General features: G+C 37.4%; 1 protein-coding gene, 1 non-coding gene and 1 pseudogene across 2 annotated transcripts; 1 reads left to right on the top strand and 2 right to left on the bottom strand.

Moving 5' to 3' along the window:
* Positions 1–29439: 29439 nt before the first annotated feature.
* Positions 29440–135663, top strand: STT3B (STT3 oligosaccharyltransferase complex catalytic subunit B). The gene is made up of 16 exons (XM_030328529.1): positions 29440–30149; positions 77124–77232; positions 80800–81087; positions 100102–100167; positions 101876–101975; positions 116946–117044; positions 118834–118980; positions 119810–119858; positions 121231–121385; positions 123737–123948; positions 125426–125613; positions 126028–126199; positions 127073–127246; positions 129128–129241; positions 131506–131718; positions 134036–135663. The coding sequence occupies exons 1-16, from the start codon at positions 29836–29838 to the stop codon at positions 134114–134116; spliced, it is 2481 nt and encodes an 826-aa protein (XP_030184389.1). The 5' UTR covers positions 29440–29835; the 3' UTR covers positions 134117–135663.
* On the bottom strand, positions 73131–76507 carry LOC115523771 (annotated as a pseudogene).
* LOC115524326 lies at positions 124561–124665 on the bottom strand. The gene has a single exon (XR_003972037.1). It is a non-coding gene; the product is annotated as a U6 spliceosomal RNA (small nuclear RNA).
* Positions 135664–144179: the final 8516 nt, after the last annotated feature.

Here is a 144179-nt window from a genome sequence, read left to right as displayed (position 1 = left end):
GAGATGATTCCGAAGAACATAAAACACCCTATTCTCTCGACGCTTAGAAAGGCATGATCTATCACTTGGTGTTTCTCCTCTCCCATGTCCTCCTATCCTAAATGGTTCTCCCAAATGCTCCTCAGGAATTTGGGTGGAAGTAGTTTATCTGGGAGGTGATCACAGGAACCACAGGGAGTGTAGAAGTGAGACAGGAAGGGAGGAAGCCGGTAAAAGGTGTGTTAATGAACAAATTACTTCTGTGGGCAATGGGGGCTCAATCCTGCCAGAGACCCGCCAAACACCTACACTGAATACGTCTTAAAGTCGTCCCTCCACCCGAAGGGGTACGGAAATGTGGGTATTTGTCCCTACATGGGCAAGGGTTGTCATTGGGGCATTAAATCCCAGCCCCCACACATGGGTCCAGCACAATCTTATTGGCAGAGAGACGTAGAAGGGAATAATCTGTTCTGCAAGTATGGGAATTGTCCACTGAAAATGCAGGTGACCTCCACTGGCAGCCATGGGGAGGTGAGTGGGGCATGGATAGAGCTTCCTACATCTCTTTTTTCCATTTGGGTAAAAGTTAGTCCTGGCCCAAAGCCACCATTAGAATACCTAGGATTCAGGGGCACCTGAGTGGCTCAGTTGGTTAAGCGTCTGACCCTTGATTTCGGCTCAGGTCATGATCTCACGGTTTGTGGGATTGAGCCCCACGTCGGACTCTGCATTGACAACTCAGAGCCTGTTTGGGATTCTCTGCCCCTCTCCTGCTCTCATGAGCACACACCCTCTCTCAAAATAAATAAATAACATTCAAAACAAAAAAAAAGAGTACCTAGGATTCAAAACATTTTTACCACTATTTTAAAGAACCATATACTTCATTTGTACTAAAAATTATTTAGTGTCTAATTCAGTCTTGAATAACCTATCCTGATTTTGAATAACCTAGGAATTAACACCCACATCTGGATCCTTTTTTATCATAAGTGTGGCACATTGGTATTTTTTTCTTGTTGTCATTTTTTTTTCTTATAGGGCAACGGGTACCTAAGAAAAGAAATTATCCATATTATATAAGAAGACAATTATCTCAAAAGAATCAAAGCTTAACCTGTGCTAACCAAAACAGTAGATACTTCAGTGCCATCAAGCAAATGCATATTACATTTTTGAAGTTATGTCCATGCCAAACAGGTTCAGTCAAACTCAATTTAAAAAGACTAAATTCAATAAAATCTATTTTTAGAGATGTCTTCATGACAGAAAATAGCCAGTTTGAAGGTTTTCCCCAATTTTCTGGGGGTGGGTGACCTGAAGATACAGTACATTTTAAATGGGCAGAGGCGAGTCCAAACTAGGGCAAAACTAGCAAATACACAGCATCATCGCACCCTTCTGGAAATGAGAGAGGGCAACAGTGTATGACGTAAGGAAATGCAAGCAAACAAACATGGTGGCCTTTTGTAGGCACTTAAAACGAAGACTATTAGAATCCAGTCCTGTGAAAGAGGCAGAAGGGAAAATGGGCAAGTCAGGACAATGCTGTTTTATCACTTAGGGTTCCTCCAACAAGAAATACAAGGTACACTGAAAAGGAGTAATTTGAAGAGAGTTTAAAGAATGAATTATTTACAAAAGTGTGGGCAAGACCAGAGAAGCCACAATGGCTAGTGCGATATTTAGGGCTAATAACAATAGAGGGGAGGTCAGAGCCTGAAGGGGCAGGGGGAGAGAAATGGTCTGAAATTAGAGCGAGAGAACTGCGAGGTGTGAGCCACCTGGCAGGAGCTGTGTCCGTGTGTCAGCACTGGTGCCCCCACAGAGAGGAAGCCAGGGGATAAATAGCCCAACCTCGCCTGCCAGTACTAGCTATGGGACAGCCCCAACCGGGAGTCAGCGGCCAGGGACCATGTGGCCGTCGCCCATCCAGGTCACCCACCAGAAGCAGAGGACACGGTGGGGAGTGGATCTGGAGGGCAAAGGGAAATATCCAGTGCCACCATTATAGGAGAAGAACTTGCTTAATTCATACGCAAGCTAGATGAGAGAGACCACCACCCCTAAGTATCCCTGCTCTTTCTGAATTGTCCTGATACCGACTTAAGAGAAGGCAAGTAGGAATTCACCATTTCATCAGGCTGTAAGGTGTCCCCTAATGTCACGTGAGAGAAAGGATACTCAGTCACTACAATGACAGAGAGTCTAAAATGTCAGGATCCCATTTACAATCCTAAAGAGGATGTGTGGCTCCCTGAGTTCCATTAATTTATGACAGGCTCAAAGAGAAGAGTCCCCATAATCATAAATTAGCAGAATCCCCCTCCGCCCCCCCCCCCGCATACCTGGACATTCATAGAACTTGACCTTGTGCTTTAGAAGCTTTAGGAGCCTCCACGGTGCTCCCAAGCATAATTGCATTAGACTGATGGCAACCGCATATAATGCCCTGGGGGAAATGAATGATATTCTGTAATATGGCTCTGCCTCAAGTTATATAAATGTAAAAAAAAAAAAAATACATGTAGGTGAAAGACACCCAGAATTCTCCCCTTCCCAGAACTTTGTACTCATGGCTACCTCAGCATCCAGTTGTGGGAAGATGGGCAGTGGCTGACTCGGGTTCTCCTCATCTCCACTGAGTTGTAGCAACTTTTCTCGCAGTGGCTTGGGAAAATCCTGTATGTATGTACTTTGGGAGGCAGCAGGTAATGCTAAGCCTCAGAGAGCCCGTTTTTGAAACTTGGACCGTGACAGCAATTTCCCTTGCTTGAGAGGCACTCTCTGTTAGATAAGAAATTGAGCACTCCTTTCCCCTCTGCCATATGGTGCTGCCATATAATTTAAATTCAAAAAGCTGAATTTCATAGCCTGCGAATTGCAGTTGGTAGACACTTCTAATCACTTTACTGATATAAGTAGGTACAGAGAAGCATGATAATTTAAGTGAAAACCATGCTTTTAGAATCTGATAGGAAAACCTCCAAACCTAATGTTTTGTGTCTTCTGCTCCAACGAAAAGATCCAGAAAAAAAAAAAAAAGATGCCAAGGGAACAGAATAGGCAAAGTGGTACTATTAGTAAAGTCACTTAAAAAAAAAAAAAGGCTGTATCATTGACCAACTATTTAAACCCCCTAAAACGTGACCTATTATGGCAGGATTCTCAGATCAACAGAAAAAATCCATTAAGCTCCAATTCCCACCGGCTTTGTTAATGTGAATAAAAGTCATAATTGAGAAGGAGGAGGTGGGTATACACGCAGCAAGCCATTTGACAGAGGAGTTTTTACTAAATAGCAAAAGAATTCCGGGAAGCATTTGCTAAAGATAAATAAATAAGCTAGAATAGGTAAGGCTGAGAATTCTAGCTTATAAGTCTTAGTAGAGGTTTATAAGTTCACAGATTTTAAAAATTGTAATCAAATCCAAGGTGCCTGGGAGGCTCAGTCGATTAAGTGTTCGACTCTTGATTTTGGCTCAGGTCATGATCTCACAGTTTGTGAGATCGAGCCCCATGGCAGGCACTGCGCTGTCAGCACAGAGCCTGATTGAGATTCTCGCTCTCCCTCTCTCCCTGCCCCTCCCCCACTCTCTCTCCCTCTCAAGTTAAATAAAATTTTTTTAAATTGTAATCAAATCCAAGAAAGCAAGTTCTATGAAACACAAGCAGCCCCCTCTCCTTTAGCCTGAAAGGAAATGGAGCATAGAGGTGCCTAATTTGGCTCATGGGAGATCTAAGAGAACACTCGGTTGCCATTCTGAGCAGCTTTGAGGGAATGGAGAACTTGAGAGGACAAAGAAATAAAGGTGACCCTATAGTTCTTTGGGAGAATCCTCCTTTCTGTACCAATCAAGATTGTTTTCAGTTTCAAAAGAAAAACAAAAAGGAAGGAAAGAAGGAAAAGGAAGGGAGGGAGGAAGGAAAGTTATTAGCTTAAGTAGCAGGGGTAGTTTGGCTTCAGGTACAGCTTGATCCAGAGGTTGAAAAATATCATTAGGGCAACACTGACTTGCTTTCCTCTTTCAACTCTGCTCCTTCAGGACAGGCTCTATTCTCAGTCAGACTCTCCTTTTGTGGAGATAGGACAGAGAGAGCTCACTGTCCTCCCATAGCTGTTTCCCCCTTACTCTTCTGTAATAAAACCTCTTATTTGTGGCAGAGCACACAGCCTCCTGAGATAAAGGCATTTCCATGCCTCTATTGCAGTTAAACATAGCAGTGTGACTAAGTTCTGGCCAATGGAATATAAGTAGAAGTGTCATGAGCAATTTTTAGAAGGTGTCCTTGAAGGATCCCTCTTCACCCTTTCCTCCTCCTCACAGCCTGGAAACTCAAACAGCCATCTGGGACCATTAGGTAGAGCCACGTTATCAGGAATCAGAACGAGAGAGAAAGAAACAACTCTCTGATGACCTTGGAGCTACCACACATGGCCCTGAATTGCTTACCTCCGGGCCTCATTTTATGTGAGAGAAAATACATTTCTATCTTATTTAAATTATTTTAAATTTGGGTTTTCTGTCTCACAGCAAAACCTAATATTAATTAATACACATAGAATGCTTGCCACAGTTCCAGGTGCGGTATCTTCTGCCTCAAAGAAAAGAAGCAGAAGCTTCCTATGGCGTGAAGCCCTATAACACACTACGCCTGCCTCTTTCTCAACAGCCCTAGAGAGAGTTTCGTTTGAACATTTCTGCAGCTCTGATTGGGTCGTGGGCCAATCCCTGAGCCAATCACTGCGGCCCGGGGCTCTGACAGGTGTAACAGATGCGTCCACTGCTGGAGCTGAGTGGAGTTCTCTCCATCTGAACTGCACAGACGGAGAGTCAGGGAGGTTTCCCCGAGGAGAAACGACAAATGTTCACTCTGCTTCCCAAGCTATATTTTTTCCCCCTAATTTTCTGATTTCTATCAAAGGTATGATCATTCTTCTAGTCTCACAACATTTTATACATAATCCATCAATTCTTGGTATAAGCTTTTCTCCAGCATCACCCAGGAAACAAAAACAAAGAGACACATTACTATTTGATGGTGTAATCATTGTGGGGGAAGAGTAAATGAGAAGTATGTACTCATGATTTTCTGAGAAAGTAGGGTTTTTTTTCTATTTTTTTAGTAAGCTCTATGCCCAGTGTGGGGCTTGAATTCATAATGCTGATGGCGAGAGTTGCAAGCTATACTGACTGAGCTAGCCAGGCACCCCACTGAGAAAAATATTTTAATAGCTATTATAAATACAATGGTATACAAAATTAATAAAATAACTGGTCAGTATTCTTCTTAAGTGTCAAGGTTATGAAGGACAAAAAGACTAAGTTATTGTCACAGACTAGAGGCAATTAAAGAGGTGTGACCCTTGTGGGGAATAGTCTATGGGGGCTAGTGATGATCCCAACCCCCTGGTGGTCATGCCCTTGTACAATCCCCTCCCCTTGACTTATTTCTAACTGGTAGAATATGGCAAAGGTGATGGGATGTCTTTTCTGTGATTATGTTACTTTATGACTCCATATTGCTCACTCAAGAGACCTCTCTTCCTAGCTGCTTTTGAAGAAGTAAGTGACCCTTCTGGAAGGCCCACCTCCAAGAGCTGAGGGCAGCATCCACCAACATCTAGCAAGAAGCCAAGGTCTTCAGTCCTACAGTCTCAAGGGAATGAATTCTGCCAACACTTGAGCGAGCTTGAAAGCAGATTCACCCCAGTCTAGCCGCCAAATGGGACTGCAGCCCAGCTGACACCTAATTCCAGTCTTGTGAGACCCTAAGCAGAGGATCTAATGAAGCTGTGCCTAAACTCCTAACCTACAGAAACTATAAGATCATTGATATGCTGTTTTAAGCCACTAAGTTTGTAGTAATTTGTTGTGTAGCAATAGATAACTGTCTTAGCTCCAGCTACTATAACAAAGTACCATAAACTGGGAAGCTTATCAACCACAGAAATTTAGTTTTCATGGTTTTGGGAGCTGGAAGTCCCAGGTCATGAGGCCAGCACGGTCAGGTTCTGGTGAGAGCCCTCTTGTGGGTTGTAGACAACTAACTCCTCCCTGCATCCTCACAGGGGAAAGAGCAAGCTAGCTCTCTGGCCTCTTTTTATAATCCCATTCATGAGGGTTCCACCCTCATGATCTAATTACTTCCCCCGAAACCTCACCTCCAAATATCACACTGGGGATTAGATTTCAGCAGAAGAATTTGGGGGGAGGGGGAAGGGGCAGGGCACAAACATTCAGTCCATAACAATAACAGATACAGCAACTAAATGCAATGTGAGATCCTGGAACCAGAAAAAAAACAAAAACAAAAACAAAACCATTAACTGAAAAACGAGTGAAATCCAAATAAAGTCTGTAGTTCAGTTAACAGCCAAGTACCAACGTCACTTCCTTAGTTTCACACATTGTATTATGATTATATAAGATGCTATCATCAAGGGAAGCTGAGTAATGAGTATATGGGAACTCTCTGCTATACAGTTAGAATCTCCAAATAGAACCTTAAAAAATAAGACAAATAAATGTAGAAGTACAGAAATCAGCTATAAAACTTGTGAAAAATAGGAGAGGGAGCCAAGATGGCAGAACAGCGTGGAAGTTTTTTGTGTGTCTCGCGTCCATGAAATACAGCCAGACCAACGCTAAACCATCCTGCACACCTAGAAAACTGATCTGAGGTATATAACACAACAATCTGCACAACCTGAACCACAGAACTCAGCAGGTACGTGGCGCAGAGAAGTGAATTGGGGGAGAAAGAAGCCGCGGAGGGCAGGGAGCTGTTTTTGCTTATGGAGAGAGGACAGAGACGGGGGGGGGGGGGGGGGGGGCGGTGTACGGGAAAGCACCCCCCACAAAAGCAGCTGGAGAGAAAGTGGAAAAGTGGAAATAGCCGCAGGGACTGAACTAAAAAGGGAGAAAGGAGAAAGGAGAGGGTTTAAATTCCATTAAGACTCTATAAACAGGGGGAGTGCAGAATCGAAAACTCCACAGCTCGATACCTGGCGGTGCTGTGGTGAGAAGGGCGAATCCCTAGGAGCAGAGTGGAGTCCGGGGTTCTTCAGGCCACACAGGGAGACACGGTTCCCCTGCTGGGAGGCCACCAGGGAGAGGCTGTGTGGGTCCCCAAAGGCAAGGCCCCAGTGGACCCAGGAGAACGGCCACATTAGCTGGTGCTGGAACAAGGTCGCTGGGGATGAAGCCTGGTGCCGGATGTGTGTTGTGATTTTCCATAATCCCTGAAACGCTGCTGCTACGCTATCTCGCGAACTTGTCCTGGGGCTGGCTGGCACCCAGCCGCAGTCTCTGGGCGGCGGCAGTAGGGTCCTGCAAACGTTTCTGGGTGCTGGCAGCACCCGGCCGTTGCTCAGTGAGACCCTCCTGCAAAAGGGCAGAACGGGTCAAAGCCGCAGTCCCGCAGAAGTAAGGGGTCGGGAAAAACAGCCGCATCCGAGAAAAAAAACTCAGGAGGGAGGTGCTGCCTGGGGCTTGGTCACGGACAGTGTAAAAGCGGGGAGTGGATGAAAGCTGAAGACAGAGGACAGGCGCGCGATTGCCGATCCCAGAGAACAGACTGGGTGGCTGGGTGATGCCATTTTCACCATTCCCGCGCATGCGCATACGCACCTACAAGCACCACAACAATCCACCCTGGTAAGCTAAGCAGCGCCACCTAGTGGGGGACAGAGCCGTTACACTAAGCCCCGCCCAACTGGGCCAACCTCGCTCTTCAAGAACACAAGTCTCACCGCCAGCTTAGTTTATGGACTATAAAGTGCTTCATACTTTGACTTCTAGGGGAACACGAAGTAATTTCAGTCGTATTTCAGTTTGTTCGCCCGTCCATCTATTCAATTTTCTTTTTTTCCCCTCTTTTTCACTTATCTTCTTTTTCTTGAATACAGAAAGAGAAAAAATTCATTTTTATTTTCAATTTTTATTAAAAATATTTGTCTTTAAATTTTTTCTACTATATTTTTTCTTTTGTGTAACTTATTTCAAATTCTATTTTACTTCCATCATTTCATTTTAGTCTACTTCAGTGTATTCATTTTTTCAAATTTTCGAACGATTTCCTTTTTTTTCTTTCCCCTTTTTTCTCTAATCTATCAAGCCCCTTTCAACACCCAGACCAAAACACACCGAGGATCTAGCATCATTTATTCAATTTCTTTTGCGTGTGTGTCTGTTTTTAATTTTTTAATTTTAATATTTTTTAATTTTAATTTCTTTGTTTTAATATTATTTGACATCATTAATTCCTTTTCTCCCTTAAAAATGACAAAATGAAGGAATTCACCCCAAAAGAAAGAGCAGGAAGAAACGACAGCCAGGGACTTAACCAACACAGATACAAGCAAGATGTCTGAACCAGAATTTAGAATCACAATAATAAGAATACTAGCTGAAGTCGAAAATAGCTTAGAATCCCTTTCTGCAGAGATAAAAGAAGTAAAAGATAGTCAGGATGAAATAAATGCTATAACTGAGCTGCAATCTAGAATGGATGCCATGGCAGGAAGGATAGATGAGGCAGAACAGACAATCAGCGATATAGAGGACAAACTTATAGATAATAATGAAGCAGGGGGAAAAAAGGGAGACTAAGGCAAAAGAGCACGATTTAAGAATTAGAGAAACCAGTGACTCATTAAAAAGGAACAACCTCAGAATCATAGGGGTCCCAAAAGAGGAAGAGAGAGAAATAGGGGTAGAAGGGATATGTGAGCAAATCATAGCAGAAATTTTTCCTAACCTGGGGAAAGACACAGACATCAAAATCCAGGAAGCACAGAAGACTCCCATTAGATTCAACAAAAAAACGACCATCAGCAAAGCATATCACAGTCAAATTCACAAAATACTCAGGCAAGGAGAGAATCATGAAAGCAGCAAGGGAAAAAAAGTCCCTACCTACAAGGGAAGACACATTACATTTGCAGCAGAACTATCCATAGAAACTTGGAAGGCCAGAAAGGAGCAGCAGGATATATTCAGTGTGCTGAATCAGAAAAATATGCAACCAAGAATTCTTTATCCAGTAAGGCTGTCATTCAAAATAGAAGGAAAGATTAAAAGTCTCCCAGAGAAACAAAAATTAAAGGAATTTGTGACCACTAAACCAGCCCTGCAAGAAGTTTTAAGGGGGACTCTCTGAGGGGAGAAAGGATGAAAAATACATACATATATACATACATACATACATACATACATACCAAAAGCAACAAAGATTAGAAAGGACCAGAGAACACCACCAGAAACTCCAACTCTACAAGCAACATAATGGCAACAAATTCATATCTTTCAGTACTCATTCTAAATGTGAATGGACTCAATGCTCCAATCAAAAGACATAGGGTAACAGAATGGATAAGAAAACAAGATCCATCCATCTGATGTTTACAAGAGACCCACTTTAGACCTAAAGACACTTCAGATTGAAAGTAAGGGGATGGAGAACCATCTATCATGCTAATGGTCAACAGAAGAAAGCCAAGTAGCCATACTTATATCAGAATATCTAGACTGTAAAATAAAGACTGTATCAAGAGATGCAAAAGGGCATTATATCATACTCAAGGGGTCTATCCACCAAGAAGACCTAACAATTGCAAACATTTATGTGCCAAATGTGGAAGGACCCAATTATATAAATCAATTAATCGTAACCATAAAGAAATTCATTGATAGTAATACCATAATAGTAGGGAACTTCAGCACCCCACTGACAGCAATGGACAGATAATCTAATAAAAAAATCAACAAGGAAACAATGGCTTTGAATGACAAACTGGACTAGATGGACTCAACAGATATATTCAGAACATTTCATCCTAAAGCAGTGGAATATACATTCTTCTCCAGTGCACATGGAACGTTCTCCAGAATAGACCACATACTGGCACACAAATCAGCCCTCAACAATTACAAAAAGATCGAGATCATACCGTGCATATTTTCAGACCACAATGCTATGAAACTTGAAATCAACCACAAGAAAAAATGTGGAAAGGTAACAAATACTTGGAGACTAAAGACCATCCTACTAAAGAATGAATGGGCCAACCAAGAAGTTAAAGAGGAAATTAAAAAGTTCATGGAAGCCAATGAAAATGATAACACCACAACCCAAAACCTGTGGGACGCAGGAAAGGCGGTTACAAGAGGAAAGTGTATAGCCATACAGGCCTTCCTAAAAAAGGAAGAAAGGTCTAAGATACACAACCTAACCTTACACCTTAAAGAGCTGGAAAAAGAACAGCAAATAAAACCTGAAGCCAGCAGAAGACAGGAAATAATAAAGATTAGAGCAGAAATTAATGCTATCGAAAACAAACAAACAAAAAAACCAGAACAGATCAATGAAACCAGAAGCTTGTTCTTTGAAAGAATTAACAAAATTGATAAACCACTAGCCAGTTTGATCAAAAAGAAAAAGGAAAGGACCCAAATAAATAAAATCGAGAATGAAAGAGAAGAGTTCACAACCAACACAGCAGAAACAAAAACAATAAGAAGAGAATATTATGAGCAATTATATGCCAATAAAATGGGCAATCTGGAAGAAATGGACAAATTCCTAAACACATATACACTACCAAAACCGAAACAGGAAGAAATAGAAAATTTGAACAGACCCATAATCAGTAAAGAAATCGAATTAGTAATCAAAAATCTCCCAAAAAGTCCAGGGCCAGATGGCTTTCCAGGGGAATTCTACCAAAAATTTAAGGAAGAGTTAACACCTATTCTCTTGAAGCTGTTCCAAAAAATAGAAATGGAAGAAAAACCTCCAAACTCTTTCTATGAAGCCAGCATTACCTTGTTTCCAAAACCAGACAGAGACCCCACTAAAAAGAAGAATTATATACTAATTTCCCTGTTGAACATGGATGCAAAAATCCTCAACAAGATATTAGCCAACCGGCTCCAACAATACATCAAAAAAATTATTCACCACAACCAAGTGGGATTTATACCTGGGATGAAGGGCTGGTTCAATATCTGCAAAACAATCAATGTGACACATCACATCAATAAAAGAAAGGACAAGAACCATATGATCCTCTCAAAAATGCTGAGAAAGCATTTGACAAAATACAGCACCCTTTCTTGATAAAAACCCCCAAGAAAGTAGGGATAGAAGAAGCATACCTCGAGATCATAAAAGCCATATATGAATAACCCAACGCTAATATCATTCCTCAATTGGGAAAAACTGAGAGCTTTCCCCCTGAGGTCAGGAACAAGACAGGGATGTCCACTCTCGCCACTGTTATTCAACATAGTATTGGGAGACTTAGCCTCTGCAATCAGACAACACAAAGAAATAAGAGGCATCCAAATCAGCCAGGAGGAGGTCAAACTTTCACTCTTCGCAGATGACATGATACTCTATATGGAAAACCCAAAAGATTCCACCAAAACACTGCTAAAACTGATTCATGAATTCAACAAAGTTGCAGGATATAAAATCAATGCACAGAACTCAGTTGCATTCTTATATATCAACAATGAAGCAACAGAAAGAGAAATCAAGGAATCGATCCCATTTACAATTGCACCAAAAACCATAAAATACCTAGGAATAAATCTAACCAAAGAGGTGAAAAATCTATACACTGAAAATTATAGAAAGCTTATGAAAGAAATTGAAGAAGACACAAAAAAATGGAAAAAGATTCCATGCTCTTGGATAGGAAGAACAAATATTGTTAAAATGTCAATACTACCCAAAGCATTCTACATATTCAATGCAATCCCTATCAAAACAATACCAGCATTCTTCACAGAGCTAGAACAAATAATCCTAAAATTTGTATGGAACCAGAAAAGACCCCAAATAGCCAAAGCAATCTTGAAAAAGAAAACCAAAGCAGGACGCATCACAATCCCAGACTCCAAGCTACACTACAAAGCTGTCATCAGCAAGACAGTATGGTACTGGCACAAAAACAGACACTCAAATCAGTGAAACAGAATAGAGAACCAAGAAACGGACCCACAAACATATGGCCAACTAATCTTCGACAAAGCAAGAAAGAATAGCCAATGGAATAAAGACAGTCTCTTCAGCAAGTAGTGCTGGGAAAACTGGACGGCGACATGCAGAAGAATGAACCTGGACCACTTTCGTACACCATACACAAAAATAAACTCAAAATGGATGAAGACCTCAATGTAAGACAGGAAACCATCAAAATCCTCGAGGAGAAGGCAGGCAAAAACCTCTTTGATCTTGGCCGCAGCAACTTCTTACTCAACACGTCTCTGGAGGCAAGGGAAACCAAAGCAAAAATGAACTATTGAGACCTCATCAAAATAAAAAGTGTCTGCACAGCAAAGGAAACAATCAGCAAAACTAAAAGACAGCCAACAGAATGGGAGAAGATATTTGTAAACAACAGATCAGATAAAGGGTTAGTATCCAAAATCTATAAAGAACTCATCAAACTCAACACTCAAAACACAAATAATCCAGTAAAGAAATGGGAAAAAGACATGAATAGACACTTCCTCAAAGAAGACATCCAGATGGCCAACTGACACATGAAAAAATGCTCAATATCACTCATCATCAGGGAAATATAAATCAAAACCACCATGGGATACCACCTCACACCTGTCAGAATGCCTAACATTAACAACTCAGGCAACAACAGATGTTGGCGAGGATGCAGAGAAAGAGGATCTCTTTTGCTGGTGGGAATGCAAACTGGTGCAGCCACTCTGGAAAACAGTATGGAGGTTCCTCAAAAAATTAAAAATAGAACTATCCTACGACCCAGCAGTTGCACTACTAGGTATTTATCCAAGGGATACAGGTATGCTGTTTCGAAGGGGCACATACACCCCAGTGTTTATAGCAGCACTATCAACAATAGCCAAAGTATGGAAAGAGCCCAAATGTCCATCAATGGATGAATGGACAAAGAAGGTGTGGTATATATATATACAATGGAGTGTTACCTGGCAATCAAAAAGAATGAAATCTTGCCATTTGCAACTACGTGGATGGAACTAGGGGGTATTATGCTAAGCAAAATTAGTCAGAGAAAGACAAATATCATATAACTTCACTCATATGAGGACTTTAAGACACAGAACAGATGAACATAAGGAAGGGAAGCAAAAATAATATAACAATAGGGAGGGGCACAAAACATAACAGACTCTTCGATATGGAGAACAAACAGAGGGTTACTGGAGGGTTTGTTGGGGGGAGTGGGCTAAATAGGTAATGGTCATTAAGGAATCTACTCCTGAAATCATTATTGCACTATATGCTAACTAATTGGATGTAAATTTTTAAAAATAATAAAATAAAATAAAGACAAAAGTTGTGAAAAATAAGCCTGGATTCTCATGGTTGGCAATAGAGTAAAAATAAATTTGATCCTATGGCTACCTTCCGATGCCCAGATTTTGCTCCTGCCCAAGCTTGTCTGCTAATGTCAACACCTGGGCAGCATTTCTTCCCTTGGCACACAAATGTCTTATTTTTTGATCATTTGATATCTCACAGCTGTAGTTTGTTGTAGTTTTATTCTTAGTATGATGATTTGGAAACAATATTTATATAAAAGCTCTTTCCCTCAACTCTTCCTACTCCCTAGAATTCTCTCTTCCATCTGTCCAATAGCTTCTTCCATAATTATATCACTTTCTTTCTTCCCCTTCCCTTCTCTTTTCCTTCCCTTCACAATCTCTTCCTCATGTGGCTTGGAATTTCGAAAGAAAGTAATGGGAACCACCCATATAAGAGAAACAAAGGGGTCTGGTATATTACTGTGCTTTTATAATCAGGACAGCAACACACAGAAGCCGCTCCCACACCTTCAAAGTTTTAATTGTACCGTGCTTAGACTCCATATAGAATTCATCACTTTTGTTTACTTAAATCTTTACAACAGCATCTCAGCCCAGGGTAAAATGCACCTGAGCTATACCTTCTTGACCTCAAGTGGGTTTTATAACTCCAGAGGAAGTTTGTAACCACTTTTTAAAATGTAGATCAGGTACACAACTTGGCAAAGGAAATGAATGTGGGAAGCCAGAAACAGTTATTAAAAAACCGAGTTCATTTTTACAGGCTATTGTTTGGAAAATAAACAGCTCAACCTGGATCCCAAACAAAACTAGAATAATAAATGTGCTGTTGACTTGGTGAAAATGTCCTGCATCTGGTTGAGAAGGGCATAAATATTAATTGAATAAATTCCTTACTTTTATCCTGGTCTGTAGAGTTAATTAAAAACCTCTTAAACTTATGGGGCGTTTTCAGGGCTATTTCTTCCTACTTACTCTGAACATTATGAATTTCTGTATAGATCTTAATGTCAACAATATTTGGTCAGTGTCTACTATATAATTTGTACTTACATGCTCTGCCTTCAAGATGCTTAACTATTCCTCTGAAATTATGAACCTTCTTTTGAAGTAGAGATGGAAGAAGGCATCCCCTATGCTAAAGCAGAGGCACAAAACCATAATTATGCATAGAGTATAAAATAAATCTCTTTTATTTAAAGGGCACAAAGATGAATAGGGAAAAATAAAGGAGAACTAAATTAAGGTCCTTATTATACTCAGAGAAGTTACTATTAACTGTTCATTATTTTGTTAAATAATGTACATAGAAAGAGATTGGAATTTCTGGTTTCGAAAGTACTTAACTTTTTTTAAAGTAAATCTTAAAGTGCACGCAGAGTCTTAAGATTTTCTTATCTATGTGACATCGTAAGCTTGGGGACACGTGGACTTATCTGAGTTCTCTAGATTTAGAGAAACAAAAATGGAATTCAAGCAGAAATACATTTAATTTAAAGTTAATGCCTCAGATTTGTTAGCATGCCTGGAATAGATTTTATTCTCCCAAATGTTTGGTTGTGTTCTCAGTGTTGAAATGAAAGCAAGTCCTGCGTGTCCCGTAGAGGCTGGCGGCGGGGAGAAGGCTGCTGTAGCAAGTTGGGCAAACAGCTGGGAGTTGGTTTTCAGTCCCACACCTTTAGGGGAAAGAGTGAAGAGTTAATGGTGCTCATGAATCCTGTGCAGAGCCACTGAGAAATCACATTCCCCAGAGAGATTGTCTGGAAAAGAAGGAATGAGTTCAGGAAGTATCAGGCTTCTCTGGATTGGTTTTAGGGCTCAGTAGCCAAAGAGAGAGTGAATGAATTGCGCGCATGCGCATGTGTGTGTGTGTGTAATGAGAGTAGGTTAAATAAAATCTGTATTTTTAATCTTGGTTTTATTTCTTGATTCATGAATGTACAAGATATATTGCGTCCAAATATATTGCATTATGTGCAGGATACATGAGGAGGGACTATCAAGATAGAATTTCTTATGTGGATTGTCAAACTTGCTGCTTTACAGTTTGTACCTTGCACACAAATGTGCACACACGCGCTTGCTTTTGCCAATAAAGACCACACTGCTTACCCTGTTTCAACTGAACTTGACCTTTGAGTTGTTTTTTCAATAGTGCTTTGAGGTTTGCATTGTTATTCCCTCTCATGTGGTTGCCTTTGTGACCCAGGGCCCATGTTTCCAAATTTTCTGGCTGAAGTTAACATCTTGCAGCTAAGAAACAGTTTTTCTCAGTGAATAGCAATTTATTGAGCACTCATGGTATTAAGTGCTGTCCTCATGCTTTATTTCAATGAACCCATTTAATCGTTATAACCCTGTTATGTAGACCCTATTGTTAACAACATTATTATTCCCTTTAACAGATGGATAAAACTGGGGCACAGACAGGTTGAATAGGTCACCCAATGTCACACAGCAAGGAAAGAGAGCAAGAATACAATCTCAAGAAGTCTGGTTCTAAGGCCCATGCTCTTAATCACCGTCCCATGCTACCCTTGTGTTGTTTTCTACCTTTTCTATGGGGAAAACCTTTAATAATTGGTACTTTAAAACTAGAAAGAAGTACGAGGTAACTAGACAAAAAGTCTATAGCTAGACCCAAAAGAAATCAGGGTCTAGTGGACAGAATGCCCATTTTATGGTCAGAAAGATCTGAGATTGGCTCTGTAGGAGTGGCAATTGCTGCTCACTGAATAGCTACATGTTGCTCCCTTACAGTTTCTATGCCCCTGGTAATAGTTAAGGCCATGTGACTGGTTCTGGCCATTGGTTGTGAGTGAGAGTTATTCAGGCCACTCTTGGACTGAAAATTTTAATTCTTCCGTCCAGTGTGGGACTCTCCAGGTCTGTCTCTGTTCACCTGCCATGATCATGGAGAAAGCCAGCTGCTCAGAGGCTGTAGCTACATGAGAGTAAAGCCTCAGTCAGCCTGGGCCTGTGAATAATCTCATGGGACAGAGCCCCTCATAAACCCACTGAGATGTGAGTCGGGAGTGACAAGTTAACCTTTATTGTATTAAGCCACTGAGAGTTCAGATTAATTTGTTTCTGATATTATCTAACTAATACAGTTTACAAGTTTTACCAGGAAAGCTGGCTGACTTCACTTCTTTATTTTTCAAATATAAACACTAAGCTTTTGGGGCAGAGTTGACATAAGGAATAAATGAGGGCTTTTGGTGTGCTTGGCAAGTAAGACTTGCTCAATAAACGGCTGCTCTGGTCATTAGTCGGTATTATACTACCTAAAAGTAACAGAAAAGTTCAAGTGACATAGTGTATAAAGAAGGTGAAGAACATTTTCATAGCAGAGCTTATTACTGGATTCCTAAAAATTGCTTTTAACCATAAAACAACCGGAGAATATTTCCAGTACAACACGTAACAGGGTTGTAATGTGCACCCATTTTTGTAAACACCTCTTGGTTTGGTACCCACCATCCACACTCCTGTCTTTTATTAACTATAACCCAGTTTCCCATGGGAAACCTTTTCTTCCCATTTTAAACCAACATACTTCAGGTGGGGCTCCAGAATCAAGTTCTAGAATCAAGAATGGAGCATGTGACTTGAGGCTAAGGCAATTATCACAGTTCCCTAGCCGCAATGATTGGTTCAAAGAGGGGAACACTGTCTGCTCAGAGCCACTAAGATGCAGTGAGAATGCTGGGAATCCTGGGCGGGGCGGGGGGGGTGGGGTGGAAAAAAGATTATATCATTCTTTTCTCATCTGAATGTGAGATGCAGAAATACGTGGAGAGGTGGCAGCTATTTTGTACTACAAGGGAAGAAAAAGCCTTTCCGGGCATGGAACCAACATGAAGGTGAATGGCAGGTGGATGGTTGTGATGGAAAAATGGAGCTCTAGCGACACTGTTCAAAGTCCCTGATCAAGCTGTACCTGAAACCAAACAAACTCTGGGATTTTCACTTCAGTGAGTTCATAAATTATCTTTATTCTTAATCCAGTTTGAAAATAGATTTTTTTCAGGAGTACCTGAGTGGCTCAGTTGGTTGAGCTTCCAACTTTGGCTCAGGTCATGATCCGTGGTTCATGAGTTCAAGCTCTGCATTGGGCTCTCTCCTGTCAGTGCAGATCCCACTTCAGATCCTCTGTCACCCTCTCTCCACCCCTCCCCGGCTTGCACTCTCCCAAAAATAAATAAATATATATATATTTTTTAAATTAAGAAACAAATAGATTTTTTCAGAAGTGACATTTGGGTAGGCCAAATGGAAAGTGCCCAATTCTGATTAAATGGGGTTAAAATTTGGATAACATGACTTTATATGGTGTTCCTTCCCATTCTACAGAGTTTCTTCTCTGTCATTCTTTCTGAATTCTGTATTGGCCTCTTTATTTTATTGCCTCTACATTCCATACTCTTGGATTCAGAACTCTTCTTTATCTAATGGTTATGTCTGTGATTAGGTAAATAAAGTTTAGGTTTACATACCCTAAACATTAAAACTCATATAATTAAAATTTTTCCAAAATGACAAGTTTACAGCCAGAATATATTTATTTTTTTCTCATTTAAAGAAACTCTTTCATGTAAGTAAAGCAGACATTCTTTGGAGGAGACATATATTTTGTTCAAGAAATATAGAACTTATAATTAATACTATGTTTCCTTATCTTAAAGAAGAGAACATGTACAGCACATTGAGATTTATTTTCACTTTTGGCTCACAAATTTGCTGCATAGAATTACATAAAGTACATTTTGTGGGCTATATTCTAATACCAGAAACCACAAGTGATATTTTTCAAAGACGAGATTATTATTTTCAATTCAACTTTCTCCCGTAATATAATTATACACCCATGCTCTTTGCTATCGAGGCTTTGCAGTGATCTCAGGAGAGCTGTTCATACATACAGGCCCACCTCGCTGATGTTGGACTTGGCTGTAGGACTTATTTTCGTTAAAGAAATATCAGCAGACATTATGCAGTGGATTTCAATGTGTTTGCATAATTTGGCTTTGTTCTTGAGCTTTCGGCATCCGCCCTGAGAACAGATCTGAAGAGCAACTGGGTCCAAGGAAACTGAAGAGACACATGGAGGAGACCTCCTCCTTCCTCACACCTGATGCTAAGCTCAACTGACATCAGCTAAGCCCAACAGAATCACAGATGCATCACAGGCCCATGAGTGAAAATAAGTACTTGGCATAAGCCACTACATTTTGGAATTGTTTGTTATGCAGTATTATTGTATCACTAGCAGACTAATACAACCTGAAAATATTATTAAAATGTAATGTTCAAAATAACACTTCCCTTTCAAACGTTAAGGTGATAAGTATTCTGTATCTGATCATCCGTGTTATTTTACAAATCTAAAACATACCTAGGGGCACCTGGGTGGCGCAGTCGGTTAAGCGTCCGACTTCAGCCAGGTCACGATCTCGCAGTCCGTGAGTTCGAGCCCCGCGTCAGGCTCTGGGCTGATGGCTCGGAGCCTGGAGCCTGTTTCCGATTCTGTGTCTCCCTCTCTCTCTGCCCCTCCCCCGTTCATGCTCTGTCTCTCTCTGTCCCAAAAATAAATAAAAACGTTGAAAAAATAAAATAAAATAAAATAAAATAAAACATACCTAAAATATATTGTAATCAAAATGTATTACCTTTGTAATATAGCACTTACTGTATTGAATTGGAAGGCATTCATGATATTCTAGCAGCCACTACACCTGGCTTGTAATCCTGGCTTGGCCACTCATGAGTCGTGTGTCTTTAACGAGTCACTTAGCTTTTCTGGATCTCTCAGTTATCTATAAAATGAGGATTATGTAGATTCTCTATAGCCAAAAAATATCACGGTTGTGGTTTTTAAATTCAAATAAAGTATTTACCTAAAAATATCTATAATATATAATACATATACTAGAAAATATTTCATAACCCACATAAATATATAAAATATATAATATGTAATGTTTATTTTATATGCTAGTAGCTTTTAGAATGTACGTAAAATGAGAATTCAGATCATAGGAATTCTGTATATTTTTAATGTTCCCGAGTTGCCTACATAAATGAGATACAACAGTCCTCTCTTATCTGTGGTTTTGCTTTCTGTTCATTTCAGTTGCTCACAGTCATCTGGGGTCCAAAGCAGATGATACTGCTTCTGATGTAAGGTCAGAAGGTCAGTAGTAACCCAACGCTATGTTACGTATGTACGTCGTTCACGTCACTTCTTCTCATCACGTAGGCCATCTGTCATCTCAGATCATCCTCCTAAGAAGGAAGGTGAGTATCATACAACAGGATATTTTGACAGAGAGAAAAGGACCACGTTCACATAGATTTTATTACAATATATTCTTGTAATTGTTCGACTTTATAACTACTTATACTCTGCCTGATTTAGAAATTGAACTTTATCATAGGTTTGGATGTTATGTGGAGGAAAACACAGAGCATATATAGGGTTCAGTACTACCCTCCGTCTTAGGCATCCACTGGGAGTCTTGGAACGTATCCCCTGCTGGTAATGAGAAACTACTGGGTGTGTGTTAGTTTCTTATAAGCAAGAATCTTCTAAGTTTAAAATTCTATAATTTCAAGAATGTTTGTGAATATGCTAGAGAAAGTCATCTAAAGAAAAATATATTGATCACCTAGGTCATGCTCGGTATACATCTCAGTCAGCTCGGGCTACTATAACAGAATACCAAAAACTAGGTTGCTAAAACAACAGCAGTTCATTTGCACCACAGTTCCGGAGACTGGAGGTCTAAAATCATGGTGCCAGAGGTTTGGTTTCTGGTGAGATGTCTTGCCTTGGATTACAGAAGACTGCTTTCTCACTATGTCCTCACATGGCCTCTGCTCTGCACGTGAGAGAGAGATCTCTAACATCTCTTCTTGTTATAAGGACACCAGACCTACCCTTTTGACCTCAGTTAATCTTAATGACCTCCTTAAAGGCCCTCTCTCTAAATATAGTCACACTGGGGGTAGGACTTCAACATGTGAATGTGTGGGTGACACTTTCAGCCCATAACAACACATCCAGTGGAAGAAGAATTTAGTAAAAAGAGCACAGATTCTGGCTTCAAATACTCAAAGTGTAGGATCAGACCCTGCTACCCCCTAGGGTATCTCCAAGTTGGTTTCCTTAGAAGAATGTCTTATAGGCAATAAAACATAAGGAAATCAGATTTTTACTGACTATGCTCTATCTTTCTATATGCAAGCCACTCTTTGGATTTGAAGGTGAAAAACTGGTATTACTTTGCCAAATGTTTCTTAAAAATTTATTTTTTTATATTTATTTATTTATTTTGAGAGAGAGACAGAGATTATGAGCAGAGGAGGGACAGAGACACGCAGAATCCGAAGCAGGCTCCAGGCTCTGAGCTGTCAGCACAGAGCCCAACTACGTCGCTTGAATTCACAAACCGTGACATCACGACCTGAGCCGAAGGCAGATGCTCAACTGACTGAGCCACCCAGGTACCCCTTAACAAATGTTTCAAACCACACTTCATGAAGAAATGTGGCCATTTCTGTACATAGCCTGCGAGGTCTACGTTATGTTTTAGATAGGAGAGAACTTCGGCCCTGCCCAGTTCCTTCATTCTTACCTGGGTCAAAAGGGACTTTGCAAAATTCCATGTACCTGCTCAGGTTATACCACATAAAGGACAACTCAGGTGTAAAGGGCTGAATCTTCCCAGCGTTTCACCAAACACACGCTGTCACTGTGTTTGGAATAAAATTGCTAAACTGCTTCTTCAATCTCTTGATGATGTTCTTTGATCAACTCTTTCACTTTTGCTGTGCAGGTTCGCTTGACTACTGCCTTTGCATTCAGGTGTTTGTTTGTTTGTTTTTCCTGGCAGAAATATAAAAGTATTCAAATTATAATTTTGTACTCACCACAATTCGAAGGGTACAGTTAGCTTAAGTGAAATGATATACATAGACACTATGCAGTCACATACTCCTTGAGATTTGCTTTAATAGTAAACATTTTACAAACAAGTAAACTTTCACATTGCAAAAATAGCATCAGTGAAAACTTCATTTTATGGAAAAGAACTTTTGAGACATTTTCTGTGTTAATTATATATAACCTCAGGTGAATTTCTTAGCCTTTTTGTTGTGTTTTGTTTTTTATTAAAAAAATTTTTTTTACATTTATTTATTTTTGAGAGACAGAGCACAAGTGGGGGGAGGGGCAGAGAGAGAGGGAGACACAGCACAGAGCCCAATGCAGGGCTCGAGCTCACAAACCATGAGATAATGACCTGAGTCGAAGTTGGATGCTTAACCGACTGAGCCACCCAGGCACCCCTGTTTTGTTTTGTTTTGCTTTTTGTTTTGTTTTGTTTTGTTTTGTTTTGTTTTGTTTTAGAGAGAGGGAGAGCAAGTGGGGGAGAGGAGCAGAGGGAGAGAGCCAGAGAATCTTAAGCAGCCTCCCACTTGGCATGGACCCTGGGATCACTAAGCCACCTAGGCATCCCTAGCCTTGTAAAACCTCAATTTCCTCAAAAGTAAAATGATGTGGATAATATCTATACTGAAAAGCAGTGGTTCTCAGACTTCGATGTGAATCAAGTTACCTGGGAGGCTTATTGAAAATGCAGACTCATAGGCCATGTCCCAGGCATACTGGGTATCGGGGTACAAGAATCTGTATTTATAGCAAACACCCCAGGTGGTTCTGATATATGTATTGTGGGGTCTTGTTTTGAGAAATATTATTGTCAGAAACAAATGAGAAACTACCAAGCACCTGTTCCCTTTTCTGTACATGAAGAGTAATTACTATTTAGAACTCCTACTCATCCAAAAAATCAAATCTGGAATTAAGAGATAGTGACTTATTTTCAAGATACGCTTGATCAAAAAAAAAAAAAAAAAAACCAAAACCCAAAACAGAAAAATTAAAGTAACAAGTCTGCATCTAGGTGCAAATAAACTAAAACAAAATGAACTCGTCTGTATTGGAACAGACCATGCAAGGTACAAGATGCAGGCCAGTTACTCTGCTCTCTTTTAACAGCATCAGCATAACCATCAGAGTCACAGCCAACTATTGGAGATGACCATGTACCTAGGTGACCATGCACTGTAGAGTGTGACCCTACTAACTTGGCTGCAACTGACAAGCCCAGAGAAATGTGACTGGTCTAGATGGTTCCAACAGCTTATGGAGTGAGTCAGCCAGTACAACAACCCAATAGGAGCCCCGTGCATGGGAGGCTAATTTCTACACCTAGCAGATTGTCTGTCTCAGGGAGCTCCAATTTGAGATATATTTGAATGTGAGAGGGTTGCTGGAGCAGTGCTCCACCCATGCCCAGGACCTTCAGATTCCTAACATGTGCCAGTGCTTCTGCCCCAGGCTTTCCCTTCAAATAACCGGAGAGCCAGCAGTGCCTAGAAGCTCACGCATTTCCTTGCCCTTATTAACCAGTGACCAACAGGTGTGGGAGTGGCAATGCCTCAGGTCTTTGTCTCTTGTTTTGAGGTCAGAGGCATAACTTATAATTCCCAAGCTCCCCCACTGGGATTATGCTGGGGGACCCTCCTTGGATTTTGCTGAGACTGCATCCTTAATGGGCTTCTTCCCTTTCCTTGACCTTCTCACTCCCTTACCAATTTCTCCTGAGGGCACTACCTTAATAAAGTATACAGTAGTTCATCTCAGGGTCTGCTTCTGGGAAAATCGATCTAAGACAGATGTACCCAGACTTCATGAGAAGCAGAGTTGTTTGACAGAGGGTTTTAAGTAGAAGCCCCAAAGCTGTAGGAGTCCTAAGGAAGCGTGAGTAAAGACTTTTTGAGAAGAAAGAATACCGAGTGAGTTAGAGGCAAAGACAAGAAAGGTAGTCACAACGGGAACCAACACAGAACAGTGGAGTCAGCATATAGGACAGGGCACAGTGTAGGGAGCTGCTGAGTGCAAAGGAAGAAGACAGGTCATTCTTTTGGCCTAGCAGAGTTTGTTGAGCCACCAGAATTGTTGTGTCCCAAAATAACTTCTTGTTTTCTGTGAGGCCTGGCGGTGCAGCTGCAGAGACATCTTCCTGTGTCTCTTACTCCTCTGTGCATCCTTTCGATAAATTCCATTAGCCGGTAACCCCGGTATATCTCGGTTCATTGAAAAATGAAAGAGCCTAAGAAACCCACACTATCAGAAATAAAATTAACATCCCAATCATAAATGCATTTATAAACGCTTTAGATGTTTAGAATATTTTTAATTAATATGTCCCTTTAGCTCCTTTTAATTGTGTTTTTATTATCAAAATTACAATGTAGTTTTCAATTTTATAACTTCTAGCTAATGCGCCCTCCATTCTCCATTGTGTCACTAATTTAATAACCAACAAAATGTCTTCTAATTCCTTAGTAAATGAGTTTGTTTTGTGTAATTATTAAGTGGAATACACTTCTTCAGCATAATATTTATTGTACCTAAGTTTAAAATAAACATTTGAGAAATCAACCCCCCATAGAAAGAAGAGAGAAGATTTTTTAAAAATGTATACACAAATTCTGAAGCTTATTATATGTTAAATTCTCTTGTTAAGCAAGAGAGAGCCCCTAGTTCAAGTTTCCCGTTTTTCTGACACCTGGAGGGTGAAATAATAGTATCTTCATATTTTATAAACTTCTTCTTTGAACTTTACTATGACTCATTTCATAAGAGTGTAATCTAATAAATTCTCTTATAAATAATAATGCGGTTATTTTTTTTGTATTTTTAAAAATTTTTTTTAATGTTTATTTATTTTTGACAGAGACAGAGACAGAATGTGAGTGGGTTAGGGGCAGAGAGAGAGGGAGACACAGAAGCAGAAGCAGGCTCCAGGCTCTGAGCTGTCAGCACAGAGCCCGATGCGGGGCTCGAACTCACAGACGAGAGATCATGACCTGAGCCGAAGTCGGACGCTCAACCAACTGAGCCACCCAGGCGCCCCAATAATGTGGTTATTGTGACTACTTGGATTGACATTAAAAATATCCCCAAATGTAGAGGGATAGGTGAAAAACCACCTTTCTATCAGGGGAGGTGTTTACTAACAGTGGCTTTATCTTTAGAAAATTTCTACCTGAATTTCTTAATACAGCATAAAAAATCCCTTCATTACTTCAAAAGTACGTTTATGAAGTGCATGATCTAGAATAGATAATCCAGGGGATATGCTAAATTAAACAGCAGAAGATCTTGGTTGTTTTTTTTTTTTTTAAGAACAGATTTGCATGAATTCAATATAGATGACCTCATTTTATGAGCAACAGGCAAATAAAACTATACATGTTAATGGTTTCCATAACTTGGAGCATACTACTCCAATAATTACACTTAAAGATATACGATCAGTGGTGCCAATTCTGCCTCATTGAGGATGTGAAAAGATTGCCTTAAATATAAAATCAACTACCCTCGGCCTTACTTGCAAGGGAAATGCAGATTAAAACTAACAATTCACGCCTTGCTTGTTGGCAAAAAGCCAACAGTTTCTTCAACACACTCTGCTGGTGAGTCTCTGGGAAATGGGCCTCTCCCATACATTGTGGGAATGCGATTGATACAAGCCTATATGGAGGACAATTTACTTATTGAAATTCCAGATATGCTGACACCAAATTTCACTTAGAGAAATTTCTCCAACCAACACCTTTACACTTGGGGACAGTTACTTCTTCATAAGTCTTTCCCTTGTATCCATGTTTGTAGTTGCACAAGATTAGAAACAGCCCAAACATCCACCAATCAGTTATTGAAATGAGTACGGTACATCCATCCTTTGGAGTATCATCAAGTCGTAAAAAGGAATGAAAAATTTCAGGCGACAGTCAAGAGAATGAAAACCAACTCACGAAGAGAACTGAATGCTGTTAGGTTCAACTGGTGAAACAGAGCTACTCTAGGTATTTCAGGAATAAAGAGTTTAATACAGGAATGATTACTTGTATGAATGTTGGAAGACCAGGAGGTACTAAGACCAGTGAAGTTGCTGCCTAAACCTCAGGGTCTCTAGTTCTCAATCATTTCCAAGAAAAAGCTCCCTTACTCTATCTTACTGTTTTAGTCTATGACAATGACATAAGCGGTTGTCACAGCAGCCATAAAGATGTTGTGAATCTTGCATTTGCTCATTCTTCTCCTTCTGTCTGAAGCCACCTTTCCTTCGTCTCTATCTTCCAAATCTTGACTGAATTCCTCTCAAACTCTAACATGGAACCATACAGGGAAGAGGGTCTGGGAAACGTAGTTCCCAACTTCTAAGCAATGCAGAGGAGACCATAGAAGGGGGTGAAGATGAGTTGACAACTGACAATCCAGCACAGAGTGGAAAGACAGAAAACCCCGAAGAGATTTTTGAGCAATGGAATCAACACCAGCAACTACCTTTCTCTGGACTTCACAGTAGGGAAGTCCTTCAATCACCAAATATTTATGAATGCCAATTACATGCCAGACTCTGGCATCTCCCTACTCTGCCCAGTGCCCAGTGCAAGAGTATGTCTTATATTGTTTGTGTTCCTCTAAGAATGGAACCTTCTCTCAGAACTGTGCCATTCCTGAGACACATTATCTGCACTGAAATCTTTTCTTGACCATCTTGGGAAAAGCCAGGAACTGAGGATCATTTTGTGTTTCCTTTGTCTGACTTGGTTCTCTGTGTGCTTTCAAAGCCAGACTTCTCAAAAGGGTGGTTCGCACTCCCTGCCTCCACATCCTTTGCTTCCAATCCCTCCTCACCTGCTGCCATCTGGTTTCTGCTCGGTAGGACTTCACTAAAATTGACCTGGCTAAAGTAACTGGCAAACTCCTGATTGTCAGTACAAGGCACACTTTTCGGTGGCGTCGAATTATCACTTCTCTGCACTCTGTGTCACTGCTGGCCTCACTTTATGTTCCTTTCCGGATTCCACCCTTTTGATACCTCCCCTATTTGCCCTTTCCTCTCTGGGCCCTACTGGCCCAGTTTCAGCATCCAGAACACCTAGCAGGATCAAGAAGCTCAAGCTAGGAGAGGCAAAACAATACATTCAAGTCGCATGCACAAACTGAAAAGCACTTTTCTATGCTGATGGCCTGGAAATTGAGAATTCATCATGTTGCAATTTATTTTTATGGATTCTTTAGTGGTTCCTCTGTAATGCATTCCTCACAAAAGTAGCCTTTGTAATGTCAGATGTTGGCACAGGTAGACTGAGATCTCGTACTGGCCCCTCTGCAATGTGCTTTCCACATTGCACTCTTGGTATCTTTTCAAAACACACAGCTAATGACCTCTCTCACTTTCATACACAGCAAATTCTGCTTAAAACCCTTTATGGCTTCCCATTAGTCTCAGGTTAAAACAAAACAAAAACATTTCTTGGGGTGCCTGGGTGGATGTCAGTTAAGCGTCCGACTCTTGGTTTTGGCTCAGGGCATGATCTCACAATTTCATGAGTTTGAGCCCCGTGTCAGGCTCTGTGCTGACTGTATGGAGCCTGTTTGGAATTCTCTCCCTCCCTCTTTCTCTGCCCCTCCCCAACTCGTGAGGTCTCTGTCTCTCTCACAACAAACAAATAAATAAACGTAAAAAAAAAAACAAACTGCTAAACATGACCTACACTCTCTGGCCATTTATTCAACTCCTATGTCACGTGGTTCCAGTGTTGCAGCCAAAGTCTGGCCCTTTTCTGGGTTTCTTGTACCTGTCTTCCTGGCCCCAAAGCAAGGCCTTTGCATATGCTTCTTTGTCTGGATAATTCTTTATCTTCTTCCCCAGGTGAATTCATCCTCATCCCTTGTGCTGCTTCCCTGGGTAACATTCTCCTCTTGTGTCGATCGAATCCCCCATACGTCTTTGATAGCGTTTGTTGTGTTGCATTTTGGCACTTAACGATGTGATGGTTTACTCAATGCCCATCTCCCTGGGGTCTTCGGGTGAGTTCTGTGAGGGTAGGAACCATGTTTCTCATGTTCCATACTGCATCCCAGTGCCTGCATTGTGCTTGGCATAAAGGCAGAGCTCCACAAATACTTGAATGCATTCATGAGTGACTGAGTGAACAAAGACCAAGAATGATAGGGTTTTTTTTTCCCCCCATTGCTTCTACCCTCACCACTAAGCTACATTTGCTTATGATCCTTAATGGTATTTCAAAGTATTTTCAGATAAGCTATCTCATGTGATATTAACAATTGACTTTATGAGTAGAAGGGGTAACCCACCGCAGGTGACTTGGCCAATGCTACATGGCCAGTAAGTAACCATGTGGCACTTAGAACGGAGTCCTGTCACTTTCCAGACCAGGACTTTGGTAATTAAATGATCCAAAAGGAAGCAAGACAATATAGAATTTAATAGAGAGCATTTATACAAAAGACAGCAAAATAGAACTATCTAAAGAAATTAAATTTTATTTCAGGCTGATTTAACTTTGTTTCTGGAAAAGGGCACCAATACTCAAAATGCTGGCATTTTAACATACACAGTTTGGGCTCTGAGAAAGAGCATGCCATCCCTTCTCCTACAACAGGGCTCAGTTAATATTCTATCATAATTCTCATTAAAATTTAGAAGTTTAATAACTGTCAGCTATTAAATTGTTGGTGGGAAAGTCTATTTCTGGAAACCTTTTCATCCTTTCCTTAATGAGACTATTTATTTTTGTAAGGAAACCAGAGAAAAGCGAATCAGCACGTTAAATGAGTAGCTGGATCCATTAGTTGCAAAGATCAACCTCAAACTAAGCACACTCTTTCATTTGTCTCCTATTTCGAAAAGATCCACTGTTTAAACACAATTTCTAAATATGTTTAAATTTGTTAAATGTGTTAAACTTTTAAATGGCTTAATAATGGAGTTCCTTTATGATATTACGAGAACACACGCTTTTGAGTTCACGTTATTTACCTAAATAAAATGGACAATTAATTTACACGAAGAGCGAATCAAGTATTTACGGAAGCAGAGCCCCATGCCCTTCACGGGGCGTGTATCAGAGTAATTCTAGTCCCGCCACTACTCCACCGATGTTTAAACGCATTTTGCCTTAAACTAGGTCTCCCTGGTGGCACTTCCTTTCGGCGGGGAGGAGCATGGAGAAGGGGAAGGTCTAAAAATACAACCTAGACGTGCAAAACTTCGTGGACAGGGATCTCCAGTCCGTTACTTACTAAAGAGAATTCAGTGGCAGCGGACAGAAAAGTTTCACTCGTTTGGTGGTACGTATGCAGCCCGTTAACAACACAGTCCTGCATTTGCTCTTATTTCCAGGGAACAAAGACGATTTTTCCAATTAGGAAAATACAAGTGAGAGAAGCGAGAGCAAGTCGCACTTCGCCTGCCCCCTAGGTCTCTTTCTGGCGCCGAAGAGTTTTCAGCGCCGGCAAAGTTGTCCTCGCTCCCAACCTTGGGAGCAGAACACCCGGCACAGCCTGAGGGGGCGCATCGAGGCTGTGCAGCCGCAGCCGCCCAAGCTCACAGGCCGCGCAAGCTGCGCGGGGCGCCCCGGGCGGCCGAGCCCCGCCAGCCAGATTCACGCGCGCAGGACTTGGGGAACGCGCCTGCGCGCTCCGTCACGTGGTGGGCGCTCGGCGCAAAGCGGGTTAAAAGTCACGACCGCCGCGAGCCCGTGAGTGCCCGGTCGGTCAGCGCGGCGCGTTCCGCCTCCCTTAAGCCGCTTCTGACGGAGGCCGCTCCGCTGTTCTCGATCACCTCCCGACCCCTGGCCCGGCTCAGCTCCATGCAACGAGCGGAGCCGCCTAGCACCCTTCCTTGCCGACAACACCGACGCGCGAAACCGCGTCTTTCAACTGACAATGAAGCCGTAGCGCTGCTGCACGGCCGCTCCGGGCGAACCGGCGCGAGGCGGGAGGGGGAGGGAGGGGGGGTGGGGGAGAGCGGTTGGGCTAAGCCCCGCCCCGGCTCGCGCTCCTATTGGTGGGCACCGCAGTTCTGGGCCCACCCCCTAACGGACCTGTCGCATTGTGACAGGTGGAAGGGCTAGTTCCTGTTGGGTCGGGGGCGGAGTCAGAGGTAGCCTGAGCTCCGCCCGGACTCCAGGGGGCTCCTCCTCCTGCTCTTCATCGCGGGGCGGGCGGCGGGTGTGAGGGGGAATGTCATTGCTGCTCCGAGCTGTGGTGCCGCCTCCGTCTGCTGCTTCTTCTCTGGCGCCCTCGTCCCGTCGGCTTTCGCCGCTGCCGCAGCTGCAAGGGGGATACGGATGGCTAGTGGGGCGCAAGGGCCATCCGAGTTGAGAGCGCGGCGGTCGCAGCCGCTGCTGAGGCGGAGACTCCCTGCCGCCGCCTCCACCCCCTGTCCCCCGGCCTCGCGGCGCTGAGGGCGGGAGCGCGCGGCGCTCTTCCCTCCTCCTCCTTTTTCTTCCTCCTCCTCCTCCTCGTCCTCCTCCTCCTCCTCCAGGTCCCCGCCCAGCACCCCTCGCACCAGGCGGCGGCGGCGGCGGCGGCGAGGAGCGAGACCCGCCGCCGGGGCACAACATGGCGGAGCCCTCGGCCCCGGAGAGCAAGCACAAGTCGTCCCTCAACTCGTCCCCGTGGAGCGGCCTCATGGCCCTGGGGAACAGCCGGCACGGCCACCACGGGCCCGGGGCCCAGTGCGCGCACAAGGCGGCGGGCGGCGTGGCGCCGCCGAAGCCGGCCCCCGCGGGGCTGTCCGGGGGGCTGTCGCAGCCGGCCGGCTGGCAGTCGCTGCTCTCCTTCACCATCCTCTTCCTGGCCTGGCTTGCCGGCTTCAGCTCGCGCCTCTTCGCGGTCATTCGCTTCGAAAGCATCATTCACGAGTTCGACCCGTGGTGAGTGCCCCGCCGCCCCTCCCCCGCCCGCGGCCCGCGGGGACCCGGGACCGGCGCCTCTGCCCGCCGCGGCTCGTCCCGGACTTGGCCCCGCGCCGCCGCCGAGCCCCGCTCGCGCCCGGGCCGAGGCGAGCGCGGGTCCCGGAGCCGCGGGCGCGCCCCCTGCCCGTGGGCGAAGTTTCCCCCGCGCAGCCCGAGGCGGGGCGTCGGGGTCCCCGAGTGGGACCTTGGCCCCGGGCCGGATAAGTGTGACGCCTCGTGGGAGGGCGAACGAAGCCCCCTCGCAGCCGTCTGGGGGTGTTCAGCCCGGAGCGGCCACGCCGCGAGCCGGCAGGTCTCCCTCCGGCCGACTCGTGGCGGACTCCCCGCCTCCCTGCCCGTGGCGTGTCGCGTTCTCTCATTTTCGCCGGCGCGGTTTTGCTAGTTGGGATGGGATCGCCCCGGGGTTGCCTCGTTGCCGTTGGGGGGGAGTGCAGATGGGCAGGAGCCCTGTCTACTCAGCCTCGCCGTTTGACGCTTTTACTGTTCCTCCTTTTTGCTCTCCTTTTACAAGGAGGGGAAAAGAGAGTGAGTGGGGTGTTGGAGGAAAGGAAATAATACCTCGGAAAGTGATCTTGGAAGCTAGGGACTCTTATTTATTTAACATTAGATATTTTTAGGAGTGGCCGTTTTCAGGGCCCCTGAGTGCACTCCGCACCTGGCTGTGCCACAGTTATCTTGGGTTGCAAGAACCTGATTACTCTCCGAGCCCAATCGTCACCCCCGGTATGTTATGCACGCTATCCGAAAGCATGGCATTGGTTCCTTTCTTGGTCCCTTCCGGAGGGTTTGCGAATAAGACCAGAGACTCCCACCGTGATGGGGAGCCTTAGGTTACAATCAAAAGTTGCCCGTGGTATCCGGACTGACCTGAATGTTTTAGGAAGTTACCCTGTTAAGAGCACTAGCTAATTTAGGCACTACACTTGCCTGTGAATTAAGTAGGTAGGAAGATTGCTTTAATTTTTTTTTCCAGCTTTCCCAGCCTGAGTTGGTTTTTGTTTTTGTTTTTGTTTTTTACCCGAGCCTATGCCTTTTAAACTAACTTAAAACATGTTGACCGACTTGTCAACCTTGAGTTAATCTTACCTCTTTATAATTAGACCTAACTAAACTTTTAGGATCTTTGTTTTGTCATTTGAAATACAGTGAGAGAATCTTGTTGAGAGTTACTAAATATATGGGTCATAAGTATTTTGGGAAGTGAATTACCCGTATATTAAAATACCGGATTGAAGTTCTTTTGTGGATAGGAAGATTGGTAGTGCATCATCTATTGAACAGGACGGGAGCCCACTCATGGAGAACTCAGTTTAGGTAAACAGTTAATTACTGTGACAGTCTTCGTGAAACGTTTTAATCCTATTTTGGAGGTTTTGATTTTTTTTCTGACACTTTCTAAAAAATAACTTTTATTTCAAATCAGAAGAAAATGTTGTGAAACCTTAGAAACTAGGTACAGTATTCTTAGGCTTAGCTTTGAAACACTTAAGCAAATTAGATAAAAATGAAATTGGAACCGGAAGGCGAAAACTGCTAATATTTTACTGAACAGTGTGAAAAGAGAAAGTTATGCCTTTTTAGATTATACAGCAGAAGTGCATGGCGACAAAACATTACGGGCAACAGAAATTGTGAATAGTATTTCCACAGAGTATCCTTTTTACAAAGGCTGAGTACTGTTTAGTAGTAACTTTGAAGCTGAAATTAAGGATGGCAGAAAAATTCACGACTGAGTGATGAGATGATTTTGTTGTTTTTCTTTATTTTGAAGGAAGATTAGAAATCTTCATCAAGTCAGCCAAAGAGTACTACTGAAATTGAGTATGTAATCATGAAAAGTCTTAAATCAGGTTGCTTCACAGATAATACTCTTTTTTTTTTTTAAAGTATGGCAAAAAATTAAAAGTTGGTCTTTTCTCTTGTTTCAAGAATATGCTTGGGGAAACATAACCCTTTTTTATCCACATGAAAATTTGTTTTATTTCTATTTTTCTGTGCATAGAGACATTTCTGAAACACTAAATGTATGAAATTTGAACTTTAATTCATATTCACTAAAGGTATATACACCTCTTCATTCCTAAAGATCTTCTTAATTTAGGTGTTCTGTTTACTGATAGTCTTAATACTTATATTTTATTGTATTCCTATGCTTCTGTTCATAATATTAGATAATTGTCATTAGTGGTAAACAGTTTTTACGATAAAGGAATTGCCCCTATCCCTTCCTTCTTGTGAACAGAGATTTGCCAATATAAATTTAATGTCAGAGTATAATTTGGGTTGACTTAATGGGAAAATTAGGTTTCAGGCCAAAAAAATTTCGTTTGCTTTTGTTTTTCTTTTCTTTTGAAGATCTCAAGTAGTTAGGCATTTCATTCTTATAATCCATTCTTACTGAAAATTTTTGAAAAGGGGTTGGGTGTAGATTGTCATTATTACATTGGATTTTTAAAGCAGTTTTCCTTCGAAGCGGCTAATAGTGCCAACACTTTGATCTTTAATCTAACACTCTGGTGTTATACTAGCCTGGGAGTCTCTCAGGTTACTATTTTAACATACAGCAATGACATGAACCTTTATATTTAAATGTTTCTTTCAGGTTCTCTATCAACAAACCAATTTTTTTCTGGTCTTCTCTATTCCTTTTTTTTCATGTCTCTGTTACTGGCTTCATTTCTGAAGTGTTTTCAGTGAAAAGTTTACTTTTTCTGTTTGATCGTGAGTTATTTCTAATTTACAGTAGTTCTTAAATTGCGTAAGACTCCAGTTAGCTGCCAGAGGTGACTCATTGTCACAAAGTTATACTTGTTTTTTAAATTTGTCACTCAGTTAATTTTATAAATCTTATAGTTATGAGGGGTGGTATATAATGTTGAATATTATATATTTACTGAATTTTAAAGTACACTGCACTTTTCTAGAACTTAGCAACATTTTTGGTACGATCTCTTCACCGCTTCGCTTTAGTAATTTCCTCCCCTTATCAGTTGAGTTGATCAGACATGAGGAAGCAGTTTGAGAATATGTTGTCTGTACTTGCCAAACATTTGGTTGAGCAACTAGTTTAACAGCGGCTAATCTTATCTTCTTTTTTATCTGGAGCAAAACGTAGTTTCTACTTACTTTTGTGACAGCTACTAATACTTGGACGTGATATTAACCAAGTACCTTTTCCATAACCGTTATCTTGTTAAATTGTGGTAGCTTTTCCCACAGAGTTGATGTAAAACCTCCCTGTGTAAGGAGACTTGCCCTTTTCCCTGCCTGTCCAAGTTGCAGTAGGTTCTCCTCGGAGCTCTAGAGAGAGAATTCTCTGAGCCTCTCTGAGCTTTGGCTCCAGTTAGCTGTAAAAGGGCAGCAGACGTCTTGCTGGGCAGAAGGCTGCAGTTTAGAATTGAAACCCGGAATTCAGTTTTTCAGAGAAACTATGGTATAAGTAGATTAATTAGCGCCAACATGTTTTCAAAGGATTGATAAACCTTTAGAACATAAGCTGTTTGTAAGTTGGGGACTAGTTCCTATACTTTGAGGTCTCCATGTTTTTCTTCACTTTGCAGATGAAGAAAGAGGGTATTGACCTCAGTTCTGAAGAAGACAAAATGGGTGACAAAACCAGTTTTAGAACACAAACATCCCCAAATCTTAAAAAGTTACTTTGTGGAATCATTAGCAACCGCAGTCCAGCTGCACTTCAGAACAGGTAGACGGTCACTGGAGTCCATTGTAAAACCATTACAGTTTTTCTGGTCTTGAGCTGAAGATCGTTCTAAGTTACAGGAACACGGAGGGAGGAGTTCAGGGAGTGTCATGAACTGCTGCATGGGAGAGTGGGATTGGACCTGCTCCCGTTTGGGGTAAATTGTGGTGGTTCTTACAGTTAGTAGTAATCATGGGTTTCTTGAGGCATGTAATAGGTCCTGAAGTGGTTACGATCTGGCAGCAAAGTCTTTAGAACTTTCTGTTACGGGTTTTCATATCTCGAGGGCTAACTTGAGTAAGACCACTCTTACCGCCATGAGTAGTTTGCATACAGGCAACACTGTTGGGGTGCCTGGGTGGCTCAGGTGGTTAGGCCTCTTGACGCTTGATTTCAGTTCAGGTCATGATCTCACAGTTCCTGAGGTCAGGCCGGTGTCAGGCTCTGTGCTGACAGTGCGGAGCCTGCTTGGGATTCTCCCTCTCTCGCTGCCCCTCCCTCACGTATGCTATGTGCGCGCACACACACTCTTCTCTCAAAATAAATAAACTTAAAAGACATTGGTTGTAGACTAAATATTAGAAACTAATTATAGGTTCTGACCCAGCTGTTAACAACATGAGGAAATTTACTAGTCTGTTCTTAATCTACTTCTGATTTTTATGCTCCCTGTAAGTTATGAGTATTTTGGGATATGAGAAAATGTTAAAAGTTCTTTTCATTGTAATATGTTCATATTTATCAGTACATACATGCTCTCAGAAATAATGAAAAAATGATTAATATTCTGGAGTGATGAATCATATGTTTTACTTGTTTACTTTGAAAACTTAATGCTGTTAGAGACAATATTGCAGTTAACCCAAATTATAAAGCATCCTACTATTCAACAGATTTGTATATTGCTAAATTGTTACTTTACAAAAATTTCTAAGCATACAGAAAAGCTAAAAGAATTTTATAGTGAACACTCATACTCAATACCTAGATTCTACAGTTAGTGTTTTACTTTATTTGCTTTATCATATCTTTTTTTTTTTTAAGTTTATTTATTTTTGAGAAAGAGTGTGTGAGCTGAGGAGGGGCAGAGAGAGGGGGACAGGATCTAAAGCAGGTTCCGAGCTGATAGTGAGCCTGATGTGGGATTCTAACTCGGATGCTCAACCAGCTCAACCAGACAACACTGGTGGGGCACGTGGGTGGCTCAGATGGTTAGGCATCTTGACTCTTGATTTCAGTTCAGGTCATGATCTCACAATTCCTGAGATCAAGCCCATGTCAGGCGCTGTGCTGACATATTTTTCTGATGCTGCTTTTAAATCCTGCTTGTAGACGCTGATAGTACATCCTTCATTATAATATGAAGAGTGTTATTTTTGTTCCCCATCTGCATGATGAAGAGAATCTTATTTCTGAACATTTGTTTTCTATAATACTTGAACATAATGAGTATAAATACTGTTTCTGTATTGTGCTCAGTTGGACTGCAGGTTAGAATCAGATTTAATCTTTTCAGGTTTGGTTATTAATGAGAGTACATCGTAAGTCAATGCATGTCTGTTAAATGATTTGACTTTGCCAAATCTTATATCGCAGAAGAAACTAAAGTTGTTAGAAGGGTATTGATGTTGGTTTTATTAGACTTAATTTATGTAGAACACCTAAATTCTTTTTGCGTTATTAGAAGCCTCTTATTGGTCAGCCTGTTGCTTACTCTGAATCTATTTATGCTTTTTTTTTTTTTTTGTCATGTTTTGTCTGGATATAATGCTTAATTTATGTATAATTGCAAAAGTGACTTCTGTCAGTCCCTACAATAAGTAGGAAAAAATGGAAACGTATTTTCAAATAACATAGGATCTACAAATATAATGTATGGGCCAAATTAATGCTGTTGAAAGGGGGAAAAGATGTAAATGGTTAACATCCTACCCCGTCTTCACTCCTTTATTTGCTTTACCTCATTCTGGTGGATATTTTTGTTTTTAAGTCACTCTTTTCTGGGAAGGTTTCTGTTTCTTTGCTTGACCTACTTCTGACACAAATAATTTCCAGGGATTTAGAAATTGATAGAAGGGGTCAATACCATAGGATTTTTTTTTTTTTTTAATGTGTTAGGTGTAGGTAAGGGTTGGAAGAGGTAGGAGCGACTGCCAGAGCCTCTCATATTTTAGGTAAATGTAGGTAAACTGGCATTGGTAGACCTGCCAGGAAACCTAACCACTACTTGGAATTATATTTTGTAAAAATACCTTCAGGGTTTCAAATGTAAGGCATCTAAACATACCTTGGAATATATCCTGTACATAATAAGTTGGTGAATGCCTTTATGTTGGTCAAGTTTATGCTACTTTCACAAATACGCATTTCTAAAGAATTGTGACTGCTACAGTAAACAAATTGACCATATCATCTGTAACCAATTTTTTTTCTTCTGGTGGAACTTAGTGTTGCAGGATAACTTTAATATATGTTCTAAGTGGTAGGTGCTTAGTTTTTATAGTGTCTTACAACTTGATTTTATATCTTAGAACTGAAGAGATAAGGTAACATCTTTTATTTCTGTAGATAAAAGATATTTCAGTTCAGCATTCCCCTAAGAATTGAATAATACAGGTCTGCTTGTCTCCAAAAACTATGTCCTTTTTACTGCATCCTCTGCCTTCAAAGCAGTCTTAAATGAAAGTGTCCTCCGTTTAATTTATGTCTTTTAATCAGCTGCCCTGATTTAAGTCTTAACATATTGGCCTATCAAAGCGCCTGGGCACAATCCATGCCTAGCTAACTACTCACTAGTTGGGTGATAGCAAATTACTTTGTTTTTATACTTGTTTTTAAGTTTCTTTTATTTATTTAATTTATTTTGAGAGAGAGAGAAAGAGAGCGTGCACATACAAGCAGGGGAGGGACAGAGAGAGAGGGAGAGAGAATCCCAAGCAGTCTCCGCATTGTCAGCACAGAGCCCGACTTGGGGCTCAACTCCATGAACTGTGAGATCATGACCTGAGCTGAGGTCAAAAGTCGAATGCTTAACTGACTGAGCCCCCCAGGCGCCCCTAATTACTTTGTTTTGATGTAGGAAGAGAGAAGAGTTGATGATGACTTGAGGTTTTTAATCCTGAATGACTAGGGAGTTTACAGAGATGCAGCTTTTAAGGGAATAGCTAAATGAAAAGAACAGATGATTGAATCCAAGTGAATGTTGTTTTCATTTAGTTTTATTTTGTCTGTAAAAAGGTCATTGTAGTAAGGTTGGAGATATTAACCCATTCCAGTTAAGGGAGCTATGGGGTGGAAGATCAGAGTAATCCCAGAATTCTTTAGCTACAGGATTTCCAGAGTATATGTTGGCTTGGCTTGTTTTCAGGGCAAAGAAGCTGAACACCAGAGGGTGAAGGTGGTATAGTTGTAGCTTAGCTAGATTCCTTTCTGTTTTCTTTGCACCTGTGTTTGTAGTAGAGGGCATTTTTTGAGAAGTTACTTGAAAATTGTTACTTTAGAAGATGAGGGGAAGTAAATTTCTACCACTTTACTTATCTATTTATTTATTTATTTAAAAAAATTTTTTTTTAACGTTTATTTATTTTTGAGACAGAGAGACACAGAGCATGAACAGGGGAGGGGCAGAGAGAGAGGGAGACACAGAATCGGAAGCAGGCTCCAGGCTCTGAGCCATCAGCCCAGAGCCTGACGCGGGGCTCGAACTCACGAACCGCGAGATCGTGACCTGAGCTGAAGTCGGACACCCAACCGACTGAGCCACCCAGGCGCCCCATCTATTTATTTTTTAAAGTTTATTTTTAGGGAGAGTGAGAGGGCAAGAGTGTGAGTGGGGGAGGGGCAGAGAGAAAAGGCGGGGGGGGGGTGGGGCGGGGAGGGGGGAGAGAGAGAGAATGAGAGAATATATCCCAAGAAGGCTCTGTGCAGAGCTGGATGCGGGGCTTGAACCCACAAAGGAGATCATGACCTGATCCAAAATCAAGAGTTGGACGTTCAACTGAAAAAGCCATCCAGGAGCCCCCTCAATTATTATTATTTTTAAGTTTATTTTTTTTGAGAGGGAGAGGGAACTGGGGAGAGACAGAGGGAGAGAGGGAGAGAGAGAGCAGAGGAGTGGGAGTGAGCACAGGGCCACACATGAGATCATGAACCTGAGCTGAAATTGAGTCAGACTGACGCTTACACTGACTGAGTTACCCAGGCGCCCCTACCACTCACTTTAAGTTGACAATATTAGAAATGTTGGCAAGTTCAACTGTGAAACAGCTTTTATGTGAAGTTTGGTGTTCTGAAAAATTGTGTGCTTCAGTTACCTGTAATTTCCATAAGTTAATAGTGTTCATGCTTTAAGTTTCAAAATTTTTTGACTTTTTTCTTCATTCCTGTATAAAGGGAAAGACTACTCATAAAGAATAAAGAAAATTTGTGTGTCTATTAGTAAAGTATACATGCTGAGGTGATAGCTAAATTGATAATGTTTCTTTTGAGGCTTTCTTTTAATTTCTTTTTTCATGCTTTACAGGTTTATCAGCTATTCTCCAGTAAAGGTTTTTCTTCACAGTACAGTGTTCTTTTCTTTAGTGGTATCTAGCAGTCTCTCCAACCTCCAACCAAATGAATTTGGTTTTTAAGCTTAAATTATTGGGTCTCTCTCTCTCTCCATACATAGATGGATAGATAATATTCCAGCATATACTGTTTTCTGTGCTAATTTAAAATTAAAATATAGTAATTCATAATTAATTTATAAAGTTCTAGTGTCTGCACAGCTTAAATTATTGTTTGTTGCTGGTCAAAAGGTTGGGGTGGAGTTGGTGAAAAGAATGATTGGGAAACTCACAACCAATATGTTTATTTTCATGCCTGTTTATGTTAGTTTCATCTGTACGGAATAATGATTTGATATTTGTTCACATTTCAAAATGATTATAAAATTTTAACATTTGTCACCTTATAAAAAAATTTTTTTTTCTTGTGACAGGAACTTTTAAGATCTACTCTCTTCGCAGTTCAAGCCTATTCTTCAAACACCAGTAACTCCTATAATGTAGAATAAACTCTAAGTAGGTTTCATTATCAAGGTACATTGTTAAACAGTCTTGTATCATCCACAGGAAAAATAATGGAATACGGAATTACTGGGAAGGCAGCACTCTTGAAGTTTTTGAGATATTCTTTGCAAATACATGTCTTAAATGTTTACATAAGCATGAGAAAAATATTCTGCAAGGGCTTTTATTGGTGAGAAAGTGGTTTTAGTCTTTAAAAATTTTTTCTTTAATGGTGAAATATAACACATTCTGAAAAGTGTATAAACCTAATGTACAGTGTAATGACTAATTGTAAGGTAAACAGCCATATGATCATCACCCAGATCAAGAAATAGAACAGTGCCACCACCTCAGAAGCCTTGGTGTGTGTTTGCCTCCCCTTCTCCTCACTTGTATAGTAATTACATCCATGGTTTTCATCATAGGTGGTATAATTCTGTGTGCATTCCTAAATAACATAATTTAGTTTTGTCTAATTTAAAACTTGAGATAAATGCACTTGTAACTGTGTGTCTCTCTCTTTTTTTTTTTTTTTTGTTCACTGCATTTAAGATCCATCTTCATTGATCAAAGGATTGTTGAGAATATGTGGTAATAAGGTTTAGCAACAATTTGATTAACCAGTCTTCTTACTGACTTGAGGAGGTTTCTTCCTCTTTTGCAGCAGGAAGTACCTGTAGGAAAGGGAAAGCATCCTTCTCTTCCCTTGAGATAAAAAATTATCTCAAGATGGAACTCTTGAGCTGGAATCAACCTTGTCTCCAGATAACCTTGACAATTTTTCACAAAGTACTAACTGGCCAGAGAAATTTGATCTTTCAGCAGACACTGAGACTACAAGGTAGAGAGAGTGAGGGAGGAGACATCACTGTCTTTCAAGAGAGAAATGATAATCAGATAAATGCAAAATTACTAGTTTTTAAACTATGGCTTTTGCCAACTATTTTTCACTTTAAAGCATATATATTAAAATTTATGTAAGGATTGGAGTAGCAGTTAATTCTTGAAAGAAGAGAATGTTAAAAAGGGATCTGAGCTGAAGGAGTTTAGGAGAACCCTAAGAATGGACTATTTAATATAGTGGTATCTTTGTAGCGGATTGTTGATGCTGGATTGTGTGTGATTTTGTTTGTGTAAATGTCCTGGGATCTTGAATAGCTTACATTTCTCTCTATTCTTCCAGTCTTCCGTGGCCACCACTATTTTTCTTTCCCATATCTTTATTTCCTTTATTGATTTAGTAGCTGCCTTGGTCTTCAGGAAGAATAGGAGAGGTTTCATAGTAGTAGGATCCTTTCAGAAACTGTCTTCAGGGGATAAAAGGTTTTATTCCAAGAGAAGTAAAGGTCAGGCATTGAGTAATGTATACAATTGTCAATCCTGTGTTGCATACCTGAAACTAATACAGCATTGTGTGTCAATTATATTTCAATAAAAAGAATATAATAAAGGAAGATCATGATTCTTTATGTAGGAACTTGAAATCTACTGGGGTGTGGAAATTTGGCATTGTGTGTTAGTAAATGATTAAGGATATTGGAAATGGGATTCTAGCTTGTAAGCTTTTCTTTTAATTAGAGAGCTGTTCTTAAGTTAAACCATAAACATCAATGCTCTCTAATGCATGTCTCTTTATTGGTCCGAATGATTTTGATTAAATCCAGTGGTATTTTTCCACTCCCCATTCGTATATAACCCATGCTACTTGAATGGATAATAGTTGATTTCTTTTGTAAACAAATAAAGGATTGTTATCATAGTTAATGCATTGTTAGTTGAAGAATTTAAATCTAGGACTTCCTTTCTTGAAACTCCCAGTTTGGTCAGCTAGTATTTCTCCAGAATTCAAACTTAAAATTTAAATCAAGTATTATGAGGAAGGTATGTACATACTTATTACTTCTTCTCCCTTAAATCCCTTGTAATATATGCCAGAGAGAAGTACAAATGACTTTGAATTAGGCTGTATTTGGATAATGGTCCAACCTTATGATTTAAGCTTCTCTAACACCCCTAGTACTCCTCTTGTTTGAAATCCCCAGGGAAGTAGGGCTAATTTTTTGAAATGTATTAACTGTTAGGAAACATGCCAGGCATACTTCTTTCAGAAATAACAATCTAATACTGTTTATCTGCCTTGTGTGAGAGGTATAGGTACAGGTTTTATTGATCCCAGTATAGAGCAAACTTACTTTGGCTAAATTTTGTTCAGGACTATTCATTTAACTAAATAGGCTAGGGCCATTTTGAAAATTTTAACACCTGTAATGTAAAAACACTCAAGGAGATTTAAGCTATTTGTTCTTTGCCTAAATTGGTAAAATACAGTTATGGTGATATGCTTATTTCCCTCTTTAATGAATAATGTTAATAACTTACTGTTCCTATAGAGAGACAAGATTGTTCCAATCATCCTAGAATATCCTACACTATATTAGGAACATAGTGGGTGTTCAGTTTATATTAATATGGATCCTTTATCCTTAATGGTAACCACATTTTATGTTTTGGTGGTGATAGTACAGGAAGTCGCTTGTATAATACCTTGGTAAACCTTGGATTTGATTGTGAGATCAGTAGAATCTTGTGTGGTGATATTGTGATTCAGAAGAGAGAGATTTGGTCTTCGTCCTTGCTTCTGGCACAGAGCTCCTAAAAACCCTTGTAATTTTCTAAGTATCTTTTGTTATGTTAATACAGTGACTTTGGAAAGCCCTTAGGTAATCTAAGTATGGGGGCTGGTTGCCACTAGAACTTGCCCTGTGATTAGAGGGTTGAACTATCAGTCCCACCTCCTGACCTCTGGGAAAAGGAGAAGGACTGGAGGTTGAATCACCAGCTGCCAATAATTTAATCAATCATGCCCACGAAATGGAGTCTTCATACAAACCCCAAAGGACGGAGTTTGGAGCGTTTCCAGGTTTGTGACTATGTGGAGATTTGGGGAGGGTGGTGTACTTGGAGAGGGCATAGAAGCCCCGCTCTCCTTCCCACACATCTTGCCCTGTGAATCTCTAGTTGTTCCTGAGTTCTGTCCCTTTATAAGAAGTAGTGATCTAGTAAGTTAAATGTTTTGTCAGTTCTGCGAGCAACTCTACCAAATTAATTGAACCTAAGGAGGGGGTCACTGGAACTTCTGATCTGTAGCCAGTTGGTTAGAAGCACTGGGGACAACTTAGACTTTTGATTGGTGTGTAAAATTGGGGATTGAGGGTCCAGAGGGGTCAATCTTATAGAACTGAGCCCTTGTGGGATCTGACACTGTTTTAGTGTTAGAATTAAGGTGGATTGTAGGATACCCAGCTGGTGTTGTAGAATTGCTTGCTGGTGTGGAAATTCACTACCCCGCCCCCCCCTTTTGGTATTGTTAGTGAACCTCTTAGTAGTGAACATCATAATCTCACCCTTAATAAAGGTGTCATTTTAATGTTATAGAAGAAGGAAAACTCTTTCCTGGTGATAAAAAAGAAAAGAAAAAAGGTTGATAATCCTTATCGAAAAAGTATGTGAGCATCAGTGATTGCCATCAGCAATTGGGAAATGACTGACTTGGCTGGATACCTTAGGAAGAACTTTAAGGGAAGGAAATTTTAGTGTGAGTATTTCTTCCAAGTACAGGTAACTCTTAGTTCTATCTCGAGTTTTAACTCACTAGTTAAGGAATATTGAATAAGAAAAGACAGACCAGTTAATGCTGTTAACATTTGAGATGATACATGAAAAAAGACATGGCAGCAATAAGTAAAGTTTACACGGTGGCGTTTTATGTGAATTTGAGAAGTGTATCTTAATGTGGAGGAATAGTAAGAATAGAAATGATCATTGGGTATATATGCCTTGAATTCAGGCAAATGATGAGTTTGGGTGGGTTTGGATTAATGATCCATTTTGTTTCTCGGCTCTTGACTTAACTTTGTGGATGCTCCCCATCCAAAAGTAGAGCATTCCTATGAAAACTTGTGTTAAGTCGAAAATGCATACAGCAAAGAACCATTAATTTATATGGAATTTTTTTTAGTGTTCCCAGATCCAAAAAATAACCCTATGCTTTTCTGATGCGCAAGAGGCTTAGGCTAAAGGGACGCACAAAATAAATAGAGATAAGGAACAGATGCTCACAAGATGCAGTTCTAAGCCATGGTGGCTTGATGATGAGTATGGTGGCTTGATGATGAGTGTTGTACCTTGGGGACGGAGCTTGATGGTGTCACTTCCGCTGCTCAGGTTCATGCTGCCTCCATAGTGGCATGCTGCAAAACAAACACTGAACGCTGTTTTCCCTTTTCCCTTTCTCTTTTATTCTTTTGGTTGTATTAACGTAGGCCTGTCTTAAAGAAGGTGGCGAAGTGGCCTAGGGTGAGCTTTTCGAAAAACAGGGGATACCTGTATTGGCAATTAATATGGAAATTCCACGACACTTTAAGAGCCATCACAGCTCCCACTGATTTCATGTGAACTTTGCCACAAGAGGTTAAAGGATACTAAATAAAATTACTCATTAGGGATGGAATAAATTGCTTGTCTCCATTAAAGTGTCTCTGCAATAATAGAAATAGCTTTGTCTGCATCTAATTACTAGGAGGATCATTGAATATTGTAGATCTTGAGAGGCCAAAATATAAAGTCTTTACTTTTTTTTTTTTAAACTCTGGATTGAACTAACAAAATGACTGGTCAGCTCTTTATACTATATAATAGCAACATTCCTGTGAGTCCTTAAACTGATGTTGTGATGATCTTACCAGATGTTTTTGTGTACTTTTTTTTTTACACCTTTATCCATCAGTGTGCCTTTAATCTGTTATATTGACAATTAAAACATTGCATATGTTCTTAATTTTTTAAAATTTAATAAACTTCATAGAATTTTAATTTTAATCCTAAAATCATTTTTACTGTATGCCGTATCTAAAGAAAACTTTAATAGGCCAAGCTTTCTGGCATTAGAAGGAACAGGATAATGAAAAAACATGTGGTAGGTGAAATAAATCTAAAAACCGTAAAGGGGGAGCCTGGGTGGCTCCGTCAGTTGAGCCTCTGACACCTAGGTCATGGTCTCATGGTTCATGGGATTGAAACCCGTCCCGGGCCCAGCTCACAGCACAGCCTGCTTTGGGTTCTTTCTCTCCCCCCACCTCTCTCTCTCTCTCTCTCTCTCAAAATAAATACACTAAAGAAAAATGAGCTTGAGAAACAACTAAAATACTTTAAAATAATTTTTTGATGGTTGTTAAAATGAGTCAGTCACTTCATTAGAAGGGAGATCTTTTTTTTTTTTAGTATACTTTATTTTTGTTGTTAAAATAATTTACCGGGCTTATAGTAATATAAACAGCAGTTAAAGCAAAACGTTTTCCTTTTGAAGTAAAAATATTTCTAGACTTTTGAAAAGTTTGTCATTAGTACTTGTTACAATTGTTGGATATGAATTGCAGCATAATATAAAGTTATTATAACTTTATAACTTATTATAAACTATATAACTTACTATAACTTATAAGTTATTATAAAAAGTAACATTTTTATAAGTCAAACTATATTTAAAATGCAAATAATATATAATGTATATACCATGTATGTAATTATGAATAAAATGATAAGTACCTGTGTGAAACCCCTACCCAGCTAGAGAACTAGAACATCACCAATTTCACATCTATCCATATTTCTTCTCTAAGCTGTCCTCCTGGTTTTCCTTTTAGCAATTAGAAGCCATTATCTCAGTTTTAACATTTCCTTTGCCATATTAAAAAAAAAAAAAAATATATATATATATATGTTTGCATCTCTAGATAATATATTGCTTAAGTTTTGCTTTGTTTGGAGCTTTAAAAATGGTATTATTCTTTATATGATCTTTGACTTGTATTTATACATTTGCTAGTTGATGAATATTTGGGTTTACAACTTTTTGCTTTTATGAATAATGCTACTATGAACAGTAAAAACTATACTTTCTGGTTTATATGTGTGGATGGTTGCTAGGGTATATACCTGAGTATTCTGTGGTAATTTTTATTTCAGTTATACATAAAAATATAATACACCACTCCAAAACTTGTTGACAAAAAAGCATTTCATTATTTCACAATTCTGTGAGTGGAATGGGAGTTTTCTGCTTTGTGATGTCAACTGTGGTTCTTGGATGATTACAGTCATCTGGAGGCTCAACAGGCTGCAGTCAGCTGGGGCTAGAAGGACTGGGATGCTGTATAGCTTAGAAGCATCTGGAGTCTTGATTGGGAGCTCAGCTGTGGCTTTTAGCTTCTTCGTGTGGCTGCTTAGGCTGCCTCACAGCATGGCAGCTGGATTCTAAGAGCATTTCAAGAATGAGAAAGCTGCTTGTCCAATTAAGGGTTAGGCATCTACTGATCATTGTCACTTCCACTATATTTTATTGTTGAGAATAGACACAGGCCTATTAGTGAGTCATACTGGTAGGGACAGAATGATTTAGTTCCATCTTTGGAGACTTGTTATCACAGTGTATTATTTTTGTTTCTTATTCTGTAAATTCCCTGTTTGTGTCTTTGGTCAGTGTATTTTTTTTTTAAACTTAAAGTTTTTAAACTTTTTTTTTTAATTTTGTATTGGTGAGGGGAGGGATTCTAAGTCTGTTAAATTTGTTGCAAATTTTAATGCATTTTGTGGCTTATTACTCCTTAAATCCTATAAGATAGATATTACCCCCATTTCATGGAGAAAAGGAAGTACTGCTTAGCATATTAAGAGAATACCAGTGAAGTCAGAAGCCTCGGGTGATATTTTGGTATAAAAACAGCATGTGCAAATGCGTACAATTGTATTCTCTTTCATAATTGTACACATTTCATGTATGGGAACATGATGCTTCCATCAGTCTACTTATTATACTCCTCCCCTTCCAAAAGACTGAGGCTTGGAAAAATTTACAAGCATTTTTTATTCACTTACGGTCTATTATAATATTCTAGGTAAAGTGCTACGTGACCTGGCCATTCGTCGACAAGTTCTTTCTAGTCTTACCTGCCTTGCCCATACCCATACTTCAGTTTTTTCCCCTCTAAATTATTCAGTTGGATCAGTCGGTCACTATCTGCCAACACATTTCGAAACTTGGTTTTGAAAGCCAGACTAGGGGCGCCTGGGTGGCGCAGTCGGTTGAGCGTCCGACTTCAGCCAGGTCACGATCTCGCGGTCCGTGAGTTCGAGCCCCGCGTCAGGCTCTGGGCTGATGGCTCGGAGCCTGGAGCCTGTTTCCGATTCTGTGTCTCCCTCTCTCTGCCCCTCCCCCGTTCATGCTCTGTCTCTCTCTCTCTGTCCCAAAAATAAATAAATGTTGAAAAAAAAAAAAATTTGAAAGCCAGACTAGTTCTGCTATTAGTTCTCCCACTTTGAGCATATGCTGGAGTTCTCAGAAGACAGTGGTAAGGAATTGGCATATATTTGAGATTTTCTTGACTGATCTCACCTCCAAACTTTATCATGGAAATTAAGTTTCTTAAGTGTTATGGTGAAAATACTTTTTTCAAAATAATGGAACTCAGAGATTCACAACCAATATTCATATATTTGCCTTCTGTACTTTAAAAAGCACATTTTAGGCATTGAATGCAGCTGGATTGCTTTAAAACTGAAAATACTACAGAGCAATTCTGAATTTCACAACACAAGACTTTAAATAAAATGAGACAACTTTCTGTCATGTCTGAACAAATATAAAATACACAGAAATAAACTTGTAGGCACTTCCCAGCTCTCAGATTAGGAAGAATGTTCTGTGTAAAAGTATAGTTTCCCATCATTACAATTCTGTATGTTGCGTACAGATGCTTCAGTATAGCTCTCCAGTATAAAAGCAATGCTTCAGGGAGCATGACTTATTTTCATGTTCCTTCATATTTCTTGGATCTAAGATTCAATGGCAGAAATGAAAGTCATAATAATACTTCTGCTTATTGGAGGGATTCTTTGACATGTAGTGGAATACAGAGCATCTCTAGACTTTGACTCAGGAACATTTTCCATCAGCGATACCAGCTGTTGTATGACCAAAGCTCTTAGTCATTTTTGTTCTTTCCTGCCCCAGATTCTGTCACTTTGTCATGCATTAGAAGAATTAGTTACCTTCCTCAAGAAGTAAAATATAATATATTTACCGTAATATTGATCTAATGTTACCATGTGAAGTAAAGGTGTCAAGTGCAGTAATTTGGCAAAAAGTGCAATCCAGATTTCACCAGGTTGACCGTAGTGTAAACACTATTTGTAGAAACAAAACAAAACAAAAAACGGAGGGGGGGGGAGGTGTATTTAAGTCTGTTTAAAATTCAGTAAATGGATTTGCAACATTTGTAATTCTCAGAATAAACACATTTTAAAATAGAGTATACCCCAAACATGCTGGTCTCTGAGGATTTAATACATGTTGTTATTTCATAGAAATTGCTAAAATTACTTTAGATATGTAAAGGATACTAAAGTTTTCATATAGTTCAGTATTTCCTGTCTCTCTACTTCAGCCCCTTTCAAATGGGAGGAGAGAACTGATTCACGTTTTGTTTATTCTTTCTTAGCTCCTTCTTGAGTTATGTTTGCTGATACTGTCTGTTTGAAAAGTTTCTGATTAAAAATGGGTAAATCACTTTTGGTTTCTCTGTGATATGGAATGAACTTCATACCTAGAAGAGAACAGAAATTGTTAGTGTGTTTGCCAAAACGTGTTCTGCAGAATACATATCCCAAGAATTGTAGTTCAAAACAAAATAACCTCTGATAACTTAAATTTGGAAAAACTGCATATCCCATCCACTTATTTATAATACACATTAGCATGTTAAAGACTGAGATGTTCTTGAATACATTATTAGTTTAATTTAACCTGGTGTTTACCATACTTAATTTAGGAATTACTGTAGGATTTTTTTTTTAAAAAATGGTCCATGCAATGCATACTTAATGCTTGTTAGTTCAAAATCCTATTTCTACAGACTGTGAATATATATTCTGACTTAAATATATGTGATATAATAGATATTTATAGAATTATTGTTTATTTGGAAATCTTGTTTATATAGTATGATATATAATAATTCTAGAATATCAATAAGTCAGGTATCTAATAAGTAAATGTAAATATGATATGTTTATATCATATATATTTGATCTTTTTTCTATAATATATGAATGTATGTCTGACTTAAATATGTATTACACATATGTATGTGTGCTGTGTGGAGAGGAAGAGAATACATACAGGTGTGTGCATCTCTTTGGCTTTTGCCCAGGTTTTTTATTTTTATTTTTATTTTATTATTATATTTTTAATTTTTTAAATTTTATTTTTCAGAGAGAGAGAAGCAGAGTGCGAACAGGGGAGGGGCAGAGAGAGAGGAGACGAATCTGAAACAGGCTCCAATCTCTGAGCTGTCAGCACAGAGCCCAGTGTGGGGCTTGAACTCATGAGCTGTGAGATCATGACCTGAGCCAATCAGACACTTAACCGACTTGAGCCACCCAGGCGCCCCTAGCCCAGGATTTTTAGATTTCAGTCTATATTGGATTTAATAACTGAGCAAAAAAAATATCATTGGTTAGTTTTAATTTATCAAATACACAGTTTTATATGTGATCCTAGAATTATTTCAGATTTTTTTTTGAATGACATTAAAATATGTTTTTCAGACTTTTTTTTTTTTTTTTTTGAGGGGGAGAGAGAGAATCCCAAGCAGGCTCTGCATTGTCAGCGCAGGACCCGATGCAGGGCTTGAATTTAGGAACCCTGAGATCATGACCTGAGCCGAAATCAGGATCTAACTGACTGAGCCACCTAGCCTCCCCCTACCCCCACCAGCCTGTTATGTTGATGTAAGTTTTTAGTCCCAGCTTTTCATTGTCCTTTCCTTTTTCCAATTAGTTTATTAAGTGCCCTTTATAAAGCATAACAGTCTCCTTTTTCAAATGAGTACTTAGGACGATTGATAGCTGTCAGTAAAGGCAGAAGTTAAGAGATAACTTAAAAGATAGGATTGTAACATGGATCTTGCTTTCAGTTAATGTATTTGGAAGAAGTTTTGCTCTGTTCTTATGAGTTCTGATACCTTTTTGATTTGTAATGCAGCTCTATAGATACAGCATGATCTCTGCTTAGGGAAAATTTTGAATCATTATGACCCATCTGTCAGTTTTAAGAGCACAGAGGTTACTGAGAATAGTCTTAAGACCCAGTTGCAACTGCTTTTATATGAGTGGTGGTGATTGGTGCTGGGATAGTGGTCAGTCTGTGTGTTTATGGGTCTTTACAAACTTCAGAATTGACCTACTAAAAGTAAAAAGAGTAAAAAAAAAAAAGACTATTTTGTATCATTGGTAATTCTTTGAAATTTTCATTTTTTGCTGTTAAACACTGATGAATCTGTTCTCCTACTAGGCTTGAATATATCCTCACATATAAATTTCCGTAGGTTAATTCATAAAATTGGCTATATGTTTAGTACATTCTCTGGATGGTGCTTATGTGTAGATGTGGTAGGATTGGGTTTAGACTGTTTAAAAAAATTTTTTTTTTATTTTTTAGAGAGAGCGACAGAGTGTGAGTGGGGGAGGGGCAGAGAAAGAGGGAGACAGAGAATCTGAAGCAGGCTCCAGGCCCTGAGCTGTCAGCACAGAGCCTGATGCAGGGCTCGAGCTCATGAACCATGAGATCATGACCTGAGTCAGAGTCAGACGCTTAAGTGACTGAGCCACCCGAGTGCCCCTAGACTGTTGGTTACTTAGTAGTCCTCACAAACTGGTGTTTTTTTCTCCCATGTGTACCTTTTTAACATGTCTGCCTGGCATGTTTTTGTTTTTGTTTTTGATCCTACCACTAGATGGCAGGAATAATAAATGGTAGGTTGAAATGTCAGCTTTAGCTGGTGGCCTCAGCTGCTTTGTACTTATCTTAGTTCTCTATTCCCATTAGTGCTAAATTTGGAGTATATATGAAGTCTCTCAACTAGTGGGATTTAGGTAGATCTGGTACTTTGTAGCCTGAGAGTGCCTAGTGACAGGATAAAGGAGAAGGAACAGAAAACCTTTAATCCTGGATATAATCATTGGTGTTCTAATACTTTGCTTTTCACTTGTTTTTATTTTTTCTTTGTGGAGGTCTATTCCTTTCCTTTATTTCTTGATTCTCTTACACTTCTATTGGCATCCATGATTGGTCATTTCTGTTGGTAGAACTGGGTGCTTTCTCATTTACTAGGTAAATACGTGTTAACTATTTTGTAAAATCTTATGCTACACTTTGCAAACAAACTCAGAGCTATAATTGACTTTATATAAATCTTTTCACAGAATATATTATTTCAACACAGTCTGTTGATAGCCTTTGAAGAGTGGACAGAGTATAGGGTGGTGGGAATGCAGCTTCATGATTATGTTACGTTATGTAAGACCGTATTACTAGTGGACTTGAACCTCAGACTTCTTGCTGGTTTATGAAGTCAGCAGCCTTGTTGGAGAAGTCCATGCACAAGGAACTGCGGGTAGCATCTGAAGAGACTCCACCCAACAGCCAGCAAGAAACCAAGGCCCTCAGTCCTACAGCCTCAAGGAAATGCATTTTGCCAGCAACCTAAGTGAGCTTGGAAGTTCATTCTTTCCCTAAATGAGTCTCCAGATGAAAATGCAACCCTTTTAATGCCTTGATTTCACCTTGAGACCCTAAGCAGGGGATCTGGTTAAGCTTGGACCCCCGACTATGAAACCATGAGATAATGTGTGTTGTTCTAAGCCAGTGATTTTGTTGTAATTTGTTATGCAGCAATAGAAAATTTAAAAAAAGAAAAATTAAATCAAATATCCTTGATAAACCTTTCACATCTCTGAATATTGCCTATTTGCCAGGTGCTGTGGATACAATGGTTGTGAGTCCAAAAAGACATGAATCTAGTCTGGGGGAGAGAGAGACTGGAAACAATTAAGAATGACAAATACTGTGAAGGTACATGATGCCATGAGTGCATCTAATAAATACAAATATCTGTTTAAGACTTAATTGATCTTTTTAAAACTTACTCATCCTAGGTTGTTTTCTCATTTTTTAGCATAATCTTCACATCATAAAACTTGATCTAGCTTTATTTCCTATTAGTATTATGAAAATAACTTCTGTGTTTGTTTTGTTTTTAGCCCTTGCTTATATGCTCTTTCTTCTTTCTATAATGCTTCTATTCTTTCCTCCCTTTTTTGCTCAATAATCCATCCAGGTTTAAATTAGATGTCACTTGTAGAAGCCTTCCAGGAGAGAGCTTTGTAAGAACAGGTCTATTCTGTTTCTCCAGTATCTAGCACAGTGCAGGTGAGCCCATTTAAAAAAAGAAAAATGAGCTTAATATGGAGTATGCATTATGGGTGGAGTATTATGGTACAACTACTTTGGAGAACTGTTTAGTATTTTTAAATATATGAATACTCTGTAACCTAGGAGTGGAATTGCTAAATACTTATCCAAAGAAATTAAAACACACGTCCTTAAAAAAAGACAGAGGAGGGGCGCCTGGGTGGCTCAGTTGGTTGAGTATCCAGCTCTTGGTTTTGGGTCAGGTCATGATCCCAGGGTCATGGAATCAAGCCCTACATTGGGCTACACTCTCAGCATGGACTCTCCTTGGGAGTCCCTGCACCCCTCTCCTCCGCTTGTACGCACTCCAAAAAAAAAAAAAGAGAGAGAGAGAGGGAATTAATTGTATTCACAAAGTGGAATACTACTCAGCAATAAAAAGGAAACAAACTGCTGCCACATGAATAAATCTCAAAAACATGCTGAATGAAAAAAACCAGACACTTACAGAAAGTGGAATTTATGATCTCTTAATGTGAAATCCAAGAACAAAATGAATCTCTGGTGAAAGAATTCAAACTTTTGAGGAGAGGGAAGAGACTGGAAAAGTGCACGTGGGAACTTTGTGGGTGATGGTTTCAGGTGATAGTTACTGTTGATGGTATGTATAAAATTGCCAAAAGTCATTGAATCAAACGTGTAAGATCGGTATATTTTTATGGTTAATATATTCTTCAGAGAAATGTTAGGTGTCCTTTAGTAGCCCATATGTGCCCTTCTCTGCTTGATTGCTTGATTATACTTGGTCCTTGCCTGTCCCTTCTGCAAGATTGGTAAAGATTGTCAGCTTTATGAGGTCACAGACCAAGTTTGCCTTTGGTTCTTAGAATTGTGAACTTGTGTGCATAATGCCCAGGCTTACTGGCTCTTAGGGAAAAGTTATTTGTGAACTAGAATTTCTTCGTAATTTGTATCTATACATTATGGTTGCATTTCAGGAAAAATATTTGCATTATTACAGAATCTTATATTCAGTGTTTTTCTTTATGTAGCTTCTAGCTTTTTCTGCTGTAGGATGCACAAAAGACATCTGTTTAAGTGTTGGTAGAGTAATCTTGCTCCAATTATGGCTTTGCCAACCACAGTTTGAGATAGCTCAGTGCTATATTTATATACCAAAATTAAAAAAATCTAATCTTTTTTATAAATGTGAAGTTTATTTTATTGCTCTAAAACAAATGAAAATTAAATATGCCTATTTTCTCCTGAATCTTTTTGTCATCTTTCCTTTTAATTTTTTGAGATTGGACAAAAAAAGGATAACCTATTATTTTACATTTTTGATACAAAAAGCCCTTAAGCACCACAGTAATTTGAAAGAGAACTGCGTGGTTAGATCGCACTTTGTCTAACTAGTGCTGTGCCTTATGGTGATTTTTTTTTCCTGATGAAATATTAAATTTTAAATGATTTAATGGCTAAAAAATAAGTATGGTCTTGATTTCCCATAACTGCCTTGGTAGATCACAGGTATAGTTTTTTTCTGAACTATTGAAGAAGGAAACTCAGCAGATTTTTCAGTGCTGGAAAGAAATGCCTTTCTAAAAGACTTATATGTTGGGGGTCCTCTAAAAATAAATTAAAAATTCTGCAGAATTTTTATGCACGTTCTTCTGGTGAGAGATTCCATATTTTCATCAGATTCTCAGAGTCCCGCACCCAGAAAGATTGAAATACCTGCCTCCCCTCTGTTTTCTATGAGGTTTTTTTTCAAGGCCAGTCTGTGGTTTTGCTAGCTTTTCAGAAATGACCAACTGTAAAGTCAGCAGCTAATTACTTCATATTGAGTGCTTACCTGTAATGAACACTCTGAAACTGTGTTTGATATGTCTGTTGGTTCTCTTCATTTCTTCATTGCTGTTTTTGACATTTTTGGTTGCAGAACTAAATCATAATAACTGCCCTCTTTGCTTCTGTGTTCCAAACCATCCCAGACGTGGTTATAAGAATGATGAAGAAGAAATACTTGCTTCAGTAAATCTGATTTTTTTTTGTTTTGTTTTTAGTGGAACAAGCATCAGAAATGCTTGTTCTCACTTATAATACCAGTTTTGTTGGGGAAATGTAAACTTGGCAAGATGTTTAGGAATGTCAAAATCTGAAACTCTGTGGCTGCAAATATCTTTGTCACCTGTTAACTTACTGTGTCCTGCCTCTCCTATTTCTAATCTTGTTGCTCTTATTCTTGAGGTGGTACCTAGCCTTAAAAACCTGTAAAGAGTTAAAAATAGCTTGATTGCAAAATTAAACTTTAGGGGCACCTGGGTGGCTCAGCTGGTTGAGCGTCTGACTTTGCTCAGGTCATGATCTCACGGTTTGTGAGTTTGAGCCCCGCGTTGGGCTCTGTGCTGACAGCTCAAAGCCTGGAGCCTGCTTCGGATTCTGTGTCTCCCTCTCTCTCTGTCCTTATCCCCCTCGTGCTCTCTTTCTCTCAAAAATAAATAAATGTTAAAAAAAATTTTTTTAAATTAAACTTCATGTTAGAGTCACTGTGTTTTGATATCTGTATTCTATTTTAGTTTTTAACAAATAGAATTTAGTATCATAGCTAAAGACCATAGGTTTTGTTTTTTCTTTTAAATAAGCTCTGCTCTGTGTTCAATGTGAGTTGAACTCACAACTATGAGATCAAGAACTGTGTGCTCTACCAACCATACAAGCCAGCCAGCCACCCTTATTTTAGTTTAAAAATACTGTCATATTATTATACTTTCAGTCAAAATATAATCTGATTGAGGAAATGACATTTTTATCCTTTCTGTTGAGACCTATGTCACTCATCTCTCTCTGATTTGGCTTTTTTTTTTTTAAGATTTTATTTTTAAGTAATTTCTACACCCAGCATGGGGCTCAAATTTATAACCCCAAGATCAAGAGTTGTGTGTGCCACCAACCGAGCCAGCCAGGTGCTTCTATTTGGCTTTCATTGTTGGGAAATGAAGTTAGATTTAGTTTTTAAATGTATAGGTCCTTATGATGTACATTTTGGTGTGTTTTTGTCTACTCTTGAATTTTTATGTCTATAGTTTTTTTAATAGGCTTTGATTGCATAGGCTTTTAGTACTAATGGTATATTCAGTATTCGAGTCATTTTAACAAATATTTATTGTGTGAGAACTGTGCCGGTCAAAGTGTCAAGGGTTAGGAATGTATACAGGGGTCTCTGTTGTAATGGAACCTATTTTCTGGCAGGTGAATGTATAAACAAAGATCTAGATAATTTCAGTCGTGATAAAGGCTATGAAAAAAATAATATGGTAGCTAGTTCTGGGATGTATCTATAGATCTACCACTATACATCTGGAAGCAAAGAGGCCTTTATGAGGTGATATTTATGCTAAGATCAAAATGACGAGGAGTTACGTAGCTCTGTGAAGATCTAAATTAAGAGCATTCCTCCAAGCAGGAACAATTTGGCATGTTGAAGGGGCAAAAATAAGGCCCCCATGGCTAGGATATAATGAAAAACATGATGCGGAGAGTTGTTAGAATAGGACTGAGATTGGTAATTATGGAAGTTAAAAAAGAGTAAGTGGAACAAATTCTTTTGGCTGGCTGCAGCAGATGTTTTTCATTTCTGTATACAGTACTGGATAGTTTTGTGAGTGATCTAGAGGATTGATACAGAGACCAGAACAGAAAAACGGACCCAAATGCATTGCCTAAGCTATACAGAACTGTTAACACGTGAAAATTTAATTAAGTCAGTCACACCATTTTTATTACCTTCTACCTGAATAGTGTATTTTTATGGAAAGAATAGTTTACCTTAGAGTGAGAGTTAAAACATTTTATACAGCTCAGCCTCATACTGGCACTAAATCACTTTACTTGGGACATTTGTGGAAAAATTTTTTAAATTGGATCATATATAAAATGCTCAGACACTTTAACAAACATTTATTGAACTTACTATATGCCAGGCACTGTGCTTGGTGCTGAGGTAGGAAGATCAATTCATTTATCTTTGGCTAGACACCAAATCAAGTGAGAAAGACTGTGGACTTTGCTATTTATTAGTTGAGTGACCTCGAACAAATTAACCTCTGCATTTGTCTTCTCATCTGTGAATTAGGTATGACAATAATACCCATATCAATAAGTTGTCATGAAGGTTAAATAAACTAATACACATAAAGGTATATAGGACAGTATATAATTCATAATCACTCATTAAAATGTTCGCTGTTTGTGTTTTGATATTATTATTTATGATGGAACCTACTAAGTAAATTAATGCTGTTTAGTATGTTGTGTTGAAAAAGGTAAAATAAAAAGTGCAATATAAACGTATAAAGGGAGGAAGTGCCAACCCTTATCTGAAAAGGATAGTTAAGGCTTAGGAGGAGATGTCTTTTGAGTTAGGTCTTGAAAGATAGGTGTGGGAGGATACTAAAGGAGGATTTGCTCTTCAGGTGACAAGAACATCTTGTGCAAAGGTATGGAAGTATGAAAAATCACAAACAGTATGGTTTAGCATAGAACCAGAAGTTGAGGTATGTAAGGTGAGAAAGAAGTAGGAAGAGCCATTTCAGGGTAAGGATAGGGAGGGGAGTCTTAAAAACATTAGGACTTCATCCTGTAGACTTGGGGAAACAGTTGAAGGATTGGTATAATCATTTTAGAGAGAAACTTTTCTGTGGTGTGGAGAATGGATTTCCCATCGGGAGGAAATACAGGAAGCTAGGAAGTCAGGAGGCAGGTGAAATGATGATCCAGATAAAATATGAAGAGGGCTTTAATTAGGGGAATTTAAGAGCTAAGGATAGGGAATGAGGATTTTATGATTCCCAGATACCAGTGATAATGGTAACATTTTAACTAAGATAGAGAGCTACTTTAAGAGTAGAGGGTAGAGTAAATAATGAGTTCAGTTGTAGGTATGTTGAGTATCATATCTGTGGAGACAGATTTCTAAGTAGATACTCAAGTAGGCTGTTCAATGTATGGATTTAGAATTTAGAAAAAGGAATTGTGTACTTGGGAATCCTACATCGTAGTCAAAGTTCAGGAAATAGACAAGAAAAAGAGAAGAGGTAATATTGAAAAGAGAACAGTGTAGACCAAGCTTTGACATCAATATTTGGAGCGTTGTAACTAAGAAAATGTCTTTGTATGGTACTTGATTTTTTTTCATCCAAGGGATTTAGAGGCATGTGATACTTGCAAGAGAATTTTCAGATTCTCAGCTTCTTTACTTAAAACTGAGGTTTAAGCATCACACTGATTTCCCCACCCCCATATCTTATTGTACAGTCATCCATTTCCCATTTACAAAAGAAGGATATATCACTCACTTGTCCTGTATGTTGCCCTGAGGTGTGAAAATCTAGGGTTCCAAAATGAAGGTACAGTTCACAATGTTGGTGTGGGAATACTGTGCTTTCTCTAAGAGAACAAGTAAGATCCGTGTTACTGAGACAACTCCGTGATTCTTTCTGACAGTTTTAGTTCTTAGAAGTTTATTGGCTGGATCATAATCTATAGAAATCAAACATAGCTAATTTATCTTTAATGACTAATATATATCCTGAGTTATTTGGGAGGGCAAGTTGAAAAAATTATAAAGACTATCTTACTAATTCTAAAGCGTGACGTAGAGTAGAAAAGTTACTATTAAATCAGAGAAAAATGAACAGAGGTCAGTTTCAGGGATAGAAATTACAATAAAAACCTTGTGATGCTTTGGTGAATTATGTCTCATTTGGAATTTTCGTATTCAGATGGTCACCCTTAGGACAGAGCCAACCCTTTACATAGTTAGCACAGATTTTATTATTTTAATAGAGCTGATAGTGGTTAAACAGCATTCTTTAGGAAGCAGTGTAGCATTCTAAAGTTAGAAAAATTGGTCTTTTCCATAAAAACGGTAACCTTCTCTAAAAGAGTGCTTTTTTTTTCTTGTTTTCATATTGCAGTTTTTGCTATAGTGGTTGAAGAAATAGGAAAAGTGTTTCTCTTATGGAAGACCTAGGCTAATGCTAGGAAGAAAAGAGACACATTGAAATAGTTAAGTCTTAAAAATACATAATGGAGAAGGTGAGTTTCCGTTGCTTCACTTAGGGTAGAAAATTATTCAAATACTGTATTACACTAAGAGTGAAAGCCAAAAGGAGCTACAAATTAGCCACTTTTACAGATTTTTGGCACTTTTTTTTCCTTCAGAAAGAGGGAGAATGGCTTCTTAAGATGGCCAAAATAAGTCTTATATAGACTTCATTTCTGAAATGAGTAAATGAATAATTTTCTCACTTGTTAGTAACAAGAGTAAAGTGTGATTTTTTTTTTAATTCAATAAAGGATGAGAAACAACTGTACTTGAAATTCCTGTGAAATTAGAAAATACTTGATAACAGGGGAAAGAGGAAGAAATTCAAAACAAATTGTTAAACTTTCAATCTCATTAGTAGTTCAAGTCAAAATACCGATAGATGACTATGGTTATAATGAAGTTGTATATGTCATGAGAGATGTTGCAGTAATGGGCAATAGAAACAATAGAATTAACTTATTAGCATGTTTGTCTCTGTCTTGCATTCTTTCTTTCTAATGAGAGCTTATGAGGTATCTTATAAGTTTTTAATTTATTATACAGTGTGTATATTATAAAAGTAAAGTAGCTGTTTTAGATCAAATAGAAATTCCAAAGTTTCTGTTTTATACCTTGTAAACATTTTAAAAACCATGAAGGGAGGGGCGCCTGGGTGGCTCTGTCGGTTGAGCGTCTGACTTCGGCTCAGGTCATGATCTCGCAGTTGGTGAGTTCAAGCCCCATGTCGGGCTCTGTGCTGACGGCTCAGAGCCTGGAGCCTGCTTCAGATTCTGTGTCTCCCTCCCTCTGCCCTTTCCCCGCTCATGCTCTCTCTCTGTCTCTCGAAAATGAATAAACGTTAAAAAAAAATTTTTTTTTTTAAAAACCATGAAGGAAAAAGCTGTGAGAAGAAATATTTTCCCATCTTTTCTCACTTTTTTTGATACATTGAATATGCAGATTTTAGCAGACATTATTTTCATGTTATCATTAGATATTGTCTCAGAGTAGTTGTTTAACATTTGTGTGGCAAGCTGGTGTATAAGGGAGGAAAGATTGGGGAAAATAAAGCCTGTGTTGATAGTGGAAGGAAGAGGAAGGAGGGATTGCAAGTCTTTTGGAAAATTATGTGTTACCCATGCTTACATACGCCTTTATAAGATGGGAAATAAACCTTGAGGGAGTAAAGATTAGAAATTATAGGGGCGCCTGGGTGGCGCAGTCGGTTAAGCGTCCGACTTCAGCCAGGTCACGATCTCGCGGTCCGTGAGTTCGAGCCCCGCGTCGGGCTCTGGGCTGACGGCTCGGAGCCTGGAGCCTGTTTCCGATTCTGTGTCTCCCTCTCTCTCTGCCCCTCCCCCGTTCATGCTCTGTCTCTCTCTGTCCCAAAAATAAAAAAATAAACGTTGAAAAAAAAAATTAAAAAAAAAAAAAAAAAAAAAAAAGAAATTATAATTTACTGAGAAGAGTGTGGTTATCTGGAGACACACAGTGGTTGAACTGGTTTAATATATGAAGCATAAGAAAGGTGCCAAGAAGGGGAGAACCTTGAGGCAAAGATGGGGACCTCTTGCATTGTATCTCCTTTGTGAAAGTAATATTTGTTGAAAGCCTTGGTAAAAGCATTGTGTGTGATGCTAATAAGGTGGTGGTGATGGTTATTTATTGGTCAAGCAGTACTTAATAAAGTTTCCTGGCTACGATTTTTTTTTTTTGGTCTAGGCTTTTTTTTTTTTTTTTTTTCCTTTTTTAATATTGCTCATTGTTTAAAAAAAAAGTCAAAGTGGGGGGGGCTGCTGGGTGGCTTAGTTGGTTGAGCATCTGACTTCAGCTCAGGTCACGATGTCATGGTTTGTGGGTTCAAGCCCCACGTCGGGCTTTGCACTGACAGCATGGAGCCTGCATTAGATTCTCTGTCTCCCTCTGTCCCTTCCCTGCTTGTACACGTGCTCTCTTTCAAAAGTAAACACTAAAAAAAATAGTCAAAGAATGAGGCACAATCTATTGACAACTTGTTATGTAGTCTCCTAGGATTTCTTTGAAGCATATACAGTCTTTGAAATGTTTGCGTACATATACATGCACACATAACCTTTAAGTTTTGTGTGGCATAAAGAAGATCATATCTATCATACATCAGTAATTAATTTTGCTTCATTTACAAAACAGCGCAACATATGTGATAGTCATCAGTGCAATTCACCAATAGCCAGTTTCCCCCTCTCTTCTGAGCACAGGTGTGGGGCCATGAACTGGAAGTGAGAAGAACTGGTCAATGAAATGAGTGTAAGTGACAATGCATTTCTTCTCAGCTGAGAACTTGTTGTGTTCCATCTTCCAAAGTTCTCTCTCTGGCAGAATGATTGTAACATTCAAGGTAGTGGGTATTCTGGCTGTGATTGTTTAAAAGGTAATATGTACCAAAGAGTTTTAGTCTAAAATGATATAATCAGTGATAATATTGGACTTCTCTGTCCTTCTGTTTCCAGAGTAACTCAGGAAAGGCCATAAACTTCAGGGTTCAAAGTTACATCTTAACACATCTTAAGAGAACTGTGCTGGAGCACCTGGGTGGCTTAGTCTGTTAAGTGTCTGACTTCAGCTCAGGTCATGATCTCGTAGCTCATGAGTTTGAGCCCCACGTCTCGCTCTGTGCTGACAGCTTAGAGCCTGGAGCCTGCTTCAAATTCTGTCTCCCTCTCTTCCCCTCCCCTGCTTGTGCTCTGTCTCTCAAAAATGAATAAATGTTAAAAAATTTTTTTCTTTAAAAGAAAAAAAGAGAACTGTGCTGATGGGTTTTTTTGCTTCAATAATTTTAAACATACACCAGTGGTTTTCAAACACGTGTGTTAGCTTTTGAACCCTTTCTTCAAATGGAGGTTTACACAACAATCTAATATATAAACAGGTAAATGTATATTAAATAGGATAGTGATCTTTTCTCTTCATAAGCGTGTATCCTACTCCCTTCAACGTTTACACCTGACTCATATCAGAAATGTAGTTCCAGAGGGGGCTCTTTGGAATCCCTGAAGCACAGGGAACTGTTTGAAATTCGCTTAATAAGATTGACTATGCCCACCAGAGTCAAAGCTGCCTAGTTCAAACCCCAGTTTGACCACTAATGGCTGTATGACTTTGGATAAGTTATTTGACATCTTTGTACCTTAGTCTCTCATCATCTTTAAATTGGACATACTATTGTATTCTACCTCAGAGATTTTATTTTTGTGTGTGGGGATTAAATGAAAGTGATTCTTATATAGTACCTAGCAGTTGTTAACAGTTTTTAAAAATAATGATAGATAAATAGGGCCACTCCCCTTCTTGAACACCTTTCTCTTTCTTTTTAAACATGCTAAAAGCTCCCACCTTGAGGTCTTTGCCCTTGCTACTTTCTCTATGTAGGGACAGCTCTTTCCCCTTTTAGAATGATTGGTTACTCCCATTCTTAAAGGTCTCAGAAATATTGTAAGACTCCATTCACACCTTTCTTAAAGCAGTCTTTCCCCTTCCCCGCTCCTTCCCTTCTTCCCATTTCACTCTTTTATTTCATTCCTTTAATTTCTTCTAAAGCTCTTGTTTCAGTCTATAATTACTTGGTTTGTGTTTATTGCACTTAAACTTCAGGAGAGCAGTGACTTTGCCTGTCCTTTTCAGTGCTCTGTTCCTAGCGCCTGACAGAAACCTGGTGCATACTTGTTGCTCAAGAATTAAAAAAATAATAATAATAAGATTTGTATCTTTCAAAAATGAAAACCGTACTAGTCACCCTTAGAGGCGCATACTATTCTAATATTTTGACAGGCGAGAGTTTGGGGGAAGTTTTTTGAAAGACATGCTGTCTGTCCATAGAGGACAACTCTGAGCGCTCACTTAAGAGTCCATGTATCCTTATTTTTGATAGAAACGTTAAGTTTAATCTGGTTTCTCATCTCAAGGCACGTTAAAACACTAGGGTGCCTCAGGTCTTAAGGGGGCTGTGTTGAGATGTGGTTGATCACTTGGCATAGAGCTCCACGACTTCCCTTTCTTTTTGCTCTACCTCCCTCCTCTCCTGCCCTCATTGCTACTTGTGTTTGTTCTTCAGCACCTTCATTGATCAAAGCTGCTTGCCTCTCCTTTGTTTCTTTCCTCCTTTCTGTTTCTGATTCTTTTGTTTCTTAGATTTTATTTGCAAAGGCTAAGCTAAACTAGGCTTGCATTGTCTTAAGAAAATTATATTTGTGGACCGAATGATTTTGGAATGTGGAACATGTTTGTCACTCTTTGCCTCTGTATTTATACTGGTTACTTCTGGTTTGTAAAATTTTTTTTAATGTTTATTTTTGAGAGAGATAGAGGGTGAGTGGGGGAGGGGCAGAGAGAGAGGGAGACACAGAATCTGAAGCAGGCGCCAGGCCCTGAGCCGTCAGCATAGAGCCTGACGCAGGGCTCAAACCCACGAACTATGAGGTCGTGACGTCAAAGTTGGACGCTTTGCCGACTGAGACACCCAGGCACCACTGGTTGCTTCTAGTTTGAATCTATTCTATAAATCCTGATTTCTAAATTGCTAGCATTTTTACTGTGTTTATCTAACACTGTATTAATCTTGTATCTGTGTAAGAAAAGGATATAGCGGGCACTTATTTGAGACCATCAGCTTAATGTCAGGGTTCTGAAGAATTAACATCACCTGCCCTCACCTCCCTTCCTCTCTTCTTCAGAAATGTCAAATAGCAAACTTCAATGAAAGATTTAATTATTTGTATGCATTTGGTAAATAGTTTTAGAGATGTAACCTAGTTTAGGGAAAAGAATGACAGAACTGGCCCTTGGGAAACTTGCGTTTTACTTTCAGTGTCACCTTTACTTTAGCTCCTGTCTTTGGGCGAAAAGTTTGTCTGTCATTTACTTCCTGCTATGAATTAAGTGAAACTTTTATTTCTTACCTTTTCCAGTTCAAATTCTACATGGGCCATATATTATGTTTCAAAAGCTAGTCCCAGAAGTATTAAGGTGCCTTTAGGTTAGTTATAGCATTAAGGATAACTATATACTATTCTTCTACTTAATTCATTCTTAGGCATTTTCCAATTATGTTACTTTTTTTTTTACCTGACACACTGCCATATTTTTGTAGAGAACTGGAAAGTTAATTAGACATATAAAACCCTTTCCCACCTCAGAGGTTTCTTTTTGAAGGTAGAAAAGCCATAGGTTAATTTTAAGGCTGAGGCATAATTTTTTATTTAACCTTTAAGATTGAGGGTATATTGTGATATTTTGCTTCAGCACATAATCACGAGATTTTGTTGTTGTTATATTTTGAGTGTACATTAGGTATTTTATATTAGATGAAGTAAATCCAAAACCAAATGTACAAGTGGTTACATCTCCGACCAAATTCATAGAAGGAATTCATAGAGGCAGCTGCTAGTGTCCTTTTCTCCTTGTTCATAAAGGTAGTCCTAGTTTGCAAATGGGGTGGAATTTAGTGTTTGTTTTCATAAAGAAACAATACCATATATGCTGGATAAGCCTTAAACCAGCTTGTAAACTTCTACTTAAGCTGTAATGTTTTGAATACAGAATTGTACTATCTCTACTAGAACCCAAGAGATAGAACCTTTTTTCCATAAATAGGATTCCATCATTTAATCTCATGCTGCTACTTTAAGGGGTAGTCTCTTCTCCCTAAATCAAGGACATAAGCTTTGCTTAATTTTTGAAAGGTATGTTGTGATGAAGAAATAATAAACTATAGGATTTGCAAGGATTTAAAAAAAAAAAACCAAAACAGCTGTGTGGCTTTCAGAATCAAGTTCTTTATTCCTATTTTCTTACTTTCCATTGTTTCCTGTAGATACAGGGAAAAGCAGTTACAGAATGCAGTGTCTTAGAAAGCCAAAAGACACTTTAGGTCTTACCTAATAAACATTGCAGAAGAAAACAAAATTAACGTATCTTAGCTTCTATGTAAAGGTGGGTCTTGTAAGCCGTCTTTTGTTTTTTTGTTATTGTTGTTTAATGTTTTTATTTAGAGAGAGAAAGAGTGTGTGTGCAGGGGAGGGGCAGAGAGAGAATCTCAAGTAGGCTCCATGCTGTCAGGACAGGGCCCAACATAGGGCTTGATCTCACTATGAGAGCAAGACCTGAACCAGAATTGAGAGTCAGACACTTAACTGACTGAGCCACCCAGGCACCCCTCTTAAGACCTCTTTTAATTTGTAATATGGCTATTGCTGTTTCTTTATCAAATTTAAAAATCACATGTACTCTTTCATCCCCATTTTTTTCTCACATTTTTAAACTATCAGTTTGCTTGTTACTGGCAAGTAGTGGAATTACTGAAATTAGAAATTAAACATGTCCATGTGAGAATTATTTTGTCTGTCTTAATAAAGTCATTTTTCCACACACTGGAATTGCAGAGTGGCTCTAGAGATTGGGTTCAGAGTATTTGGGGGAAGCATTCATTATTTTTAAAAAACTTTCATGAAAATGTTACATAAACCAAAAGTAGACCCATAATGATCTTCATGTAGCTATCATCTGTATTTAATAATTGCCATCTTTTGTCACACTTGTTTCAAAATAAATTATTGAAGTTAAAATACTGAAAGTTGTTTGACAATATTAATAAAAGATGGGATATATTTAAAATCTGATTAGTGTTCTCAGACTATTTTAAGATAGAGGTTATTTTACCACTTGTGTTTCTTTTATTTCCATTTTATTTTGGTGACTCCTGACCTTTAATACATTCATTTCTCAGTCAGTTTACCTAGTTTTACTTGGGGGAAGCTATAATTTGTATATGAGAGTAAGTTTGTGTGTGATATTTTCCATAATAAAGTTTACATGTATATGTATTGTGTGGCTATTCAAAGACAGCGTATATGTAAACTATACACGTACATACATATACACATACACATTCATGGGAAATTTGAAACATACACAGAAGTTAGAGCTGGGGAACCTGGGTGGCTTAGTTGAGCGTTCAACTCTTGATTTCAGCTCAGGTCCTGATCCCCGGGTTCTTGGATCAAGCTCTGCCTCAGGCCCCTTTCTGAGTGTGGAGCCTGCTTAGGATTCTCCCTCCTTCCCCAACTCCCCCCCCCCCCCCCCCCGCCGCCGTCTCTCTGTCTCTCTCTAATAAAAAAAAAGGTAGAGCTAATACTATAATGAATCTTGAGTACATATAGCCCAGCTTCAACAGTTACCACTTTATGGTCCTCTTGTTTTGTCTCTATCACCCCACTCCAGTTACTTAAACATTTTTTAAATATGTAAATTGGACATGCTGAGATTGAAGACTGCTTTTGTGCACACAGTTGCTTGGGTTTAATGAAGAAGGGAATAGAAGACAAAAATTTAAGTCTGTGTTCCAATGACTGGTGTGCCAAAAAGGAGAATTAACTAAAACATTAGTTGAGTCTCGTGAGTGAAGTGCCATGGACTGGGATACCTCCAAGTATACAAAAATCACTAAGGAAAAATATCTTAGGTAAACTAGAGTAGAGGTTCCAACATGACGTTTTCAAAGCACAAGTGAAAATGGACTGGAAAAGGGAGGATAGAATATTACAGAAGCTTCTTCAGGAGTGAATTTCAGGTTTGAGAGGATTGCATGAAGAAGAGAGAGTAAAATGTATGCTTGTGGTGGGTTTCTAGGTAGACGGAACAAAGACCTCAGAAGGACCATGCTAAAATTACTCAAGAAGGTGAAACTAAAAGCTGATAAATTCATTTTTCAGTTATTTACTATAATAGAATCCAGAGTAGTTGTGTTGTTGGTCCAGATGCTTTTTATATTTGTTTGGATTGGGTTGTTGGTTTGTTCTCCTAATTTATTAACTTTTTCCCCCTAGGTTCTTTTTGTAAGAAATTGAGATTAATTAACATAGAACAGTAGATTAGTTTTAGGTGCACAACATAATGATTTGATATATGTATATACTGCAAAATGATTACTACAGTAAATTTAGTTTTAACATCCATCACCACACCTATAGATTTTTTTTTCTTGTGATGAGTTTTAAGATCTAATAGCAACTTTCAGATTCTCAGTACAGTATTGTTAACTATAGTTATCATGCTGTGCATTACATCCTAGGACTTAACATATAACTGGAAGCTTGTACCTTTTGACCACCTTCACCCATTTCACCCACCTCTTGTCCCCCAGTTCTGGCAACCATCAGTTTGTTCTGCAATTATGAGGGGTTTATTTTAGATTTCTTTTTTTTTTTTCTTTTTTTTTTTTTTTTTTTACATTTTTTTTAATGTTTATTTATTTTTGAGAGAGACAGAATGCGAGTGGGTTGGGACAGAGAGAAGAGGGAGACACAGAATCTGAAACAGGCTCCAGGCTGTCAGCACACAGCCCGACGCGGGGCTCGAACTCACGAGCTGCGAGATCATGACCTGAGCTGAAGTCAGACACTCAACCGACTGAGCCACCCAGGCGCCCCTATTTTAGATTTCTTATGTACGTAAGTGAAATCATACAGTATTTGTCTTTATCTTATTTTACCTAGCAGATCCCCTCAGGGTCTATCCTTGTTGTCACAAATGGCAGCATTTCCTTCTTTTTAGTGACTGAATAATAATAATTCTGTGTGTGTGTGTGTGTACACACCGCATTTTCTTTATCCATTAATTGATGGAATCTTAGTTTGTCTCCATGTCTTGGCTGTGCTGCAGTGAACATGGGGGTGCAGATATCTTTTTGAGATGGTGATTTTGTTTCTTTCAGATAAATACCCAAAAGTGGAATTGCCAGATCCTATGTGGCAGTTCTACTTTTGGTGTTTTGAGTAACCTCCATACAGTTTTCCATAATGGCTGCACCATTCCTACTAACAGTGTTCACCAGGGTGCCCTTTTCTCCACATCCTCGCCAATACTTGTTTTATTTCTTGTCTTTTTAAAAATAGCCATTCTAACAGGTGAGGTGATATCTCATTGTGGTTTTGATGTGCGGTGATGAGCACCTTTTCATGTACCTGTTGTCATTCGTATGTCTTTGGGAAAATGTCTATTTAGTTTGGATTGAGTTTTTAATATTCCCAACTGAGGGATTCTGGGAATTCACATAAAAGAAAATAATCAGACTATACTTGTATTAACAACTGAATCTGCAACATAGGGTCATGATATTTTATAAAGTTAGATTTGCATGCTTTTGGTTTAATTTTTTAAATATAATTTGTATGTGTGTAAGTACAGACACACACAGTGAGGAGTACAATTATGTGGTTGTTCAGTTTTGAATCAGAATTTCCTGTTAGGCTCCAAACAAACTTCTGCATCATTTAATTAAACAATATTTTTAACAACAAGGAAAACTTTTTTTTTTTAATTTTTGTTTATTTTTGCAAGAGACAGAGACAGAGCACAAGTGGGGGAGGGGCAGAGAGAGACGGAGACACAGAATTCGAAGCAGGCTTCAGGCTCTGAGCTGTCAGCATAGAGCCCAATGCAGGGCTCGAACTCATGCACCGTGAGATCATGACCTGAGCTGAAGTCAGATGCTTAACCAACTGAGCCACCCAGGTGCCCCACAACAAGGAAAACTTTTAAAAGATGATTACTGTTTATAAAAATTTTGACTAATATACATAGGTATCAATCTTGTGAGCCAAAACAAAATACTGAAATAAATTAGATTAAATAGTTAACCTCACTGGTTAACATCACTGCAACTATATGTAGCCTCAAGAACTTTGTTTTCATTTCTATTGAAAAATACACTTTTGTCTTTTATTTTTCATGAAGATTTAATTTGAATCAAGTTTCCATGCCCTTATAGTTTGAAATGTAGTAGATTATTCCATTTTGGAATTTCATATTGTGTATCTTAACTATTTCAATTAAGTTTGTTTACTTTGTAATTAATATGATTCTATTTTTCTGCTGACTGAAAAGATTGTCAATTTAGAATAAGCATTTGCAAGGTTTCTGGTTATAAAGTTGATGTAAAAATATCAGATTTCCTGTCAGTGTCAAATAAGTTTTAAAAAATAATTGAAGATACTATTAAAGACGGGAGTAAATCTAAGCAAAGGTGTTGCAAGACCTCTAAGGTGAAATTATACATTTTCTGGAGAGACATTAAAGAAGATTTAAATGAAGGAGATAAACTACATTTATGGATTTGATGAGTCAGTATTGTAAAGATGTTAATTCTTCCCAAATTGATATATGGAGTTACGGACTTCCAATCAAAACGCCACATGTGTTTGGGTGTTTTTGTTTGTTTGGGGTTTTTTTTTTTTTTGATGGAATTGACAAGGTTATTTTAAAATTTATGTAGAAATATAAAAGGACAAAATAAAAAACACAGTGTAAAAAAGTTGTACCAGATATCAAGATATAATTTGAAGCTCCAGTAATAAAGGTTGCATGTTATTTTTTAAAAACAGTTTTTAATGTTTATTTTTGAGGGGGGGGTGCAGAGAGAGAGGAAGACAGAATCCAAGGCATGCTCTCGGCTCTGAGCTGTCTGCACAGGGCCTGACGTGGGGCTCAAACTCACCAACCGTGAGATCATGACCTGAGCCAAAGATGAATGCTTAACTGACTGAGCCACCCAGGCGCCCCAAGGTTGCATATTACTGATGCAAGACATAAAAGCCACTTGAACAAAATAGAATCCAAAAACAGATCTGCACATTAACAAATGCTTAAAATATAATGGAAGTGGAACTGTAGAACAATGGAGAAAAGATCATTGTTTTAATAAATGATGGGAGAATGATCATATGTAAGGAGGAAGTAAAAATTGAATCCCTATTTCTTACCATGTGTAATAATCCATTCCAAGTGTATTAAGAACTTTAATGAGTAAGTTGAAATTGTAAATGGTCATGAAGAAGAAAATAAAACAATATCCTTATGACTTTGGGGTAGGGAAGGACTTGTTTAACCAGGAGAAAAGCACTAACCCTGTAGCAGAAGGTTGGCAAATTAGGTTTATGTCAAGAATTTTTATTCTTTTAAATACCATTGTGAGTGAAAAGAGAAGCCACGTAATAAAAGAAGTTTATAGCTTATAAAGAACTTACTTAGGGGCACCGGGGTGGCTTAGTCAGTTGAGCGGCCGACTTCGGCTGATGTCATGATCTTACGGCTCATGAGTTCGAGCCCCATGTTGGGCTCTGTGCTGACAGCTCAGAGCCTGGAGCCTGCTTCAGATTCTGTGTCTCCCTGTCTCTGTCTGCTCCTCCCCTGCTTAGGCTCTGTCTCTCTCAAAAATAAACATTAAAAAAAGTTTAAGGAACTTATTTAAATCACCTAGAAAAAAAATGTCTAAAGCACTTCAACACACATTTTACCCAAGAGGAAATTTTTAATGGCTAATAAATATATGAAAAGTATTCAACCTCCGCAGTCATCATGGAAATGTCAACACATAGTTATCATTGTTGGCAGAAATCATGTTTGATAATCCTGTGTTGGTAATATTACCAAGCAACAAGAACTCTTGGATAGAATGTCCACTTTTTATTTACTTATTATTTCTATAGTCATAGTTAATTTTGCTGTCACACAGGGTTGTTTAGTTGAGTGCTGTGTCATCTGGGGGAGGAGTGAGAATGTGGTACTGTGTTACGGGTCTTAAAAAAAAAAAGTAGTGACTGCTCTAACACTGAAAGTGCCCTGTAAAATGAGAGTGTATTGCCTTGGGGCTCCTGGGTGGTTCAGTTGGTTAAGCATCCAGCTCTTGGTTTCGGCTCAGGTCGTGATCTCACGGTTTGTAAGGGTTTGTAAGGGTTTGTAAGTTCCAGCCGTACATCACACTCCGTGCCGTCAGCAAGGAGCCTGCTTGGGATTCTCTCTCTCTCCTTTTCTCTCTGCCCCTCCCCGTGTGCGCCCGCTCTCTCTCTCTCTCTCTCTCTCTCAAAATAAATAAACTGTAAAAAAATGTACTGCCTTTTGTAGTCCTGTTGTTTCATTTCCAGGGGGTAAGAGATGAAAGCCATAGGACATTCAGAAGAACCTTCATGCCGGTGGGTTGGAAACTGAGCCAGAAAATGGGTAAAAAATAAATGACAATTCAGGCAGGAGGAAAGTAAACTGAAAAATCAAAGAGAATGGGTATGTGAGAATCCATAAGGGATTTCTGGGAGTCTTACATACCAGGAGTAACTTGATCCTGGGGATAAAATGGGACTAAACATTCTACTTCTGTTTATGTTTAGTTTTTAGGTACCTTGACTAGATTTTCAGTAGAATTTTAATGAGCTCTCTTGTTTAACTTTTTGATTATGCCTTCAGGTTTCCATCTCAGGAAATACAATTAAATCAGTCTTAGTCTTTAATTTGGGGATACCATTTAAAATTGGCATTAGGTAGCTATCTGGGAAGCTGTCGTGATCTCACACCCACTGGAAAACATATTTATGAAATCAGTTATTCATTCAACAAATACACGAGGGCTGCTGTCTACTACATGCTGTTCTAGATGTCGGAGACACAGTAGCATCCTAATGGGAGTATTTATCTAGTGAGGTAAATATTAATCAGGTGGGCTATTGTGAAATTACATCTGTGGTAAGTATTAGGAAGAAAAGTACATGGAACATTTTCAGAACAGTATCCTAGAAATGTGCTAAGGTTTGAGGATAAGTTATTTACGCCAAGAGAGGGGAGATATTAGTCATCCAAGGAAAGGGAATTAGTAGTAGTCTGAAGATCCTGGGAAGGAGCAAAATGAGTCTGGAGAACTGAAGGATAGATTCAGTAGTGAAACCCCCTCCTCCCAAATCTGTGGTTTCGCTTTCCGTGGTTTCCGTTAACTGTAGTCAACTGCAGTCTTGAAGCAGATGATTCTCCCATCAGAAGGTCAACAGTGCCTACATCATTCATCTCACTTCATCTCATCACGTAGGCAGTTTATCATCTCACATCAGCATGGGAGGATGAATATGGTACAATAAGATATTTTGAGAGAGAGACCATGTTCACATAACTTTTATTACAGTATATTATACTTCTATTTTATCATTAGTTATTGTTAATCTCTGTGCCTAATTTATAAATTAAACATTATCATCATAGGTATGTATATGAAAAAATGTATTTAGGGTTCATTGCTATCTGCAGTTTCAGACATCCACTGGGGGTCTTAGAACGTGTTCCCCACAGATAAGGGGGGCTACTGTGTGTGGCTTTGATTATGTTAAGTGGAGCTTCTTTCCCTTTAATTTCTTAAAAATTTTTTGGAAGAGGAAGCCTTTGAATAGTTTAGCAGCGGGTTGCAATATGATCGCATTTGCATTTTGAAAAGATGTTCTTAAGACATATAGATTGGGGAATTAGGAGATGAGCAAAAATGGATCTAGGGAGATGAATTGGGAGACTACTGCTGTAGCCTAAGGCGATAGCTTGGATCAGAGTGCTAGTACTGCAGTAGGAAAAGAGTAGACAAATTGTCCAATTTGTTGATGTATGATTCTTCATAGCAGTCTTTTATGATCCTTTGTGTTTTTGTGATATCAGTTACAGTAGACAAATTTTAGAGATCTTTAATAAGAAGTAGTATGACAACTTGATTGTGATTTGTGTATAGGACGTGAAAGAGAAGGAATCATCAATGATTACATCTAAATTTTTGGCTTTAATTTAGATGGCAGAACGCCCTAAAAGCAGACATAGTGTATATATTCGTTTGGAGGTAGGTGGGAAGAGTCTGATCCTGAGTTTAATTGGATGTTGAGTTTGAAATGCCTTTGTGACATTCAAGGTAAAACTAAACCCAAATTTAAAAAAACCCACGTAGGCAGGGAGATAATATTGGTAAGTTGTTGCGCATGCTGGTAATACTTGTTGAAGAGACCCAGTTGTGACCAGCATCTTTTGGGGGAGAGTTAGAATGAATTAATGAGAGGATCTTGGGGTAGGCAAGGCTGCCTGTACAGAAAGCAGGAAGAGGACTAGAGATAGGACGTAAAAAGTAGGAGACTTGTAGTTATCCTTAACATTTTGAAATTTATCGAGATTGTGTATGAGGCTTTTTTTTCCCCCCAGTTAAGATAAACATGAAAACTTCTGGATTTATCTTTAGATTTCTTAATTTTTTTCATAATACTTCTTTCCAGTTCTGTTGACATATAATTGACAAAGTTGTGTATATTTAAAGTATATTGCTTGATGATTTGATAGACATAAATTGGGAAATGATTAGCACACGATTTAATTAACACATGCATTGCCTCAGGTAGTTACTTTTGTTTTGATGAGGGCTCTTAAGATCTACTCAACAAATTTCAAGTATGCAATATAGTATTATTAACTATAGTCACCATGATGTACATTAAATCCCTATAATTTATTCATATTATGACTGACAGTTTATACCCTTTGACCATCCTCTCCCCATTTCCACATCCCCTGGCAACCACGATCCTATTCTGAGTTAAGCTTTTTTTTAAGAGTCCACTTATAAGTGGTACACAGTATTTTTCCTTCTGTAGCTTGTTTCCTCATAGCAGAATACCCTCCAGTTTCATCCATGTTGTTACAAATCAAATAGAAAGATTTCCTTTTGTGTTGTGGCTGAGTAATATTCCATTGTGTATATTTACGTTTTCTTTTTCCATTCATCCATTGAAAGACACGTAAGTTATTTCCGTATCTTTGCTGTTATGAAAGTGCTACAATGAACATGGGAGTGCAGATACCTCTTCCAGATACTGATTTCATTCCTTAGGGTATATACCCAGAAATAGGATTGCTGGATTGCATTGTGGTTCCATTTTAAAGCCTCCATACCATTTTCCATAATAGCTATAACAGTTTATATTCCCACCATCTCTGTTTGAGATTTTGTTTTTTTCAACACCCTTGACAACATTTGTTACCTCTTATTGATGATAGATAGCCATCCTGATAGGTGTGAGGTATATCTCATTGTATTTTTGATTTGCATTTCCCTGATGGCTAGTGATGTTGAGCATGTTTTCATGTATCTGTTGACCATATGTTATCTTAGGGATAATTCAGCTCCATTTAAAAATCCGATTTGGCAGGGCTCCTGGGTGGCTCCGTCGATAAAGCATCTGACTTCGGCACGGGTCATGATCTCACGGTTTGTTGGTTCGAGTCCCACATCGGGCTCTGTGCTGACAGCTCAGAGCCTGGAGCCTGCTTCGGATTCTGTGTCTCCCTCTGTCCCCACCCCTCCCCCACTCATGCTCTGTCTGTCTCTCTCTCTCTGTCTCTCAAAAATAAATAAATATTAAAAAATTAAAAGAAAAATCAGATTTGGCAGCGCCTGATTGGTTAAGCGTCGACTTCGACTCAGGTCATGATCTCACAGGTTCGTGAGTTAAAGCCCCATCTGGGGCTCTGTACTGACAACACAGAGACTGCTTCAGATCCTCTGTCTCCCTCGCTCTCTGCCCTTCCCCCACGCGTACACTCTCTCTTTCACAAAATTAAAACATTTTAAAAACCGGATTTGTTTGTTTGGAGGAGGTTTTTGTTGTTCTTACTGAGTGCTATGGTTCCTTATTTATTTTAGATACTGACTGCTTATTCAATATGTTTTGCACATATTTTCTCTCATTCCATAGGTTGCCTTTTCATATCGTCGTTTCCTTTTCTAACTTTTTGGTTTGATATAGTCTCTTTACTTTTGCTTTTGGTTTTGGTGTCCCCTCCAGGAAAAAAAAATAATAATAATAATAATTGCCAAGGGCAATGCCAAGGAACATTTTCTGTGTCTTTTTTCCTAGAATTTTGTGGTTTCAGGTCTCACGTTTCAGTCTATAATACTTGATTTATTTTATTATTGTCATGTTTTCACCATCAAAATAGATGATCTTGGGCTTTCCTTCTTGGTTTGGTATAAAGGCAAAAGAGAGACATTGGCTGTTTGACAACGTTAAAGCGAATTTCAGGAATGTCACTGACATCATGACCTTTGTGATCAAATCCAGCAGTCAGAACCTCATCATTTTCCTTAACAAAATCCAAACAACCATCATTGGGTACGAAGGCTGTGATTTTTTATTTTTATTTTTTGCCATTCTTGATCAGCTGGACCCTGACACACTTCCTGATGGGAGAATTTGGCTGTTTGGCTTCAACCCCAGCTTTTTCCAGCACAGTTCCTTTTGCATGAGAAACACCACCTAAAGGGTTGGCGTTCAGGGCTGTGACCATTAAAGGGGCTTTCTTGTACTGTTTATCATGCCACTTCTGATCTTGTCAGTGGCCATGGAGCATCCTGGAAGTATGAAGATCTTGAACTCGCCCATCCTGCCTGTGCCACAGGCCTAAGCAAAAGAGCTCTAGAATACATTAAAATACATTAAAAATACGTTTAACGTTTATTTATCTTTGAGAGAGAGAGACAGAATTCTGGCTGGGGGGAGGGGAGAGCAGAGGGAGAGGGAGACACAGAATCCGAAGCAGGCTCCAGGCTCCAAGCTGTCAGCACAGAACTCGATGTGCGGCTCAAACCCATGAACCATGAGATCATGACCTGAGCCAAAGTTGGATGCTTAACTGATTGAGCCACCTAGGAGCCCCGCTCTAGAATACATTTTAGGTTAATTTGTGTGTATGGTGTAAGAGAAAGGTCCAATTTTATGCTTTTGCATGTAATATCCACCTTTCCCAACACCATTAAATAAAAAGACTATCCTTTCCCCATTGTTTGTTCTTGGCACCCTTGTCAAAGATTATGTATAGTGTGGGTTTATTTCTTGGCTCTGTATTCTGTTCCAGTGGTCTATTTCTTTGTTTGTGCCAGTACCATACTGTTTTGAATACTATAGCTTTAAATAGAGTTTGAAGTCAGGAAGTATGATCCCTTCACCTTTGTGATACCACATTCTTTGTCAAGATTGCTTTCTATATTCAAAGCCTTTTGTGGTTCCATACACATTTTTAGATTTTTTTTTTCTGTGAAAAATGCCATTGAATTTTTATAGGGATTGCATAGAATCTGTGGAATGCATTGGGTAACGTGGACACTTTAATGTTAATGGTTCAATTCAAGAATATGAGATATCTTTCCATTTGCTTGCCTCTTGCATTGTCACCATTTTCAGTGTGCTGGTCAGGTCTTACACCTTTGTTAAATGTATTCCTAAGTACTTTATTGACTTTAACGCTATTGTAAATGGTGGGTTTGTTTTCTTAATTTCTCTTTCAGATATTTCACAGTGTGTAGAAATGCAACGGAGTTTTGAATGATGATTTTGTAACCTGCACCTTTACTGAATCCTTTTTATTCTACAGTTATTTAGTGGAGTCTTTAGGTTTTTCTGTAGATAAGATTGTGTCTTCTGCAGACAATTTTACTTCTTTCCCAACTTGGATTCCTTTTCTTTTTCTTGCCTAATTGCTCTGGATAGGACTTTAGTTTTGTGTTGAATAGAAGTGGTGAGAGTGGGCACCTTTGTCTTGTTCTTAATCTTAGAGGAAAATCTTTCAACCTTTTACCATCGAGTTTGATGTTAGCTGTGGGCTTGTCATATATGACCTTTATTATGTTCAGATTACCTTCCTTCTATACCCAATCTGTTGAAAGTTTTTGTCGTGAAAGGATGTTGAATTTTGTCCAATGCCTTTTCTACATCTGTTGACATGATCATGATTTTTATTCTTCATTTTTATTAATCTGGTGTATCACATTTATTGATTTCCATATGTTGAACCATCCTTGACTCCCAGGGATAACCTGTTGGTTGTGCTCTATGATCATGGTGTGTTAAAGAAATGTGCTGTTGGTTTGCTAGTATTTTCTTGATTTTTGCATATATGTTCATCAGGGATGTTGACCTATAGCTTTTTTTGTTTTTTTGTTTTTTTGTTTTTCGCCTTGTAGTACCTTCATCTGGCTTCAATTATCAGGGTAAGTCTTGTCTCATAAATTGAGTTTAGACATGTTCTCACTTCTTCAGTTTTTTGGAAGAGTTTAAGGATTGGCATTAATTATTCTTTAAGTGTTTGGAGGAATTTGCCATTGAGGCCATCTTTTCTTTCTTGGGAGGTTTTTGATTACTGATTCAATTTCCTTATTATTGTTCTGTTTTGATTTTCTATTTCTTCCTGGTTCAGTGTTGATGTAGGTTATATGTTTTTATTATTAGTTCATTTCTTCTAGGTTGTCCAGTTTGTTGGTGTGTGTTTGTTCATAGTTGTCTCTTAAAATCCTTTGTATCTTTGTGGTTTAATATTTCCCCTTTCATTTCTGATTTTATTTATCTGAGTCTTCTCTCTTTTCTTAGTCTAGCTAAAAGGTTGTCAATTTTGTTTATCTTTTCAAAAACACCAGTTCTTAGTTTAGTTGATCTTTTGTTTTTCTAGTCTCTATTTCATTGATGTCTGCTCTAATCTTTGTTATTTCCTTTCTTCTGCTAACTTTGGGTACAGTTTATTCTTCTAGTTCCTTGAGGTGTAAAGTCAGGTTGTTGGAGATCTTTTTTTTTTTTAATTTATTTAATGTAGATGTTTGTTGCTGTAAACTTCCCTCTTAAATCTGCTTTTGCTGCATTCTGTATGTTTTACTATGTTTCCATTTGTGTTTGTCTCGAGATATTTTTTACTGTCCTTTTTATTTCTCCTTTGACCTATTGGGTTTTCACAACTATTTTTAACTTCCACATGTTTATGAATTTTCCAGTTTTCTTCTTGATTTCTAGAGTCATACCATTGTGGTTGGAAAAGATACTTAATATAGTTTTAGTCTTCTTAAATTTGTTAAGACTTGTTTTGTGACCTAACATTTATATCCTGGAGAATATTCTATGTGTGCCTGAGAATAATATGTGTTCTGCCACCGTTATATGGAATGTTCTGTATTAATCTGTTAGATCCATTTGGTATGAAGTGTAGTTCAAATCTGGTATCAACTTACTGATATTCTCTCTGTATGTTCTGTCCAGTATTGAAAGTAGGGCATTGAAAGTCCTCTAATATTATTGCATTGTTCTCTATTTCTGCATTTGGATCTGTTACTATTTGCTTACTGTATTTAGGTGCTCTGATGTTGAGTGTGTATATATTTATAATTGTTATATCCTATCAGGCTGCCAAGGCCTGTCTTAGGTAGTCTCTGTAGGTAGTCTTATTTCTGCTTCCTATGGTATTCTTCCATTTGTTTTTGATGCTTTCATATTGCTTACTTTTCTCAAATATTTGATATTTGGGTGTGTTCATTTTTGTATTTGATGAAATTTGTCTAAAAATGGTCCAGTGCATTTCTTCTCATTTATCTTTTGTCTTTCATTGATTAAATTTCTCATTCCTTAAGGTCATTCTTGTTTTACAGTGCTCTTACACTTTATTTTCTTATGGTTTTAGTGCTATTATAATTTATTGCTTATTCCTGTAATTTTTAGGGTTGTAGGACTGAAGGCGATCATGTCAAGTTATTCTGATGCTGTCTTCTGTCAGTAGTTATTAATCTTTTGAGAGTCATTGACTTGGACCGTGTGGTGAATTCCATGTACCCTCACCTTGTTTTGTTTAAATCCATAGCCATGTACTGCCTGCATCCTAAGCAATGACCAAATGTTATTTTGAGCATTACTCGTTTTGTAGGCATGGGTTGGGGGTTGGGGGGGGGGGAATGGGCCTTTGTTTTTAGTTATATTGGTAGTATTATAAGCCTATTCCTTGAAGAATAATGTTACTCAGCTTCTATGAAAGAAATATTTATGTAGCTATAGAGTTAAATATAAAGATATTTGTTTTTATAATATTAAAAAGATAGAGCTACTTGTTTCTAGTAAGCAAACTTTTATAACATTTCCTTTTTTCCTGTTTTTTCTAGGTTTAACTATAGATCAACACATCATCTTGCATCTCATGGGTTCTATGAATTTTTAAACTGGTTTGATGAAAGAGCATGGTATCCACTAGGAAGAATAGTAGGTGGTACTGTAAGTATCTCTGCAGTTATTTATGTTAATCACAAAGTTTTATAGTTATTTGAGTAAATCATTAGTTACTAAGGTGATGGAGATCCTTGAAAGCTTTGTATAGTTAACTAATACAGTTTTCTGTAGCTGATTATCCAGTATTTTTTTATTTACTAAATCTCTTCCTGACACTCCCTCCCCACCCCTTCCCTGCACATGTTTGTGTTATCTCATACTAGCCACTATTTCTAACAAGGGGAGACTGGGAGGGGAGATTTCTTGTCATAGTACATCTTAAGTTCAGGTTATTTGCGGTTTTATTTTATTCTGTAACAACTTTGTTGAAATCATATTTTTTGGAAGGAAATCGAAATTTAGAAGAATCAGATAGTTTCAATTTTTAGGTCCTAAAGCTGCCCTAAATTACTTCAGGTAATTGAGTATTGATCATAGCTCATGGGAAGCTGTTATATTCAGAATGTGACATAAGGGAAAATATGTATGGGATCTGGAATGTAGGAAGAATGTTAAAAAGAAAATGATAGGTAGACATCTATGGGGAACATATATTTAGCCTTATTTTTTGTTAGAAGTTTATCACTTTTGTTAGATTTCTTAACCCAAAGAAACTTTGACGTTGTTGATTATCTGCATTATATATTTGTCTTTTGTTATGTTAATTTCAGTTTATTTCCTTCCCCACATTTTCTTGAGATTATTTTGATGTTTTTCTGACTTCTTGATACTTAATAACCTTTCTTTGTTTTCATTTCATTTCATTTCATTTCATTTATTATTTTAGAGAGAGAGTGCACACAAATGGGGGAAAGGTGCAGAGGGAAAGAGAAAGAATCTTATGCAGGCTCCACTCCGAGTGCAGAGCTGTACACAGGTCTTGATCCCACAACTCTGGGATCATGACCCAAGCTGAAACCAACAGTCATGCTCAACTGACCACCCAGGCACTCCTGATGTATTTATTTTAAAACTATAAATTTCCCAATAATCACTGTTTTAGCTATATTTATAATGTATAAGGTTTGATACATAGTATTTTTATTTTCATTCAAGTTGAAATTTAATTTCCATTATAATTCCCTCTGGTACACGGATTATTTAGAATTTGAGTTTTAAACATAAGAGGATTTCCTAGTTATCTTTTTTTACTTTATGCTTCTATTATGGTTAGAGAACAAACAGAAATTTCAGTCCTTTGAAATTTTTGAGACTTGATTTGTGGCCTGGCATATAGCCACATTTTATAAATGTTCCCTCTGTGTCAGAAGAATACGTTCTCCATGATAGTGAGATGTTTTTCTAATCTGGGGCATCTTCTTATCCTTGATGTAAACAGAGATACAGAAACAAGGAGAGGAGTCATGATGGTCTCCAGGGCAGATAAGGAAAATATATCCTGTTATATACCTTAGTGCAGTATTTGATGAGTACAGTTTGTTTCCTGGCACGTGTATAACTTTTTATTTTGAATTCGTCGTCACTGGAGGGCTTGTTTTCTTCTCCAAGTGTCCTGGTATTTGGGACCATTTTTGTAATACTTTTTTCTCATTTGCTTTCACCCAGCCAATAGGGGTTTTACTGGTTTTAGGACAGTTTTTAGAGGTTATTTCTCAGCTTGAGGCTTCTTACATCTGAAGTTGTTGTAAATGTGGAACTCACATTTACACATGTATTGATTGAGTTTCTCATTTTGTTTCTATTCAAAGCTTTGGAAGTAAGGCAAAAAAGTTCCTTACTGCTTCCCTTGATGGGTGGGTGTAATTTGTCTAGTCTAGTTCCATAAACAGACCCTGGGTTTGTGCTGGGAATTAGGTATTTTCTCTGATCCCTGTCTGGAGCCGCCCTGCTAGCCTCCAGTCTCAAAGATGTGTGTCCAGCCTGGAGTGTTTTTCTTTTCTCATTGGGGCTCCCTTGGCATCAGAACCTACTTTAAATTCCTTCTATGTTTTTGGCATCTAGAAGCTTCCCTTTCTTGTGAGCTTAAATATGTTTTTGTTGTTGTTGGGTGGGTGTTTTTGTTTGGTTGGTTTTTAAGGTCCTTTGCTCCTATACTTGTATGTATTTTGGCTCTATTTTGTGTGTCAACTTAGTCTGCCATATTATTTGGATGTATTGACTACCTTAAGAGGTATTTTCAGATTCATTTTCATTTTGTTTTTTAATATGGCTGTCAAAATCGTGCGTTGGGACCTGGTATTCTATGTGAAAAAGCACAAAATTTTAGTTTTTAAGAATTGTGATGATTGCCACACTTTACCCCCTTCTTTAATCACATTCTCCTTCCATGCACTGAATAGGTATTGTGCATCTATTTTATGCTAATTGTTGTTCTGGGTGCTGGGGAAACTTTTCCTGCTCTTCCAGAGTTTATATTCTTTTAAGGGTGTTGAGTTTAATTGATAATAAATAAAGTAACGAAAAGTATGTTAAATGATGCTAAGTGCTAAGGAGAAGAAGCAAGGGAAGGAGTTAAAGACCATAGAGGGTTTGCACTTTTAATCAGTATAGCTAGGAAAAGAAAGGTAACTTTTTTTTGTAGTTTCTGTGATTAAAGAAAGGAAAGAATCTTTCAGGTGTTAGATAAGGATGGAAATGTAAATACACATTTAATCACCTATGAATAGCTCAAAAATAATATCCTACTTATTTTTCTCTGAATTCTCCTAATGTTATCATGTTCCTCTTTTAGGGTAAGGTTTAATTGGCCTCTTGTAGTTTCTTGTTATTCTCTTCCAGCCTTAAATACTAAGTGGTGTAAAAATGTTCAACCTTTCAGGATCCCAAAATAATTATCTTTGAATTCACCAATTGACTAGTTGTATTTTTTGTTTTGTTTTGTTTCCCTATTTAGAGTTGTTTACATTCCAAATCTTGGCTTTGAAAGGCAGGAAGACACTTAAATAATATGGCACATAACTTTTCTTCTCTTTTTTTCTCACTCCCCTTACATACACAAAAGTGTGGGCAACGTTGGAGCCTGTTAAAACCCTAAACTTAAGAGTAAGTTAAGGGGCACCTGGGTGGCTCAGTCAATTGAGCGTCCGACCTTGGCCCAGGTCATGATCTCACAGTTTGTGGCTTCGAGCCCCGCATCAGGCTCTGTGCTGACCCCTTGCTCAGAGCCTGGAGCCTGCTTCAGATTCTGTGTCTCCTTTTCTCTCTACCCCTCCCCCGTTCACACTTTGTCTCACTCTGTTTCTCAAAAATAAATGTAAAAAAAAAAAGAATAAGTTAGACGAAGACCCTGTCTTATAGTGAAAAAATAGTAGAATCTATAAGAAAGTTGCCGACAGTTTTCTATTTCTAAACATTTTCAGTTTTAATCATTCAGTCTGTCTGATTGTTTATTTAAATATGTATTGCTCCATTTATAAGCTTTTCCTTTGTATCCAACACAAAAGAACATTTAGTTTTGTAGTGTAGAAGTTCAGGGAAGAAGGCAAACTGTTTTGAGATCTTATTCTCAAACTTACTATAAACAATATGTAATAATAAAGAAAAGAACTTATGTTAGTCTTTTTAATTCCCTTATTTTATATGCAGTTAAATTTTCCATTTTTGTCTTCCTAGGTTTACCCAGGGTTGATGATAACAGCTGGCCTTATCCATTGGATTTTAAATACATTGAACATAACAGTTCATATAAGAGACGTATGTGTGTTCCTTGCACCGACTTTTAGCGGCCTTACATCTATATCTACTTTCCTGCTTACCAGAGAACTTTGGAACCAAGGAGCAGGACTTTTAGCTGCTTGTTTTATTGCTATTGTGCCAGGTTACATTTCTCGCTCAGTAGCTGGCTCCTTTGATAATGAAGGCATTGCTATTTTTGCACTTCAGTTCACATACTACTTATGGGTAAGTAACACTTAATGTTTTGCTACCATTTAATACTCATGAACTCTGTGTGGAAATGCTGTAGGTTGTATACATTTGTCCCTTATCAATTATAGTTCCATATAGGGATCTATTTCTATTCATAATCAACTTAATAATGCCATAACATTTTAAAATGTCAGGTACTGCTCATGTGTGCATTCTCCCTTCCTCTTCCCCTCCCACCCCTGTGTGCATATAAGATTTTTTACAAGAATCTTGTTATGCCTGTTTTAACAGATGATGATAATATCATTTATATGTCATAGCTCCAAAAAAGAGGATAACAGAAAGCATCTATTGATTTTGTTTCTTTTTGGGTGGAGAGAGGGGTCAAAAATACTTAAGATAAGTTGAAATATGAGTTAGTGACTTGGGATTTTGAATTCTATTGCAAAACTAGCATTACTTTGCTTTTACCAAGTTATTTCTTACCAATTTATATACCCTATATTTCCCTTTCTTGTCTTATTGCATTAGCTAGTACTTCCAATACAATGTTCAAAAGGAGTGGTGAGAGGGGACATTGTTAACTTCTCCCTGATCTTAGTGGGAAAGCTTTGAACTTCTCAACATTAAGTGTGATGTTAGCTATAGATTTTTGGTAGATATTATCAAGTTGAGGAGGTTCCACTCTATTATTAATTTGCTGAGAGATTTTATCATGAATGGATAGATTTTTTCAAATGTTTTTTCTGTATCTATTGATAAAAGTTACATGCTCTTTTTTCCTTGAGTTTTTTGATGTGATAAACATTAATTTTTTTAAGTTCATTTATTTTAAGAGAGCAAAAGAGAGAACGAGTGGAGTGGAGAGGGGCTGAGAGATGGGGACAGAGGATCTGAAGCATGAGCTAATAGCAGAGAGCCCGATGTGGGGCTTAAACTCATGAACCTGTGAGATTATGACCTGAGCTGAAATCAGACACATAAAGATTGAGCCACCCAGGCACCCTTTAATTAATTTTCAAATGTTGAACCAGCTTTTCATACCAGGGATAAATCTCACTTGATTATAGTATATAATTCTTACAGTACGTTGCTGGATTTGATTTGCTAATACTTTGTTGAGGATTTTTACATCTATGTTCATAATACATATGGCTCTGTAGTGTTCTTTTAATGTCTTTGCCTGGTTTTGATATTAGGATCATACTAGTCTCATGGAATGAGGAGGTATTCCCCTTACTTCTATTTTCTGAAAGATTGTAGAGAATTGGTATAATTTCTTCCTTAAATGTTTGGTAGAATTCATCAGTGTACCCACCTTGGCCTTTTGCTTTCTGTTTTAGAAGGTTATTAATTATGGGTTCAATTTCTTTAAAGGATACAGATTTCTTTAGACTGTCTCCTTCTTGTGTGAGTTTTGGCAGGTTTTTGTCTTTCAGGGAATTGGTCCGTTTAATTTAGGTTCTCAAATTTGTGGGCATAAGGTTGTTCATAGTATTCCTTTATTATTTTTTTTTTAATAAATGCCCATGGGAACTGTAGTGACATCACTTCATTCATTTCTAAAAGTAGTAATTTATGTGTTCTTTTTTTTTTCTTAGTCTGGCTAGAGACTTACTGTTTTGGGGGTGTTTTTTTATGTTTTATTTGTTTTTTGAGAGAGAGAGAGCGTACACGCACAAGTGGGGCAGGAGCAGGGGCAGAGAGATAGGGGAACAGACAATCTGAAGCAGGCTTCTTCTGGCTAGAAGTCCTGTAACTCTTATCTTTGTTCTACTTTGGGTAAGGTGTCTTTACTCTTTCTTCGTTCAGCATTTTTTCTTTACTTTTAATTTTCTGTAGTTTGATAAGATGTGCCTGGTACAGGGTAGTTGGATTTTTTTTGGCATTTATTCATTAGTGCTTGATCTGTGGTTTGGTGTCTGACATCGATTTGGAGAAATTTTCTGTCATTGTTTCAAATATTTATTCCTTTCTCTCTTTTTTCTGGTATTTCCACACATGTATATCACACATTTTGTGGTTGTTCCACAGCCCTTGGATTTTCTGTTCTGTTTTGATCCAGTCTTTGTTCTCTTTTCTTTTCAGTTTTGGAGGTTGCTGTTGATACCCTCTAGTTCAGAGATTGTTTCCTCAGCTATGTTCAGTCCATTAATAAGCCCATCAAGGGCATTCTTCATTTTTGTTACAGTATTTTTTATCTCTAACATTGCTTTTTGGTTCTTCCCTAAGATTTGTCTCTCTGCTTACATCACCCATCTATTCCTGCATGCTGTCTACTTTATGCATTAGAGCCCCTAGCATACTAATCAATTAATGTAATTAATGTAATTGTTTTACATTTCTGATCTCATAATTCCAGTATGTTTGTCGTATGTGGTTCTGATGCTTGCTCTGTCTCTTCAACTTGTGTTTTTTGCCTTTTGGTATACTTTGCAATATTTTTCTCATAGCCAGACATGATCTGCTAGGTAAAAGGAATTATGGTAAATAAGCCTTTAGTAAAGTGGATGTAAGGTGTGTGGAGAGAGAAAACATTCTGTAGTTTTAGGATTAGCTGTCTTTTAGTAAGCTGGACTGTAAACTTTACCAGTGTCCCCCCCCCCACCCCCCACCTGCCTTCCGTAAGTAGATAGGGCTGGTTGGCTACTCCAGTTTGTCCTCTGTCATTTCCTTACTTACAGATCCAAGAGTTGTTGATTTTTTAGTCTGTTCAGCTTTTTACTTTTTGTTAGAATGGAATGATTCTGTACTTCTGAAACTAGAAACCAGAAGTATGTTGCCAAGTTCTATAAACTTAATGTTCTTTTTAACATGTAAAAGGATGTTACTTAGTACTGGCTTCAGCTTAAAGCTTGCATGTATTTAATTGTTTGTTTGTCTGTTAATTTACCTGTAGCCTATGCTCATACTCTTTCATGTTGAAAACTGCCAAAATTATTACATGTGAATATATTTTTTATACGTTGAGTATATTTTTAGGTAGCTAGGTGAGTGGAAGCATTATTTTTCTCTTGAATAAATTTCATCTTTTAAAATTACTGAGCTCTTGCATATTTTCACTTTGGCAAGGAATTCCAGAGAAGAACAGATCAGTCAGATGGTTACTTGATACTGAGTTTCAGAAGAAAACACCTGTGAAGATGAAGATGCTGACAAGCAGTAGGATGCTGCTAATGCTGCTGTATTCACCCAAAAATGTTTAAAAACAAACTTTTTTAGTTTATTTTGTGCAGCTGAGAAAAAAAATGTTTTGGAACATCTGTTTAAGGCCTTCCAAATGACATGGCAATTTTTTAAATTATAAAAGTATGTACGAACGTTGATAGATCTTGACAGTATACTGCCGAGTGGAAAAATCAGTTGAGGTAGGATATGTACAGTATAATATCCTTATTTAAATTTTAAACAGTACAAATTAAACCATATGTTGTTTGTATCTATTTATAATGAAAGTATAAAAATATAGCATATATCCATCATATGCACCAACTTCATGCAGTAGGGGTGATTTTGAGGAAGGACTTTCTATGTGAGTAAAAAAACGTTAATAAAATCAACAAGCAAATAGGTATTCTCATTTAGAAGTCTGGATGGGGTGGGGGCGCCTGGGTGACTCAGTTGGTTGCACTTTGGATTCTTGAACTAGGCCTTGATTATGATACCGTGGTTCCTGGGTTCTGGCCCTGTGTCGGGCTCTGCACTAATAGCACAGAGCCTGCTTGGGATTCTTTCTCCCTCTCTTTCTGCCCCCACCTTCCAAAGTGAATAAACAAACATTTTTTTTAAATGTATGCGCTTTTATGTTTGGCTCCCATTCACTTAGCATAATCATTCATGTTACTGACATGTATCAATACTTCATTTCTTTTAATGGATAAATAATTCATTATATGGATGGATATGCTGCAATTTTTTTTTAACTATCATCAGTTGATGGGACATTGAGTTTTTCTCACATATTGATTGTAATGAATAATGCTGCTAACTTTTGTGTACCAAGTTTTTTGGGGGATGTATGTTTTCGTTTCTCTTTAGTATATATCTAAGAGTAAAATTGTTGGTTCACATGGTAACTCTGGTTAGCTTTTTGAGAAACCTCGAGACTGTTTCCCACAGTGGTTGCACCATTTTACATTCCTACCAACAATGTAGGAAAGTTTTAATGTCTCTAAATCTTTGCCAATACTTAATGTTTTCTGTGTGTGTGTGTGTGTGTGTGCGCGCGCGCGCGTGCGTTTTAAGAGATCACCTATTGGCATGAAGTGGTATCTCATATGGTTTCTTTTTATTATAGTAAAATACACATAACATGAAATTTAACCATTTAGAGGTGCCTAGATGGCTCAGTCGGTTAAGTGTCTGACTCTTGATTTCAGCTCAGGTCATGATCTCATGCTTCGTGGGATTGAGCCCCACATCAGGTTCTGTACTAACAGCACAGAGCCTGCTTGGGATTCTTTCTCTCCCTCTCTCTCTGCCCCTGCCCTGCTCATGCTCCCCCTCTCAAAATAAACATTAAAAAAATTTAACCATTTATAAGTGTAGAATTCAGTAATGTTAAATACATTCACCATCACTGCTATCCATCTGCATAGCTTTTCACCTTGCAAAACCTGAAACTACATCCATTAAACAATAATTCTCCATTCTTCGCTCCCCCCATCCCCTGACAACCACCATTCTACTCAGTCTCTGTGATTTTTGATTACCCTGAGTATCTCATACAAGTGGAATGATACAATTTTGTCTTTTTGTCACTGGCTTATTTCACTTAGCATAATATAATGTCCTCAAGGTTCATACATGTTGTAGCACAAAACAGAATTTCCTTCTTTTTTAAGGCTGGATAACATTCCATTATGTTTATATACCACATGTTGTTTATCCATTCATCTGTTGATGGATACTTAGGTTGCTTTTGTATTTTACCTATTGTGAATAATGTTGCTATGAACATAGGTGTATGGGTATTTGTGAGATCCTGCTCTCAATTCTTTGGGGTATTTGCCCAAAAATGAAATTGCCAGGTCATGTGACAGTTCTGTTTTCAATTTGTTGAAGAATTAACCATTCTGTTTTCCGTAGCCACTGTAGTACCAGTTTACATTCCCATCAACAGTACACAGGATTCCAATTTTGCCACATCCTTGCCAAAACCTGTGGTATCTCATTGTAGTTTTTATTTGCATTTCCCTGGTATCTAATGATGTTGAGCATCTTTGCTTGTGGTTAAAAGGCCATTGGTAGTGGCACATGGGTGGCTTAGTCATTTAAGTATCTGACTTCAGCTCAGGTCATGATCTCATGGTTCCTGAGTTTGAGCCCCACATTGGGCTCTGAGCTCTGTCCTGGCGATGCAGAGCCTGCTTGGGTTTCTTGCTCTTTCTTCACTCTCTGCCCCTCCCCCATTTGTTCTTTTTCCCTCTCTCTCAAAATAATAAGTAAACTTTACATAAAAAGGCCATAGGTTTTTCAAAAATTGTGCCATTTGTATATGTGGAGAAATGTTTATTCATATCCTTTGCCTGTTTTTTGAATCAGGTTTTTTGTTGTTGTTGATCAGTTTTAGAAGTTCTCTATATATTCTTGATATCAATCCTTTCTAAAATGCATGACTGTTGAATATTTTCTCCCATTCTGTGGATTGCCTTTTTTACTCTGTTGACATTGTCTTTTGATGCACAAGTTTTAATTTTCCTTGAAGTTCAATTTGTTTATCTTTTCTTTTTTTTTTTTTTCTCTTCAACGTTTATTCATTTTTGGGACAGAGAGAGACAGAGCATGAACGGGGGAGGGGCAGAGAGAGAGGGAGACACAGAATCGGAAACAGGCTCCAGGCTCCGAGCCATCAGCCCAGAGCCCGACGCGGGGCTCGAACTCACGGACCGCGAGATCGTGACCTGGCTGAAGTCGGACGCTTAACCGACTGCGCCACCCAGGCGCCCCATTGTTTATCTTTTCTTTTGTTGCTGTGCCTTTGGCGTCCTATCTGAGAAATGACTGCCAAATTTAATGTCATGAAGCTTTTGCCGTGTGTTTTCTTCTAAGAGTTTTTGGTCTTAGATTTATCTCTGAGTGAATTTTGTATATGGTGTTAGGTAAGGGTTCAACATCATTATTTTTGCACAGATGTCCACCTTTCTCAGCACCATTTGTTGAAGATTATCCTTTCCCCCATTTAATGATCTTGGGACTCTTGTTGAGTATCATTTGACCATATATGCAGAGATTTATTTCTGGGTTCTTTATTCTGCTCTGCTTGTCTGTCTCTGTAGGTCTTTATAAAGCCAGCACCAGACTATTTTGATTACTGTAGCTTTTTAGTAAGTTTTAAAATCAGGAAGCATATTTTGTCTGGCTTTGTTCTTTTTCAAGATACTTTGGTTATTAGAGTTGTTTTGAGATGCTATATGAATTTTAGAATGGGGTTTTTACTTTTGCAAAAAAACATCATTGGGATTTTGAATCAGAATACATTAACCTTCATAGATTACTTTGAATATTATCATCTTATTGTCTTCCAGTTCATGAAAGAGCATGGTACATTTCCATTTATTTATGCCTTTAATTTTTTATAATGATGTTTTAGAGTTGTATAAGTCTTTTACCTCATTAGTTAATTCATATGTATTATTTTATTCATTTTGATACTATTGAAATTGGATTTTTTTTTCAGTAATTTCCTTTTCAGATTGTTCATTGTCAATATATAGAAATACAACTGATGTTTATGTATTGGTTTTGTATCCCACTATTTAGCTGAATTCATTTATTAGATCTAACAGTGTGTGTGTGTGTGTGTGTGTGTGTGTGTGTGTGTGTGTGTGTATAATCTGGAATTTTCTACATAGAAGATCATATAATTTGCAAACAATCATTTTACTTATTTCTAATTTGGATACCTTTTCTTTTTCTTGCCTAATAGCTCTGGTTAGAACTTCAAGTACAGTTGACCCTTGAACAACACCAATCCACTTATATGGGGTTTTTTTGGATAAATACAGTTCAGTATATAAATGTGTTTTTCTTTTCTTATGATTTTTTAAATATTTTCCATGGGGCACCTGGGTGGCTCAATTGGTTAAGTGACTGACTCTTGATTTTGGGTTAGGTCATGATCTCATGGTTGTAGGATCAAGGCCCACATCAGGCTCTGCTCTGAGCATGGAACCTGCTTGGGATTCTCTCTCTTCCTCTCTCTATTCCTGCTTATACTCTCTCTCTCTCTCCTAAAATAAATAAACATTAAAGTAAAATATTTTCTTTTGCTTACTTTATTGTAAGAATACATTATAAAATACATGCAACATACAAAATATGTGTCGATTAACTGATTATGTTAGGGGTAAGGTTTCCAGTCAACAGTAGGCTATTAGTAAAGTTTGGAGAAGTTAAAAGGTATATGTGGATTTGCGACTGTGTGAGTGTCAGTGCCCCTAATCCCTGCGTTGTTCAGTGGTCAACTGTAGTATGTTGCAAAGAAGTTGTGAAAGTGGTGGGGGGAGGGGTTGTGAAAGTGGGCTTTGTCTTGTTCCTGATCTTACAGGAAAAGCTTCAGTCTTTCACTATTTAGTATGTTTGCTGTGGGTTTTTCATATATGACCTTTATTATATATGGTGTATTAACATACACTGTTATTAAATATGTAATATATGTTATATATTAGTACATGATACTTTGTATATTCATATTTTAAAATATTTTTTATACATATTTCTCAGTTGGACTGAGATATTCCTCTAGAGGACTCCTTAGGAGAGTCTCATAAGAACAGTATTCATTCCTCAAGTCCTTGCATGTTTAAACCTGTTTTTCGATAGCTTGAGAGTTGAGCTGGATATAAAATTCTAGGTCATACATTCTTTGCTTGAATTTATTAAAATCGTACCACCTGCATTTTATTTTGCTTCCTACTGTCAAGAACCTAATTTCATTGTTTCATAAGAAAAGTGGTCTTTTTTTTCCCTGAAGTAATTTTTTCAATATCATTAAAATAATAAATTTTCTAAATGTGTCCCAGAATTGACCTTTCTGGTAATGGTGCTCTCTTTCAACATGTAGATTGATAACTATTTCTGAGAAGTTGTCTTTGAAATCTTAAATATCAGTTTATTTCACTGTTTTTCTTGGATTTTCTGTCTTCTATATTTCCTTATGACCCTTTTTCTTTCCCTTGGCTGAATACTGCTGGTATTCAATCTCTCTGGGAATTCATACTTGCTAAATTTGGTTTTTAGTATTCTGTTGAGGGTTTTTGCATCAGTGTTCATGGGTGATAATTGGTCAGTAGGTTTTCTTGTAGTGTTTCTGTCTGGCTTTGGTATTGATGGAATGAATTGGGAACACTTCATCCTCTTCAATGTTTTAGAAAATTTTGAGAAGTATCAATAATATTACTTCTTCTAAAGTTTTGTAAAATTTACCAATGAAGCCATCAGGTCCTGGGCTTTTCTTTGTTGAGAATTTTATTTTTTTATTAAAAAAAATTTATTTTTAATGTTTGTTTATTTTTGACAGAGAGAGAGAGAGAGACAGAGCATGAGTGGGGGAGGGGCAGAGAGAGAGGGAGACACAGAATCCGAAGCAGGCTCCAGGCTCTGAGCTGTCAGCACAGAGCCCGACATGGGGCTTAAACTCACAGACTGCAAGATCATGACCTGAGCTGAAGTCGGACGCTCAACTGACTGAGCCACCCAAGCGCCCCTTTGTTGAGAGATTTTTGATTACTGGTCCAATCTCTTTATTAGTTATAAGTCTATTCCGATTTTCTGTTTCTATGTGATTTAGTATTAGTAGATTTTATATGTATAGGAATTTGTCCTGTTTCATCTCAGTTATCCAGTTTGTTAGAGTACAGTTATTCATAGCACTCTCTTATGATCCTTTTAATTTCTACAGAATTAGTAGTAATGTTTACATTTTCATTTCTGATGTGGTGAATTGACTTTCTTTTTTTTTTTCTTAGTGTACCTAGCTAAAGATTTGTCAATTCTGTTGATGTTTTCAAAGGACTCCTTTTTGGTTTCATTGATTTTATTATTTTTTTATTCTTTATTTTGCTTACTTCTAATTTTTATTATGTTCTTTCCTTTAGTAGTTTTGGGTTTAGTTTGTTCTTTGTCTAGTTCCTTAAGTTTTACAGTTAGGTTGTTAATTTGAAATCTGTTTTTTTTGGGGCGCCTGGGTGGCGCAGTCGGTTAAGCGTCCGACTTCAGCCAGGTCACGATCTCGCGGTCCGTGAGTTCGAGCCCCGCGTCAGGCTCTGGGCTGATGGCTCAGAGCCTGGAGCCTGTTTCCGATTCTGTGTCTCCCTCTCTCTCTGCCCCTCCCCCGTTCATGCTCTGTCTCTCTCTGTCCCAAAAATAAATAAACGTTGAAAAAAAAATTTTTTTTTAAAAGAAATCTGTTTTTTTTGTTTGTTTTGTTTTTTAATGATGTGTTTATAGGTATTTTTTCTCTTAGCACTACTTTGCAACCTCTCATGAGTTTTGGTGTGTTGTGTTTTCAGTTTCATTCCTCTGTAAGTATTTTTAAATTTCCCTGTTATTTCTTCTTTCATCCATTGGTTGTTAAGGGCATTTTGTTTAATTTCCACAAAATTGTGAATTTTCTCATTTCACTTCTGTTATTGGTTTCTAATTTTACCCAGTTGTGGTCAGAGAATATGCATTCTGTTGTATCTATCTCTGTAGAATTAATCTGTTGCCTAAGATATGGTCTATCCTAGAATATGTCCCACGTGTACTTGAGTGGAATGTGTGTTCTTTTTCTTATTGGGTCTGTTTGGTGTATTATGTGAAGTCCTCGGTTTCTTCTTTCTGGTTCTACCAGTTATCTAGTGGTGTATTGAAATCCCTAACTATTATAGAACTGTTTCTCACTTAATTTCTGTCAGTTTTTGCTGCATATATTTTGATGGTCTGTCATGAAGTGTCTAAATGTTGTAATTGTTATACTTACAGCATTGCAAGTTTTCTTAATATATACTGTCCTTTTAGTTTTGAAACCTTTTTTGATTTAAAGTTTGTTGTGTCTGACATTAGTATAGTCACCCATTCTCTGTATAGTAACAGTTCATTACTGTTTGCATGGAATATCTTTTTCCATCCTTTAAGTTTCAGTATATTTGTGTCTTTAGATCTGAAGTGAGTGTCTGGGAGGCAGAATATAGTTGTACCATGTGTTGTTATCTATTCCACCAGTCTTTGTCTTGATTGGAGAGTGTAATTTAATCTAAAATAATTATTGATAAGAAGGACCTTATTTCTGTCATTTTGCTATTTATTTTCATATGCCTAGTAGTTTTTCTGTCTCTCATTTCCTTTATTATTGTCTTTTGTCTTTAGTTTTTTTGTAGTGAAATGTTTAAATGCGTTTCTCATTTCCTTTTGTGTATATGTTCTTGCTGTTTTCTTTGTGGTTATCGTGTGGGTTACATTTAGCAATCTAATACTATACTCTTATTTCAGTTTATACTAGCTCATCTTTAATAATATATAAAAATCTTCTTACAACTCTGTTCCTTTTGATTGGCAATGTCACAAAATTAGATTTTTATACATTGTGTGTGCAAAAACATAAACTAATAATTCTTTGTATTAGTTTCTTAAAGTATGTAGAAGACTAAATTTGGAGTTATAAATCAAAGTTAAAATAATACTAGCTCTTGGGGTGCCTAAGTGGCTCAGTCAGTTAAGTGTCCAACTCTTGATTTTGGCTTGGGTCATGATCTCATGGTTCATGAGTTTGAGCCCTGTGTCAGTCTCTGAGCCCTGCTTCAGACATTCTCTCTCCCTCTCTGTCTGCCCCTTCCCTGTTTGCTCTTTCTCCAAATAAATAAACATTAAAAAAAAAAATACTTGTATACACTAATAATTTTTGTTTGGCCATTTGGGGTCCTTTGTATTTCCATATGAATTTTATTTCCGAGTCTCCATTACAACATTCTTTTTTTAAGCGGCTTAATTTTTTTTTTAATTAATTCAGCAGATGCTTTTATAGAACACAGTGTGGAACTGGTGCTTTTATATATGTTGATTATTTAGAGTTAAATGAAGTTGGTGACCTGGTAGGGGAAATTGTGAGTTATCATATTGCTTTTTTTTTTTTTTTAATTTTACTTTTTTATTTTTTTAAATTTACATCCAAATTAGTTAGCATATAGTGCAACAGTGATTTCAGGAGTAGATTCCTTAGTGCCCCTTACCCATTTAGCCCATCCCCCCTCCCAAAACCCCTCCAGTAACCCTCAGTTTGTTTTCCACATTTATGAGTCTCTTCTGTTTTGTCCCCCTCTGTTTTTATATTATTTTTGTTTCCCTTCCCTTTTGTTCATCTTTTTTGTCTCTTCAAGTCCTCATGTGAGTGAAGTCATATGATTTTTGTCTTTCTCTGACTAATTTCACTTAGCATAATACTTTCCAGTTCCATCCACATAGATGCAAAAGGCAAGATTTCATTCTTTTTGATTGCCGAGTAATACTCCATTGCATATATATACCACATCTTCTTTGTGCATTCATCCATCGATGGACATTTGGGCTGTTTCCATACTTTGGTTATTGTTGATAGTGCTGCTATAAAGGGTGCAGGTGCCCCTCTGAAACAGCATACCTGTATTCCTTGGGTAAATACCTAGTAGTGCAATTGCTAGGTTGTAAGATAGTTCTATTTTTAATTTTTTGAGGAACCTCCATACTGTTTTCCAGAGTGGCTGCACCAGCTTTTATTCCCACCAACAGTGCAAAAGAGATCCTCTTTCTCTGCATCCTCGCCAACATCTGTTGTTGCCTGAGTTGTTCATGTTAGCCATTCTGACAGGTGTGAGGTGGTATCTCATTGTGATTTTGAACTGTATTTCCCTGATGATGAGTGATGTTGAGCATTTTGAGTTATCATATTGCTTTTAAGAATGATAGAGTGACAAAATGATGAAAAGCATCCTAAGGACTAAAAGATTATGTAGTGAGTTTTTGTGTTCTATTTTTTAAACTAACATACTTAAAATAAATTGGGTTTAAAGTGGAAACAGCTTCAGTATTTGAAATGAGTTGGTTTGGAGTTCTGGCATAGAAAGCTATTTTCTGACTTGTGGCAAAATATTTGACACTTTAATCTCATTCACTTTCCTTATAAATGAAATAAAAATGTTTTGGCTACAGAGTTGCAATAGATAATTACGTTTATTTAATATCTGATCATTACCAATTGAAAATAAAAGTACTAACAGCTCTGACTACTCTGAAAAGTTGTTTGTAGCCAAATGACATGAAGATAAAAACATTTTATATGTAATCGCTAAAATGTAAATGTAAGTTGTCTACGGATTCCTCATCTGGTGTGTTTACTTTTAAACCAACTGCTGAACAAGTTACATCTTTAAAATTTTTAAGATAAAGTACTCTGTTTTCAAAGCACCGATGACAGACATTTAAGAAAAAAATTTTTTCAATGTTTATTTTTGAGAGAGAGAGAGAGCATGAGTGCAAGTGGGGGAAGGACAGAGAGAGAGGGAGACACAATCTGAAGCAGACTCCAGGCTCCAAGCTGTCAGCACAGAGACCGATGTGGGGCTCAAACTCACAAACCTCGAGATCATGACCTGAGCAGAAGTCTGACACTTAACCGACTGAGCCACCCAGGCACCCCCACAGACAATTTTTAATATGCTTTTAGATTCGTGTTCTATAGATTCTAACCTTTTTTTTTTCTCTCTCTCTTGAGAAAGAGAGAGCACACACACATGCGCGCACACACACACACGTGAGCAGAGGAGAGGCAGAGAGAGAGAGAGAGAGGAGAGCAAATCCCAAACAGGCTCTGCACTGTCAGCACAAAGCCCTAGCCAATGCAGGGCTCCAACTCAGGAACCAAACTGTAAAATCATGACCTTAGCCCATATCAAGAGTCAGGCCCTTAACCAACTGAGCCCCTCAGGCACCCTTAACCTTGTTTGTTTATTTTTTTAAACCAAGATCAAGTTGTGAAGAATACCGTCTTTGAAGCCAAACCACCATGGTCTGGATATTTCTTTTCTGAATATTAGCTATTGTCACTGAGAGTTGGGTTTTTTTGTTTGTTTTTTCTTTTTCTTTTTCTGTGTTCATTGAAAGTTGTTTAAACTACCCGCATGTCTGTTACATCAGCTATAAAATAGAAGTAATAATCGTTCTTACATTATATAGTTTAAGTAAGTTAATGCATGTAAATGTATAGAACATTTTAGGAACACAGAAATTGATGAGTACATGCTTATTTTTACTTCTGTTGTTACTATTCACCAACAACAAGGCTGATACAGATAAAATAGTACAAGGAACAGTGCATACATATATATCATTGCCTCCTATAGAATTTTTTTTAAAGGTTTTTCCCCTGTGCCTTTGTAATCATTCCTCTCCTGAACCCAAATTCCTTGAAACCACAGGTCTGATTTCTGTCTACATATCTTTGGGAGTTTGGTTTCCATAAGGTGTGTTGTAGAAACAGTACAGTAAAGGGTGGCCCTTTATGTCTTGCTTAGCTTCACTTAGCATAAGTCATCCATTATTACATGATTTTGTAGTTTGCTGTTTTTTATTGCTGAGTAGTATGTATGGCTGTACTATATGAGTGTACCGTAGCTTATTTTGTTTTCCAATTTTGGGTGATAATAAAGTGGCTATAAATAGTTGTATACAGTGTTGCACATGGGCATATATATATTTGTATTCCTCTTGAATAGGTGCCTAGGTGTGGGGTTGCTGGTTTATAAGTACAAGTTTAATTGTATAAACAGCTCCCAAAAAGTTTTCCGGAGTGGCTTTATTATTTTTCATTCCCTCCATCACAATATGAGGCATTGCTTTTACTTTTTTACCAGCACATGGTATGTTCAGATTTTTAAATGTTAGCCATTCTAGTAGGTATGTTGTGGTGTCTCGTGGTTTTAATTTGCTTTACTCCAATGACTAATAATTGAGCGTCTTTTCATGTGCTTATTTCCCATTCTGATTCTTCTTTGGTGAAATGTCTCTTCAAACCTTTTGCCTATGTTTTGGTTGGGTTGTTTTCTTATTGAGTTGTAAGAGCTCTTTATATATTTTGGAAATACATTCTTTATCAGATATGTGTTTTGCAAACATTTGCTGTCAGTCAGTAGCTTGTCTTTTTTATATTTTTAACAATGTCTTTCTGAGAGCATAAATTAAATTTTTTTACCTTGCCTGATTGTACTGGTTAGAACCAGTATAGTAGAAGCAGCGTGTTCAGTAGAAGCAGTGAGACTGCACATCCTTTCTTTCCTGATTTTAAGAGGAAAGCATTCAGGCTTTCACCATTAAGTATAATGTTAGTTGTTTTTTACAGATGTCCTTGATCATAGCTTGAGGAAGTTTTTATATATTTTCAGTTTGAGAACTTTTACCATAAATGGGTATTAGATTTTGTCAGTAGCTTTTTTGTATCTATTGAGGACTCATATGATTTTTGTCCTTAATTACATTAATTCAGGGTTTCTCTCCTTCAACACTATTGACATTTGGGGCCAGGCAGTTATTTCTTGTCTTGTGTGTTGTAGAATGTTTAGCAGCATCCCTTCCCTCTACATGCTAGATGCCAGGAGTATTCAGTCCCTATTCCCCAGTTGGGAGCCACTGCATTAATTTTTTTTTTTTCCAATGTTAAAACAACTTTGAATTCATGGAAGAAATTGGACTTGTTTATGGCATATAATCTTTTTTTATATTGTTGGTTTTGTGTTGATTTTATTTTGTTAAGAATTTTTTCTCTGTTTCCATGAGGGATATTAATATGTTTTCTTTTCGTGTGATATCTTTGTCTAGCTTTGATATCAAGGTTATTCTGAGCTTCTAAAATAAGTTAGGGGAGTGTTTCCCTGTCTATTCTCTGAAAGAATTTTTATAGGATTGGTATTGTACCTTCCTTAACTGTTGATACTTTTCACCAGTGAAGCCATCTGAACCTGGGAAGATTGTTTAATTACTAATTCAATTTTTATTGACACAGTTCTGTTCTGATTTTGTTTCTTTAAAAGATCTCTTTTTTTTTTGAAAATTTTCATATCACATAAATGATCTGATTTCCTGGCACAAATACTACATCATATTCTTTTGTAATTCTTGAATGTCTGTACAGTCTGTAGTGGTATTACCTCTCTTATCCTTAGTAATGGTCATTTGTATCTTCTCTCTTTTCTTATCAGTCTAGTTAAATTTTATCCAACTTTTGGTTTCATTTATTTTTCTCTGTATTTGTTTTCTATTTCATTGAATTCTTGACTTTTATTATTCTACTTTGTATTTGGTTTGCTCCTTTCTAGCTAGTTGAGGTTAATGCTTAAGTTATTCTAGCTATTTCTATTTTTCTAATATGAAATTTAAATTATACTTTAATCATTGCTTTAGCTATACTCTGTATATTTCAATATGTTGTGTTCTTATTGTCATGTAGTTAAAATTGTTTTCTAATTCTCAATTTCTCCTTTGACCTTTAGACTCTTTAGAGGCATGTTGTTTAATTTCCTAATATTGGGGAATTTTCCAGGCATTTTTTTCTCTTGATTTATATTTCCATTGTTGAAGAATTCTAATTCAGGAGTTTTAATATTAACATGTGAAAGACTGACTTAAAAAACCACCCATTCATACCTACCATCTGTTGGCCTTCCTCCTCCTCACTGATGGGTAGTACCTAAAGGTAGGAAACTAGGAGTTCTCAACTTCTTTTTCTGCACTACTCTAATTCTAGTTCACCAAAAATGTTGATTTGGCCCTTGAACATAGCCTCTCCTTTATGTCTATATTCCTACCACTGTAAATTTGGATCTCAATACTCAGTCATGTATTAGCCTCCTGACTTGTATTTCTGTTACCAATGACATTCAGGATCTATAAGGACCTTTTGCCACTCAGTGTCTGTACTCATCACATGGTCTCTGTCCTACTGGGCTTTGGCTGTAGTTCTTGCTTTTGCGTCTTACCTCTCCAGTTGGGGCATGACTGACTTACAGTTTTACAATGTGTCCAACATAGCTTAGCAGACTTTTCTGTATATTATTAATACAGTGGAATGTGTTTGATTCATAGTATATATCCTTTTCTCATTCTCTTTCGACCTATACAATTGGTTTTAGAGTTTGAGGAAATTTCAGGGTATGGACTATATTTAGTAGTTGTAAATATATTTTGGTTTTTTGGTAGTAGATTATACAGGACTGGGCCCCATCAATCCCAGTAGATTAAATAAGGGGAATTTTATATAGAGAATTATTAACTGCTATAGAAGAGTAACTAATATAGAAGGAAACTGTATATGATTTGCTAGGGCTGAGGGAAAGTACCCAAGGAAGGACAAACTTGGAAAGGATTCAGATTTCATTCGAACAGGGTCTGGTTCATCCTACCAGCCCCAGAGAAGTTTCATGGTTAGGCCAAGCTAGAGCTGGCTTGGAGCTGCCTGACAAGCAATTGACCACCCTCTGTAGTGTAGGAATTCAGGAATGGGGAGCTAGTGACTTGTAGTTTGGTGTGCAGTGGCAGGAAGCTTCTAGATAGAATGTGTATGGGGCTTTTGGTTACCATATCAAGAGGACTGCAGGAAAGTTATTTCTAGACTAATGTTGCAAAGTCACAGAAGGACTGTGTTCTGGGCCCATGGCTGGGGTCAGCACCACCAGATGTTCTCACAGCCACCCCACCAACTCCAGCCTGCACCTGAAATCATTGGAGAGCCTCTTGTGCAACGTTCCCTCAGCACCCTCTGCTGAGAAAACTTAACATCATACTCACTTTACAGGAGAAATAGTTAGAAGATACTCTGTTGTTAGAACATATATTGAAGGGTGCATTTGGAGCTAAGAGGCAATAAAATAACTGACACACAAATGTAAAAGACTGAATGGTCGTTTGCAAGTTTAACCTCAACATTCGTCATCTCTACCTCCAGTTTACTGGATGACCTGTCCTTTTAATTTTCAGTGTCTATGTAGAATCTTTTTTTTTTTTTTTCTTGTTTATTGATCTACCTACGATAGTTTTCTGTCCTCCATTCCTTGGGATTTCTTTTTGTTTCTGGCTCATCTCATCCTCTAACAACACTATTTCTTCTAGTCTCCCCACTTAGAAGTAGGCTTTCTGAATATTCTTTTCTTTCCCATTTCCCTGGTAGCTGCTTTCCTTTTTAAAAATCATTTTTGGTCTCTCTAATAGTCTTTTGGTCTCTATGTGATTTTCTCATTAGCACTTGGTTCCAACTCACTTCTCCAATCTCTCTGGAGATCGGATATTATAGGAATCATTTCTAATCTGCCCTGGGAATTTTTTTATTTTTAAAATTGTCAAAATTTTAATATGCTGCCTTCCTTGTTCACATTTTAGCATAGGTCAGGCTGGTTTTGGCAGTGGTGGGGGGGTGTTTTGTCACACACATACACTATGATGTTGAATTCAAAGCAGTCCTTCACTATGTAACAGAAGTTAGTCTGATAATATCTTTAAGTGCTGTAAACCAGGAATGTTTCCTTCTTCTTTCCCTCCTTTCATTGTGTGTGTGTGTGTGTGTGTGTGTGTGTGTGTGTGTGTGTGCGCACGCTTTACAATTCCCCCAAAGATTGCATGTCACCTATAGTTTGTTTTAATATATTAGTAGAGGCTCATTTTAAAAGTAAATTCCTTGAAATTAGGTATGTAGAATATAGTATTAACTATTTGAACTTCCTATCAGAACATGGAGATAACTCTTTTAATCAGAATTGCTTGTAATGGGACCTTAGGCTTATCATGTCTTTAGAATATTCGATTTGTTTTTTAAAGATGACTCTTTACCCTTGGCATAAATAACTATTTAGAACTTGTGTTTTTGAAACTTAAAATTCAGTTTTCTGGGGCACCTGGGCGCGCAATCAGTTAAATGTCCAACTCTTGATCTCAGCTCAAGTCATATCTCACAGTTCATGAGTTCAAGCCATGTATTGGGCTCTGCACTGATGGCACAGAGCCTGCTTGGGATTCTGTCTTTCCTTTTTTCTGTCCCACCCCCACTTGTGTATGTGTTGCATGTGCTCTCTCTCTCTCTCTCTCAAACTCAAAAAAAATTTTTTTAATTTAGTTTTCTGAACCAAACTGTTATTTTCAGACGAACATACAAATTTATCTGGGAATTATTTCTTTGGTTAGTTTTTTGTTGTTTTTTGTTTTTGTTTTGTTTTGTTTTAGACAGTAGAGATGTTATTTTTTTGAAACTTTCATCGATTGCAGGTTGTCTTTCTGGTTCAGAGTGATTGAGAATTTTACTGACATATCCTAGAAATTTCTTTAGGAATATCAATATCTTGAAGATATAGATAATTATTTATTGATTATTGTTTTTTTTAATGTTTATTTATTTTGAGAGAGAGTGTGTATGTGAGAGGGGGAAGGACAGAGAGAGGGAGAAGATCCAAGAAGGCTCCACATTCATGGTGGAGCCCTACATGGGGCTTGATCTCACAACAGTGAGATCATGACCTGAAATGAAATCAAGAGTCGGATGCTTAACCAGCTGAGCCACCCAGACACCCCAATTTTTATTAATTGTTGATATTGGTTATGGTATCTGAAAATTTCTAGATGATAGGTTTTCAAAAATGGATGCTTATAATTAGAATTCTATACAAGATGTATATATTCAAATGAAAAATTACAGATTAAGAAGACCAACTATGTAAAAATGTAGTTCTGCTGAACAAATTATTTAGTTAAAATCTTAATTTGTTGATGTTAATCATTTTAAAATAGAAAATAAAGCAAATAGAAAAATATAATTTTTTTTTTAAGATGATTGTTTTTACTGAAAACTGCGTAACAACAACAGAAAAATCAAGGCTATTTATAAAATGTCTGACTGTTGCCTGGTGTTCTAAATGCATATCTTAAGTGGATCTGAATATCTGAATAAAACCTCTGTACTTTTTTAATAACTTTGGCTTTTTGTAGTACAAGCTTACTAAATATTTAACTTTTTTTTTTTCCATCAGGAACATTGATAAACATTTGCTTGTTTTTTAGGTAAAATCTGTAAAAACTGGGTCAGTTTTTTGGACGATGTGCTGCTGCTTATCATATTTCTATATGGTAAGAATTCATTATTGAAATTATAGAAGGTCTGGCAAGTCTTTCACAGTTAGACCAATTCCTCGTCTTCATCATTTTCTTCTCATCCAGACTAGTTCTCCACTTCCTTTTTTCCTAAAATCTTTGGATTTTAATTTTGTTTAATATAGTCCCCTTCATTACTGCTATCCTCTTCCCTACCCCCATCTCTGGAGTATGTATGGACTTTGCTTTAGTGGGGAGGGCTAATAAATGCCAATCCCTCAAATATAATATTTGCAGCAAGTGAAACAATTTTTCTTTTCAGATGTACAACTTTACCTAAATAATGGTGCTATCCTCTAGGTAAACTACCTACGTACTTTTTTCAACAGATTACTTAGGTTGGGGTTCAGAATTACCTCTTCATTCTCCTGCCTTTTTTCCCACACCACAGACTATCATCTAGTAGTCTTGTGGTGAAAACTAGTGATAATTTTAGGTAAGGTTTTGTTTGTTTTTGAATACATAGCATGGAATTTGCATCCAAATTATCCATGCCCCTTTTAAAGTGGTTAAGGCCAGGCACATTCTGTGCGCTTGTACCCAAGTAATAGAAAACTCATTCTCTTTGAAGTTTACATTTAAATTTTGGAGGTAATTCAAAGTCCTTCACTTAGAACCCCTGCTCAATCAGAGTAACATTGTTTTTGGTGTAAAATAGCATGTCAGTGAAGCAGTAAACATGTTCTTTATTGTATACCGAAGGCAGTTCATTACAAGTGGTTCTGAAATATTTTAGGTATGGGCAGCATTGTTAGAATGTATATATTAACATCTAGTGTCTTACTGTGTCTATTGGTCAAATGGTTCTTTCAAGCTTTTGATTATTAATGTACACCTACAGCTTTGTTCTTGACAAGAGCTTATTGCCTATTGAATATACTCAAAAAAGTAATACTGTTGGTCGAAAATAAACATTATCTTTACCGAAACAGAGCCAGCTGGTAGAGCATGTAACTCTTGATCTCAGGGTTGTGAGTTTAAGCCCCACATTGGGCATATAGCTTACTTAAAAAAAAAAAAAAAAAAAAATTTAAAGAACCATACAAAAAAAATTAGACCAGAACATACTCCGTTATTCTGATAGAACAGTCTAACTTTATGATACATGCTAAACATTAAAATGGAATCTTGATTTGTAATCCATTAGTATGAAATAATTTATACTTAAGGTAGTACCTTTTATTTTGAGTATCTTGAAACATATCCAGATTATCCGAGAGTTCCTTATAGTTCAGTTGTTGGCTGGTGCTAAACATTCATTGTTCTTATTCTCAGTGAAGCTTCTTGCAATGTAGTTATCAAAAGTGAGGGAAGTAAAAGCCTTTCTTTTCCCTTTTAAAAATTTATGATCTGTATCTTAAGAATCCTCACCTTTATGACAGACTTTTTACTACCAATTCAAAATTATAATGTTCTCAGTGTTATTAAGTTTAATCTGACCATTTCTCCAGTGAATATAGAAAAGCATGTTGGATTTATGGGATTATTATTTTAATAATACATAGAAATAGGTTATATGTAGGCTTCATAAATCAATTTTAAGCATCTGTCACACTTGCTAAAAATCCTAGTGTTTGTTTATATTTGTTCATTATATGTTTAGATTGTCATGACAAATAAAACTGAATCTATTTTTAAAAGCAGACATCTTAAATTATTTAACTTTGCATTTCTTAATCCGTAGGTCTCTGCTTGGGGTGGTTATGTGTTTATCATCAACCTTATTCCACTGCATGTATTTGTGCTGTTACTGATGCAGAGATACAGCAAAAGAGTCTACATAGGTGAGTGATTTGACGTTTGAAATCTCACCTCTAAGAGATGTTTCATTGAACAGCCATACATTTTCATTGAACAGCCATTTCTGTTTGGCCGTATTACTCATAAGAAGGTGAAAATAATTTCATATATATTTTTTTGTTTTTTTGTATCAATAAGGTGGGTCACGCACTTTTATGTATATACATTGTTACCAACTTCTTGATGAGTTTTTGCTGTTGTAAAAATTAGTCTACAGATACTAGATTTAATATTTGTCAGCCCAGTTTTTCCTTAATTTGGGGGAATGGGTATTCTGCCTTGAAAATCATTCACATATGGGACACCTGGGTGGCTCAGTCGGTTAAGCGTCCGACTTCGGCTCAAGTCATGATCTCGCAGTTTGTGAGTTCGAGCCCCACATCGGGCTCTGTGCTGACAGCTCGGAGCTGGAGCCTACTTCAGATTCTGTGTCTCCCCCTCTCTCTACCCCTCCCCTGCTCACGCTCTGTGTGTCTCTGTCTCTCAATAATAAATAAACGTTAAAAAAAAAAAAAACTAAAAAAGGAAAAGAAAATCATTCACATATGCATATTATTCAAATTCCGCACAGTCACTGTAAGAGTAAACAGTTTAATAAACTTTTGAAAGCCTTTTCTGTATAGTATACGACAGAGTACCTTCGTCCATTTGGGCTGCTAAAACAAAATACCACCGGCTAGATAGCATGTAAACAACAGAAATTTCTCACAGTTCTGGAGGCTGCAAAGTCCCAGATTAAGGTAACAGAATGGTCACGTTTTTGTAAGGGCTCCCTTCCTAGTTCATAGCTGGTACCTTTTTGCTTTGTCCTTACATTGTAGAAGGGAGGAACTAGTTCTCTGGACCTCTTTTAAAAGGTTACTAATCCCCAAAGCCCTTACTACCTTACTACCTCCCAAATGCCACCTCATAATACTGATACATTGGCCATTAGGTTTTAAACTTGCGACTTTTGGGAAGGTGAACATTCAGACGAACCTGTTTTCTATGAAATCTTTATTTTTTTTCTCTAGGTTTTAAAACATATCTTTTGAATAAGATGCTTAGTGATAGATGTTGTCTCAAATCGTAGAGCTCATTATCCATGATAGAGACAGAACCTTTATAGGTTGAATTAATAAGAGAGAAGTTGTGGTTTGAACCCAATGTCTTAGTAAAATAATACAATTCCAGTATGACAATGTTGTTGGAAAGCAGTAACAGAAAGATAAAGCTTATTTACTTACCTAAAAAAACAAAATCAAACAACAAAGGGGTGCCTGGGTGGCTCAGTCGGTTAAGTGTCCGACTTCGGCTCGGGTCATGATTTCACAGTCCATGAGTTCGAGCCCTGCGTCGGGCTCTGTGCTGACAGCTATGAGCCTGGAGCCTGCCTCATATTCTGTGTCTCCCTCTCTCTCTGCCCCTCCCCTGGTCATGCTCTGTCTCTCTCTGTCTCAAAAATAAATTTAAAAAAAACATTTAAAAAAATTTTTTAAAAAATTTAAAAAAACAACAAAATAAACCCAGTAGTCTGGCAATTCCTCAAAAACTTAATCAGAGAGTTACCCTATGACCCAGTAATTCCACTCCCAGGTATACCCCCAAGAGAATTGACAGTAACTATTCACACAGAAACATGTACACTGATGTACGTTGCAATATTTATTATCCCTAATAGCCAAAAAGTGAAGACACCCCAAATGTCCACCAACTGATGGATAAATAAAGTGTGTATATTCATATAGTAGAATATTATTTAGCCGTAAGAAGGAATGAAGTACCGATATGTTGTGAGGCTTGAAAACATTATGCTAAGTAAAATAAGCCAGACACTTAAGTCCATGTATAATTGTAGGATTCTTTTTGTATGAAATGTTCAGAATAGACTAATCCTTAGAGACAGAAAGTAAATAGGTTTAGTGGTTGCCAGAGGTTTGGGGAATGGAAGAGTGACTGCTAATGGGAATGAGGTTTCTTTGGGGATGAGGAAGTGTTCTGGAATTAGATAGTGGTAATAAATACACAACTTTATGACTATAATAAGAAAAAGCACTCTATGGCATATTTAAAAGGGTGAATTATATAGGGTGTATACCATATCAATTTAAAAAGTTCATATATAGTCATTTCAGCATACTTTATAACAGTCACCACTGAAATAATATATTATCAAATGCTTATTTGATACCACAGACTAAGTTGTTTACATGTATTTCACTCATTTAATTTTCATAACCACATTGTGAGAGAGTAGTGTAGGTACTGTTACTGTCCTTATTTTACAGATGAGGAAGCAAAAAAGGACGTAATTTGCTCAAGACCATGTGATTTAGGCCTGAACTTAGAAGTTTTGGCTCCATAGCCCATGATGCTACAAATTACTATTTCTATTAAAACTGTATGCCTACCATGTAAATAAATACCTTACTGTTGAAATACATTAGCCTGTGATATATCTCTACCCTGAAAACACTGTAAACAGTCTTTAGGATCCAGAAAGGAGAATAATAGATTAAACTTCAAGTCTCAACTTTTAGTTTTAGAGATATGTAAGTAGAGAAATTTTTTAAGTTAAATGTAATAGGGGAGGAACTAAAAATTTGTTTAATTTAAAAACTTCTGGGTCTTGAAAATTTAATGGTCAGGGGAATAGAGTGGGGAGCAGATTGAGGAATAAACTTGTGAAATGTCCCTGAATCAGGAAGAGGAAGAAGAGCCAAAATAGAAGGAGCTAGATACATACATTGTTAAAGAGGTCAGTCAAATGAAAGGATTTTCTACATAAAAGTTGAAAACATGAACAGTGTCCAACTTCCCTTGAGTGTTAGTACTAAGATCTAGTAGGGTGAGAATTAAGGAAAGACCTTGTATTTGGCAAGTAGGATTTCTATGGTAACTTTACAAAAAGTACGCAATTAATACTGCTTTGGTTGGCTCTTGAAAATGTTTCTTCTTTTCAGAGGGAAGAAAACTAAAGTAGTTCAGGGATATTATATGCATGTGTGAAGTTAGATTAGTAAACACCTCAGATAATTTTGTAGTGTTGAGATTCCCTACCCCCACCTTCCTTGTTTTATAGCTTATTCCATTCATATGATTAAGGGTATTTTAGGTGATTTGTATACTCTTTCATAGTTTACTTTTAAATGGATGGGAAATGATGGTATAGAAAAATCAGCTATTCTCTACTTTATCCCAAATGTAACAAGATTTAAGTTCAATTTAACCTAACTTAATGGTCCTGGAAAATTTGAAGGCATTATAAAGCTACACATAGAGGTTTGTCCTCTGATTTTATCACGTAACATCCTTTGTCTGTAGTTCTCTCTCGTCATGAGCAGAACCATTTAGATAAAGAAAATAATGATTGATAAATGGCAAACTCATAATCATATAAACCAAATATTTGATTGGGTTCTTAGTATCAAATTAAATGAAGTAAAAATGAATCATTTGAAATAATTATGAAAAATGGTTTTCCCTTTCAGTAGATTTTTTGCACGTGTGTTTAGAATCCGTTGGTAAGCCAGGGAAAACTCAAAAGTTTGTTCACATGTGGAAAGAGGGGCACATGGAAGATAATGTGGATGTATAGGGTATGTGTGGCACACGAGTGGGGGGTTGAGGGGCAAGGGAAAAGAAAAGCCCCTTGAAATTTATGTGGGAAGAAAGTTAAATTATTTTGTGAAGATATATTTTGTACTTGGTGTATTCACCATATTGGGAAGTGAATTACACACAGTTATGTCACAAATAGGATTCTGATGTTTTAATAAGAAGAAAGAACACCCATATCTTAATTTGCATTTATAGAGAGAGTGGTTTACAGGTATCGCATAACACTATTGGATGTAAAATCATTTAACCTTTAGAAATGTTTAATCACACTTTACATAATAAAGAAATTATTAAAGATATGAAGACATGTTTAGCAGTGTTCATTATGGTGTTACTTATAATTGAAAATAGTTTAAATGTCCAATAGAGAAATTTTAATTTTTAAGTTACACTTAAATTGTAGTGTTGCCAAATCATGAAATATTATGGCATCATTAAATGTAATCTTTTTTGGTATTTGGTGAGTTAGGAAAAAGTTAATAAAAAGCAGACAGCAAGGATTACTAGTGATACTTTTTCTTCATATTTTTCTCTGCTTTCCAAATTTTCTACAATGAGCATGTACTAAATTCATAATAAATGAGACTTTTTCATTTATAGAAATGTGAATTTTATCTCCTGGTTTATTAGAATTAAAATTTTAAATTAGAATAACTTAAAGAGCAGGAAGAAACTAGTTTCTAGTATTGATAAGTGATTTTTAAATGTCACTGAAGAATTTGCTTATTGTGTGTGTTCTTTCGTTGAGGTCATTTGAGTAAGAAGAGAGTAACAGAATCACTTTTTATAATATATTTTTATATTATATCTAATCTACATTTTTATGGTAATATTTGCTGGTGGAACCATCATATAAAGAGCAAAGTATTATAGACATATACCACATACTTTAGTTCTGTACAAATTGTTCTAGGATTGTAGAGTTTGTGAGTGAAGAAAAGACAATCCTGCTATTGAATGAATTAAAAAGAAAACCAGAGGGGTCCCTGGCTGTGTCAGTCCGTAGAACATGTGACTCTTGATCTTGGGGTCATGAGTTAAAGCCCCATATTGGGCATAGAGCTTATTTTAAAAACTTCCTTAATTTAAAAAAAATATTTTTTTAAGTAAAACCAATAAATTTTAGGCATCATGTTTATACTTGCCATACATAAACAAAACATATCTAATGCTACACAACAACAGACGTAAAAATTGCATGTAAAAATTCTACAAGCACATAAAAAGCTTGGAAGCACTAGAATTTAGTTTGCCTAATTTTACCTTTTCTTTCTTTCCTTTTTTTTTTTTTTTTGAGGAGCAAATCAGTTCAGTAGAGGATTAAATGTTTAATACTTAGTTTTGTGCTAGCCATTAGGATGCATAGATGATCAAAAGATGGCCCTTTTCTAGGGCCATCAATGTAATTGATATCCGTTAATACATTGTAATCATAGCATATGAACAAAATGGAAATGAGAAGGAGTTTGTGAAGATCAGTTTTGACTTTTAAGTTTCAGGAAGGTCTTGCTAGGCTTTCCAACTGACTGTCCTTCTGAAAGTTTTGGAGATAAATCATGATCTTGAGAGGAGAAAATAGTATAGAAATGGACTTACAGAGGGTTTGTGATGATGTAACCATAAATGAGAAGTGCCATAACAGGGTAAAGAGTATGCACTACAGGGGCACCTGGGTGGTTCAATTGATTGAGTGTCCCACTCTTGATCTCCATTCAGGTCAAGATCTCTCGGTTTATGGGATTGAGTCCCACATCAGGCTCTGTGCTGATAATGGGAGCCTGCTTGGGATTCTCTCTGCTCCTTCCCCACTTTTGCTCTCCCTCTCTCTAAAAATAAATAAATTTAAAAAAGAAAAAAAACTCTTTAAAAAGAGCATGTACTGCAGAACCAAATTAACAGGATTCAATTTCCTGGTCTAGTCACTTACTAGTGGTCACTTTACCACTAGTCACTTACTAGCAGTTTTGGGCAGATTACTTAATTTCTTTATGCCTTAATTAATGTCCTCATGAGTCAAATGGAGATAATAATAATTCCCACCTTGTAGAATTTAAGGATAATGAAAAGTGCTTATAAAAGGGCTAACACAAAGTGTTATTTAAGTGTTGGCCTCTGTTGTTAATGTTAAAATTATGAAGGAATAGCCAGGTAAGAAGAAAAAGTTCTGGGGGCGCCTGGGTGGTTTAGACACTTAAGCGTCTAACTCTTGATTTAGGCTCAGGTCGTGATCTCACAGTTCGTGAGCTTGAGACCCATGTCAGGTTCTGCACTGACATCGCGGGGCCTGCTTAGGATTCGTTCTTTTTCTCTGCCCCTCCCCTGCTTGTGCTCTTCTCAAAATAAATAAATTTTTTAAAAAAGAAGAAAGAATGCCAGAGGCCAAGAGGTGATTATAAAGACTGAGGATGACTAAAGATTGTTTTTTGTTTTAAATGTAGATAAACTTTCACCACAGCTATTTTGATTATGAAAAATATAGCAGAGAAATGACACTGGTGTGTTACATAGAGCATCACAGAGCAGCTAAAACACAATAATAGAGTGGTGTGTTTATTTTTATATACAATTTAAAATTTTAAGATAATGTATATAATTGAGAAAGTCAAATATTACTACAAAGCTTAAAAGCAAAATCAGCAGTTCTTTTCTCTACCTTTTCCTTAATTGGCTTAGTCCTTAAATTCTTATCTTGAGACAACTACTTAGAGTTCTTTCAGTTGTTTCTTTTGGTTTTTACCATGAATGTACTTTCTAAACCACCAATTCCAACATGTGTGGGAGGTTTGCCACACCACCAAACTGTTCCCTGACACCAGCTAAGTGTCCTAACATTCAACTCAATTGTGATATCGTCTATCCTTAGGTACCATCAGATGCCACAGGTTAAGGGTTCAGTCCCATAAGACTGGCCTCTGCTTTTATGCCAGTCACAAGTCTGGGTTGTCACCTGTACTTCTGACCATATGACTGTAAATCCGAGGTTCCCATGACCTCTTCCTTGGTTTGATTAATTTGATAGAGTACAAGATTACAGGTTTATTATAAAAGGGTGTATGTAATTCAGGAACATGCAGATGGAAGAGATGTATTGGGCCAGGTATGGGGAAAGAGCATTGAGCTTCCCTTCTCTTGCACTCCACTTTCCCCAAATCTCCACTTTCTCAACCTGAAGCTCTTGGAACCCTGTCCTTTGGAGGTTTTATGGAGGCTTCATTACATAGTCATGGTTGATCAAACCATTGGCCGTTGGTGATTGAATTCAATCTTGAGCCCCTCTCCCATCCCTGGAGGTCAGGGGGGTGGGGCTGAAATTCCAACCTTCTGATCATGTGGTTGGTTCCCTCTGGCAACCAGCCTTCATCTTAGGTGAGGTGCAAAAGTCACCTCAGTAATACAATAAAAGAACCTTAATCATTCTCCTCACTTAGGAAGTTCCAAGGGTTTTGGGAGCTCTCTGCCAGAACAGTGGATGAAGACCAAATGTATGTTTCTTATTATAAATCATAGTAGCACAAAATGAAATTCCTGTTTCTTAAAAAAAAAAAAAATTATGAGGGTGTATTTTTGAGAGAGGGAGACACAGAACGTGAGCAGGGGAGGGTCAGAGAGAGAGGGAGACACAGAATCCGAAGAGCCTCCAGGCTCTGAGCTGTCAGCACAGAGCCTGATGCGGGGCTCGAACTCACGAACCATGAGATTATGACCTGAGCCCGAAGTCAGTTGCTTAACCAACTGAGTCACCCAGGCGCCCCGAAACTCCTATTTCTTGATTTTTGTTTTCCAATTTTAGATGCTGTTAACCATCTTATTATTTCTACCCTTTTGAGATTTAGCTGCCATCCATCAAATTTCTACTTACACACAAATACACTTTTCTGTCTCTGCTCCTAAGTGCATTCTGTGTGTGTGTGTGTGTGTGTGTGTGTGTGTGTGTGCGCGCGCGCGCATGTAAGCAGGTTCCATGAGTGTGGAACCCTACATAGAGCTCAATCTCATGACTCTGGGATTGTGCCCTGAGCCAAAATCAGGAGTCAGACGCTCAACTGACTGAGCCATCCAAGCACCCCTAAGTGCATTCTTTTGAAAAATAAAGTCTCATGTCTGTTTAAATAGGGAAAACTACCAATTTTATTTTTTGAAATATCTAGAATTCTTTGTTTTGGTAGTGTCCCTTGAAAAACACCATGAAGGGATTTAATTTTATGAGCTTGAGATCAGAAACAGCTCCCATTTGTTCACATGAAGTTTAAGAGATAAAATATTTATGACATTGACTCCTCACTGTCTATACAAATACCTTATTAATATATCCCATTCTTAGGCCTTGGGAAGCCTCCTGGAAAGAAGAGTTAGGAGTATTGTGAAATAACAGACTATAGGGCAATAGCATATACTTAGGTGGAGGCATGGGGTAATCAGAATAGAAGAGAAGTAACATATTTGGTCTTGCACATGATTTGTACTGCCTTAGAGGGCAATTTTCCCAAGAAATTAAGGTTTGCTGCATTTTACAATAAATAAAAACTCAGGAAGGAAAAAATTACAACTAAATAGAATACAATTAGTTTTTTCTCAAATGACTTCTCTAAGTCAGCTAAGAATTCAAAAAGCAACATAAGAATTATGTTTCTTACTACAGAAATGTATTTTGTTTAGTTGCCAGTAACATTTTACAGGCTAGAAATGCTAAATATCAAAGAGGTGTCTGCCATTTCTGCTAATACATAGTTATAGGTAATAAAACATCTTTAAAACCTATTAATTAGCAACTTTTTAAAATTATAAAATAACTCTTAGAAGGGCTTCAGAATGTAAATAAACTAAAATCATTTTGATAGTTTAGATCTCAGATATTGAAAGTAATAAAGGGTTATACAGTTTTGTATTTGTGGCAGATAAATTCTTACCACAATAAAAGATTACGTTTATAGCCTATAGATGAATTAGATTTTTATAAGGATTGAATATGTCCATATACCATTAAAACATGATTTTCCCATGCTGCATAGAATGTTTACAATTTGTTACTGATATCTTAATTTGACTTTATTGATTTGCCTTTCTTTTTTGTATCTTCAAGGGAACATGAGCCAAGAGCAGACAGACAAACAGGGACTATCATAATTGCCCCTCCCCCAATTTTTGTACCAAGTTTTCATTAAAAATTGCACTAAAATTTGCAATATTAGTTCCACAAAGTGAGTTTTCCAGATGTCTGTCTTACAATAGGTAATTGAAACTAATTATCGGAGGAAGTGGATAGGGAAATTTTCTTTAAACTGGTTTATAATAAAACTTTCTCGGTGATTACTTTAGGGGAAAATTTACTTCAGGGACACACTCGAAGATGCTGTTGCTTCTGCTGCCATCAGTATTGTTAATATAACTCATTATTTAGTTTGCACGGGATTAGTCTTCTACTATCTTCTTACTTTAAGACCCAGGATATTTAGAACAAGTCTTACCTATGATGTAGCAGTAATCATTAGCTTAATCAAAAAAACTTTTTCAGTGAATAGAAACAAGGAATATTCGTGTTCTGCAAACTAAACAGAAGCAATAAATCATTTGGTATTCTTATCTAGAAGAACAGATCTGAGATTTCCTTTAAGGGTCTGTTTTACTGAGAATTTTATATTCCGAAGTCCAAAGGTTTGCTTTTGTGTAGTATAAATTAACAGAGTCTTAGTGGTATTAGTTAAATGAATTAAGAAGCCACTTAACCACAATAGTTGACATTAAGAAAAAGATAGATTAAGAAGAATTTAAAAAAGTGTTTTTAGGTTTTTAGTGATAACATGACTTGTGATTCTGCATGGTTTAAAATATTTACTTTGTTTTGTTTATGAGTGAATTGAGGTTGCTGATATTTGTCTATTACTGTTTCTTGGCATATTAAGTTTAGTAACTAAACTTAGCTCTAAAGGTGTTAATTAGGATCATTAATACTTTTATGTTATGTAAAAATTATACATATTTCTTGAGTTCTTCATATAGTCTTTAAACACACACAACTTAGTTTATATTTTAATACATTTCTGTAACTCATCAACCATTGCCAGAAAATAAGTGCGTAATTCTTTCACATGATACAAATAAAACCAACACCCGGATGTTTATTTACTTTCTGCTGTATTCTTGATTTCATCTTATGTATCAGTATGAAATATATATGCTGGTTTTAAAAGTTATCATTAAGTGTCTCTCAAGTGTTTTGAACAAGTCATTGCTGCTTTTTACAAATCGAACTTGTAAAACATCTGTTTCAAAGATTCATTCTCTCCAAAATGAATGATGAGCAGCATTTTTGGAAAAGAAAAATTATTTTTTTTACTGTATTTGTTAAAAATTATATTTCTCTGCTGGTAAAGAAGAATTAATGTTTTTTATGTTTTGTTTCATTTTTAAGCTTTGATTTGTGTTTCTTACCATTCTTCATCCTGCTTATTTACCCAGGATTCACAGTAATCAAGTAGTAAAGTATCTTTATAAATCAAAAGCTTCAACAGTCTTACGGTTCTTTAATCATATTTGTTAATAATGAAGCAAGATTGGTTGGATTATAAAATACTTCCCCACTGTGTTTCTTTTGGTTAATATTGCTTTGGTTTAGAGAGAATTGGGAAGGCAAAGGAATATTTTGTTAGCCCTTTCCATTAAATATCAACCAGGAGATGAAGCAGCTCAGAAATGCTAAGGTGGTATGGGGCGCCTGGGTGGCTCAGTTGGTTAGGCGTCCCGACTTTGGCTCAGGTCATGATCTCACGGTTCCTGAGTTCAGGCCCTGAGTCAGGCTCTGTGCTGACAGCTCAGAGCCTGGAGCCTGTTTGAGATTCTGTGTGTCTCTCTCTCTGCCCCCACCCCCCCTCCCACGGGTGCTGTCTGTCTGTCTCTCTCTTAAAGATGAATGAACATTAAAAAAATGCTCAGGTGATTTAATAGTGGATCAAAGTTAATGGAAATACAATATTCACAAAATATTTTCCAACTTTAAATAAAAGGAAGTACAGTAGTATTTTATAAGTGTAAGGAGTACCATCAACATAAGTCTTTGCTTTGTCAGGGAGGAGGTCCTTAAAGGTTAGTTGGGGAACAACAGGAACTTCTTGAAAACTTACAATTTTAATGGAGCTTGAACCAGAAGTTTCAGTGCCTTTTAATTAATTGTATATAACAACTTATTCGTGCATGTTAAGTCAAGGATGGTAGTTTTCTGTATGCATCTGGCCCTACCCCATACCCTTGGATAGAAAAATAAATATTTTAACAGTGAAAGATAGTTAAGCTCTGTTTAGAAGATTACTATTTGAGTCAAGTCAAAGGGTTTTTCTTTGGTGGCAAATAAACAATAATAGAGAATGGCCATTTTTTCTGGAATTCTTTGAGCACATTGGGAGTATCATATGCAGTAGTGAATGCCAGTAACTGTGCTTCCACAGGATGGCAGTGTGGTCACATTTTCATGATGTAATAAATGATTTACAACACTATTGGTATTGTGCATTTTCTTAGAGTTCATTACTCTGATGGAAAGCTTTGTTCTTCTGGTTAAAAGGGTAAGAAAAGTAGGCTAACATGGATGGATTGAAAGTTGTGATAGTCGTAGGTAGTAATTTGGTCAAGTTTCCTAGAGAGTTCATAGGAACAATTAGTGGGGAATGGTTGCTATCTATGGGTTTGTGTTGTTGAGGTCTTCTTAGAACATTAGAGAATGGTACAGATGTTGTCCACTGTCTCTTCAGTGCTCATGTCAAGAAGAGATCTCTCACTCCTTGAAGTTTTTATAGAGCTAGGGTTTTGTTTTTTTAACCTTTGTGACATGTATTTGTTTCATTGTATTATGGCTATTTGTGTACATCTCTGCTTTTCCCAAATAGATGTCTAACGCTTAGAGGATAGGATTGATCTTAATAGGGTTTTTGTATCCTTAGAATGCCTGGACCATAATTACATAAAGTTAATATTTGAATGAATTAATTAGGTAATTTTTAAACACACTGTTAGATGCTGTTGTACAAAGCGTGGAGTTCACTTTGTAGTGAAGTTAAGAATTGAGCGTTATTTCACTATTTCTTTCTACTCAAGTATGTCTAATTCTTATTTTCTGTGTTTTAAAACATGGGTTTTGTAAATGGGATTTAAACTGAGGTACAGAGATGTGTATCTAATTTTACGGATTCAAGGAGGAGGACAGTATTAAGTAAGATGAGTTTGTGATATTTTATATTACCTGGCAAGCAGTCCTGACTTTAATTTAATGGAAGTACTATCTATGTAGTAAAAAGTGCTATGAGAAGGAACATCTGTTCCCCTATGTAAGCATCTCAAGATCAGTGATCCAAAAAATAGGAAATACAGGGAAACATGAATCCAGTTCTCTTAAAAGAAAATGGTGATCTTTGGATTATTGCGTATATCACATTTATCAGCTTTGTATCACTGGTGCAAATCTGATATGTATAGGAGTATTCAAAGGTAAAATATTGTTGAACTTATTTCTATTAATTTAGTTTAATTTGACATTAACCTCTGTTTACAAAATAATACAAATTCACATCCCACCTGGTGTTTTATGTTATCTGAGATTGAGGTTCTTTTTCTTGAATTCCTCTCCATCACTCATTACTAGTGCATCTGCTTCTGTATAGAGTTTTTTTCTTTACTAATGGTAGTGTCTCTATGAAGTTGCATAAAAACACTGAATTGAGAATATTAGAAGGTTTATTCTTCTTTTTGAATAAGTCTGGAAATGAACTTGAGCAAATCCCTGGGAGGAAACTTCAGTAGCTCCCAAGCAAGTGATTGCTAAAGTTTTTATATCGCCAAGCATAGTATAGTCCCATTTGAAGAGAGAGAATATGCATATGAATGTGCTTATGCGTGCTCACCATATCTTTTAGTGATTAATTCTGGAAAAGTAATTATTAAATGACTTAGGGAAGTAAATCGGGCTAGAGACTTTTACTTTTTACTTTTTGTTTGTTGTTACTTTTACATTTAGAACAAACTAGTAATCCATAGAGACAGATGAAGATTTGTATTTACCTTCTGGAATGGGGGGAATAGGGAGCAGCTACTTCCTGAATATGGAGTTTTCTTTTGGGGTGATGAAACTGTTTTGGGGCTAGAGTGGTGGTAGTTGCTTAACATTGGGAATGTACTACATGCCTCTAAATTGTTACTTTTATTTTTTTTTTTTAATTTTTTTTTTTCAACGTTTATTTATTTTTGGGACAGAGAGAGACAGAGCATGAACGGGGGAGGGGCAGAGAGAGAGGGAGACACAGAATCGGAAACAGGCTCCAGGCTCTGAGCCATCAGCCCAGAGCCTGACGCGGGGCTCGAACCCACGGACCGCGAGATCGTGACCTGGCTGAAGTCGGACGCTTAACCGACTACGCCACCCAGGCGCCCCTAAATTGTTACTTTTAAATGATTATATATAAATTTCACTTCAGGTTTTTTTTTTAAAGGCTTTACTTTTTTGTTCAGCATGTGCCATTTATCATACTTTATCCAAATTCTGTGACAGTGTTATAACATTCAGTGTTCATTAGTATTTATAAGAAAGAGAAAACTAGCCTAAGAGGAGGTGATGGTGCTGTTTGGACATAAGTAGACTTAACTGTAATTAAAATACAAGGTTTTCCCATGCCTGGCCTTTCTAGATGTGCCTCTCTCTGTTCAGTTACTGTCTAGGGTTTGATTTTGCAGCTCTAGGTGCCTAATAAAAGGCCTGTCTAATAAAAGAATCTTAGGTTATTGTTGGGGGGGGGGCGGTTAATCTACAAATCTTTTTGGCCAAACCCCTCATTCTGTAGTGAGGAAACTGAATTTTTTATTAGGTAGTTCAAAATCAAGATCACTCATTCCCATTTTTTTTCTGATTCTGCCTTTATGACTCTGTGCCAGGTGATCTACACAACTAGAAATCTCTGATAACTAGAAATCTCATCAAACAAACTGAGCCACAGTTTAAGTCCCATAATATAGAAATTCTGATTTACTTAGCTTTTATTGCATTTGTGTTCAAGTACCTCACTGAGGATAATTCCATTCCAACATTAATATGTCTGGAAGGTATATTATTAGGTGGATTACTTTTGTAGTCTCATCTAGACAACCAGTTCTCCATTAGCTTGAGGATATTGGGAACTTTATTCACATACACTGGTCCTTCCTATTAAATTTACTTGAGCTTCTTATCCTTTTCCTAACACTGTAGTCATCTCTAATGCAGCAACTTAACGTTTGAACCATTAGCCCATGATTTACCTTCTACGGATGGGTTTCCTTTGAAAGCAAATAAACTCAACTAAATGTGGGGGAAGAGAAATGTATGCTGCTGAATGCTATGCTACATACAGTGTAGACTATGGACATATATACTTCAAACAGTTCCCTTCCTAAATACACCCCAGTCTTTTCCTAATAGAATACTTTATTTGCCAACAACTATTGACTATGCTTCATAAAATGTTGTGAATAAGCTTTATAAACGGAAGTTTTCATATTAACTTATTTCAGATGGGTTTATCTTCATTTCTAAATAATTTTCAATTACAGTGATTCTAAATTCTAACTTTCTCTGTAATGAACTTAATTTAATAATGACCTGTGAACATCTAAATGCAAAACAAGTCTGTTACACAAATTCTAACCCCTCCCCCATTTCCCTATACATTTATGTTGATATGTAAGCCAAGAATACTATAATGTACTCAGTGCCAAAAGCAAATAATTTTCCTTTATTAGACCCTAAAAAATTCATTAACTAGTCTATTTTATGGCTTAACTTCTGTATACTTAGTCCTTTTCTTTTATGACAGAAAACTTTGTGGACAGGGTTTTTTGTTGTTTTTGGTTTCTTAGATGTACTGTTAGAATGTTAGACTATAAAAAGGATGTGGAATCCTTGAGAGCTTTTGAGACAATAGCAGCTATTCATGTATGATGAGGATAAGTATTCTTTATCTTTAGGTCATGCTTCAGAGTAATGCCAATAGGAATAGTGTTTACTTATTTATGTATTACTTAGCTTCTGGGTCATGTCAGTTATTAATGATATATTGAAAACTTGATTCCATTTTAAAATGGAAAAGGAAAGCAGCACCAGTCTCCTAAACTGTTCTAAATGATATTTTGCAAAATTAAGTACTTAACATTTTTTTAAAGATTGGCAGAAGGAATTCTCATGATTTATGTGATTAACCATCAAATATCTATCGAATAGAGCAGTCATTTCAAGATTCTGTTCTTAAAATAAGGTTAAAGTTTGTTAAAAATGTATGAGTTATTTTGAAGTACTTAATGGTAGTAGTAAATTATCCTTATTTCCTATTTTGTCTTTATAGCATATAGCACTTTCTACATTGTGGGTTTAATATTATCCATGCAGATACCCTTTGTGGGATTCCAGCCAATCAGGACAAGTGAACACATGGCCGCTGCTGGTATGCAAAAATATTTATTTTCCCTTTTCTGAATACATGAATGCATGACTGACCAGTTTTCAAGGGAATGAAGTTTTTTTGGTGTTTGTTGTTTTTAATTTTCATCATACTGGTTCTGAAACATTGCCACTATAAAATGTGAATGTTCTTGAGACTTTTCTGATACTATGTTCCCAAATGTGCCTATTTTCCTAACTACTGTTGTTTTGAAAAGGGAGACTATCCCTTTTTGCATAATCCATGTTATTTGCAGACACTAAATAACATATGTTTTGTTTAAACATATATTAAGTAGCATATCTGTACACTGAGTTTACTGTACCACTGGGTTTGCATTTTAGCACATTTAGAAAGAACATGTTATAAATGTTTATGTCCCTTACATCTCCCTAGAATATTTTATCCACTAACTGAAATTAATGGCTTTAATACAATATTCCTCCATATAAAAGACTACTTTGCCATTATTAATCTAGGTTACAATTAACAAGATAATGGGAGATCTTTGAATAAAACTTCAGCAGATTCTCAACACAAGGTCCATGACACCCATAGGAAGTCTGTGGGTAGTTATTTTATTTGCAACATTTTGTAAGTATCAGAATGTTTAACTCTCTGAGGGTATGTTCCATAGCTTTTATCAGATTCTAAGTTAGAATCTTGAAACCCATCCCCTCCAAATAGGTTAAGAACCCACACCTTACTGTTACATAGCACTTTATGAATACTTTTACTTACATTTCTAATTTTTAAAATATATTTATTTATTTTTGAGAGGGAGCGAGTGGGGTAAGGGGCAGAGAGTTAGAATCCCAAGCAGGATCCGCTCTGTCAGCACAGAGCCTGTCGCTGGGCTTGAACCTATGAACCATGAGATCATGACCTGAGCCAGAATCAAGAGTTGGACGATTAGCCAGCTGAGCCACCTAGGCACCCTACTTACATTTCTAATTTGATATTATGAAATTACCAACTAGTTTGATAGAGAAATGCATATCCAGTTTTGAGTATATATCATTTATAGCAGTTATCTCACTTTTTATGTATTTGGGTTATTATTTCCTAAAATCTGAGTCTTTGATTATACCTTACCTAACCATTCTAAAATGGTTAAAATTGTGAAAAATAACTTTCATTACTAAATTTTTTAGAAGAAAAGTCAATATGCCATGTTGGATTTTTAGCTTTTTTGTGTCTTTTAGTTTTACACCTAGTGCTTTTGTATTATGTTTTGTACATTTTGACAATTAAATACTTTTTGCTATTCCTACTTTAGTTTTATCTTAGCACTCACCCTTATGTTTAGTAATTTAGAGTCTTACATAAGTGTGTAATTGAGGTCATGTCCTGTCACTCAGCTATAAACAGTAACTATTAGGATTCTTCTTATCCAAGTCATTTGTATCCTTCAGTAAATCTTAGAGCTATTTTTAATGGCAATTCTATATTTTTTTCTCCCTAGAAAACATGTTACTAAAATATGGGACAAGAGAGGAGTTTAATGTGATAAATAGGCTCTAGTTATTGAAATGAGATTTTTCTTATCTGGTCTGTGTATGGGGAGTCTGATCATGTTAAAAAAAAATATATATATATATATATATATATATATATATATATATAAAGTGGTTAACTGTCATTCGACAAAGGAAATGTTGGTTAGATGAAACGACTAGTCTTTGATATGTAAAGTACAGGGTATTCTAAGAAGCTCATCTAAATTAACATCTTAAAATATCTTTGGGAAAGTGCTTTGTTGATTATTTATATCACCCTTTTCTTTAATCAGGTGTCTTTGCATTGCTGCAAGCTTATGCTTTCTTGCAGTATCTGAGAGACCGATTAACAAAACAAGAGTTCCAGACCCTTTTCTTTTTGGGTGTATCACTAGCTGCAGGTGCTGTGTTCCTTAGTGTCATCTATTTGACTTACACAGGTAGGTGTCATAACCTATAGACTGCAAATCTTGTCTCTAGATTATTCGAAAAGGTAATTCTTCTACAAATTTTGTGCACTTTTCATTTATCCTAGTAGTTCAAATACTGTGGTTGTATTTACAAACAATATGAAAATAATAGTCAAAGGTTCTAAAATGTGAATAGCACTATAAATTTTGATTTTTTTTTTAACTGTACCTAATTTTGGTGCTTCAGGCTCTGATAAATATACTTCCAAACACCCTTCTCTTGATAGATGAACAGGCCCAAACTGTATAAAATTCAAAGTTTCCAGTGTTACTTACTGGAAACTTGCCCTTTCTTGTGTGTATTACACTCTTTCTGTCTCTTTCCAACTTTTAAACACTCAACCAAATCAGTTTCCATCTGCTCCTGGCATAGCTCAAAACCAAGAAGGATTAATTGACAAGAGTAAAGGCAAGAATGTTTAAAATCATCTTTGAACTTTATCTAAATTTGGCACACTGCCTTAAATAATTTAGACATCTTCCCCCTTTTTAAGTTATCAAATGCTATCTTAATGTCTTAGCTTTATTTACTAGTCAACTAGAAGTTTAAAGGAGAATGGGAAAACATTATACAGTTTTATCTGTTGACTTTTTGTATATCTCTGGAAATGTGATCGCCATGGATATTTGTTTTTATATGATTACTAACCTTATTTTGCGTGACTGCCAGCTGTATGAAATATGTTGTCACCTATAAAAGAAAACTGAAATTCTTTTAATATTAATTTAACCCATAGCAGTCAATAAACATAAACAATAAAAAGGCAGATTGATTTCCTCTACATTTTTTCCTTCCAAGGTTACATTGCACCATGGAGTGGCAGGTTTTACTCATTATGGGACACTGGGTAAGTGCAGATAAGTTATTTGCCCTCATACTACTTTAAAATACCTTTTTTCCTCTGTTACATGTCAGTACTTGGGCAGCATTTCTTAAGTGTACCTAGCATATACTAGTTCGGTAAATGTTGACTCCCTCGTAATTTATCTTTGTTTAAAATTCCTGTTTAGAATACACCTTTAGTATGATACATGTAAGTCATGCATTTCTTTTCTATAGAGTCAACTCCTTATTTTAGTTTTGTTTGTCAGAACATTTAGGGTAACATTTGTGCCCTTTTAATGATTGATTTTTGTTTTTAACCATTATATTGTTTCCATCTTCTAATAATTAATTTTTAACTCTTAAGGTGCTATGTTATAAGCCCATATGCCATAGATACGAAGGAAGAATTTAAGTTTTTTCCTAATACCACGTTATCCTAAATTCCTTGATAGTTTTAATCTATCAAATACACTTGAGGATACTTTTTGCATTTTTGAAGCGTGCTATTATAAAATGAATTAATACAAATTTTGGTTTTAAGTTAGACATCTAGTTCAATAAAACCTGTCTCTCAAATCTTTTCCTAAGGATAAGAGTATACGCTGCTGATGGTAATTTATCTTTGTTTCCTCTTTCCGCTTTTCTGTCTTCTTTGTTATTCCCTATGTGGCCTAATAAATCTATTAATAAAAAATTTATTGACTGGGCCTGCCCTTTGATGTGATACCAAAAGGGTTCATGCCCAGGTCTAATTAAAAGTGTAAGCAAATTATTTATAAATGACTGAAGCTGACATTTAGACACATATTTCAAGAGATCGTGGATCACCAGAAAGTTTGGGGGAAATCCCTGGTTGTAGACAGTTACTCTGAATAGGTCAAATTACAAGGTCAAATTTTTGTAAGTAATTTATTTGACTATTTTGGGATCCCAGGGTATTTCAGGAGTAATTTGTCCTCTCCGTTTCCCTCACCTACGTTTGCATCATTTTGTTAGGAAACGTATTATGGCAATATGGTACCTTAATAGATAAGGTATTTCTGCTAGTAAGAAGTCCAAAAGAATGAAACTTGCTGGTACAAATGTAGGAGATGGTAAGCAAAACTGCAGGAAATTCCTATTTGAGCAAAGATTTTTGTATTAAAAGTCAGAACCAACACTTTTATAACTGGTTTTGGAGAACTCTTCCAGTATTAGGGGTGGCATATTGGTTTTTAGTTTTACCCATGTAGACTAGATTTATTTCTAGTTATTAGCAGGTTACATTGGAACATACTTTTAAGCAAGAACGGGTGGGGAATAGGAACCATATTTACAGTCAAAGGAAATTTCTTCATCTAAAAGGAACTCCTTCCTATTTTAATTTTAAACAATGTTAACTTTTTAAATACCAGGTATGCAAAAATACACATTCCAATTATTGCATCAGTGTCTGAACATCAACCTACGACTTGGGTGTCTTTCTTCTTTGATCTACATATTCTTGTGTGTACCTTCCCAGCAGGCCTATGGTTCTGCATTAAAAATATCAACGATGAAAGAGTATTTGGTAAGAGATTTTTAATCAATACTTTGATTTGGAACAATTGTTTATTTTCTTTATTGAGATTATCACTTTAAAGTTTTATATCTCTTTGTTGGGGCTATGCATATTCTAGATAAATTTCTTCTCTTATTTTGTGTAAGTGTTTAGCCAAGAAAAATTCTGTGAATTTGCATTATGTATATACTGATTAACTGTTTTAATTGAGAACTAGTATATAAATTTTTCATTCAATTGATGATGTTTTCTGAGAGAGTAATGTTATTTATAGACCATGGCTGAGAATTGGAAATTATAACTTTGTTGACAATATAGTCTTTATTTTCTATATTAGATCTGATTACATAGGAAGAAGTTCGCAGGGGCATCCATTGCCCGAATTTCAGTGTAAACAGATGTAAAATTTCATCTTTAAGTAAACACCCTCTTCACTGATAGATTTGTATATATTTCCAACTAAAAAGACAGTAATACAAACTATTTTAATGACATTTGAAATATAAGTGGGCAAAATAAGCAGATACCAGAGACCTTTACAGGATTCAGTCATCGCAAGAAGTATATTGTGGCTGTTTTGCACGTGTTAAAACATGAAACTTCAAAAAGGTTTTTAACATGCACAGGGTCACACAATCAAATAATTTGTAGTACCAGGACTTGAACCTGTACAAGTATGATACATGAACCATGAGTGACACTCAAGTTACTCTTCCAGAGTAAAGTCAGGAGAGAAAAATAGCACTTGTGCAAGTTATATAACGAAGGATGGTATTCCTTCTTGCCCTGTTTATATAGATCAGTGGACTCTGGATAAGGCCGTATTAATATCCCGTCGTTAAGAAGGATTTAGCTTAAACATTTGGCCACCTCATTACTCAGCAATCCCAATCCCAGGTATATACATACCCAAGAGGAGTGAGTGCTATGGCCAACAAAGGACATGTTTAAGAATGTACATAGCAACTTTATCCATAGTAGCCCCTAATTAGAAACATTCCAAAGATTATCAGCGGAATAGATTAATAAATTCTTACTTGTTTGTACAATGTAGTATAACACGCAATTAATCAAAGAATAGCATGGGTAGAGACACCTGATGGGCAGTTCAATCAGTTGAACAACCAACTCTTGATTTCGGCTCAGGTCATGATCCCAAGGTCATGGGATCCAGTCCCCCATTGGGCTTTGCGCTGGGCGTGGAGTCTGCTTAAGATTCATTCAGTTCATTCTCTCTCTCTCTCCCTCTCTTTCTCTCCCTCTCCCCCCTTCCATCCCCCCACCTTCGTGCGCACTCTCTTTCTCTCAAAACAAAAACAAAAGAATAGCATGGGTAAATAAAGAAAAACAATACAGAAGAGAACTTTTTTTATATAATTTTATTTTTAAGAAGTTCAAGAATAAAATCTGAATTGATGTTTTAGAAGTCCAAATCCAAATAGTGATTACCCTTTTTGGGGTGGGGGGGGGAGGTGCGATAGCAGCTATGAAGTGGGAAGAGGCATGAGGGTTCCTTCTGAGGGAGATATATACAGGAGTCCTATATTTTGGTATTGGTGGTAATTACATAGATGTGTGGGTATGTAAAAATTCATTGAGCTATACATTTAAGGGTATGGTATAATGAATCTATTTTTTAGTCAAAAAATTAGTTTCAAATGAGATACGAGTTCTTAAATCTCTTGACAGTAACTTTACAAGTTCCTCCTTTGGTTAATAAGTTATATTCTTCTCGTCCCATTCTTTTTTTTTTTTTTTTTTTTTTTTTTTGTGAGAGGCCAAAAATTGAGAGGGGCAAAGAGATCCCATGAGGGGGAGAGAGAGAGAGAAGCAGAGCTCACCTGAAGCAGGGCTTGAGATCACAACAGGATCATGACCTGGGCTGAAGTCAGATGCTTAACCAACTGAGCCACCCAGGCCCCTCATCCTATTCTTACTTTAAAGCAGGCTGTATACCAGATACTTGTACTGGCTTTTCATTGACTATTTGCTTCTGTAAACTTATTGAGCCTAATAATATAATTCACCCAATATGTTTTCATCTGTCAGCTGTGGATTTCCTAATATGTGATGCTATCGACGAATAATGAATTGTCTTCTTTCCCATAATTAAATTTAAATCATGATACATTTGCCTAAAACTGTTGATATGTAATGTTTAGTCCATTTGATTTACAATTTCTAAATATGACTATTGAAACAGTCAGTCAGTATTAATCAGTTTAAAAACAATTAGCTCTTTTATGAGATGTTTGTCTCTTTTTAACTTTGGCTTATTTTTAGCTTTGGTAGCATTAAATATTGAGTTGAGTTTCCTGTGAGCATCTTCTGAAGTGTCATAAGAGAACTTGTCTTTGCAGTTGCTCTGTATGCAATCAGTGCTGTCTATTTTGCTGGAGTGATGGTGCGGCTGATGTTGACTTTGACTCCGGTCGTCTGTATGCTATCTGCAATTGCCTTCTCAAATGTTTTTGAGCACTATTTGGGGGATGACATGAAAAGGGAAAACCCACCTGTGGAAGACAGCAGTGATGAGGATGATAAAAGAAACCCAGGAAATTTGTATGATAAGGTGGGAATCTAAGTAAGGCCTTTAAAATTTTTAAATATTTTATGTTTTCTACCATGGTTAAAAACTATACATATTAAGAAAAAGGATTTAGACAGCCTGTGACATTTCTAGTTGGTCTTGACTGTTTGCCTCAGAATTTGAATCCTGTTTGGTCTTTTAGCTTGAAGAATATATGATGCAATCACAGAAGGAATTCTCATTTCTTATTGTCAGGTTTTCTCTAAAACTCCTCCACTTTTGAGAGGAAAAACCTTGTGCTCTATTTAGTTACATAAAATTTTGCATTTCTGAAACTATGTGCACAAGTGCTTCTCCTTCAGATCCTTATTCAGTGTAAACTTTTTAAATATTTGGTTGATTGAAAAGTAAAATAAAGGGAAGAAAGCCTCTAGTTTGTTAGCAACAAGCGGTTGGCCAATATGATGTAATTCACTTTTAACCTCTCACGTAACAGCAGGAGTATATTTGATTCAGGAATAGAAAAGACTTGTAAGAATTAGAGCACTTGCTTTGGATGACTGTTTTTGTTTTTTTGTTTTGTTTTGTTTTTTTGTTTTTTATCCCAAGTTGTTACTTATTTTCACGAGGGTGGGGGGAAAGAAGCTTTCATGAAAAAATACGGAATGCTTCAGGAATATGCATGTCATTCGCACAGGAGTTATACTAATCTTCTCCATGTTGTTCCAGTTTTAGTACATGTGCTGCCCAAGCAAGCACTTGGATGACATATTAAACTTTACTGTTTGAATATTAACTAGGTTTTTAAATACCAATAACCAGTGAAACTTCCTCGTGTAAATATTAACTTTAAAAGTCTTCATTTCATTATTATAAGTCCAATTATAACTCATACAGATTTGTATTAATAAAGCACATTCTTTTGTGGTGGTGGTTTTGTGTTTTGTTAACTAGCCTTGCAATTGAGAACGTATGAGTCTGTTCTTTCAGTTTTGGGTGGGATTTTTTGGTTGTTTTCAAAAATGTAATCTTCACAAGTCTGTTATTTTGGGGTTTTGGTAATTAGAAGATGGATTCTGATAATGCAGGCTTGTCTTATACTGAAGTCCTGTAGATCTGAATTGTAAGTGGACATTGTCATTTTCAGGACAAGAAATTCACATTTTCTAAGAAAAGGTTGCCAGAATGAGGCCTTTTGGTTATCTCCTTTGTTTTGTTTTGTTTCATTTGTATTTAAGTAAAACAGAAGGGCACCTGGATTTGAAAGCTTCTTACTGGAGATATTTTGCCCTGTAATCAGCTCCTGGAATGGGTAGCCTTCTCATTCACATTTAACTTTAGAATTTACCTAGATAATTTTTAGAAAACTTTGCATCACCCACACAAGAATACCTGAGTATTGTACATTTTCATTCTCAAAGAATTAAATTGGTTTAACATTCTCCCAACATTTTCCCTGAGTGTTTTAATGAAGCAAGGCAAATGATGAACTAGTCTAACCAGTATTTTCTATCTTCAGGCAGGTAAAGTGAGGAAACATGTAACTGAACAAGAAAAAACTGAAGAGGGATTAGGTCCTAATATAAAAAGCATTGTCACCATGTTGATGCTGATGCTATTGATGATGTTTGCAGTCCACTGTACTTGGGTCACAAGCAATGCCTACTCCAGCCCCAGTGTGGTCCTTGCCTCTTATAATCATGATGGGTAAGAAAGTAACTTGGCTACAAAAGGATTTTATACCTACTCTTTTTTTTTTTTTTTTCTGTCTCAAAAGATAGAATGATGTTTGTGAGGCTCTGCATTTGAACCTACCACGTTTTTCTTTCAAACCCCACCCCCGCGCCCCCTGCAGCCCTGTACACCCTTCCACCCCAGCTTCTGCTTCACTTGGGTACTTAGACTTACAGAGTATCAGGCCCCTACTAAACCAGAATCTGCTCTTTTTTTTTAAGATAGCCAGGTGATTTGTGTGCGTATCTAGCTCTTCATGGACATTTCCCGTCCTCTTGTTGAGGCTTTTAAAATATGAGATTGTTTAATGGTTCAGCGCCTCAAGATTTTAGATTACCCTCTTCACATTTAAGATCTTATTTACAAGAATATTGTGATTCTTTTCAGCACGAGGAATATCTTAGATGATTTTAGAGAAGCTTATTTTTGGCTAAGGCAAAATACAGATGAACATGCCCGAGTGATGTCTTGGTGGGATTATGGCTATCAGATAGCTGGAATGGCTAATAGAACTACTTTGGTGGATAACAACACCTGGAATAACAGCCACATAGCACTGGTAAGAATTTGACAAAAGATCAAAAATTCCAAATCCTTAGCAGTCAGGCTTCACTTGTGATTAAGTAGAGAATGTGGGTAAAAGTATTCTTTCCTGAATTCTCAAAATAACTCTTCACACATTTATTGAACAAAGCAAATTCCAGGTATGCTTATATATTTTGTTTGTAAGAATGGTATTTACTCGGGGTGCCTGGCTGCCTCAATCTATAGAGCAAGCGACTCTTGATCTCAGGGTCATGAAGTCAAGCCCCACGTTGGGCATGGAGCCTACTTAAAAATTTTTTAAAACGTGAAAACGAAATGGTATTTATCTAAGTTTCATTCAGAATTGTAGACTGAATTATTTGCAAGGATGTAAAGCCAAAGGTACTGCATTGTATGGGCATGTAAATTATGTCCATTCAAATAAGTAATTTGCATAAATTAAGGTAATCCCCTCTCGGTTCTCTAAAGATTTTAAATTGATAATGGATGTTAACCAAACGAGTTCTATTTGTATTAGCATTGTAGCTAATCATTGGACATCCGGTAGACCGAGAAGAATATATTTGTACCAGCTAGATCGCTGGTCATCCCTGGCCTCACACTTCTGAGAAACTGTATTTCTATTAAGCTTGCCAGCTTTTATATTAAAATATTAATTTCATGAAACTTAACTATTAGAACATGTGTTCAGATTTTGACATTCCTGCTGTAATTGGCTCTGTTAAGTGAGGTGCTTATAAATCTTGGTAAATTTGTTGAATTCATAGCAGATCATGTCTTTAAAAAGAGTTCCGTGTAAATCAATGTACATTCCATCCAATGTACATTTTTATTTTTAAGTGTATTGTGGGACTAAATATATACATTCTCATTTTTTATTCTATAGGTAGGAAAAGCTATGTCTTCAAACGAAACAGCAGCTTACAAAATCATGAGGAGTCTGGATGTAGATTATGTTTTGGTTATTTTTGGAGGAGTTATTGGCTATTCTGGTGATGACATCAACAAGTTTCTCTGGATGGTTAGGATAGCTGAAGGGGAACATCCAAAAGACATTCGGGTAAGAAGCTAGATCATTGCATGTGTGTGAAAGGCAGCTTCCAGTGTCCCAAGTAATTTTCTTATGCTAATTGTATAATATTTGTTTTTGTCATCTTATGCCCCAAATTCGTCCCTCACTCTTACTTTACTATTTATTAAAAATGTACTATGAGCATTTTTCCAGGTTGAAAACTTTTGAAATTCACCCCTGGTACTTCTATTCTCCCCTACAAAACACTCCTTTCTTAAGACTCTTGCTTTTTACTCTGTCACAGCCTCTCACTTCTGCCCCTTTTTTCCACTTCCATTGCTTCCACTCTGATACTAACCCTTATGATTGTAAACCCGAAATAGGATGGTAACCTTGAAATTGCTGTCTTTGCCTTAATCTTGCTTCCTCTCCCTATCTAACATGACATTGATCATGTCACTTTCCAGCTTAAAAGCCTTCAGTAGATTAAGGGCCTTGAAATCAGAGAGACATGAGTTGCAACGAAAACCCTGCACTGTCAGCTTGGTGCTATGGACCGCTTATTTTTGGCCAGTCAGCATTACATGCTTGAAGCGCTAGGTCTCATTCTTGGTTCTGGTGTTATAATGCTGATTAAGGTAGCCTAAGATTATCACTGATGGGGAGACCGGGAATAGTTAATTTGTGGTGCCCTTATGAAAATTTTGTGGTAACGTGGATGAAGCTCAGCCTAGTGGTTGGTATGAAATAATCTCTGTAATGAAGCAGTGGTATAAGATCCAAACTCCTTAGCTGGGAATGTAAACCCCTTAATACTTCAGTTTCCTGTGCTGGCCTCTTATCCCTCTGCCGACTTTTTTCCATCTCTCAATCTACTCTAGCCCATGAAATTTGCCTTGTGGTTTCTTTCTTTGACTTATACCTGTACTTAATATACTCTTCTCTTTCTTGAATACTTTCCCCACCACATTTGTGTCCACTTTCCAGAAGCCCTTCTCTGGTGCATCTGGGTATTTATTCATCATCAAATCACATGCAGCCTGTTCTTTTAGTAGATTTAAGCTATATCTCCCTCTCAGTTGTGAGCTCATAGAGGATTGGCACCCATCATTGTGGTTTACATGATGAAGGGACAAAAGATGAGAGTAAGATTCACCAGTGACCCAGAATAAAAGAACCTTTTGGGAAAGTGTGTGTATGTGTGTCAAATGACAGGGACAGAGTAAAGCGCTCGATTTTCTGTTCAAATGTAAATGCTCTGATGTTTTCCCTTCAATATGATTTTAAAACATTACTTCATTGTATTAATCTTAATTTTCCCGGTACATGATTTCATATGTGGATTTGCTTTTTAACAGTGTTAAAATTGCGACATATGATAGCTCCATTTTCCATGCTTTTTAAATTTAGTGTTTGTGAAATTTGAGAATAGTTAATACATTCACATTGTTCAAAAAATAAAGTATAAAGAGATACACAATCATAACCTAACCCCTCTTCCAAGAAAAGCAAAAGTCCATGGTAATCACTTATTATTTTCTTGTGATTCTTATTCAAGCAGGTAAGCAGTACCAAAATACATATCTTGTTTTTGCTTTTTTCACTTCGCAGTAGATCTTGGAGATCTTCCCGTATTAGAATATGGAGAGCCTTCTCCATTCCTTTATTGCATATTTGCACAGTGTGCTTTGTTGTGTGTGCGCACCATGATTCCTTTAACCTTTCCCTACTGGTGGACATTTAGGTTTTTTCCAGGTTATGTTACATTTATAAATTAATCTTCTAATACCATGTTTTTTTCAGATGTAACTAAATACAGCTTTTCGAAGATATTTCAAAAGCTGCCTCTATAAGGGGAAATAAAGGGGGAAACTGGTAGCTTTGAATCTGTTATACTGAACTGACAGAAATTTAATTTCTTTCTTATAGGAAAGTGACTATTTTACCCCACAAGGAGAATTCCGTGTAGACAAAGCAGGATCCCCCACGTTGTTGAATTGTCTTATGTATAAAATGTCGTACTACAGATTTGGAGAAATGCAGGTTGGTTATATCAGTTCTTACATAATCTTCTTCAAAGGAATAGTTTTAAAGTAGTCTTGTTTGTCTCTAGAAAACAGGATAATGAATGTTACAATTGTGCTGTGAAGAAAAATGTGCTAATCTATAGATTCCGTCTCCCCACCCCTTAAATTTAGATTTCTGAAACTATGAAAAGTTAGGGAGAGAATTTTTTAAAACAAAGATTTCTTTCCAACATATTAACACTAGGCTCAGATCCCACCTTTGCTTGCCATCTCACCTTTTGACCTCGTGCCTTTGGAAGACATTGTTCTACAGAGAAGTCTTCTAGGTAGGAAACAGTGTGATCTTGAGTAGGTTACTTTGCTGCTGGGTGGGGAATAGCCTGAAATTAAAGAGTTTAGTTACATAGTCACTTCAGATACTAGTTCTATCCCTGTTCTGTTATCATAACTAGTTAGGACTATCTGGGTGAGAGTTTCCTAGGATATTAGAATGATGTGGGTACAAAAGCTTAAGGGTCCATAAAATGAGTGAATGTGCAAAGAAACATGGTGGCAAAAAGAAAACACTGGACCTCCTGCCATAGTACCTCAGTTTCAGATTCCGCTCTGGCTGGACAAGTCACATTCCCTGGACTCATTTTTTTCCTCGTCTGTATAATGGGAGTTGGACTGATGACTTGATTTCTGAGGTCTTTTATAGCTCTTAGATTGCATGACTGCAATGCCAAGTTACATCTTCATACTGAGATTTCAGTGAATACTGCCCAATTTCATACTGCTTTCTGATAAGCTGATGCTAGAAGGCAGAGGAAAAATTGCTTGTCGAACTTTATACAAATACCAGGAGTCAAGATAATTATTAGAATTATTAGAATTATTCTATAGGTGGCTTTTGTTTTTCCATTCTCCTGGTTGTTTTTTTGTTTTTTGAAGTACAGTTGGCAACACAGTGTTACATTCGTTTCAGGGGTACAACATAGTGATTCCACAAGTTTAGTTGTTATCCTCACCAATGTAGCTGCCATCTACATACAGGGCTATTACACAGTACCAGTGATGATATTCTCTATATTCTGTAGGTGGCTTTGAGAAAATAGACAATTTTACTACTGGATTTAGGGCTTTGTTTATGTTTTGATTTTTTTTTTTTTTTTTTTTGAAGGCAACTGCTTGGTTTCTACACTCACATAAGAACGGACCACTTAAGTCATGATAACTGGCTACTTTAGAAAATGGGTCAAAGATTAGTTTCTCTGGTCATTAATGATAGCATTAAAGGACTTTTCTTTCGTTTTTGGGGGGCTATCCTTTAAATTATTAACAGTTTTAAGCCATGTTTCTACCATGTGCTCATTCTGATGCGTTCCGTAGTCAAGAATAGTAAGTGCTTAAGATAGGAGGATAACTTTTCTATTGTGTAGATCTGCAAGAACAATTTATTCCCTTATTAGAGTTTGTTTTGTTTTGTTTTAAAGTTGAATTTGCTCATGCTCTGTGTGAACATAAACTTAGTCTGAGAATTTCTTAAAATCTTCTCCCCTCCCCCCATTTTTTCCTCTTTTCATTCCTCATAAATCCTCCCGTGGTTTGGCTTTTCTAACTTCCTTTATAGTTCCCACTTTCTGGATGTAGTATCGCTGCTTACTTGTGCATTTATTTAACAAATAACACTGGGGAGATAAAGCCACCCTCTGAATAAGATAAAGTCATCATGCAGCTTACATCCTGGTGGAGGATACAGGTAACTTTAAAAATAAATAAAACATTTTAGCAGTGAATGCTAGTAGAGTAAAAGATAAGGAAATAACGGAGGAGACTTCTCAACCACCAATTTCAAGAAAATATTTCCCTGAATAGATGGTGTTGGGCTGAGACCAAATGATAGAAAGGAATCAGCCTAGCGGAAGAGCTGAATGAAGAACTTTCAGGCTGAGAGAATCGACTCGTGCAAGGCCCTGAAACAAAAGAAGTCCCTTCTGTGTGTTTCTCTGTAAACCTATAAAAAGGGCTTTGACGGATCTCATTTGGCTGTTGTGGGTTTTTTAATGCCCGCAGGCCGCTCATCTACTCTAAGGGTGCAGTGCAATTCTAATCCTGCTGTATTTAATTTCTCTCTTCCTGAGTTCTTCCTATCTAGTTAGCAACATATGAGAAATGTTACAAGATACTACTCTGATTCTGTTTTCCTAGTTTAAAGGGAGAGAGTTTCACTCATTAGAACATTTACATCTGAATGTTTTCTAATATGGTTAACATCCCATACTAATGTCACTTTTGCAGCTGGATTTTCGTACACCCCCAGGTTTCGATCGAACACGTAATGCTGAGATTGGAAACAAGGACATTAAATTCAAACATTTGGAGGAAGCCTTTACATCAGAACACTGGCTTGTGAGGATATATAAAGTGAAAGCACCTGATAACAGGGAGACACTAGACCACAAACCTCGAGTCACCAACATTTTCCCAAAACAGAAGTATTTGTCAAAGAAGGTGGGTGCCAAGGGAAGTCATTACTGAAAAACAATTACTAAAAATTCCTGGTAAATTTTAATTTGCTAGATCTCTGTAGACTATGGCTTATCTACAAAGTAAGTATCAAGCTAGCCTCCTAAGGCCATTCCTTTCAAACTGAGCACTTGAGATATCTCAAGCAGCAGCCTTTTTTGGATAGCATAGTGGTTATTAGTAAACTGAGGTGAGGTTTTCCAGAGGCATTCTGGCTTTTAGTTTGGGTGATTCCAATTAGTAAGACTTATTTGAAAGTAAGATAGGTCTGTGGCCATCACTTTCTAAGCTCTTATGAAAGTAAAAATGCCAAATACCCAAGTACAGTTGCAGTTGGTTTATCTTTTGGTCAAAGCTAATTTATATTGCATTTTCATGTTCCATTCTTAATATGTTGTTGTTCATTGACTAAAAACTAAGTTTGCATTGGTCAAGTGCTGAATTTTTGAAAAAATCATTTCTCTTAAGACAATTATTTTTAAATGTAATGATCATGACAAAATTGTAGACAGGAATTATGACGATGAGACTATTATAGTCCCTTTGTAAGCAATATTTAGTAAGATATGAAGTATTTTATTGAAGGTCATTATTGCTCACTTAAGCCAAATAGATCTAATCTTAGCTCTAAAAGGCACTAAAAATGACTATTTACATAGGTTGCTCTCTATGGGAGATGGGAAATAATGAGCCGGTCAAGTAAAATATTAAGGTTGCATTTTACGGGACTACGCTTATAATAGTAATTATTGGACCCATTTCAGTCGTAAGTCTTGAAAGATGCTTAGGTTCGGTTTACATTGTTCAGAATTTTTTTTTAAATCATTAAAACAATTGTCTTTCCCTTTGCATTACTTAAAACGTATTCAAAGTCAATTATTTCAGTGTGTGCTATGAAAGTGCTGAATATTAGCTGTATGATATATAAATAAGAGCTTTTTAAATTAGTACTTTCTGTCAGATATAGATCACTATATCTAGACTGATATATTTAAATGTGGAGCTGACATGCAATGTGTTAGTCATATCACATTCACTTAACAGTCTTTTTGTACATCACATGACAAATGATCTGTTTTTTTATAGTCATATGGCAGGAGAAACTGGTGAGTCACATCAGTGCAGAAGTCAAAGCAAATGGTGTTAGTCTCAAGGCAGTTACTCCCGAGACCTCTAAGCCCAGTTAAGGCCTACCCTTTCTGAGAAACAAGGCCACTGAAATTGCTGTCTAGCTGATGACAGTGGGTTTTCTGAATCTGACCTTCCTTCTCTTCCCATCATTTCCCCCAAATCAGCAAATGAATGGATCAGTAAAAATTGTCTGCCTTGTGTGCCCAAAACATATATTCTAGTAGCCAGCAACATGGATTTTGAAGTTTGGGTTGCCATGGCTTTATGTTCTGTTTTATACTGCACTAGAGGAATATTTGCTTTCCTCTCTTAAGTCTCCAGCCTCTTCTAACCCAGTGCTTTAAATCACCTGTTTGAAAAAATTAGCACCTTTTTTCAGTATCAGTGGAGATATGTCAGAGTGGAGACCCATGTGTCTTTATGATTTATCTTCTAAATTTTTTGCAATAAGTTCTACCACCACATTTGTGTAGCGATTTGTTTCTTACACCAGAAAACATCTGTTGAAAGTATTTTAGTGGGATCCTGAGGTGTTTAGAAAAATGTTATTTTTTAAAGATCTGTGAAACTCAAGGAATGTTACAGCTTTTTTTTCCCCTTGGTGTTTGGTTTTCACTTTTTAAATTATTTTTCTGCCTGAATTGGGAGGATGTGCCAAGTAATTCTATTTCTCTTTCATCTTTGTAGATAGGTACAATCGCTCTCATTTTACACATACCAAAACTAAGTTAATTTGATTTCTGACACACAGCTAATTCTTGGAGGCTACACCAGGAGTAGCATTAACGTTTCCTGATTCCTTAGTCTAGTGTTATATTCTGTCATGCCTGGAAGTGTGAGTAATTCTTACAGCTAGGCATTTAGTGTGTTGAGAGGGGAGGGAGGGGCTCATTTACCTGGAGGTGGGGAATGTATGCTGTGCATTTGAGGAATGCTCTGGGTAGTGCTTTCATCTGAAAGCTAGGAAGCTAGTCCAACTTATCTTGGATCTCTCTGCATCCTTAGCATAGAACTGTTATTAGTGTTCATCGATTGTTCAAGGAGGCAGCCAAGAGAAGAACTCTTAAGGGCTTATTAAGACAGTCTTTGTCACAGTGCTGTCAACCATGTGTGTATATATTATTCTGGGAGAAACCTGCACTAATACCACATGTTCTGTTTTCTTTTTTAGACTACGAAAAGGAAGCGTGGCTACATTAAAAATAAACTAGTTTTTAAGAAAGGCAAGAAACTATCTAAGAAGACTGTTTAAATGCACTGTTCGGGTTCCTAACTTGAAGCAGTTGTCCTTGTGAGAACCGGTCTTTGCCTTTAGCTCATGTCATGTTTCACAACAGAGGGTACAGAACCATCACTGGTCCAGATTAATGTACAAAATTTTCTGGCAATGCCTGATTTAAAAACTAAAATTGGCTTATTGAGAACAGCTATTTTCTATTTGTAATGTGAAGCAAGACAGAGCACTGCTGTAAATGTCTAACAGCAGGTTTTTTTTATTGGTACATATTATCCTTCAAATCTGAGAATTTGGACTAATTGCACCAAAGAACCCTCTAATTTGGTCCCTGGCACATGCATACTTGTCAATGTTTTTATTTTTTACGAGACCTACATTTTCTCTGAATTACCCAAATAGCAATATGTAAAATACAAATGACAAAATGTGATGTGATTCTCTTGAACCAGTAAACTAGTACAGGTCTGAGAAAGAGGTATTAGAAAAGTAATTATACTTCCTTGAACTATATTTATTTTCATGTTTCTCCAGTGCAAAGAATGTTTCATCAAATGTACATTTTCTGTTGCTTACTATTTGCTCTAAGAAGCTGCTGTTTCAAAGATGGACCTCTGAGTAACTGATTGATGCAAATAGTTTTTTATGTTGACACATTATTGCTGCTGTTAGCAGTTGTTTTCACCAGGTACTTACAGAGCAGATCTCATGCATTGTTCATTCAAGGGCTAGATTTATATCCTTCGGAAAGCATGGCAACCGCACAGGAGGTTTCCTGCCAGGATCGGGTTTGGTATCACTGAGATGAGCACTATGTTTACATGCAAAAGATTAAGGGGGAAAAAACCCTTAAAGTGGACAGGTATCCAGAGTTCCTTTTCTGTGACTCTTCAAAATGACAAAGGATTTGTAAACTTTGCCTGGATTTGTCTTATTTTCTGATAGTTTCACCTTTCACAATGATTTTATCTTCTGCTCCATGTTTTTTTTTTTTAATTCCTGAAGCATTTGATGAAACACTCTTTAATGCTATATGCATTTTCTTACTTTTATTAAAAATGTGACAATTGTCAAAAAATGCACTAAAGTATAAATGGAGATTGAACATGTTCATTTTCCAGCTTATAGGCAACTTTATATAGACTTGAAAATTTTCTCCAGTTGTTTAGTAAAAGCGAAAGAGAAAGGGTTTTTCCTGCCACAGGATATAACTTTTTTTTATATAAACAAGCATAACTTACCACTGCTTTTGGTGGAAAAGTGCAGAATAGTATGTACCTTTTATGAAGAAAAGTGTAATTTACAATATTCAGTGAGAATGTTACTGCTGATTTTCTTTTCCAAAGTGTAGAATATACTTTGATTTATAGAATTCATTTTTGACCCAGATGATGGTTCTTTTACAGACCAATAAAATGGCTGAACATTTTCACAAAGTGTAACTAAATCTGGATTTCTGATACCTTGTCATTTGGGGGATTTTATTTTACTTTGTTGCTTTAAAATTCAATGCAGAGAAGTTGTTGACTGTAGGGGAAATAAAGTTAATTCAAATTTTGTGTTAAGTGTTGTCTTTTACAAAAATTTTCTTTTTGAAAGGAGTTACAGAGTACCAAACATGTAATTCCTTCCTTGTTCACTTTTACAAAGGTTTCAGAGAATATGCGTACAGTAGTCCTCCCTCCTGGTTTGTGGTTTTGCTTTCCTCAGTTTGTTGCCCGAGGCCAACTGTGATCCAGAAGCAGATGATCCTCCTTATGATGCGTCTTCAGGAGGTCACTAGTAGCCTAACATGCCTCACAATACCTGCGTCATTCACCTCACTTCATCTCACGTAGGTATTTTATTCTCTCACATCAGCACAAGAAGGGTGAGTACGGTACAATAAGATGTTTGGAGACGGGGGGAGAGAGAGAGAGAGAGAGACCACATTCACATAGATTTTTATTACGTAATTTATAATTTTGTTGATAATCACTGTGCCTAATTTATAAACGAAACTTCATTATAGGTATGTATGTGTAGGAGAAAACAATTATAGAGGGTCGGGTACTGTCCGCATGGTTAGGCATCCACTGGGGGTCTTGGAACGTATTCCCCCACAGATGGCGGGGGAGGGCGTTGTAGAAAAAAAAGTCCTAAATTAGTTGGGTCTAGACCTACTGTTTTATTTTTCCTTCTTTCTGCTTCAGAATTCAAATCAGATTTTGACTTTACGAGTGAAGGGGGGAACGTACCTAGCCAAGTAGGAACTTCATCTCCATTTAAAGGAGTCTAGATCTTACTTACACAGTCTTCATTGTAGAATTTTCTCAGAGCAAGAATGATGATCTTCCACCCGTCTCACTTTTAGGGAACACCATTTTGGCTCAGTGGTTCAGTAAAACACCATACTGTAACCCCATTTGTGGTTTTATTACAGCACTAAGTGAAATTATAGTAGTTTAAATACGTTGGAATATTCGGTAATTGGCTCAAAACAGTCTTTAGATCTCTGAATTCATGTGTGATCACTAACACCAGATATCACAGAGGGAGGTATTAAAGATCGTAGCCTTGAAGTTTTAGGCCATAAAACAGTTTTTGTTCCACATTTTAGAATCGAACAAAGCTGAGTGCTTTCGGGTATAAATAAGGCAGTGGGGCAGCAAATCCAAAGATAAAAGTTCAGTTTTCAGACATAACATTATTACCTACCCAAGTGTGCATTTGTAGTTTTACTTCATTTGAGTCCCTAAGCCACGAGCCAGAGGCCAGAGGACCAGAGAGTATAAAAGCATCTTCCAGAGCATTACTGCTTTCCTATCTTATGGGACCATAAGATGAAAGATGCCTTTTTTTGTTTATTTGTGGCAGAAAACCCTAAATTTACCATCTTACATCTGTACATTTTTAAATGTACAGTTCAGTACTTTGAGTACATTGTTGTGCAACCACTCTCCAGAACTGGCTTCATCTTGCTGGAACTGCTGCTCCTTGATGTGGGTTTTGTCAGACACCCACCTTGCGGCGTGTAATCCTCAATTAAGGTAGGCGGAGTAGTGGATACATGGAGAGCTCAACAGCAGCCTGCAATTGAGATGGTAGGAAACAGACAGAGCGTCCCTAAGTCAAAAGAAATCCGTCAAAGTTTCTTGTAAAGTAAATTTTTTTGTAATGGTGAAATATAACAGAGAAGAACACGAAACTGTATACTTTAGTGAATTGCCACAGAGCAAGCAACTCTGTAACTACAACCCAGGTCAAGAGAACAGAACGGTGCCAGAACTCCAGAGCAGAAGTTTCCTCATGCCCTTACCCAGACACTGGCCTGTCCCACTTCGCCTCCAAAAGGTAAACACTCTCCTAGCTTTCACAGTAATTACTGATTTCTGGTTCTAATACTTAAGTATTTCTCACACTGCACCTACAGTTTGAACAATGTAGATGGAATCAAAGTTTTTTTTTATATTCGTCTTTTCCTCAGTTTGTATGAAATTTATCCAGAATGTTGCATGCATGCAACTGCATGGCTTTCATTGACAAAATAGTATTGTGTGTGTGTCCGTTCCTTTACCTTCACACCACCTCACATCTTATTGGTGGGTATTTATGTTGTTTCCAATTTAAGGAGATTATAAATAATGCTATAGGAATATCCTTTTACGTCTTTCTTAGACCTTCCATACATACATATTTGGTGAGTATTTACCTAATGAAGTAGAATTGTTAAAGAGGATATGAAAATTCTTGTAATTCTTACACCCTAATCCGTCAGTCTTTTTAATTCTCCCTTTCTGGTGGATGAATAATGGTTTCTCATTTTAATTTGCCTTTGTAAGAGGAGGTTGGCCATTTGGAAATCTTTTTATGTAGGTTTTGGTTCTAGTCCATTTTTCTCTTGGTTTTTCTTCGAATGTAGTATTAGTAGTAGTTCTTTATATATCTCGTGTATAGACCCTTCATTTGTGTTGCAGACCACCTAGGAATTCATTACTTTAACGTAGTCTTATTTTTCAGTCTTTTGGGTGCCTGTAGCTTTCTATGCCCTGTTTAAAAAATCTTCTGAGATAGTCTCTTGTGTTCTTTTCCAGAAAGTTTGTTTTATATTTAGCTTTGTAGTCTGTCTGGAATTCATTTGTCACGTACAGTGTGGGTTGTTTTGAGATGCTTTTTGTTTTGCATACGTACACCTAGTTTTCTACCATTTATTGGGGGAAAACATCCTTTTCCTACACCTCTGCAGTACTCCTATGCAGTAAGTCAGGTGTCCATTTGAGTCTGTTTCCGGACTCTACGTTATATTAGAGTTCTTCAACGTTTTTTATTTATTTTTGGGACAGAGAGAGACAGAGCATGAATGGGGGAGGGGCAGAGAGAGAGGGAGACACAGAATCGGAAACAGGCTCCAGGCTCCGAGCCACCAGCCCAGAGCCTGACGCGGGGCTCGAACTCACGGACCGCGAGATCGTGACCTGGCTGAAGTCGGACGCTCAACCGACTGCGCCACCCAGGCGCCCCTTGTTTGTTGTCTTAATGTAGCCTTAAGATATTTAAGATACAGTAAAGCAAGTCCCCCTCCCTTCTCAACCTTGTTCTTTAATCTTCTCTTAGCTGTTTATGGCCTTTTGCTTTTTTATATAAATTTTGGAACCAGGTTGTTAAGTAACACCAAAAACAAAAAATAAATGAAGGGAGGGAGGGAGGGGAGGGGAAGGAAGGAAGGAAAGGAAAGAAAAAGAAACCTTGTCAGGCTTTTGATTGGGCATTGAAACTGTAGAATAATTTGGAGAAAATAAACACCTTTAAAATACTGCATTCTTCTATGAACATGGGCTATTTATTTAGGTCTGGGTCATCTTTAATTTCTGTTTTACATAAGTTTTTAAATAGGCCTTGTATATTTCGTAAGTTTATTACAATGTATATTTTTGATGTCAGAAAACTTTTTCAGTTGTAGGCATATAAAAAATTTGGTTTTATATGTTGAAACTGTACTCAACAACCTGTTAAATGTATTGTTTATTATAAATGTGCTGTCATAGTTGAGGAACAATGGCAGTTTTCTCTCTCCCTTTCTGGTGGTTACATATTTTCTTATTCTGCACTGGTTAGGATATCCAGTACAGTACTGCATAGAAAAGGTAACATTGGTGTCTTTCCCCCAGTCTCACATGGGAAGTTATTGATACTCCTCCACATGCTTGCTGAGTTTTTACCATGAATGAATTTTATCAAGTGGATTTTTTTTCTTCACTTACTGTGACGATTCTGATTTTTCTCCTTTATTCTTTTAATGTAGTGAATTAGAGACTTTTGGCTCAGTGTTAAACTAAATTTACATGCTTGAAATAATGAACAGTGTTTGATGGAATTTGCTGGTAAAACCATTTGGGCCTAGACTTTGCTTTGTGCAAAGGTTTTTAATTACAGATTTATTTTACGGACCTAGCAATATTTGGTGTTATACTTCCTTAAGTCCGTTTTGTTCAGTTGTGGTTCACAAGGAATTTGCCCATTTCATCTACATTTTCAAATAGATTAATGTAAAACTGTTGCTCATATCACTTTTTTTTTAATGTTCCTAACATTGATTTTCTTTTTTTGTCTTGTATCCTTAATGGGTGTCTGTCTCTTCTCTCCCTCATTACCTTGCTCATTTTCTTCAGCAGTTTTCAGTCAATTTTGTTAGCTTTTTTTTTCCCTTTCAAAGAGACTGATATATGGCTTTGCTGACATTTTCTACAGTATATTTATTTCATTAATTTGTGTCATTTTTTTTTCTCTTTCCTTGGACAGGAGGTGTTCTTTTAATGTGTTGATTTCTTTTCCTAATATAGGAATTTAATTCCTAATATAGGGATACATTTACTCCAAATATAGCTTAAGTTCCATTCTCACAAGTTTTGATTTGAACTGTCATTCAGTTTAATGTATAATTTCCGTTGCACTTTCTTTGAACGATGGGTTAGATATACATTTCTTGATGTTCAAATGTAATTTGCTATTATCCTTTTATTATCAGTTTCTACCTTAATTACATTGTAGTCAGATACTCTGACTTTAACCCTTTGAAAGTGGTTGAAATTTGCTCTGTAGTCCAACATATGGTCAACGTGTGTGTGTGTGTGTGTGTGTGTGTACATATATCTGAAACTTATTTGCTGAGGATGACGTGTTAAAATTGTAGGCTTTTGGGGCGCCTGGGTGGCTCAGTTGGCTAAGCGTCCGACTCCTTGGTTTCAGCTCAGGTCATGATCTCACAGTCCATGGGTTCAAGCCCCACATTGAGCTCTGCCCCAACAGTGCAGATCCTGCTTGGGATTCTGTCTCCCTCTCTCTGCCCTGCCCCCCCCCCCCACTCTCTTAAATAAGTGAAAACATTTTTTTAAATTGTAGGCTACTAACAGATTTGCCTAATAGTCATCGAACTGTCAATTTTTTGTTTTGAACCCATATTACTAGACGTTAAATACGACTGGAACTTTTACTGGTATATTGAACCTTCAGTTTTTTGCAAAGATCAAATTTTCAGTAACACTTCTTGTTAAAAGCCTATTTTGTCTGATTAATAATAGTGTTGTATCAGCTTTCTTAAGATGTTTGCATCATGTGTCTTTTTCATCCTAATGTATCCTAGTTTGGATTGGCTGACCTTGTTGGTTTTCAGCAGCTACTTTTAAAGTTCTGTGGGGTGCCTGACTGGCCCAGTCAGTTGAGCCTCTGACTTCAGCTCAGGTCATGAGCTCACAGCTTGTGAGTTCGAGCCCCTCTGGCAGCTCAGAGCCTGGAGCCTGCTTCAGGTTCTGTCTCCATCTCTCTCTGCCCCTCCCCCACTTATGTGCCGTCTCTCTCTCACAAAAATATTTTTTAAGTTCTCAGTCACCTCTTTAAATATTGCTTCTCCCCCATTCTCTTTATTCACCTTCTGAGACTCAAACCCTCTTTATGTGGCTCACACTCTCCTCTTGCTTCTCCATTCTGTGTATTTTCTCCTTACATTCTCTCCTCACGGCTATAATTTGATGCTAAACTCGTTCATTGATTTCATTTCACTTAATTTTTCAATTCTAGAATTTATCCCATCTGTTAGATTTCTTTTTATGGTTTACAGCTGACCCATTGACATTTTCAAACTCCTGTAGTGCCATAGTTCTTTTCAGCTGTCACTAATAAATCCACGGTCTATGAGCTCTGTGGGTCTTGTTTCTCTTGTGTGTGGGATTTTTTCCCTGCCAGTTGTTCATGTGATCTCAATTTCCTAATGTGCAGGGGTTATGTGTTCTAGACATATGTAAGAAATTGTATGAGGAAGTTCAGGCCTAGGAACTTTTCCTTTCTGTAGAGGATTTTGTTTCTTCTAGCTGCCTAGGAAACTAGCAAGCCAGAATCACCTTAATCCAATTTAAGGGATGATACACAAAGCTAGCCTGCTACCCCTGGGTAGGGCCAGCTCATTATTCCTAGACTGAAACTCTTCAAGGATTCCACCCATGCAGATTCAATATCCACCTTTATCCTCCTAGTTCTACAAACTTACTGAAATTGCTGTTTGGTCTCCCAATTTCCAGGTGAAAATGCCCTAAACACCAAGATTCTCACTCAGGATTTCCATCTTCTAGAGCTGATGATACCATCTTGGTTCTATGAAGTCTTAAAGTAGGTGTTATTTCTTGTCTAGTTTTTCTACTTGACCTTACCCAGGGAATTGGCTCAAACTTCTAATCCACCACTGTGACAAGCAGAAATATTTTATTTACTTAGAAAATTAGGGAATTTTCTTGGAAAACTATTTTTAAATCTTAAAAAGAACCTGGAGGAATTTTGATTAGAATATCAAGTGTCTGCTTCTTTGAAATTGGCTTCAGTGAAAGCTGGAGATCAACTGGAACCAGAGTGACTAAGTATGATAACAGTGCATTCTCTTACAACCTCAGCACACTATCTTAATCATTCAAACAAGCTAGACAGATAAAACATCATCTGTTCTTTGACAGAATTAGGTTAACATGGGTCAGAGCTCAGGTCTGTATCCTACTGAAGGAAATGCATATTTTTAAGATGTTTTTATGGCCCTATTGACAAAATAACTACACTAGCAAACATTATAGAAGGCAAGCCTACCTTCCATTTCTTATCTTTCAGCTAGATAGAATTAACTTTTAGGTCTGTAATCTGTTACATTTTGCATATGACCTGAGGTAGGAGTTCTTTTTTTTATTCACTTGAGTCTACACCATTTGTTTTACAAAAGACTTATTTCTCCCAGTTAATTGGCACTTTTGTAGAAAACTGACCAAAAATGTGTCAGTCTACTTCTGAATTCTTTATTCTGTCCTGTTGATTTGTGTTTAGCCTCACAGCAGTACCACACTGCCTTGAGTAACTTTTCAGTAAGTCTTGAAATCAGGTAATGTGAGTCCTACACTTCAGTGGGCTTTATTTACCCTGGGACCACAAGAACATACTGGGTATTTTGGGCAAATGAGTTATGTTTCATCACCTAACCTGCAATGGACATAGCTAGAATATGTAAGTAACAAAAGAATTTGACTAATTCTTAAGACTAGAAGAAATCCAAATGGCAATATATGAAAAGGAATGTACTATCAGGTTAGCTAAAATGTGTAAAATAAGTGTTAGGATGTATAAAAACAGTGTCCTATGTGCTGGTAGGAGCTTAAAATTGTTAAAAACCACTCTGAAGATACACATTGCCCAAGTCCCAGTAATTCTACTCCTAACTCTGTCAAAAACAGTTTAAATCAATAGCAGTATGTTCATGTAATGGAATAGTATACAATGGAAAAGACTGAACTACATTTATAAAGAATAGTATCTTACAATGATTTTAAAAGACTTTAGTCTTGAAATTTTTTTAATGTTTAAGAGAGCACGTGAGCAGGGGAGGGGCAGAGATTGAGAGACCAAAGAACCTGAAGCAACTCTGCACTGTAAGTGCAAAGCTCGATGTGGGTGAACCGTGAGATCATGACCTTAGCTGAAGTCAGATACAACCTACTTAGCCACCCAGGCACCCCAGAAGACTTTATTCTTTAAAAGGATTACATAATATTTCATTTATACACAGTTAAAACTAATACATAGTATTTAGGAACATATAGTGTTAAAGCTCAAAGGCAATGCAGGATGTGATTACCTACAAAGTTGGAATGGTCACCTTTGTGGAAGTGGTGGGGGACAATATGGGTGCTTTGATTACAGATGGGTAAGTAGAGTGGTTCTGGAGTGATGATCATGTGCTGTTTCTTGCACTGGATTAAGCCTGACTGCTTTAAAATAATTCATTAATTACACGATACATTTGATTTTTGCATGGTGATTGTGTTACATACCATGTACAAAGAAAATGAGAACAAGGTTGCAGACTAGGAAGCTCCAGGCCCTCATTCCTACATGGAAAAAAACTTGATAGGGCTTCCAGAAAATAGGCACTGGTACAGCAACTGAACAAATGCCCAATCAAGACAAGGTCACTTTCAAAGTTTCCTGATGTTTTTATTCACCCTTTCTCGAACCCCTCCACAGTGTGGCATGGTGAGGAGAAAGCTTCCAGCTCCCAGTGATCCTTCTGAAATAGGGAACAGGGCAGGGCTTATTTGCAACATTCCAATGTGTCTACGGCTGCCTAAAGAACTCCTTTTCTTCTAATTTGGCTCAGGGAAAAGTGGTATAACGTAGATCAAAGGCTGGGGAAAGCTGCAGAAAGAGGAAGGCACTGCTCATAAAAGCTGCAGGGATGCCACAGACCCGATGATGACGGGGCAAGAAATTATGGATACAGGAATGAGAACATGTAAGGTCCTGAGAAGCAGGGAGAAAACTAGAAAACTAAGACATATAAAAGGCGCGTCTGAAGTGGGGATAAAAAACAATACACAGCCGCGGGGGAGACGTGCCCAGAGAAGACTTGAGAGCTCGGACACTGCAAGTTAGTGAAGGTCTTCCCTGGCACAGGGCCAGCATGGAAAGGCTGGAAGGGATGGTTATTTTTCCAGATGCCTCATTTTCAGCAAAAGATCACAAAGCATATAAAGAAACAGAAAAACATGGCCTACCTATTCACAGGAAGAAAATAATG

This window comes from Lynx canadensis, chromosome C2, assembly GCF_007474595.2.
Source record: "Lynx canadensis isolate LIC74 chromosome C2, mLynCan4.pri.v2, whole genome shotgun sequence".
In the NCBI taxonomy this organism is placed as follows: domain Eukaryota; kingdom Metazoa; phylum Chordata; class Mammalia; order Carnivora; family Felidae; genus Lynx; species Lynx canadensis.
This window is presented reverse-complemented; position numbering and strand designations above follow the sequence as displayed.

Excerpts from the sequence above, each read along its gene's own strand:
- STT3B (XM_030328529.1), top strand. The coding sequence starts at position 29,836 with ATGGCGGAGCCCTCGGCCCCGGAGAGCAAGCACAAGTCGTCCCTCAAC. Across the intron at positions 30,150-77,123 it reads ATTCACGAGTTCGACCCGTG|GTTTAACTATAGATCAACAC; the intron begins GTGAGTGCCCCG and ends TGTTTTTTCTAG. Across the intron at positions 100,168-101,875 it reads GCTTATCATATTTCTATATG|GTCTCTGCTTGGGGTGGTTA; the intron begins GTAAGAATTCAT and ends CTTAATCCGTAG.